The following is a 115,731-nucleotide window of genomic DNA, read 5'->3' as shown; positions in this document are numbered from 1 at the left end:
AGTTTATAATTAATTCTGTTCCAAGTGCACTAATTAACGCAGTGCAAATTTCCTCACCTTGGGCACTTGGAATCCCTGCCTGCGTTTCCCTGAAATGAAGACTTAACCCGCTTGCTTTTTGGGGGTGCCATTTGTCAGTACATTACCACTCACCCTCAGAGCTCAGCCGAGGGTGCTCTTGGTTAATCCAACTCTTTCAACTTCAAAAAAGTAACAATTCACCGTGCTCTTCCAGAAGACTGTAAGTCTGTATTATCTGAGAGATGTGCTACTCATCTGTGAGCATGCAATGAACTCAGGGAGAAACCTTGGCTCTTAGATATAGCCGGAATAGCTCTAGAGGGAAGCCCAGCTGGATCTTTACCCATCTGGTCACAAACCCACCACTTTGGTAGGTGTAGCTTGTATTTCCTTTACCTTGATACTGAAGGGTCCTGAGCACATTGAATACTCTTACATTTAATGGAAGGTAGAACTGAGGGCATAAAGTTCTCATGAGGATTCTCTCCTCGCCATAAACTTTTCTCATCTGTTCAGGTCTACAATAATCGAAGTTCTCAGAGCTCTAAGATAGGAGGATCCCCAGAGCTTCACTTAAAGGTCTTTCGAGCTGTTCACGCAAGTAATAAAGATTTAAAACTTTGTGGCTCTTCTCTTCCAATGTCTGACTGCAAATCCTTGGTCCCCTGACTGCAAATCCTTGGTCCCCTGACTGCAAATCCTTGGTCCCCTGGCTACAAAGGACCCTTTGCTTTCTCTACACAGCCTAAGGCACACCATCAATGCCTTCCACACCCTGATCAGTTCGGCCTGCTGTCTCCTCAGGGTGGGGAGACCTACTTCCAGGCATTCACAGAGAGGCGGGATTGAATTGAGAGCAGACACTCCTACATGCAGGGATCTGGCAGTGTGTTTTTATGTAACTGTCTGCTGCTTCTGTCTATTTGAAGCATCCGCTGTTTATACTCTCCTTCACCAAGAAAGAAGATAGGAGTGTTTGAAGAATTTGGGGGGATGGGGGGGTGGGGGGTGAGGGGTTAAGTTTAAAAACAAACCTCAAGATTTTACAAAAGCATGCAGAATTTAAGATTTCATTCAACATGCCGTTTAAAAACTATTTCTGTTAAAAATCAAGGATCCAGGTATTTCGGTAAAGACCTTGCAGGAAAAGAGAACCAAGTTGCAGGTCGTAATACCCCTGTGGAACGCCATTCAAGATGTAAGAAGAAAAAAAAAAAATCTCTTAAAAATCTCTTTGTTTTCTGTCCATAGAAGTGCTAGGAAGAGAAACAAAAAGACCTCCTATCAGATGGAGACAATCCCTGCCACAGACATGCCCTGGTTCACAGGCGGACTTTCCACACGGGTCCCTTTGGCTGCACCCTTTCAGCTGCTCGGAGCTCCTTACAGCTGGGATTACCAGGCAAGGCAGCCTAACACCAAAGGTTGAGCTAAAGCAAGGATGTATATTTGCCCTACAGATCAGGTTAGGGACGTGTCACGTAGACTAAGTGAAACCAGCCTCAGATCACCTTTTGCTCAGAAAGTACAACCTGAACTCCCCTCTCTGCTATTTAAGGAGATAAATCGAAGCAAATTTAGGTACACAGGAACAATCCCAAAGCAACTTCAGACCCAGTTGTGAGCACAAATAACTCGGCCTCAATCCCACATGCACAAAAGGAGACAAAGGGAGCAGTTACCACCTCCATCTTCCTAAAGGTATTTGTAATGATACTTGTACTGAAGGCTATGTTCTCAGAGCCTTAGAGAATTGGGGTGGTGTTGCTTTCTTTTCTACTCTGCCTACTACTTGGTATTATTTCCTTAGAAACAAGCACTTATTTCCAATTGCCTCAAAAATCGAAACAAATTCTTTGAAGCAAGTGCTACTTCTCACCCCTCAGTAAGCACTGGGCTATGAACATGGTATCGATTGGACTTTCTTAAATTCATTTTTTGCAGGATCTTAGTTCCTGCAGAAGTGGTGGAGATCATCTTCGGTAGACCGATGAAGCATTCCCAGAAAGCTCTTTGTACCACAGCCTTCAGAACTTTACATTTTCTGGATCCTGCATAAGTGGAAGTGAGAGATACATGTCAAGGCTCTCAGCTCTGCCATGGATACAAATCTGGATATCTGTGGAACTTCAAAAGCCAGGCAGCAGAAAGCATTTGAGAAATTAATTTTTTTTTCGGTGACAGTTAAGCAGTTCAGTTTTTAGTACCCAGTTTTTAGTCAGAGGTTTTAGTATGCCAAACTCTGAACTAACTCCTCTTAGGTGAGTAATATATTTTGTTAGGGTTTTTTTTTTAGACACCACTTAAATAATTTAGGGTCTAGTTTTTGTGGTGAGTTGAATTCCAGTATGACTTGTATTTGTCCCCAGGGTTCTTTCCCTTGCAGGGGCTTCCCTTGTGCCCTTTTCCAGGATCTGTATTAAATAATAATAGGTCTCCCTGCTGGCTCCTGTATTAGGCTTCAGGAAAATCCCACCCTCTCTGGCTGCCCTGCTGTATTGTTTATAATTTGTAGTGATGAATGGATTTAATTGTTCAGCTTAACAGATATATCTGTTATATCTAAGCAGCTTCACACCTCGTAAGAACGAGATATGGTGGGAGATACGTGTTGAAGGGATTACCATGGGTGATGGCCTGCCGATGGGGTGATAGGTTATCTTATCTATAGGCTGTAGGTGATTCTCATCACTGCAATCCAGCTGGAAGAGGGAGTAACACTCAGGTGTCGCAGTCCTGTTCTGCCCTTGCCCAAGACATTGTAATCTCGCTTTTTGTAAGTCTCAATATTCCTCATTTAGGTATAAAGTGTCTGCCCCTCCCCTTTGTGATAGCAGCTAACAGAATATTTGGCTACATTCTCATCTCCACTTCTCCAAACAGGTGATTCGGTATTTGAAATCCTCCGTGGCAGAGGTTGAGAATATGACCACCTTGCAGACAAATCAAAGGGCTCACTCCTCTCTCCTTCCCCATAGTTGAGATGCCTCCTTGGTAAGATTTGCACCTCTAGAACATACCTGGAAACCCTTGGGCATAGTACTATATATTTATATTTTGCACATCTAGTAAATCCATCACTGCCAATCTGTAAGAATTTACAATCTATTGTTCCAATAAACTACACTGTGAGTCTGTGTTCCTGAAAGTTCTTCTGAACCCAACCAGACTTAGCAGTGTCTCATTGGTAAGATGCACTACTTGTGAATCTCTGATTGTGAACGAGACCCACTGTGTTGGTGCCTCTGGGATCTTACTGAATGCAACTGAACTTACAGTGCTGAATTTGTTATAATAAAAAAAATTAAACCTAGCTGCACCCAGCCCCTCTGAGGACCAGCCGGAAAGCAGAAGGGTTTATTTTCTGATAAATTTCTATACTCGTAACAAAATACAAGTCTCTGTAATAGTTCTGTGGATAACACTTGCATACCGATTTCAGAAAGACTTGAACTATCCCTATGTCTACGCTGTTCATGGTACACCCTTGTATTTGCCTTTATTAGTGTCATAATGACTAGCCTGAATAGATTTTTATCTGGTTCTTGTTTAGCCAGCTCTGAAAGGAAATTACAGCTAGTTAGGCAAGGTGAAATGAGACTCTGTCAGAGACAGTGACAGCGCAAACTCCTTAACCTCATCCTTCCCACTATCTCACACAGAAACTTATCCCTCAACACTCTCTTTTTGCTGTTTGTTTGGTCCTCCTCCTTCCTCATAGCTGAGCTCTGTTCAATATAGTAATTGAAGCTATATTTATGTGATATTTTCTGTTGGCTACAAAGTCATTTGAAAGCACCTACTCCAATTATGTTCAAGTTGGGGAGCTCTCGGGTGAATCTAATTTGCCTTGTGATACCTATGTCCCGAGGACGTTGTAATCAAATAGGCTTTTACCAGCTAGAGAAAATTCGTTATACCACTTTCTTTGGCTAAGAAAGCAACATGGAAAACATGAAAAAGAAATTAGAAGAAAATTGCATTTTCCTGAAGGTGGCTTTTTTCAGGTTTTCAAACAAAATGCTCCCTTGCAGGAACTGGTAATGGTTCTACACAACTTGTTCTGTGAAAATGAAAGAACAAATAAATGCCACCTGCTCTTTGGAAGTCTGGATAGAAAATTCATTGAGGGTCTTGCTCTTTCCTTGCCAAAGTCATTGCAAGTAGAAGGGATCCAGCTCTTCGTAGGTGGTAGGAGGCAGCTACTACAGCTATCATTTCTTCCTTATGGTGTAAATTGCGTTTTGTAGAGAAGTAACTGAAGCTCACAACTGGAATGAGATCCTGTACCACTCCTGGCTTGTGACAAAGACAGCCCAGCCCACACTGAATAGTACATAATTAATAATAACGTGTTCTCATTTTTAGTCACCTGCAACAAAGAACTGCAAGCTCCAGGGCTTGTTTTATGCTGAGAAATTACCAGTTTCACAGAGCCAGTTGAGATGTAAGCACAAATTCCACCAGATTCTGTACTTTTCAGCATAGCCCCAGCAGTAGGGCCAAGAAGACCCAGATGGAGGAGAGAAACAAGATCTTGTTGGGACCCCTGGAAGGGTGATGCATTTCTATCAAATCCCTGTCATTCTCTCCCTGTCTCTTGACGTTCCATGCACACTTCTTTTTCTATTCCTTCCTTCCTCTTTGCCTCTTTTACTATTATATAAAACATACCAATATTTTGGCACCAATATCTAACCTCATTTGGTTTTAATCAGGTTTTTTGGGTGTATTTTGAACCTTTCTGGGTTTGATCCACTTTATTTGCAGAAACTTAGTTTCCTCTGCTCTTTTGTTTAAACCAGATTGTAATTTTTCTCTCTACTTTAAAATAAAAAAAACAGCAGTAGAAAGTTGCAGCGCCCCTAAGGATGGCATTTTAGCCCTTGTGGCAGCAGCAGCAGCAATCCTAACACCAGAACCCTCACTGGAGGACAACACTACACTAAAAAAGCAGAGATGACATGTACAGGCTGCAGAGTGACAGGTAGGGTATGGGGGCTGAGGGTTACACACCAGGAGTTCGGGGTTACAGGACACAGCAGCAGGTCTGGGTACAGACAGGGCAGAGTAGTTAGGGACCAGATGAAGGTCCAGGTCAGGGTCCAGGCTCCAGAGCCAGGGGTCAAAAGCCAGTGGTCAAGGATAAGGGGTAAAGAGTAAGGGTTAAGGATCAAAGGTGAGGGGGCAGAGGTCAAAGGTCAAGGGGGTAAATTGTTACCAACATACCTTTATCAACAACAATAAAATTAACTCCGGAGTTAATTTCTGCCAAAATTTGGGATTATAGCTAAGGGCATCTCATTCCCAAGAACAATAACTCCCAGAGAGATTGGTTGGTGTTATTTTTTTTTTTTTTTTGCTTTTGTTATCTTTAAATTTTAGTAATTGTACCTAAAGAAAAAAAAAAAAAAAAAAAAAAAAAAAAAAAAAAAAAGGCAAGTAGGTAAGTAGACTCCTTACCTTCTTTCATCCCTTCATTACTGTTTGCTGCAGTGAAGGGCCTTTTGTGCTGGACTTGTTTTGGAAATTTCCAAGTCTCCTTAATGCAGAGGTTTGCACTTGGAAGCATTTCATCTTGCAGTATGACTATTACTGCCCAATTAAATTTGATATACCGTGAAAATGAGTCACACTTTGACCAGGGCTATGAACATGAATCTCTTCAACTGTAAAGGGGCTGTGACTGACCAAAAGAAATTGTCCCAATGGTGGCAGCATAACATAACAAATAAAGTACAAAAATATGAAGGGTTTCCTCTTTTTCCTCTTCAGTAAGGCTGAGTCATCATCACCAAAGAGGTATCCTAGTTCTCTTGGGGTGGGGTTGCCGTTAAAACCAAAGCACAGCACTTATCTTGCAGTAAAATTGGAAAGAAAGACATTTTATTTTTTGCAGTCAGGAGACCAGGCAAGGTCAGCATTTCATGCGAGATGGACCTTGCCTGGCTGCCATCTGGTTAAGATCCTCCGCTAGGACTTCAGAACAGGAAAAATAACATATATTTGGGATCTTGTGTTAAAAGGGGATTTTTTTCCTTAGATGTGAAAACAAAACAAAATTTAGCATGTGAAGTTCACTAGGCGAAGTTACAGCAGAAAAATAGAGGCATAATTAAACAGCTATAAAATGATTGACTACAAGTGAGCTCTTTTCTAGCTTAAAAAAACCCTCCCATCCTGTCAAATTTGTGTGTGTGTGTGGGGGTCGTATGTCCTGATAACTTTTGATTGTATATCATTGCATCTTTTCTAATTTTCTTGCCTGGGCCTGCATGGTCTTGCATTTGTCCCAGATCCATGCATGTAAAAAGCAGAAAAAATGTAAACAAGTTTGTCAAATACAACGATTTACTGGTGAGGCCTTGCAACACCTGGGAGCAGTCTGAAAGAAGAGAAATATTCAGCACATGGAGAGTTAAACATTGGTGGTTTGAAAGGCTTTCATCAGGACCATCTTTTCTGCTACTCTTCAAGAGGATGTGTATCCATCCCTCTTATCTTAGTGAAGCAGCTGGGCTACTGCTGCTGTAAATCAGGTGCAAAACTGAGGGATGGTGATGGGTAAGAGTTATGTCCGGGCGGTGGTGGTGCCTGGTGAGAGGGAGAGAGCAGCTTAAAACGAGTCCCCCATCCTGCGGGAGGGAGAGATGGGGGACATGAAGCCTGCAGCGCGGCGACGGCAGGGAAGGGGCAGAGCTGATACCTGCAGGGCAAATCCTTCTCCGAGGAGTGGGAACCCCCTCCCCCCGAGCTTGGCATGGAGCAGCTGGGAGGTGAGTGTGGGGATGGGCTCAGGGTGGGAGTGCTGGCAGAGGGTGTTATGTCACACCCTGCCTCTGAAAGCCACTGGTGCCAGAGTGGGTCAAGCCACAGGAGCTGCTTGCACACTGTGGTGGTGCTTAAATTCAATTCCAATTGGGTTTTTACTGCTCCAGTTTGGTTTTATAATTTGTGTTTTATAATTTTGTATTTATTACTATTGTTTAAGATGGCCTCTCCTTCCCTCTCCTTCTCCCCTTCTCTCCTTCCCCCATTCCCCCAAACCTTCCCGCCAAAATCTTGGTTGTCCTGGTAACCCCATCCCATAATAGTTGTTTACCACTTTTCGGTTAAGTGTCAATCTTTAAGTTATATAACTTCCCCACCCCCTCATCATGTATTCCTCCTCCCCAAGTTACCTGTTACTGGTTCAAAAGTTCTGCATCCCTCATTATACGTTGGCAAAGAGTTTTAATTGGTCCCACGCAATCCCACCCCTGAACCCACCTAATAAAAAGCCGTGCCATCTTGAGGCCAGCGTCTCTCTCCGGAACGCTGCCTCGGGGACACGCATCCCCTTGTTGCACCTCCTTGAGAGTCCCGCCTTTCTATTCTGCGCACCATCCGCACCTTGGTCGAGTTTGCCCACGCCTCTGGCAAAGTGGCCCCTGGATGTAGTGGCGGCAGGGCTGGCCGGAACTGCACCCATTGGAAAAAGCCGATCCACAGCAAGCTGGCGCCCAATGCGGGGCTGTCACGCGTGGGCGAACATCTGACAGCTCGACGGCGACGGCTCTGACGCTGTGCCCTCAATCTGAGAGCCACGTGCTCGAATCCAGTCCGTCGGGACCTTTTACGGATTTTTCATTGTCGTCGCGCCTCCTAGTGGAAGCAGCCTTCAGGTGCGCTCCCAGGAGGGAGGAGAGGGTAGCTCCACAGCACCCAGTGGGGTCCTCTTCAGTGCGGATTTACCCCAGACCAAACCGCTGTACCCACGCAGGAACCAGGGACGGGTAAGCGTGTGAGCCCCTCGCCCTCACCCTACCCAAAAAGGGAAGATCCAGCCCAGGAGAGACTGTCCTGGGGGGATCAGCCGCGCGGCGCTCGGGGGGGGTTTGTTTTCCTCTCTCGGGTTTTTGTTTCGCGGTTCCTGTTTTTATTTCTTTTTGTTGTTTTATGTTTTGAGTTTCCGCGGTTCCGAGCTGGTCCCAGCTCGCTCCGGGATCGGGGGAAGCGACACGGGGCGCGCCGCGGGAAGAAACCGGGGCCGCGAGATCGGGAGCAGCACGGCAGAGCCCGTGGTGTAGTGGTTAGGGCTCAGCGCTCTGACCGCCGCGACCCGAGTTCGAATCCCGGTCGGGGGACCGGGATACTGGGATCGCGGGAGCGGCGCCGTGCTCGTCTTTTTGCCGGCCCGGGCGCGGGCGGCGCAGGTTCGATTCCCGGGCGGGGACAGGTCCGGAACGGGGACCGCGGAAGCGGCGGAACCCGGCGGGTCCCGGCGCGGAGCCCCCGCTTTTTGTCTGCGCACGGGCACAGACGGGGTTTAAAGCGGGTTTTTTTGTTTTACGAGGCACCTTCGGGGCGGAGGCAGTGGGGGGGGCTGCCTGACCGGAGTTTTTTCGTGCTGGAATTCGGTTTTTAGTTTATTTTGTGTTGCGGAACGGTTTGGAAGGAAAAATGGGTGCCAGGCTCTCGGCAGAACAGAAAGACGTTTTTTGTTGTTTTGTTGGAGTTCTGAGTTTTAATAAGGTTCAGTTTTCTAAGGGAGAACTGAAGCGTTTTGTGCGCACGCTCTATCTGCACTTTCCAAAAACAAACCCGGAAGTTGTGACGCAGCTCCGATATTGGAGCCCTGTCATTTTAAAACTTACCGATTTAGCTGCCGCTGGGGACAAAAATGCGGCGAAATACCTGTTCTGGTCGCGGCAAATTCAAACTGCCGTGAAAAACATGAAAGGAGTGCAGAAAGAGCAGTCTCCCGGAGGAAGCTCTGTTTCCCCCCGTTGCTCCCGCTCTGTGTCCCCCTCCCCTTCTCCCCGCTGTGGCATCCTCAGAGGCGCAGCGGGCATACCCCAGCCCGCCAGCCCTGGCGCTCTCAGGACGCCATCCCCCCGCCCGGGACAGACAGGGCAGTCTGCCCGGGACCTCCGACAGAGCACTGGCCACGCTCCCGAGGAATTTTCCCTTCCCCAAACCTCCCTAAACAAACCCCGAGTTCGGTTCAGTGTTAGTGGAGGTGAATGCACACAGAATGCCCGCGCGGAGCCAAACGGCGCCCGCGCGGGGGGCGCGGGAGGCGCCGGCGCGGAGCCGCTCGGCGCCCGCGCGGGAGGCGCGGGGGAAAAGCCGCTCGGCGCCCGCGCGGCAGGCATCCATGCGGAAGAACCGCATGGCGACCGCGTGGCACGGGCATGCGGCCTCCATGCGGCAAACGCACGCGGTGTCCATGCGGCAGACGCACGCCCCGCCCATGCGACAGGCGCATGCGGCTTCCATGCCGCAGGCGCATGCGGCGTCCACGCGGAAGGCGCGCGCTGCGCGCGCGTGGAATGCGCACGCGGTGCCCACGCGGGAGAACCGCGTGGCAGCCATGCGGCAGAGGCGCAGGCACGCAGTGCCCGCGCGGCAGAGGCGCGGAATGGCGGCGGCCGCATGGCGCGGTCGTTCTCTTTGTCCGCCCTGCCCGCTAGCCCGCTGCCGGAGGCGCCGCTCGCCGCCGCCGCCGCCTCGCTCCCGTTCCCTTCCCCTTCCCCGTCCCCCAAGTTTTCCCCCCCCAACCCTTTTCCGTCCCCTTCCACCCTTCCCCGAGGCTGTCACTGTTCTGAAACCCCTTCCTATGACCCCCCCACCTGCCGCTCCTCCCGAGTCTCCTCCCAAAACCACTCCTCCGAAGGCGTGCCTTTCCCAGACCCTGGCACGCCCCCCTCCCGCCGCAGGCCACTCCCCTCGGTGACGCCCAAGTCCCGCCCACTGCCTCCCGGTTCCCACGCCCCTTCTTTCGGTTCCCACGCTTGGGGCAAGGAGGGGGAGGGGTGGGATCCAGGAAGTGATGGTCCCCATGTCCCTTCTATCGCTCCAGTTACCTACAGGAGGGGTAGGGGAGGGCATGAGGAGGCAAAGTGGCAGCAGTTGTCCCAGAATGTTGTCAGGGAACTCATGAAGGCCCTCAAGGAGTACGGCCGCATGAGTCCGTACTTCCTTGGTTTGTTAGATGGCCAGGTTACCGGGAGTGAGGTTGTCCCACATGACATCAAGTACCTATTCAAGTGCTTGCATTCCAGAACTGAGTATCAGCTCTGGTTTGCAACCTGGAAAAGGCACTTGCAGGACGCGCTCCCAGGGTGGTCAAATGACCCTGACACGGCTGTGGACAATGAAGGGAACATGATAACGCTGGCACATGTGATGGGTGAGGGTGAATGGGCAATGCCCCAGAAACAAGCTGAAAGTCTCCCAAAGCCGTTGTTGAAGCAAATTGCTCGTGTTGCTGTCAAGGCGTTTTCCACCATGCGGCCTTCCGGCCCCATGGAATCGTATTCAGATGTTTTTCAGGGACCTCAGGAAAACTTCCTGCTGTTTGTGGAAAGGCTAACGGTAGCCATAGAGCAGCAGGAAGAGGATGAAGTGGCAAGGGAGAGGCTGGTCACGTCGTTGGCGTTCAGGCATGCCAATGACGTCTGCAAACAGGCCATGCTGACCCTTCCACGGATTCCCAAGCCGACATTACAGGACTATGTCGAGGTGGTAACTGAGGTGGTCCCGCTGATGACACCAGGAAAGCCAGAAAGGCCGGAACAGCGACGGAAAGCGGTGAATGCAGCAACCACAGAGACCCCAACCATCCATCAAGACAACGCGGCCGTGGTACCAAAAGGGAGGCGTCCATCGGGAAATTCAGCTGACAAGGCTTGCGCCTTATGTGGCAAGCAAGGACACTGGTGGCAGGCTTGTCCCCTGAGACGGGAGTTTCAGGAATTTAAACGAGCCAAAGAGGGAGGAGGAGGAAATGGGAGGGGAGGACGCTCCCAACAAAAAAACGAATAAGGGAGCGCGGAGCCACCCAGTGCGATGACCCCAATCGGGTGGCCCAAGCCGGGGGAGGAGGAATGGGGAATGATGATTTGAGTTGTACCGGACATGACATTTTAACGGACTTGACTTTTTCTTCCCAGAGGCAGCAGAGGAGCCCTCTGAGAGGGAATTCACCGGACAAGACAAGAGACTCCCCTTTGAGGAGTCCTTCACCTGATGATCCTGACCCGAATGTGCCTGTTCTTTCCACAGGAAAGTCCTTGACAACAACAAGCGAGGGAGTGCCCTTTCATCTTCAACTGTCTGATGCCCTGTGGATCCGTGATGATGAATGGCACCACGTGGCGGTATCTAAAAATCGAGGTACCTGGCACAAAATTGGCACAACATATGTAGTCGTGGGGGATTGTAAACATACCCCGCCAGAGATCGAGATTGTTCCCCAAACCACTCCTGCGGATCCCGAGTGGTTTGAACTCTGGCTTCGCTGCACGACTCCACCCATTTATCTGTCAAAGGGACAGATAGTCGCCCAGGCAATATCATCACTCCCCGAGAGGGTGTGTCCTGAGGGCGACTGCAGGACCTGCCACCCCCAGATAAGCACGGTCGTGTACATCACACATGACAGACCTGAGGAGGTGTGCAAACTAAGGGTGGGCGAGGAGACCACCACCATTAAAGGTCTCCTTGACTCGGGGGCGGACGTAACGGTGATCCCGGAACACCTATGGCCGTCACGTTGGCCGTTGCAGACAGTGGTGGAGCAAGTTGAGGGTGTTGGAGGCCTTCAATTGGCGAAAAAATCAAAGCACATGGTGCAAATTAAGGGGTCCAATGGGCAATTGGCCAACATCCAGCCCTTTGTTTTGAATTACAAAGCACCCCTGTGGGGGAGAGATGTCCTGGCCCAGTGGGGGGCAACAATTGAATTCCCTGACCCTCCACAAAATTTTCAGGCTGCGGTCACTGAACTGCGCCCCACCCAAAAACTGAATTGGAAAACGGATTCTCCAGTTTGGGTGGAGCAGTGGCCGCTTTCTAAGGAAAAGTTAAAGGCGCTGAATGAGCTCGTGGAAGAGCAACTCCGGAAGGGTCACATAGAGGAGACCACCTCTCCTTGGAACACCCCGGTGTTCGTAATACAAAAATCGGATAAGACCCGATGGAGGCTTCTCCAGGACCTCAGACAAATTAATGAGGTCATCGAGGACATGGGCTCTCTCCAACCAGGGATGCCTTCCCCAGCCATGTTGCCCCAAAATTATAATTTGGCCGTGATTGACATCAAAGATTGTTTCTTCCAAATTCCTCTTCACCCCGACGATGCTCCGCGGTTTGCATTCTCGGTTCCTAACATCAACCGAGAGGCCCCGAGGAAGAGGTATCACTGGAGGGTTCTTCCCCAAGGAATGAAGAACAGTCCCGCCATTTGCCAGTGGTACGTGTCTTCCTTGCTGACCCCCGTGCGTGCAGCTGCACACCAGGCCGTCATCTTGCATTATATGGATGATGTGCTCGTGTGCGCCCCCAACGACGACCTGTTGACGCATGCGCTTGACCTGACAGTGGCTGCACTGGTTGCTGCAGGGTTTGAGTTGCAGGAAGCGAAAATTCAAAAGATGCCACCTTGGAAATATCTTGGCCTCGAAATTAATAAGCGGACCATTGTTCCGCAAAAATTGGCGATCCAAACTAACATTAAGACCTTAGCGGATGTGCACCAGCTGTGTGGGGCTTTGAACTGGGTGAGGCCTTGGCTGGGTCTCACTACCGAGGACCTAGCACCTCTTTTCAGTTTATTGAAAGGGGGAGAGGGGCTGAGTTCCCCTAGATCACTCACCCCGGAGGCACAGAAAGCACTGGAAAAGGTTCAAGAGTTGATGTCCACCAGACAGGCAAATCGATGCCATGCTGATTTGCCTTTCCGATTTGTCATTCTAGGGAATCTGCCGCACCTCCATGGAATGATATTCCAATGGGACAACGGGGTGACCAGCATACCCCGGAAGGACCGAGGCGGGAGAGATCCTCTTCTTATTATAGAATGGGTCTTTCTCAGCCATCACAGGTCCAAGAGGATGACACGCCCACAGGAGTTGATGGCTGAATTGATTCGGAAAGCCAGAGTCCGAATTAGAGAACTGGCTGGCTGCGACTTTGAGGTGATCCACGTACCAATTCGGTTGAGTACGGGCCAAATTTCAAAGGCAATGTTAGAGCACTTGCTTCAAGAGAACGAAGCACTTCAGTTTGCCCTGGACAGTTACACTGGACAAATTTCAATCCATCGGCCTGCCCACAAAATTTTTAATTCGGATGCTCAATTTAAATTAAATTTAAGGAGTGTTCAGAGCAAAAGACCGCTCGATGCCTTGACAGTTTTCACAGACGCGTCCGGAGGGTCCCACAAGTCAGTGGTGACTTGGAAAGATCCTCAGACTCAGCAGTGGGAGTCTGACGTTGCTGAGGTGGAAGGATCCCCTCAGATTGCTGAGTTGGCCGCAGTCGTCAGGGCCTTCGAAAGGTTCTCTGAACCATTTAATTTGGTAACCGATTCGAGTTATGTTGCAGGTGTAGTGTCCAGAGCGGAGAACTCAGTTCTCCAAGAAGTGACTAACATTGCTCTGTTTAAGTTGCTCTCGAAGCTAATAAGGCTGATCTCCCACCGAGAGCAACCGTTTTACGTGATGCACACCAGGTCGCACACGGATTTGCCAGGGTTCATAGCGGAGGGAAACAGGAGGGCTGATGCTCTTGCTGCCCCTGTCGCGAAGGCCCCGCTGCCTGACGTTTTCCAGCAGGCAAAGCTCAGCCACCAACTCTTCCATCAGAATGTGCCAGGTTTGGTCCGAGGGTTCAAACTAACCCGAGATCAGGCCAAGGCCATTGTGGCGACGTGTCCCAGCTGCCAGCGACATGCAGTCCCAACCTTGCATGCCGGGGTAAACCCCCGAGGGCTGAGCAGCAACGAGGTATGGCAGATGGACGTTACTCATGTCCCTCAGTTTGGGAGGCTGAAGTACGTCCATGTGTCTGTGGACACCTTTTCTGGAGCAGTCTATGCATCCGCCCACCCAGGGGAGAAAGCAGGGGATGTTGTTAAACACCTTCTCCAAGCCTTCTCTTTCCTAGGCATCCCTAAGGTCATCAAATCAGATAACGGGCCAAGCTATATTTCCAAGGAGTTCCGCAACTTCCTCCAGCAATGGGGAGTAGAACATAAGACTGGCATCCCCTATTCCCCGACAGGCCAAGCAATTGTGGAGAGGACACACCAAAACATCAAAAGAGTCCTCAATCAACAGGGACAAATTCTAAAATTGGAGTCACCCCAAATTCGATTAGCCAGGGCCTTATACACAATTAATTTTCTAAATTGTTCATTCGAACTTATGAATCCCCCAATAATTAGGCACTTTGGAGGGAACCCAAATTTAAAATTAGAGTCCAAGCCGCCAGTTCTCGTCAAGGACCCGGAGACCATGAGAATGGAAGGTCCACACGGTTTAATCACTTGGGGTCGCGGGTACGCCTGCGTATCGACACCCACCGGACTTAAATGGGTGCCGGCCAAGTGGGTGAAACCTTACATTCCCAGGGCCTCCAAAGGATCAGATCATCAAGTGAAAAATGTCACTTGGCGGAGAAAAAGGAAGCCCGTTGGTCCGGAGGAAGAGAGGTCCACTCCTTCCTTCCCCATTCCTCACTGGCTTTTTGTTAATTAATTTATTTTGTTATATTTTAAGTTACAGGAGAGACCAGTCAGATACCAACTGAGAGCCCCAGAAGGACTGGTTTGACCAACTGTTTGGAAACTGGGGACTCTCAGGCTGAGTGAATTCTGCTGTAAAAACTGGACTTCTAGTTTTGTTTTTGTTATTTATAATTGGAATTGCATTTGGCATCATCCGACGAGCCACTCAAAAGACCATCACTGCAGCCACCTCGTCACTCAGCGTGAACAACGTCTGGGCCAGTGTTCCTCCCGTCGAGAAGATCGAGATGCAGCAACTCTCGTCATGGGAAGATGAGGAATACCCTGACCCAGAGGACTTCTTCACCGGAGACTGATGACGAGAGGTGGCTCACGGAACAGAACATCTATCCCCCAAGCAGACACTACCAAAAGCCATCACAAAAAAATAAAAAAGGGGGAGATGTGGTGGTGCTTAAATTCAATTCCAATTGGGTTTTTACTGCTCCAGTTTGGTTTTATAATTTGTGTTTTATAATTTTGTATTTATTACTATTGTTTAAGATGGCCTCTCCTTCCCTCTCCTTCTCCCCTTCTCTCCTTCCCCCATTCCCCCAAACCTTCCCGCCAAAATCTTGGTTGTCCTGGTAACCCCATCCCATAATAGTTGTTTACCACTTTTCGGTTAAGTGTCAATCTTTAAGTTATATAACTTCCCCACCCCCTCATCATGTATTCCTCCTCCCCAAGTTACCTGTTACTGGTTCAAAAGTTCTGCATCCCTCATTATACGTTGGCAAAGAGTTTTAATTGGTCCCACGCAATCCCACCCCTGAACCCACCTAATAAAAAGCCGTGCCATCTTGAGGCCAGCGTCTCTCTCCGGAACGCTGCCTCGGGGACACGCATCCCCTTGTTGCACCTCCTTGAGAGTCCCGCCTTTCTATTCTGCGCACCATCCGCACCTTGGTCGAGTTTGCCCACGCCTCTGGCAAAGTGGCCCCTGGATGTAGTGGCGGCAGGGCTGGCCGGAACTGCACCCATTGGAAAAAGCCGATCCACAGCAGCACACAACAGCCTCACCAAATTGCAAGGTTTGCAATGCCTTTCTCAGAGGCTTTTGCTAGCACACAGTAATGTGGCATCTTCAAATGCAGTGATTATGGGTGGGATTTTTAGGCCTTCCTCTTGGTCATCATTTTGATCCTGTTCACCTGGCTTTGGGACATAAGTGATGGTGCAGTCAAGATGCTGAAGCTGCTGTGTAGGAACCAGGTTGCCTAAATATGTGTGCACAGCCTCATTTGTCTCCCTCACTGCCTGGCTCCCCAGCAAAGCCCCCACAACAGCACTGGGCTTCCCCATGCTTTAGGGCAGCCCCAAGGATGCAGGGTTCGAAACATTCGAAGTAATTTCTGATGACTCACCACAGAAAAGGGCGTGATGAGCAACTGAGAGGTGCCACCCAAGACTACAAAGGTTGTTTCAGGGCAGTGATCTGCTTCACATCTCTGCATGGGGCAATGCAACAGGCTCCCCATGTTCTTTTAGAACTCCCTGTGAAATGTGAACTTGCCATACATGTCAGTGCCTACACAACTGCAAAAAGCTGAAGGTCTCCTCTCAAAAACCAGCTTGGGACAAAAAGTGAACATTCAGAACTTCCTGTGCTGCACTGCCTGCCTCAGAGGAGCCAGGCACAGCATCTCTGCAGTAGTGAGGGTGGAGGCTGCCAGCAGAGCTTGGCTGATTATTATGCACATTGTTGTGGAAAGGTGGTGTCCCACAGAGAGCCTATGCTAAGATGTACTCCCATGACACTGGTGCATGGTCACAGAGGTTTCCCCTGTGACCTTGCTTCTGGCCATATCCTTTCCCCTTTCACTTACATGGTAATTTTTTGCTGTTACATGTATTGGATGTACCAGACTTCCAATAGAAACAGGTCCTCCAAAATGCTACATTTCCTACTCCTTTCCTGAGGCTTCAGGCAACCTATCATGGAGCACAAAGGAGACACCACAGCTGTGAGTATTTTGCAGGTCACAGATCTGCACCTATAAAAGCACTATCATCACTGTCTCTTGAGTATGATGCAGTCTTACCTCCTGCAGCCTCATGAAACATTCCCTAATGTGTTCCAGCCCCAGCCACTGCAACAGTGACAAAATAGCACAGTAACAGCCCACGGCCACTGTGTGAAACAAGACTCTTACTCATCAGCTTTTGTGTTGCTTCGGAAACACTGTCCTACCCTTCACTATAGATCTGTACTCAGCTTTGCCTGAGCTGGACCTTTAACATCAGCCACATCTCCAGCAAGAAGCACTTCTTACCAGGAGTATCATTTCCTCCTCTTAAATAAGATCAAAAGCATTCAACAATATCCACTTTGATCTGTGACTTGCATTTCCTCTCGGGCTTGCCATTGGCTTACAGGGATTTACATACCCATCAGCACTTTCAGAATAGCATCACACAGGCTGAATGGGGGAATGCCTATGTGTGTCCAAGTTTCCTACATCCCTAAACTTATCAGTCAGAAAATCAAATGTTGGGGCATTTGCATGTCATTATTACTTACCTATTTTATCTATTTAGCCTTATTAGCTAACTAGGCTCATTTAATCCTCAGTATTCACTAATCTCAATTAGAGATGGGCCCAAACCAGAATCTGGGTCCCAATTAGGAAATAACAAGCTCTTGGCAATCTGCTGCCTCCAGCAATCCCTGCAGCTGATTGTGATGTGTGGGAGTGCAGGAGCCCCCACAAAACAGCAAGGAATTGCAGACCTACATCACCTCTGTGCTCAAGCTCTAAAGACAACTGAGCAGCAGATCAGGATCTAAATGCATCATTTGCTTTGCAGTGGTCTGCATATATCTTGAGCACTACACCCTCTCCTCCTGCCCCCAAAAAGGTGAAGGAGAGTTGGGTTTTGCACATGTCTGCATCAGTTGCATGCAGACAGGGTGGCCAGAAGAGCCCCTGACTATTAAAGCTCTTATATCTCATCATCCTTTGCATCTGCTTCTTGTCCCCTTGGCTCATTCTGAATGTGACACGGTGACAAATCCACACACATGCTATAGCCACTATGCACAAGTACCTGAAGCAAGATATTATGCCCAGATGAAAAAGTGAGCTTGCTCTGCCACAGCTGTGGTCAACTGGACAGACCTTGGGGCTTGCTTCTGACCTGGCTGTTAAAAAGGGCTACTTGTGTCTGCTCTGCTTCTGCGTGCACAAGGGACGGAGAGTGGCATGCAGAGTGCCTGCAGGCATTTTGGAATGTCCCCATGAACATTAGCCCAAGTGCCCATCACTGTTTCACCAAAGCTACAGAGCTGAGGGATGCAGTATTTAGTGGTCTCCTGTAGATCCCACACCATCGACATGGTTTCTTTCAGTGCAGAGTAGCACAGAGACACTGATCAGCACTCACCTTCTTGATGTTTTCAAAAAGCCACTGTACCTGGTGTATCTTTCATGACTATACCTGGTCTGTTGATCTCTCTGGTAGGGAAGAGTTTTACCTTCTGCAGGGCTGGCACTACTGGTGAGACATACTGCATTTCCCTCCAGGGTGACAAAGCGCTTCTGGTAACCTGTGTAGGCAGGAGGCTCCATGTGGGCGTCCTACAGCCTTTTCCTAAGTATGTTCTTCTTCCCCCAGCCAGGAACGTGTGACTCTGCCAGGATGTGGATGCATAAGTTGCCAGCTCCTCTCACTGGAAACTAATAGCTAACTCACTGAACAAAGAAAATCCAATTTGGCACCAAAAAAAGCAAACAGTCTTATTCTGGTCTTTCATCTTTTTCCCCTGCTGGTGCAGTACATCAGACTTTTCACTGATTTATACCTTGGATACAAAAAGGTATAAATCCTTAAGTAACCTTGAGTATTCTGACTCAAGGTTATTCTCCTCTCAGGTGTCGGCATGTCCTCACTCTAACACAAAATGAAAGGGTTTATGAGCTGTGGATGTTCAAAGGGAGAGAGACATGGAGCTCCTGGAGCAAGTCCAGTGCAAAGCAATGAAGATGATTAAGGGATGAAGACAAGCAGAGGGAGCTGGGCCTGTTCAGCCTCAAGAAGAGACAACTAAGAGGGGAAGTCATGAATATTTATAAGTATCTGAAGGAAGGATGTCAAGATAATGGAGCCAGGCACTTCTCACTGGTGCCAAGCAATAGGCTAAAAGGGAATGGGCAGAAACTGATGCACAGGAACTTCCACCTGAACATGAAGAAGAACTTTACTGTGCAGGTGACTGAGACCTGGAACAGATTGCCCAGAGAGGATGTGGAGTCTCTCTCCCTGGAAATATCCAAGAACTCTCTGGATGCAATCCTGTCCAACATGCTCTAGGATGACCCTGCTTGAGTGGGGAGGTTGGACCAGGTGACACACTGTGGTACCTTCCAGCCTGACCCATTTTGTGATTATGTGAGTGTTCACATCTGTATGACAATTCTATGGGCAGTGGTGGGCCACAAGTGCCCAGGTGCCTGGAGAATGAGGCTCTTTCCGGCGTCTTTGATGAATTGTTTCTAAAAGCCTGATGACACCTTAGGGTTTCTTTTTTTCCTTTTTCTTCAAGAGGACCACTAGAAAATTCAATGATTGTAGTTTCCTTTGCTGTAGCAGAGCTTAAAGGGGAAATTAACTCGGGAGCTCATATGCTGCTCACTGAATTCAGCAGGGCCTTTTCTGCCAGCTTCAGTGGAAGTTCTGGAACCAGCTCTCTATCAAAGGTGACTTTGATTTTCTGCAGTGTGTGGGCCTTTTCTCCCATTTCTCTATGGGGAATAGCTTTGGACAACTTCAGAGTTCAGATGAAATATTTGCTGTAGCTAGCCCTCAGCTTATTTTCTTCCTTGCATCGTGACTGTTCCTTTCTTTTACAGCTGGCAGCTGTAATCACTGCTGGCCTCCTCCTGCTCTACATCCTACTGTGCTTTGAGGATTTCCATTTCCATGTGACTCATGTGTATGCTCACCTGGGGTACCCCAATGCCCAGCACATCCTGGGACAGAGGTATTTGCAAGGTATATAACAAATGTTTCTCCAGTCTATGGCTAACTTGCTGCCAGAGTGTGCATGCTTATAAGCCAGAGCCACAAATGTGGTTTTGTGGCACCAACACACTGCTGGATTTTGGACACTATTTTATAACATATCTGTGTCTTTGCTACCTTGTCTCACACCCAGGAGCTGGAGTGGAAAAAAATGAGGACATGGCCATGCACTGGTTCAGGTGAGGCATGAAAATCCTCCAAGCAATTCCTGCCATAGGAAATTGGCTTCTTCTGGGGAAAGGCTGCTTGTGGTATGGGAGGAAGAAAAAGCTGGCAGTGCTTTGGGGGTTGAAACCTGCACTGAGCTGTCCTGTGCTGGTGGGAAGGAAGTTCACAGGTGGCAGCAGGGACAGCAGAAGCTCCTGACTTCTCACTGTGGGTTGCATTATGCTTTGCTCCACTTTCCCCACCTGCTTTTGCCAATTTTTTTTAATCAATGGGAGGAAGGGAAGTATCTTAACAGCCAGAGTGCAGAGGGATGCTGGTGCTGTTATATGGCTTTTTGAGCAGGTTTGAGCTGCAGGTGGGCAGCAGAAAGAATGCACAGGTGCAGGAGGGGAGTGAGCCAAGAGCCACTGAGGGAATGGGAAATCAAGCTACAGCAGTGTATTATTTTCCTGCTGTCAGCACATCCTCCCAAGAGGCTTCTGCCACAAGTGACACAGCCATACCTGTGTGTGCATTTGCTGTGGTTCCCATAGTAGTTACACCTGTGGTGGGAGCCTGGCCTGTGTCGCCTGAAATCCTATCATTCTTGGTGAGAAATGGGAAGGATTAAGGACAGGGAAATTTACTGTGCTACCCAAAAAGCAAGGGGAGAGGAGTAGACATGTTGGATGGTGTCTCTGTCTGCTCAGGGCATAGAGCAGCACCAAGCTGCAGGACTTTTAGGGTTGAAAGAACTATGCCTGTGACAGCAGGAGATGTAAATCAAGGAGGAATCATTAAAGATATCCATACCTAGAGAAATGCTGAAGCATTCATGCTTTTCTGAATAAGGATGTTTCCCCAATGAGGGCCTGAAATTTCAAAGGAGTCACATTTCAAAAAGTGAATTATACATAACTTATTTGCCCTTATTTGCCCTTGTCCTGGTTTCATCTCAGGTAGCAACTAAGTACTGTGCAGCTGCTCCCTGGTTTCTCCCCTCCTCTCCCACTCCTGTGGGATAGGGAGGAGAATTGGAAAAAGGTAAGACCCATAGGCTGAGATAAGACCAGTGTGATAATTGAAATAAAGTAAAATGTAACAATAGTAATAAAAGAAAGGAGTAAACCCCAAGAAACAGAAGTGATGCCCAGTACAATTGCTCACCACACTGACCAAACCCAGCCTGTCCCTGACGAGCAGTTGGCAGCTCCTGACCAACCTCCCCAGTTTATACCCTGACCATGAGATGCACCATGACGTTGAATATCCCTTTGGCAAATTTGGGTCTGCTGTCCTGGCTGTGCTCTCTCCCAGCTTCTTGTGCACCTGCTCGCTGCCAGAGTGTGGGAAACTGAGAAATCCTGGATTTAGGGTAAGCACTGCTCAGCAACAGCCAAAGTATCAGCGTGTTACCAACGTTATTCTCATACTGAATCCAAAGCACAGCACTGTACCAGCTGCTTGGAAGAAAAATGACTCTTAGCCAAAATCAACTCTTACCTTGCTTGAAAACATTCAAACTCTGGTTTTCTTCTTCTGTACTTCTCTTACCATTTTCTGTGCTTGTTTCTTCCTGGCTGTAGGCAGGCTGCGGGGCAGGGCCATCCCCACTCCTCCTTCAACCTGGCAGTGGGGACACTCAGAAACATGACTGTGGCACTTGAAGAAGGGTAACCTGAGATAATCCTCTTCCTTCCCATTACAGCTTCATTTCCAGCTCCTCTTGGGGAGTGGGGGTGGGAAACCGGGTGCTGTAGGTACTCCATGCATGAATCCACTCCAGCATTTCTAATGCTATCTTTTTGTATTGTCACTAATACAGCCCTACCTGCAGGAGGGAAGTGGAAAAACACCATTAGTCCAATGACATTTTAAAAATTAGGTGTCACGGTACCTAAAATGCCTGTGGTCTGATTGCATATGTTTTTCCATAATGATTTCCCAATGAAGGCAAGGGACAAGACCCATACTGGTATAGAAAGAGCTACTGAAGTGACATGTGAATTTTCTGCTAAAAAGACCTGTCTCTTTTAAGGGACTTCCCTTTTCACTTTCCTTCCATCCAGTGGGGTCAATGAGAAGCTTCCTACTGACTGCCTAGGGGTTGGGTTGAAACTGCCCAGGATGAGTTTCTGTCCCTGATGTGCACGTGCACATTGCACACCAGTGTTCCCAGCAAGGCCTACAGATAAAGAAAACTTGCCTTGTGCTTTGTACAGTCACTGTGATGACTTGCCCTGGGGCTAAGTGAAGCTGAAGAAACTGATCCCATCACAATGAAACCCAGCCCTTTTTTTGATTTTGTGTATTGTTTAATTTTGATTCTTTTCATTTACTTCAAGTCTGAAAATTAAATTTTTTTGGTTGGAGAGAGCGGTTGTACGCTAAATGAAGCTAAAAATGCATTGTTTGGACAAACTTTGTGATTTGAAGCCAGTGCATTTTGTTTCAGTCTCCACTGCATTTTGCATGATCAGACTCACATATTGGATGGTATTTCAAGAACTCCAAAACCATTTTTCCTTCAACTAAGATGAGAAAATCACTAAACCTAGAACATATGTGCTCAGACCACAGGAAAAAGCAGAAGGAAAATCAGATCATTTTCTGAATAGAGGAGAGTTAACTTTACAGATGTTTTCATATTTAGTAGCTGTGTCTCTCTTATAAAAGCCTGTGTAATTAAAATTTAGCTAGGAATGAATTTAAGACTTCCTCCTAGATTTTCTTGATGAAGGCTTCATATCCTTCAGGGAAGTGGAGAAACTCCTCAGTGTGGCAGCAGCCCATGGACTCCTAGAAGCTCAGCAACTTTTGGAAAATATCTTGAAGAGCAGAAGCCTTCCCTGAATGACTGCTGCAACACCGATGTCGGTCCAACCTTGCCTTCTTCTGCACTCAGCAACCCCACCTTCTCCTTGCTGAATGTCTAGTCTTCAGGAATTTGAATCATTCACTGGACATTCTATTAGCTTTGCTAATTTGCTAATTCTATTGCTGCGTCTCCGTGGTCAGGTCTATGCCAGTCATGTGCTGCTGCTGCTCCTTCTCCATTTGCTTCCTAGCTTGCCACTTCTGAAGACCACTGGAAAGGTGAGGTGAAGGAGATCAATAGCCTTCAAGGCTATATAGATGGAAAGCATATGAATATTTTTGAAAAACTCCCATCACTGTTGCACCACCTCATCTGCTAATGCTAAGTTAGATCCAAATATTGATCTGCGGTGCTGCTTGCATGTTTGTGCCACCTTTCATGCTCTGCTTAGGCATTGTGATAACTGATCATGACTAAGGCTTTATCACTGTAAATCAGCATGACATGCATGCATGATCTATTTGTACTGGAAATGACAGTGATTTAATAAAAAATATAAATGATGCTCTCACTTAACAGCTATTGTTCCTTATCAACATTACCACTGTCATGCCAGTTCTGGGGAAAAGTAATTGAATTTAATGGAAACTGCCTTCATTTTCAGGGTGGTCTCACTTTAAAACCACAGTGAGCAATTGCATTTCACGGGTGGTGCACTCACTAAACAAAGACCTGCAGAGTTTTGCTTGCAAGAAAATTGTTTCCCAGGGCTTTTGTTGGTGTGCAATGTTTCCCTTCTTCTTACTATAATTATTCAGCTCACTTGTTGCATGACACAAGGTACTGCACTCCCCCTGGGTACCTGAGGCTACACTGGTGAGCCTGAGAACAAGGGGCTACCACTGAGGGAGCAAATGGGACACCAAGCCCTTGGAGGGGTCCAAGCTTTGGTTTCTGAGAATTGCTATTGTGCCATGACTTGTAGGCAAAGGCATGAAGGTTTTTTTCCAGGCTCTCATTTTCCTGTCCCCTCTTGGATGTCAGCCTCAGTATCTTCCTAGAGTGATGCTGGCAACAACTGGGGGGTATCCCAGAGGCACAGCATGCCAGCACCCTGCACAGTGGAGACTGGTGGAGGCTGACACATTAAGGAAGGGATGGCCAGGCTTTGCCTCTTCTATGCCCAGCTGTCCCCAGGCTGGGCTGCTCAGGGCCAGCTCTATATCCTGCTCCCAACAGGAGAGGACTGAGAGGAGACATGTGGCCTGGCTGTAATGCCTCCCTCAGCTCGTCCCTGTCATCATGCTGCACACCAATGCTCTCTGGTGCAGTGCAGCTGCCTGCTCCTCCCACTTGTCTCCTTTCTCTTTCCCTTCTGTGCTCCCTCCCACACAACCCTTTAATAAATCTGGTACCACAAACTGCACAGCAGAGCAAAGCTCCAGGTGAGTTTCTCTGTTTCCTTTTCCCCAAGCAGAAAACAAGACACTATTTTCCAACTCAAAAGGGAGCTTATTTCCATGGCCTCTGCCGTCCATACCCTGAGCCAGGACCCTTTGAAGGCAGGGGAATATTTCCCTTGATGTGAGGCTTGTGCTGCATCACATCTCATAACCAGTCCTTTTTCTCTCATAGAGTAAACATGCATGAGCAGTAGCTCCTGATTTAGAAACCAGATCTATGCTTTACATCTCATATATAGAGAGATGCACCAATTAAGAGCACCAGGCATCCTTTCCAGGCCTATGGTACCTTCCTTTCTGTGCCTGGGAGCAGGAAAACCTTGTCTTTGTCTCCACAAAACAGCATCCACTGGATGAGTAACATGAGGAGCTGTCTCAAAAACCCCACTGAAACCAGGAACCAGTGTGTGCTGCCACCCCTCTACCCCCAAAATCATCCTCCTTGTTTCTTCCATCCTCTCCTACCACAGCAGCCAATGTCAGAGGGACATTTAAGCATGGTTGCAGAGAGCCATATCCTATTGCACACTTCTGCCAACCAGCTATGGCCAAACTTATGCACCTTTCACACCTTTCCTGTTGTCACTGGGTCCAGGACAATGCTGTTAGTGGCCCAGATATAACAAGCTCAGTGAGCTAAGGCTCACCTGGGTATGTGAGGAGCAAATACAATGCGGGCCTGGTGAGCAGAGTCATTACATTTCATGGTGTGCTGGATTGCCCCTGGCTGGATACCAGACACCCATCAAAGCCATTCTCTCACTCCCCTTTGCAAGTGGACCAGGGAGAGAAAATATGGCAAAAGGTTCTTGAGTTGAGATAAAGACTGAGAGACATCACTCATCAAATACTGTCACGGGCAAAACAGACTGAACTTGGGGATATTAATTAAACTTATTACTAAAAAACATCAGAGCAGAATAATTAAAAAGAAAATAATTACGTTCTTCCTCATGCTTTCCTCCTTCCCTGGCTCTACTTCCTCTCCTCCGAGCAGTGCAGAGAGATGGGGAATGGGGATTATGGTCAGTTCACTACAGGTATTTCTGCCATTCCTGCCACCTCAGAGAAAGGAGTCCTGCTCCAGTGTGGGGTCCCTCCCAGAGCACACTGTTCTCTATTAGCTGCTCCAACGTGGGTCACTTTTCATGGGGTGCAGTCCTCTTCTGCTCTTCTTTGGCCACAATTACATCTGTGCAATAACTTTTTTCTCCCTTCTTAAATATGCTATCACAAAGGCATTGCCCTGATTCCTGACTAGGCTACCCTTAGCCAGCAGCACATTTTCCTCAGAACTAGTTGGCATTGGCTCTGTCAGACATGGGGGAAGCTTCTGGCAGCTTCTCACAGAAGATATCCCATAGCCCCCCTCACTATCAAAATATGGCCACACAAACAGAACTTAAGAAATCACCTTTTTCAGACCCCAGCCAAAATGAGAAGCAGGTTTCTGTATGCTGATGAATTTTCCCACCTGAACCATGTCATTACTCAGCAACAAAATGGGCACTAGCACCAATCATAAGGTTCTGCAGCTACCAGGCAACAAATCAGCCTCAAGGTTCACATTGCCTTCACTTCAGTGACAAGGTGTAATTCTTTTGTTCACTTTCTCAAAAAAACTTCTTTTGGAATATAACGTATCAGCTGTAATATTGGTATGCATGGTCTTGTACAATGGGTGAGTGACCTATCATCCAGTGCTATCCAGGTGGCCCTCTTTACTAAAAAAGAGTTGTAAGAGCTGGACAATAAATCTTTGCAAACAACTTTGCATATGATTCAACAGAAACAAAACAATTGTTTGTTCAATAAAGTCAGTTATCAAACAGCAGCAGGGGGAAGCCATTGGAACTCAAGGTGATGACAAGATTTTACCAGAAAAAGATGTTCACTGTTTTCCTGCAATTTATAGGATTAGTGCTTGCATTTTTACCCCTGCACCACCTCCCCTTGAAACACAGGTGTCTCCCACCTTAATTGTTGTCCATACAATTTCACCCTGGATTTTCTTTCATGGTTTTGCAGTTGATGGCTGAGAGTGCACACATTCACATTCCTCCTCTTTTTTCCCTTTTTCTCCCCAGATGTGCCTTGCCATGGCTGTTCTGGCTGCTGGTATATGTGGGCACCCTGTCCCCACTTCAGGGAATGGCCCCCACTTATGGGGCAGTTGTCCCACACAGTGCTGGCTGGACCTCCCTGACAGCTGCCAGCCCTAACCTCCTTGGCACTGCCTGTACTCAGGCAATTAGAAGGATTTTCTTTCCCAAAACACAGCTCTAATTATAATCTAATTCATCTTATTTGAAGTGCAGTTTGGTAGTATTTCCATTATGCAAATATCAATTTATTATCCTCACATTATGTTTTGACTACAGTTGTGTTGCTAATTAGAGGTAATTTAAGTGCTTTTAAAAACCCCATCCTTTCCTCTCCATGCACCCTTACTTCCTTGCAAACCACACAGTGCAGATATTTAGCACAGAGTCAATGATGAAAACCTGCAGTTATCAGCTCTGTTTGCATCACTCTAATTGACTTTCATTATGTTAGAAACCACTTAGAAAGCACAATTTTTTCTGATTTGTTTGGGACTGGGGATGGAGACATGAAAGAGGAAGGTAACTTACTCCAGCTGCATTTCTAACATTTTTTCTGCCCAGACTTTCAAGTGCATTTGGTGTGGCTCTTCCAGTAACTGACCACACTGTTGCCTTTGGATGAGGAGGAAAATTAGAATTATATTAATATTAGTCTAGGAGAGACAACACATTCCTGTCATAAGAGACAGAAAAGCTGACCCCAGGAATTTGGCTGAAAAAATCCTAAACCTGGCTGTTGCAGAGGTATTTATGTGTCCTGTATAGCCCCTCCAGCAGAGGCACTAGGAAACCAGGATAAACCGTATAACAGCAATTCCCATTTGCTTTAACTGCAGGCAGTGGGAAGACTGTAGGTTCTGGAGGTCATGGAGGTTGCCCAGCTTGGTACAGGCCTTAGAGGGTGAGCAGTGGAGGTTTTTGTTTTGTTTTTTTTTTTTTTTTTTTTTTTTTGTTTTTTTTTTTTTTTTGGGGGGGGGGGGGGGGGCGGGGTGGGGCAAATGAGGCAGCCATGGAGAGATTGTGGGAATAGGGACTAGGGAGTGGGAGTTTATGGAGGGCTAACACAGTCTGTCACTGACATCCTTAAAATCCCCACAAGATTACTCCTCCCATCCTCTTTTTACAATAACCACATCTTCTGTCCATTTTTGTTCTGCAGCCTTTTCTGTTAGGCATGTTAGGTGTGCCTGCTGCCACAGCTCAGGGCAGGGAGGGATCCTCCCTGCTATGCAGGTGGCAAAAATGCTTCTGCCTCTCAAAGCATCTCCAGAGCCATCCCAGTTGGATTTGGCTGGATGTTTTCTGACCACAGAAATGTTGTTTTACCAAACACTTTGAGGAGCTCTCAGAGCTTCCCAGAAAGATGACTTTTAGCAGGGGGGAAGGGAGTGTTATTGCCTGTAATAAAAGCCCACCAGAATGATCAAACCCATAGATGGCTAAGGAAGCTGTGCAGCTCTGGCTTTGAAGTGCTTGCTTCAGCAGTAGCTGAACATTAGGGGTCCCCAGCGGACTTTCAAAAGCTTTGTTAGAGAGAAAGGGAAAAAAAAAAAAAAGACGAGTGAAGCTTTCGTGAATTTTTCTACAATATAAATCCCAATACTCCACCCACCTACCAGGCAAGCTCTGTTGATACCAGGGGCGAAACAACAGCATTAATGCTCTGACGTAAAAAGAAGACAGCAGCCGCTGTGCTGTGCCTACAGAAACCTGGGGCTCTCAGAGAGGGCCTTTTCTTTCTGCCCAAAGTCAAGCTTCAAAGCTTCCTGCTCCGTTTTGTTCTTAATTGAAAGTGCTATTGCAGTGGGAAGGGTTGTTTTTGTTTTGCCAATCCCCTTCCCCGCTTTTAGTTTATTTTCCCCAGGAGACATTATCTTTCATTTGCAGAGTGAATTCAGTGTCCTGTAATGGAGACTTTACGGTGATGGGTGGGTTTAGGGGAAGCTCTGCTGTGCACTGCCACACTGCACCAAACCTCCTCCAGCTGGGAAGGAGCTGGGCTCTTCCCGTGGGAGAGGAGCCGGCAGTGGGATTAAGCAGATCATTTACACTTCTTGCACCCATCAGTTGTTGAAAGGGTGAGGGCCACAAGGCCTGGAAAAGTTCCCTGTGTCTTGGGAACCCTGCTCAAAGCCCTTGGCTGTGGCACTGGTGTCGTTCCTGTCTCTGGGAAGGGAAAAGATCTTATCTACAGTGCAGACAACTTCAAAAAAGCCATTTTGTTAAACATCCCACCACTGAATAGTGGTACTTTAAGGAGACCCTCCAGAAAGGGAAGACACAGTGAATTCATATTCTTGAGGCTAAAATAAGTATTATAATAAAAATTGTCCACCAAGACCTGACAGCACTTTAAAGGGCTGTCATTTCAGTGTCTCACAGCTGACAGCTCTGTCATTCACCTCTCAGACATTATCACATATGATACTCCACATCACTTTCACTCATGAATTAAAAAGGTACAAATACTGTAATACTGTAAGACAAGTGTCCTTAGTGTGCTAAGAATTTCTTAAGGTAAGACAGATGCGAGGTGAGCTTTGCATTTCTACTTGATTCACGTTCTGCATGGGATGCTCCCTGGCAGCTGCACCCAGAAGGATTTAGGAGCTTTTGCAAAACCATCTCTGCCACACAGTGGGTACTACTGGGACAGCACCTAGCAACATCCCCTCTCCAATGGCACATTTCTTTTTTGGTTTTTTTTTGGTGAAAGTCACAAAACCCTGAAACTACTCAAAGTTATCCAAAGCCTGGATGGGACGCTGTTAATGAAAGGTGGGTGTGAGCCCTCAGGCCTCCCTGGGAACACACTTGGACCACGCTGAGTGGTGCGGGGGATGCTGCAGCTCACAAGAGGTGGCAGTGCACGGTCAGCCCCAGGACAGCTTTGCATCATAAGCACACAGCGCAAAGCAAACATGAGGCGTGTCTGGCCTCATCCCCTGTCCTGGATGTACAGGGAAGAAAAGCAGTGCAATGCAAAAATCCAGTCCATCTCTCTCTGCTCCACCAAGTGTCCCAGTGCCTGTCCTGTAGTTCTTTTAGAAGAGCACTGTAAGATGGAGGGGCTACTGGGTTGAAACTCAGAGGAAGCCCTGGGCATGAGAAGAAGGAAAAAAGACCTTCAAAGAAAAAAACAAAAAACAAACTGTAGTTCTTTTTCTCCCATCTTTAAAATACTTGCCTTCAATATGGGATTAATAAGAGGTATTGAAATATTGTCACATTATAACCCAAAATGAGTTCACAAAAGGAATTAAGTTGTCCCTTAGGAAAAGACAAATGCCCGGGCACCTGTTTGGAAACTAAAAGCAAAACTATCCTCTCTAGCTGGGGTACAGCAGCAGGTAGCTATGACAGAAGCAAGGAGATTCCCTCCCCCCTTTCATCTTGTCTGCCCAAGGAAGGATTGGTAGATTTTGGGAGAAGAGCATCTCAGAAGTGGAAAATGTTTTCTCAGAGTTCAGAGAGAAAAGATGAATTGGGATGACAGCCTCCACCTGTTGCTACCACACAACCAATACTTCTCCAATTCCCCATAAAGCAACCATTTAATTAAGGAGTCAGCTTGACAAAATTAGAATAAACTCTGCTGGAGCTTAATGATGACCAGATCCTTTTTACTGCCAGCTTTCTTCCAAAATGAATAGCAGGCTATCATGGACTCTGTCATAGCTGACTTTTGCCTGGCTCTCCTGTTTGCCACTCACATAGATATGGCTGACTGCCTCAAGAATAGCAAAATCAGCCAAATTTCCCCCTTTCCCAAATGACTCATCCAGCACAACACTGATTGGTACTCATTTGTTGCCCAAAATGCCTGTGTGGTGGTGTCCAAGTTATCACCAACAGTATTTTTATGAAACACTTTTAGCAAAATGTCAGTGGCTTTGCCCAAGCCCTAATAAATATCTGCTTAAGATGAACTGAATCCAGCAGGGACTTTACTCCAAAGTCTCAATTCAGCAACACAATGAAGTCCACATTTAAATTATTTTCTATAAAATTATTTTATAAAATGGAATGAACAAATGAGTCAGGGTCTTGAGTCCCTGGCATGTTCAGCAGTTCCCAGGCTGTTTGCCCAAAGCTTAGTCACAAAACAGCAGTAACAACTGTAACAGAACTCACCATTTCAGTGATGAAGGGAAAACCCAGTTGTACACATTTTCCTTCTTACACAAGGTAGGAACGAGACCAGTAAGGAGTTTCCTGTAGCCATTAAAAGAGATGATTTAGTATAATTTTTTCCATATATATATATATATAGTGGCTGAAAACCTGTAGAATGAAAAACCTTTTGCAGAGGCTCCAACATTTAGTAAAACCTGACTAAAATGTATTCTCGTCATCCAAAGGATGAGTGCTCAGCAGAGAGGTGGAGGAAAGGCTCCACGGCCACTGAGGACTGGCACAGCACTGCCAGTGCAGCTGGTCCTTTCCTGACCACTTTTACACCTGGCTCTCTGAGGGCAGTAAGTTTTGTGAGCAAATCTCCTTCTTTCTGATACCTCATGGGCAAGGACCATTTTGTCCTACTCTCGTCAGAGGATGAGGAAATGAATTCAGTGTGAGAAGGGAGATGAAGGGCCACCTCATCCTGGTAGCCAGCTCAAACAGCAGGATTTGTTTCTCACTTCATGGCATGAGGGTGCCTAATGCTGCTTTCTGCTCTCCAGTACTGAGCAGGCTAATGTACTTCAAACTGAAGTAGGCTCCTCCAAGCTTAGCATGGCTCTGATTGCATAGCCTCTGCAATCTTGAGTAATTATCATTGCCAAGGGGTCCTCAGAGTTCAGCACAAGGACCTCCAAAATTGCAGTGCTGTAGAGGAGTCCCCTCCCCCAAAACTCTTTCTGATGGTCTCTTGTGTTTCTGACCCCAAGTGCTGCTGGGAGAGTTGGGAAGGGAAGGTCAGTTCAAAATAAGAGAGCTGGGTAAAAAAAGGTTTCCATTCTTCAGTTTCAAGGGTGCAGCACTAACACACCATATTTTCCTCCTTCTCACAGCACATATCCACTGTTCATGGAGCAGCTCATCAAGGGAGGAGCTGTGGCCCCCACTGGCTAGGAGTATGAAGCACATCCTTGGTGGCGAGCAGGATTTCACTCTGCAGACACCTTCTGTTGAAAACTACAAGTGCAGTCTTGAGTGTTGACACAGACAAGTTCATTTCTTGAATTTAAGGGTAGGGCTATGCTAGCAAACACCTGCCTTCATGAAACTAGAAAGATGAGGGTGGCAGAGGAGGCTAACAATTCATGGCAGTGAAAAGATCCAGCCCCTGCAAATGACATCCCACTTGAAAACACTGCTTGACATTAAACCCACCACTGGGGGCTGGTTGGGAAGTGGGCATAGGATATTCTCTCATAGCTTGAGCCACAGCTCAGCTGTGACTCTTTTGCAGCAGCTCAGGAAAAAAAAAAAAGGAGAATTGCTGGATATTTCAAAAATTGAAAAGAAAAGACAAAAAAAGCAGCCACCAGCCTGGGGTTTTGGGAAAAAAAAATTAGCTTGAACTGCCAATGAAGAACAGAAAAACCAGCAAGGACACTCTGGAAAAAAACAACAGAGGAAAGGTCAAAATACTGATGCTCCACAGTGGAGCTAAGGGATGGATGCCCAGGGCAAAACCACAGAAAAGCCTCAAGGCCAGAAGGTTCAGTTCCTCTGCCACAGGAGCTGCCTTTCACTTAGTCCTGTCCCTGAGCAGTGACAGGGCAGACTGCATGGTCAGGAAAGCCCCTCTCCCTAAGGGCACTGCTCTGATGCTGCCCCTCCCATTCAGTGTCCCTCCATGCCTGGGGAAGCACCAGAGCAGAGTCTGCAGAGCCCTCCCCCTGCCAGCATCCTCCCTTTCCCCCTGCACGGCATGCCGGACCTAACTCACCTCTGAGCTGTGCTTCAGCAGCTTAAACTATTTATTAGTCCATGCTTGGAGCTATTCACCGCTCAAGAGGTTTACCTGGACAGCCCACGGCGTTTTGCTTGTGATGAGGAGGGTGCAGTCAGTGCTGAGAGCATCCCTGTGTGAGACCCAAAGCACAGGCAGCGGCTGGGCCACTGCAGGCAGGGTTGCCACTGTCCTGGGTACAAAGCTCAGGCTCCACAGACATATCTGGGTTCTGTTTTTTTACAGGGTCCTTTCCCAAAGCTCTTCAGGCAACTTAATGATTTGTAAATCTTCTTCCACTGAGAGCCATTGGGGTGCATGGGTGACTGGAACAGCTCCAAAAGAATAAAAAAATATTAGTCCATGACTCATTAAGCTAGCATTACTGCTCATCTGGAACACAGGAAGCTGCTCCTCCAGACCAGGAACAGAAAACTCCTCATTTTAGGCACCAAAAGGCTTTCCATGGTTTCCTGCTGGAATAACTACAGCCACTGAGCAGTAAATTCACTTCCAGGAGAAAAAACTCAAGAGTCCACAGGGATTCACAACTGTATGGAGAAATGAATGCCTCAAATATTTACAGATTTTTAGAAAAATAAACGTTTTGCCTCTTTCTTGGAAAGAGAAAAATAAAAAAGAGAAACATTCAGGCAAAAATTTCTATTAATATTTACATAGAACACAGGTGTACATTTGCTCCATAATGCATGAGCGAGAGAACAAACCATCTGCAGCCCTCCCCTGCCTCCCTCCCCAAAAAAAGAACTCCCAGGTATGTGTCCTGCAGAAAGTCCTGCTAAAAATCTCCTGAGCTAGTACAACCCTAGGCCAAGAGTGAGAAAATGAAACCACACTACTGCTACTCCCTAGGAAGTGGTTCATATTACCCCTGGGGGCTTTGCTCCTCCCTGAAGCCACCTGTGGACAACTCCCATCAGAGCAGCTGGTGTAACTCACCTAATCACAGGGCTGGGTTTGTTCCCCTTTATTTGGAAACCAGCTTTGCCACTGGCTTGATTGGGCCCACGTGGAGCATTGTGGTCCTGTTACTTATGTTATGGTTTTAAAGGCAGTCATAGTGACTGACTGTGAATGATGTTTATCGTGTCCCAGTAGTCTGCTAAGGTTTCTGTGCATGACCTCAGCCCCAAGAACAGAAGTGATTGGCAAAAGTGCCCAAGGAAGAAAAGCTGAGAGGTTTTCTTCTTTTTTTTTTTTCAATCTTGTTTTGCTTGTTTTAAAATGAAGTTTCTGCTTAAGCCAAAAGAAAATCTGAATCTTTGGCCTGCCCACTCCCTGTGTACAGCAGCAAACCTGGCCCTCTTGTGCAACACTGGGCTCAGGACATGGGGCTAGCTGCAATGAAACACAAGTTTCAGGAGACCTTGTTTATCTTCTGCTTTCCCCAAACATTATTACTGATGTTTTGTAGAATCTCTTGAAGTATTTAAGAGATTGAAGTCATTGACCATGATTTCTGACAGTAGATTCAAAGCAGGTTATAGTCTCTCTATGTAAAGTTTTGTACTGCTGAATTAGATCACATGCTGATGCCTTTGGGGGCAATAAAAATAATTCCAGCTTGTGACAGAAAATGATTTATAATTCAGAATAATTCTTGGTAGAAATCATATCTTGTATAATTACAGCCATAATGGCTATTTGATTTTTAGATAAGAAGTGGTTACCATAGTGACCCAATTCTTGAAGATAATTTTTGCCTAACACTGAATAAAATGCTGTATGATACCTGCCTTCACAAGAAAGCAATTTATGAAGGTGAATTTTCCTAGTGTTAGGCCTGGGGTATGAGCAAGCAACACAGGCTATATATGGAAAAACATTCCCTGTTTGGTTACTGCCTGAAAAGCCCTGTATGCACATTTCCCGGCAAGCACACTCATAGAAGTTGTCTCAGATTCAGAGCAAGATACAAATCTTGCTCAGCTTTTAAGACTATGTAGACTCTGCAGAAGGATTTCAAACCTCTGTGGAGTATGAGAAAAAAATGAGAGAAGGAAATCAGAGACATATTTGTTCTGCAGAACAAGTCCCCCACCAGCTGCCTACCATCAGGGAGGGTAAAAAAATATTTTTTACTTTGAACAGTCTTTGAGGAAACATACTCTGAAATCACAACCATTGCTAGAGTCAAGCAAAAGGTACATTTGGACACATGAAGTGAAATATAATCCTCAATGAGACTGATACAAATTATCATTTGTCAAGACTATAATCTTTTGGGGCTTCTTTTGGCAATTCTTGCCTATTTCTCTGCATCTCTATGGTGGATTTAGAGGGACTGGTCTGCAGGGTTGCTCTAGGGATTGCAGACCTGTTCTTGTGCCAAACTGTGTGGGAAGCAGGGTGTCTGGCTGCCTCCCACCAATAACATGTCCCTGGCAGCCCATGAGGGCGATGCAGCCCTTTTTTCTTGGGTTGCCCAGTAGTGACACCAAGTTGCCCATGGGCAGGACCCCTGGGGGCAACCACAGCCATGGTAATGAGGCTGAAAGACTGGGCTGGTTGTTGGACCTTTGCTGGCTTGTGGAATCCAGTTGTTTCTCTACCCTCAGATCAAAATCATTTTGGTTTTTAAAGAGAATGAATCAGAGAGAGAGAGAGAGGCAGCACTGATCCAGGTGGGGTGGAAAGTGGGTTTTCTCATGTCATTGTAGGTTTTCTTGTCATCAGTGATTGCCCTGCAGTGCTTTGGTATACAACATCCTATACTACATTCACCCTTCTTAAATTACTTCATGGCCTTTGCTCTGATCTTCAGGGTAGCCCTGATCTGGGAGAGTACAGAGCTGATAACCCCTATCCAGTGAACCCTGGGTTTCTCATCACTGAGGTGTCTTCTCTTGCCAAAATTTCCTTGCAAACCATAGCTAATCATGTGAAAACACCAATGCTTTATCTCCAGCTGTTTAATACACCAAGCCATCTCAATTTGGGCTTAGTTTAGGCTGTTGGCTTTTATTTTTAGAAGTAAACAGGTGCAAACTACTTCCTTCCCAAAATGGAAAGGCAGTGGGTGTTTCAAAAGTCTTGCACCTTGCTTCAAAGGTGACCCACATGGGAGGAGATGAAACAGGAATGTGGCCTTTGCGGCTTCCCTGGGATGTGCAGTGAAGGGGCAGGAAGTTTCTATCCCTCTCATCACTGAGCAATGGATATTTTCAATAGCAGCTTTAATGAAAAAGTGTTGGGCCTTTACAGTAAATGTCTCCCAGCCCCTGCTGCCACTGTCCAGCAGGAACGAGGGAGATCTGCCTCCTTCCTCAGTGCTCCCCTGTCCTTTACCTGTGATGACACATTTCTGCTAAAAACATCCAGTCCTGTCCCAAAATACACATGGTACTGAGTCCAGTTAGACAACCTCATCTGCACCTGGAGCATGACAGGTGGACAGGCTCTCTGCTTTAAGACATGGGATATTTCAGACTCCTGTAAGTCCACTTCATCTCAGTTTAAACACTTTTGCTTTCCAAAAATGTTGAGTGCAAAGGGCAGAGGATTAGATAAGAAAAATACTAAAGGAGATTTAACACTTCAAATGAAAATGCTAAGGTGCTAAAGCAATTCCAAATATGTATTTAATATCTAAATAATTAAGTACTTCATACTAGTCTCAAATGAATGTAAGAAATGAAGGATGTGGATGTGATGACTAGATCAACTTTGCTTCAATTCCCAGACACAGAACTCAAAATATTGGGAAAATCATCCCCGCCCATTCTTAAACACTCAACATGTTGCCAATTACCTAAAACTAACAGTTTTAATAACTGAATTGTTGTAAGAAATTATTTTCCTCATGTAAAGCATGAGCTGAAAATATCCTTATTCAGCACAGGATGAATTTCCACACCTCTTCCCACTCCAGAGAGCACCCAATGGGAGCAGGGGCTGAGGAGCATCCCTGCATCTGGCAGGGCTGAGACAGGTTCCCTGCTGCTCTCAGGAGCCCCACCCCAGTCCACAGGTCCAGTGGCAGCATGTCTAGAAGGAAAACCAATTATTAATTCTGCTCTTTTTTTCCTGTTTTATCTTTCATAGCAGAGCAGGGCCTCAGGAGGGAGGTATATTCCTGGGAACAGAGCAAACCTCCTCAGCTCTCTTGTGAAATGCTGTCAGAGGAATAACTGAACACCTGAAAATGTCAAGCCCTCAGACACTTGAAATAAGGATCTGAATGGTTAGATCCTTTCAGCAGTTTGGGAAAAAAAATCCAACAAACTTCTGATTTTATTTTAATTGCTATTTACTAGAGTTAAACCAGCAACAGGCTAATAAAGCTGGAGGAGGAGGATGGTTAAGGAAGGGTGTAAATGAGTTTTAGCTTTGGGGAGGGGTGGTTGGTGGGGTTTCTTTAGGCACAGGAGGCTCCAGGGAGGCTCAGGGCCCTCGGGCTGAGGGCGGCTCCAGGGAGGGGCAGCTCTGCCCCTGCTCTGCCCCGTCAGGCTCCATGTGCAGAGCCGTGTCCAGCTGTGCCAGCAGCAGCAGCAGGATGTGCCCGTGGAGCAGGGCCGGGGGAGGCCGTGGGGATGTGTGGGGGCCTGGAGCCCCTGTCCTGTCCTGTCCTGTCCTGTCCTGTCCTGGGCAGCCGGGCTGGGAGAGCCGGGGCTGTGCAGCCCGGGGAGGAGCAGGGCCCGGGGAGGCCTCGCTGCGGCCCAAAGGGGGCACAGAGCCCTGGGGGAAGGGGAAGGGTTTAGACTAGACTTGGGGGGGAGATTGGGGTCAGATGTTTGGAAGAACTGTGAGGGTGGTGAGACCATGGGACGGGCTGCCAGAGGAGCTGTGGATGCCCTGGAATGTTCCAGGCCAGGCTGGACAGGCCCTGAGCTCCCTGGTCTGGCGGGGGCAGCAGAACCAGGTGATGGTTGAGGTGCCTCCAAGGCGCTCTGGAACTCCATGGGGGAGCCAAGCGGACACCCGTTACCTGGGCATGGAATGTTGCCCCCGGTTGCCAGGGGCACTCCTGCTCCCAGGGCTCTGTTGGCACGGAGTCTGTTGAGCCAGTTGGCGGATTCTGTGCTGCGCAGCAGACGCGGAGCATCCGTCTTCTCCATCCCGGGTGGGAACAGAGAGCCATTTGCTGAGACTTGCCAGCCAAACTCTGGACTGACTGTGCAGGTGAGTGCAGACTATGCTTGAAAAGGCTCCTGATGGGCTGCAGGGTGGGCTGCAGGTGGGCTCGAGCGCCAAAGGCATGGACTTCTCCTCTAACTTTGGACAGGAACTGGAGACCTGGGAATGGGAGTCATAGGGCATGGGGATGTTCAGGAAATCTGGCATTCCAAATAGATAATCTCCCCTCCACTTTTCTGATAGGTTTGGAAGAGCAGTTTTCTGTCACTCCGACAAATCTGCAGTGGGCTACCTGAAGGAACCAAAGGGATTGATCACATCCCTGACATTCCTTTTTTGGTGTTTGTCCCACTTACTTTACCGGTGGTTTTTGATCACAAAACACCATGAGCTCAGTAAGTACTTTGCTACTCAATGCAAATCTGATTCTTGAAACGTTTTCTAGCACACTTCTAGAAGGGATTTCAAGAGTTTGTAGAAAATGCATAGGAACAGAACCCTTTGAAAACTTCATGTAACTTGATGTTCTGGAATACTGAGGGTTTTGAATTTCTGTGGGTATTATTAGTAGTTCAGAAATGCTTACAGCGTGAGCAGCAACCTGATAGAATTGGGAATTGGGGGAATTGGTATTCTCATTTTCAAGCCATTGGGACAGGCTCTTTTTTGGAGAGGCAGCTTGTCAGGGGTCAGGGGTGCTGTCTTTACTCTGCAGTGATGTGCTCAGGTGGGAATGGCCCATAGCACCATTGGATGCATATTCCAGCCTTTGCAGAAGTGTTTCCTGTATCCTTGTGTGCTGTCCTTGGTGTTGCACAAATGAGGGCGGTGTTAATATTGGTGGCACAGGAAATGCTCAGGCTTTGTTCTCCCTCAGCGTCAGCGAAAGCGCCCTGGAGGGGCCGTTGATTCCAGACCAGCTCGGAAACGGAGCAGGCTGCTGCCCTCCAGTGCTGCTGGAACTTCGCAGACAGAGCCAATAGACCTTGAGCAAGGTGCTGCACCTGCTTTTGAGCCTGGTAAGAACAGAAACTGCTGCTGGAGGGTGATGACCTACTGGCCACGTGGTTTTGGCAGTTGCTAGGCCCTTTACTGGGGAGGAAGGGAAACCTTGGGGTGGAGGGGGTTCCTGGTGTGGCATCCCCAACCAACAAGCCTTCTGACAACTCTTGTGGTTTGTTACTGAGCTCGATCCAATGGCCTCTGGTGGGAGATGAGCTGTGTAGCAAAGGTCCTCAAGTGCTGCTCAAACACCTGAAAGGGTGTTCTGATGAGCTGGCAGTCACTGCAGCTGCCACAGTGGAGGTGGCAAGCTGAGTTTGGGATCTCCCAAGCTGGACAAAGATAAGGAAAATTTGTCATCAGCTGTGGCCCATCCTTCAGGGGAACATGTACAGCACGGTACTATAAAATTAGGATCACCTCTAGTGTTGGTTGTTTTTCTTTTCCTGTGTGTTAAACATTCCCCTATGTGAGATGAATCATCTGTTGATGGGTCATCCAACAGAACTTGTGAGGAGATCAGCTGCTCTTCCTCTTGTGCTGCCCCTTCAGAGGACAGGGCTGGCAATCCCTTTGGACTGCTGAGGGCAAAGCTTGAGTAAAATGGACACTGAAAAAAAGAGACCTAGGGCACAGTGGATCCAACCACAGCCTGTTCCACACTGGCAACCCACTTCATTCCTCTGCAATCTCTGATCTTGACTCTAATGTTTTCTTTTTTCAGCTGGTGGAGAAGTCATCGACCTCACAGGCGATGAAGTCATTGATATCACAGGCAATGAAGTAATAGATCTCACAGGTGAAGATGTCATCGATCTCACAGGTGAAGAAGTCATCGATCTCACAGGCGAATCTTCTGAGCCTGAAGTCATCATTATCAGTGATGATGAGTCTGCTGTGGTAAGTAGTGACTGGCACACTCCTCTCCAGCTTGCAGTTGGATTAGTTTCTGTTGAGCTCCCAGGCCTGTCTTCTGGCATCTAACTATCTCTCTGAGTATCACTTGGAGAGAGTGGAAGAGTAATCTAAAAGAGCTTGTTGCTTCAGTGATTTAAAGAGAAAGCAAGGGAGAGGATAGGAAGTCTTTGACTTCCGGAGTAAGAAGTGTTTTCACTGCAACATCAGTTTAAGGTACTTCTGTTACTGAGGTGCTAAGCACAACTGCAGCTGACTGGGGTGCAAACTAGTTGCATTTTTATTATTCCAAGAAGTCTCTAAAAATGTCACTTTTTTCCCCCTTTTCAATTCTCCTGCAATTTGAAAGAATAGTCCTTGATCCAGCCCAAAGTGTAGTTTATCCCATCAGTTTTGGGATGTCACTGCTGCCGTTCAAAGCAGAATATGCAGCAGGCATAGCATAAAGGGTACCTCCTGGCAGCATTATTCCTGAGCCTTTGCAAAGGAAAGGCCTCAAACTTTACAACAGAACCTTCATGACCCAGCTCCAGTTCCATCAAAAGCAAGAGCGGGTTTGTGTTTGGGGTTCTTTCTTTAGCAACTGCTAACCTAATACAAAATATTTTTGAATACCACAGCAAATTCACCAGTTTGGGGGAGAAAGAGGGAAAGAAACACCTCCAGGCCAAAATGCAATTAGGAAACTGAAATGGGGGAGCAGAGAGTCGAGTGGTTCCTAAGTGGTTCCTAAGAGCCTCCATTTCTACCCCATTTCAGGAAATAGAGCAGAGCCAGCAGCAGCCACATCTTTTCAGAGCATCAGAGGACTCAGTTGAGCCACTGGCAAGAGACAATGAAGAAGAACCAAGAGAAGATGATGGGTATGTGATAGATAAATTGACTCTCTAAAATCTAATTTCTGATACATAGCAGAAAGAATTTTTTGCCAAGCTTTTGGGTTCTGCTTGATTCTGCACCAAAACTTCAGAATTGGAATAGAGTGGCCTGACAGAAAGAGATGTAATTAAAACAAAGAAACAAAACAAGCAAATAAAATCCAGTAGAAACCATTCTTCTCTGTGCATGAAGCCATTAGTGAATGCTTCTTCATTATGGCTTGAAATGCTTGCAGTATGTAAAAGCTCTGGGAATAATTGTGTTGCTGGGCTGGGATGTTGCTAAATCAAAATAGGGGATGTTTTGAGTATTAACATTTTTTTTGTTGGTAACCCTTGGTGCCCAGTGAAATAAATGGCTGCATGTTTAAGTGGGTGTATGTTCTTGTTCTGTTCTCTCTAGAGATTCAATCCTATTTGATTTCGATCCTCCATATTGGTCTGATGAGGACTCAGAGGTGAGGATCCACATGTTCTTATCCTTTCTGCTCTGTGGGAGGGGAGGGGACAGAGGGAGAGCTGCACCACTCAGTTGTCTCAGGTGGGATGGTACGAGCAGCTGGCTGGAAGCACAGCCCTTGCTGGGAAGCTCCAACTTGCACATTCCTCCAAGTCCCTCCTTAGTGGTGTCTGTAGAGGGAGAAGCCCTTGCCAGGACGGCACTGGCAGATCTGTGTGTTCCCTGTAGTTCTAGCATGGAGTGACAGACTGCACATACTGCAAGTTCTGTTTTCCTGCTGCCAATAGAGCAGCAAACTGGAATTCTTTACTCCTAATGCCTGTTGTGGTTTCCTTTCTTCAGCAGCCATTCACCTTATACTGGGTGTTTATGGATATCACATTTGAAGTTTCCTTCTTGAAGGAGAAAGAGGGAAAGAAACAGCTCCAGGCCCAAATCCAGATAGGGAGCTGAAACAGGGGAGGAAGGTGTTCAGGTGGTTCCTAATCTGTTTCCATTTCTACCTCTTTGCAGGACAGGGAGCAGAACCAGCAGCATTCACATGTTTCCAGTGAAACAGAGAATTCAGCTGATCTGCTGGCAAGGGATGATGAAGAGGAACCACGAGATGTTGATAGGTATGCAAGAGAGAATGTGTCTCTCTAAACTTTAGTTTCTGATATATGGTAAAATCAATTTTTTGCCAAGCTTTTGGGTTCTTCTAGATTCTGTGTAAAACACTTTAGACCTGGAATAAAGTGGCCTGTCTGGAAAAGTAGTAATTTAAAAAAAAAAAAAAAAAAAAAAAGAAAACCTCAACCTGCAAAATCCAGCAGAAACCTTTCTCCTCTGTTCATAAAGCCATTTAGCAGAATGGCTTCACACACACTGAAATTCTTGCAGTGCATAAAAGTTCTTGGAATGTGTTGCTGGGATGGGATATTGCAAAATCAGGATAAGGAATGTTTTGATTACTGACAGTTTGTGTACTGGTAACTCTTGATTCACATTGAAATTAATTGCTGCATGTTTTTTCTGGTTCTGTTCTCTCTAGTCCATGGCCAGCAGGTCCTGCTACTCCTCCTAGCAGTGAGGATGAGGACTCAGAGGTGAGGATCCACACGTTGATTTGTTCATCTAGCATGAAGTCTTTAGGGCTGTGACAGCAGAATTTGCATTTTTGGGGGAGAAAGATGAAAGAAACAGCTGCAGGCCAAATTGAATCAGGGAACTGAAACAAGGGAGCAGGGAGGAAGGTGTTCAGGTGGTTTTTACATGTCTGCATTTCTATCCCACAGCAGGAGTGGGGTCCCCCACATTTTTTCAGATCAGCAGAGAATTCTACTGAGCTACCAGCAAGAGATGCTGAAGAGGAACCAAGAGATAATCAAGGGTATGTGAGAAAGAAACTCTCACTTTAATTTCTGATATATGGTAAACCAAATTTTTCCCAGGCTTTTGGGTTCTGCTTGATTCTGTGGGAAAATGTCAGACCTGGAATACAGTGCCCTGAATAGAAGTAATGAAAAAACCAAGCAGCAAAGTCCAGCAGAAGCCATTCCTCTCCGTGCATGAAGCCATTTTTAAATATTTCTTAAATAAGGCTTGAGATATACTGAAATGCTTGCAGTATTGCTGGGCTGGGATGTTGCTAAATCAGAATAGGGAATGTTTCAATTTTTGACAGTTTATGTTTCAGTAATCCTTGGTGCCCAGCAAAATTAATGCTACATGTACTTCTGGTTCTGTTCTCTCTAGCAGATGGCCTGACAGTGTATATGTTGCTGGAGTTTGGATGCATTATTACTCAGAGGTAAGGACCCACACCTCCAGCCCAAGTCCAGTTAGGGAACTGAAACAGGGGGAGCATGGAGGAGGGTGTTCAGATGGTTCCTAAGTTGCCTCCATTTCTACTCGGTTGCAACAGTGGTGGTATTTGCGGCGACAGCCACATTTCGTCAGAGCAGAAGATAATTCAGCTGTGCTAGTGATGGGGAACAATGAAGAGGAACAAAGAGATAATGATGAGTACGTAAGAGAAAACGTCTCTTCAAAGTCTAATTTCTACTTCACAGTAGAAACATTTTTTCCCAAGCTTTTGGGGTCTGTTTAATTCTGTTGGAAAAAATCTGACTTGGCATATAGTGGCCTGTTCTGGGAGAGAACCAACTAACTTAAGAAAAGCAAACGCTGAAGTCCAGACAACACCTTACTCCTCTCTTCAACATTATTGCATGCTTCTTAGAGAATGGCCTGAGTTGCACTGCAGTACATAAATGTTTTTGGAATTATTGTGTTGCTGGGCTGGGATGTTGCTAAATCAGAATTGGAGATGTTTCAATTTCTTACAATTTATGTATTGATAACCCTTGATGGACAGTAGAATTAACGAGTGGAATTAATGGCTGTATGTTCTTTCTGCTTCTGTTCCCTCTAGTGCACAGCCAGCAGGTCCTGCCAGTTCTCCAACTAGCGACGATGAGGACTCAGAGGTGAGGATCCACATGTTATCATAATTTCTACTTTGTGGGAGGGGGACAGAGGGAGAGCTGCACAACTCAGTTGTCTCAGGTGGGTGCTGTGGGCAGCTGGCTGGAAGCACAGCCCTTGCTGGGAAGCTCCAACTTGCACATTCCTCCAAGTCCCTCCTTAGTGGTGTCTGTAGAGGGAGAAGCCCTTGCCAGGATGGCAGATCTGTGTGTTCCCTGTAGTTCTAGCATGGAGTGACAGACTGCACATACTGCAAGTTCTGTTTTCCTGCTGCCAATAGAGCAGCAAACTGGAATTCTTTACTCCTAATGCCTGTTGTGGTTTCCTTTCTTCAGCAGCCATTCACCTTATACTGGGTGTTTATGGATATCACATTTGAAGTTTCCCTCTTGAAGGAGAAAGAGGGAAAGAAACAGCCCAAGGCCAAATTGAGTTAGGGAACAGAAACATGGAAGGAGGGAGAAGGGTGTTCAGGTGGTTCCTAAGCTGCCTCTGTTTCTACCCTGTTTTTTCTTGCAGCCATGAGAGCAGAATCGGCAGCACCCCCATTTTTGTTTTCAGGGCAGCAGCTCTTTGTGCTACTGCTTTGAGTGCTCTTACCCAAACTTAGAGGGTGATGAACCACACTTCCTCACCTCCCCTGCTTTAGCTGCTTTCTGAGCAGAGGTTTGCATGTGGGGCAGGGGAGCTCACCAAATCTAACTGTATCTTCTTTTCTCTCCCTACCCATGTGCATCAATGGAAGTTTCTTGAAGGTGAGTTGATGTTTTACAGTTGGTAATGGAATTGTCCTAAATGTAATTGTTATTTTTTGTTTTTCTTCTTTTTCAAGAAACTCAGGTAGCAGGGATTGAAATTGCCTTTAGCAAAAGGCAAAGGACAGTGCTTTAATAGAGCAGTAGAGCAAATGTTTTGTGTTGGTCTGTAGCAGAATAGTCACAATGTCTGGAAGGGTTCAGCCTTATTCTTTGGGAAAGTAGTTTGTTTATGATTGTTTTTAACCCAGCTGAATAGAGTCCATTTAAAATAGGAACCATTACTGACTATTTATATAACTAATTTCAAGGGTAGCTCCAGGGAGAGAGAGAATAATAGATCTAACTTCTGAAAATTAAATTACAGTGGATGAACAAGAAAGGAGAAATGTTACACCGAGCAGCCAGGAACAGGTGGATGGCTCTGGTAATGGATCAGGAGCTAATGATGCACCTGTGGCTGACTCAGACTCTGCAGAAGAAGGATCAGAGGAGGAGGACACTCAGAGTTCAGAGTATGTATGGCTCATGCCCCACCAGACATGGAATTTTGTGCCTTTTCTCCTTTTCTGTATAGGAGGAAGTTATACAGCTGTGCCTGGTTTATTTTTGAAGCCTTCCCATTATTCCCATTATACTTATTTTCCTCCTTCTCCCATGTTGCATGATGATCAAATGATACCATTTGCATTTGGGAGAAAAAGGCAGCCCAAGGCAGGTGGAGAGAACACAACTGTACAGAATTTTAGAGATGAGTGTGGGGGTGTGGCAGGGAAGGGGGATTGGTCACAGGCCATAGCTCACTATTGCATTTGCTTTCTCTGACAAGCTCTAGAACTAATGTTAGATATGGAAATACTTCCATTGTTATCAATGAAGTTTGGCATCATGGGGCCAGCAGGCTGCAGCCAGGCAAATTCCGGGAGAAATTCCCTGCTGGAACGGTGCCAGCTGGCTGCTGTTCTCCTGGGGCTGGAGCCCTTCTTCCCACGGGAGACTTGCACACAGGCACTTGTGGAGGTCATGCTTTTATGGCCAGTGCTGGATGGCACAAGCCCTGATTTCTTTGCTTCTGGGATGGAGATCTTGCACTTCAACTTGGGGGCCTGCACAGTAAAATCCTCATTCTGCAGAGAAACAGGAAAGTCCTGCTCTAGGAGCACTCCATCACGATAAGAAAGATGCAATGCATTAGACTGATTAAATTAAACCAGGTGTCTGTGTCACTAGGGAAGACAAAGAACAGGAGAATTATGGTATAAGGTTTTCTAAAGTGTTTTTCTGGGGTGGGAAAACACAGGTTTTAATAAAACTGGTGTACTTTGAGACTTTTGGAAAGGCAATGAAGGAGAGAACTTGAGTATGGAACTTTGAGGTCTTAAATATGACACCTAAAGGGCTTCTGCTATTCTAAACCATAGTGTATTTTGCCAGTGAAATTGTAGATGTTTAAGTTTTGGTTGTTAAGTCTGTAGGTGAACAAATCCCACCACTAGGTTAATATAAAAAAGGAATAATTTGTTCCTTCAGTCTCAAGCTTCTCAGCTACTGAATGTAACTGCTCTGTTTAGGTAAGGCTGAAAGAGCTCAGTGCTGCAGCATTTAACATTGACCAAAGGCTCTTCCCTGGGCTGGATCTTGCCAGAGCCATGTTACTCTGTAGTTTAGAACTGGGTCCTGGAGTGAATATTCTGGGCTGGATAGTTCCCAGAGGACAGCTGGAAAGTCAAAGTTGCCCTACACAAACTGGCCAGTGCTAGAGACTGCTGTTACTTCAAATCCCAGAGCAGGGTGACTGACTGCACCTTTCTCCTAGTGAAAACCAGGACACTCCATCCCTCAGGGCAGGGAGACCCCAAATCCTCATTAAATGCAGCAAACAGAGACTTAAAGGCAGCAGGGTTCTTCAAAGGAAATATGTCATGACGAGTCAGTGCAGTTGCATGGTTATGTGAGATTATACGTGTCAATAAAGATTTTAGTGTGGTGATATTAACAGCTGCACATTCCTTCTGGTTCTGTTCCCTCTAGTGCACAGCAAGGAGTTGTTATTAGGTGTCCAATTTGCATGGATTTTTACTCAGAGGTAAGGATCCACCTGTTGTCATCCTTTCTGCTTTGTGGGAGGAGGAGCAAGCCAGAAGGGGAGCTGCCCAAGTCAGGTGGCTGATGTGGGATGCTGTGGGCAGCTGGCTGGAAGCACAGCCCTTGCTGTGAAGCTCCACAAGTCACTTCTGGTTGGGGAATGTAGAGGGAGAAGCCCTTGCCAAGATGGCACTGGCAGATCTGTGGGTCCCTCATTATTCTGACTCCAGATGCTCTAAAGTGTCGTTTGCCTGGTGCCAATGGAGCAGCAAACTCAAATTCTTTCCTCCCAATACCTGTTGTGATTTTCTGTCTTCCAGATTATGCGACGTGGACGACAGCTTATGTCAACCCTGTGTGGCCATGTCTTCTGCAGCAGGTGCCTCCCTATTGCCCTGGAGAATGCTCATATGTGCCCAGCCTGCAGAGTGGTCCTCAGCCCAGAACTGTACCATCCAGTTTATTTATGAGTGCTTTGGTTTCTCAGGAGAGATTTAGATGGATCTTGGAAACAGGCGATATAGAGACTTGTTTCCTTATGTACATAGTTCTTCCTGTATAAAGTTTCATTGTTGCTGAGTTCAATTTTAAATAAAGTTTTGTTGATTTAAATATAGTCTATCTGCTCTTCTGTGCTGGACTCTGCTGATAGACAGAGATGCTGTTTCACAGGTGGAAATAAGGCTCTTGGTTTGAGCAGTCAGAAGCTCATTCTTCCCATCACACTGTGGTCATTGATTTGGGGGAAATGTGCTAAAGCCATAAGCTTTGTAGTTCTTGTGGCCGGCATGTGTTGAAAAAGGAAAAAAGAAACAGGCCCTGCTTGGGGGGCAAGGCCTTGTATTTCTCAAGCTAGACTCATGGATGTTTGGTGAAAATATCATGGTTTCAGTGCTCTGAAGATTGAAAGAACAGCAGGTTGTGCACAGTTGCAAAGAAAACAGTTTTCTTTGAGAATAACTTGTAGGTATCCAGACAGCTTGTATATGGTCCAAGCTGCTCCATTATGTTGTGGTTAAAGCATTCCATTGATGACTGCTGGCTGATGACAGGAGCACTGCCAGCTTCTCTGAAGCTCTTCACCCTTCTAAAAGGCCTGTAAGCTTAAGGGCAATCACAAGAATATAGATGTGTAGACTGCTGTGTTCAACACTTAGCCTGCAAAACAGAAGACAGCAAGTAGTCAGGTAAAGAAATAAAGCAACTGTCATGAGCATCACCATCATCACCATTTACCTTTCCCACTGCAAAAGCAAATTGTGTCCAGAGGAGATGAGGAGCTAGTGGCAGCTCCTAGACCCAGGGTGCTGACGTGGGCTGGCAGCAAGTGGCCCCATCCATCACAGGGAGTTACATGGGGTGTGGCCAGCAGGTGCCAATGGCATGTACCTGTCCATATGTTTGGGAGAAAGCATGGTGCTGAAGGTACAAGTCTTTAACCACCTGCAGGGCTACGTGAGACCCATACTTCCCAAGCTCTTGTTTCAGTACAGGTGAACATCTTCATTTGCCAACTGGCCATGGTACTCCACAGCTCAAGGGCTGCTGAAATATCCTTCCCTGCATGGGAGCCTTGCCCCAGGGCTTGTCATGCATTTCCCCTTAAAAATTCTTCTGTTTCATCAGCAGAGTTTTCACTTCCTGGAGATGGAAACCCCAAGGAAAAAAACCCACCATGGAATTCGTTATGTACCCACCACCACTACATGTGGTGCACCCAGGGTTCATCTAAGGGCATTTGCAATCAGAATGCCAAATTTCTTGCTGCTTGAGGAGAAAGAAAAAAAAAAGATGGTTATTTTGTTACACTGATATTTCTAGTCTACCTGGATTAAAACACAAAAGTTTGCTGCAAGTTGTCTGGTACAAATAGCACTGCTTCCTTTTGTAAAGCAACATTTAACAGGTACCTTTAGAATAGGAATTCTTTAGTTCTCTATTGCAGTTTATGTATTTCATAGGCTGTATATTTAGAAAGCTGTGCTTTTATGTCTTCCAACAGATTCAAACCACTGCTTTGATTTGTTTGCTTGTTTTACACCTGCTCCAGAAGTTTTCAGTATTTCTCTAGCAATTTGCTATGATGTGCTGGATATTGCAAGTTAGCTTAGCTAAAACAAGACCAGTTTTGATTATATGGGAGATGAAAGCAAATGGCACAGGAGTGATTGATGGGGCATTGATGCTCCAAGGTGGCAAAAGACAGTTTTGGAGGCTGATGTAACAAGTTTGCCTGTCAAGTATTTCTGGTAGGGCACCTGCTGTCACATAGCTTCAGGTAAGCCACAAAAACGTGGAGGGGTGAACAATTAAAATTTTAAATTAAATTTAAATTAAAAACCCCAAAATAAAACAGGATGGGGTTACCATTATCCCAATATTAGCCTCTAAAAAGATGACTGCCCCTTGCAACTTTCCTTGGTTTCTATTCCACTCACAAGACTTCACCCTTGAAATATGTTTTCCTGGACATTAAACCCAAAGAGCAAAACAGGAGTTGGATGGCTGCTGTCCCTGTCCCCATCACAGGCATGTGCCATGCCTTGGCAACGTGATGCACTTTACTCTTGTTTTCCCCTTGGTAGTGTGGGAGTAATGTCACTCATTTTGTCTTAGAAAACACAGGCTCTAAGTATTCATGTGCTTTGTTGGAAAGCTCTCTCTGAAAGCTGTGAGATTATTTGATCCATAGTAGTTAGGATTTCTTCTTCCCTGAACATGACCTTGAATACCTGAAATTCTTTCTCTAGTACTTATGGTCATTAACTTTTCCTTATTTTGCTCTACCAGGTATGCTGTCTGTACTCTACACTAATTCCTGCTGCTTCCAACACACAGGGGCAAAATAACTAATTTAATATGTCAGACACAGCTATGGAAAATAAAAACCGTGTGTGCCTAATGACTGAGGCTCAGCTATAGTTAGTGCATTGTCTTTTCACTGCAGCTGAATCCTAATGATTCTGTTCGTAAAACTGGCACAGTAAAGGAGCACGTTAGGTGTCCTCATTTAATGAGGAGGGAAATAAAGAAAAGCCTGGAATATTTTAAACTAAACATTTCTGGATCTAGAAGCTACCTCCATTCTGCAATCCATGGCAAGGATCAGAAAAGTGCAGTTTTTTCAGAGAAGATTTTTTCCAACTGCAAGAAAACAAGGGTCATTCTCTCCAGACCCACACCTCTGTCTTGCAGTCCCTCAGAGACAGCTGCAATGTTATCAGATCACCTGGTGCAGTTCAGGAAAATATAGATAGGACACAAGCTTTAATTTTGTTCTTATAGAGGATGCACAGGTACATAAATTCACACCTGCTTGCCCCAGGATTGCAGGAACCCCACTGATGTTTTCAGTGTCAAGATTCCTCCTCCTTATACTTTAAATTTAATTTAAGACCTGTAGAAAACTATGTGTGTGCATAAAGCACCACCACAAGTGTGTTGAAAAGGGCAGTTTTTAACAAAGCCTTGTGGAGAAAGGCAGGGTTATGTTTCCCAGACTACAGATAGCACAGGAATGACTCCTGTGCAAATTCCTCCAAGGAGTATATGGTGCACACCCCACTAAGGGGACAATCCCCAAACAGATCATTCCATTATTGATCTGTAGGCACAGAAAAATTGTTTCTTTAGAGCTTTGAAAGGCCAGAAAGCAGAGATGCAGCATATTGGCATTCTTCATTTATCAAAAAACACCCCTTACCTTTGCTCCCAAGATACTGCATGACCCAAAAAGGGAAGGAACGTGGCTACAGGACAATAACAATTTCCCCCCTCAGTGAGATCCATCATCATCCCATGTCAATGACCAGGAACTGAAATGTTCTGAACTACTGCACAGATCCCCAGTAAACCCCTCCTTCCAGTGCTCAGCCTTCTGGCTTCTAAGCTGGCAGCCAAGCTCAGCCAAGTGAAGGCAACCCAAATATATCCAGTTTTTTGTAGGATGGAAGATGCCACAAAGCTTCCATCCTTTGCAAGAGAAGCATTTAGTAGGGTGCAAAGCAGCCCCAACAATAAGAAACCTAGCTGGGAGAGAGGGAGGGCAGTACATGAGCCAAAATATCCCAGGTGATTATACAGTAGCAGCACCTGAAAGAAATTATTGGGGTGATGGGGAACACAAGTGCCTGAGGGCCAGCTTCCCTGTGGGGTGGGCACTGAGTGTCTCTCAGCTGTGCACAGTCTGGCACAGGTGTGTGACAGCTTGCCATGGCTCCTAAAGCACCTGGCTGAAGCAGCATTACAGCTCAGTCTGGTTCACATCCTGGCCCCATTTATGTCCCAGACGTGCAGGCCAGGCCCTTCATGCAGAGCACTCAGCAGAGTTTAAACTGTAGTGCAGTAGGATTAAGTATTTTCTGTCCCTGTCTGCAAAGAATGCCCACAGATTTGTAGATGCGAGGGAGGAACCTAGGGAGAGTGTGGTAAGCAAGCCCAACAAGCCTTGGGCAGATGAGGGGTTTGTACTCAGTAGGTGCTTTCCCTCCCATCCTGCCTCTTGCTCCCCCTTCCATCAGCAGGGGAGAGCATTTAGACATTTCTGTAGCTCATCTTTGAATTTTGACCTGCAAGTCCAGTGCAAAGACCTGCTGGCCAGCAGAGCAGCTGCAGGTACCCACAATCACCTCCTCTCTGCTCTTTCCATCAGGTGTGTGCTCCAATGTGCTCAGCTGCTAACTCCCAGGGAAAAGTCTCCCTCCAATTAATTTTCTTTTTCTAGTAGCAGCTCTTTGTTGAGCTTCCTACTACTGAGTCTTCTTTGGAGGTGTGCACGTGGGATTTGTAAAGATGGGACTGAAAGTGAGTGTGATCAGACTGGTTGGCATGCAACACCTGCGGCCACAGCCTGACCTGCAGCACACAGCACTTACCATACTCTGAGGGCTGAAGGTCTGATATGGTTTTCTCCCTCAAGTGTTTTTTTTCTTGGGCTGATGTGAGAAGCAGAGTTCAGCTCTGGCTCTGAACTCCCCCAGGCTATGTGGATTTCGTCTGGTATGCTCTTCTTCACCCTTCCTTCCTCACTTTGCTGGCTAAATTCAGACAGGGTGCCTGTATGCATAAGAGCTGTCAAAAGAATAACTTACAAGTACGGGAGCTAGAAAAGTCTTGAAGTAAAGCTGGCAGCCCCTGAAGACCTGCAGGGACTATCCAATCCATCTGGTGCTCCAGGGTGCAGAGCAAACAGGCTTTTGACTAGTTCATAACCGCAGCATATGCAAAAGGCTCAATTATTGCTTCTTAAAAAGCCCAAATTATCTCCTGGAGTTGGAGACTGACAGCCACACAGTCTCCACAGTGTTATGCACGACTGGGTTTTTGCTGGCTTATTCTCTGCTGTTCTGTACTGCCTGTAATTGCATTGCATTTTAACTGTTTAGCATCGTCAGAACTTCAGCCCCAGGGGCAGCGGAGGTGGTGAGAGCTCAATACATCAAATTACTACCCAAAGAGCAAGCAGACAAAAAGCAGAGCAGGGAGGGAGGGAAACAGACAAATGAGCCACATTCATTAGAAAAACAGCAGCCCTGACCAGGGAAGCGTCCTACTGATGTAATGAGAAAGGTGAAAGTTGTTAATAATAATAAAGAACACAGTAACACAGTTGCTTTTCTATCAGAAACCACCAAATCTGGAGAAAATAAATGCTCTGTGGAAAGCAGAGATGAAAACCAATGAAATACTCCTTGCCCACATAGCCCTTTCTTTCTTCCCAGTTTTATTTAGTAGGTTTTTGTTTTTTTTTTTGTTTTTTTTTTTTTTTTTTTGTGGTATTGAGCTCTGTAGCTGCACTGTTTAGTGCTGCTCCCTTGAGTGCCATGACGTGGCCCCAAAAGCTGGCATTGCTGCTACAGAAGCCCCACCATGTGAGGCAGCGAGGCACTTTCCCACAGGCATGTTTGTGTTTCACCCTAGGGCAGGCAGAGGTCCTGATTGCTGCTCCTCTCTTTGGAATTTTGCCACCTATCAGGGTCCTGAAATGTAACAGAGCTCTTGATGTGGCTGCCCCTGCTGAGGCACCTCCAGCAGCTTTGACCTCAAAAAAACGACTAAGCTCTGTGCAGCTTAACACCCTGAAATTCCAGGACACTGTTCCAGGGAACAGGCCCAGCACAACACAGAGGCCACAATGATAGAGCCACAGAATGAAGAGTTACCTGTGGAAGCCTGAAGAACAGCCCCAGAGCTGCCCGTCATGGCACGGGGTCCACAGGGCCCAGAAGGACCTGCTGGGGTGTCCCCTGTCAGCCACCAGCAGGCTGCCTGTGGGGCTCTGTCCTGCCTACCTGCAAAGCCATGGGAGGAGAAGACCACAGAATAATTTGGGTTGAAAGTGACCTTTAAGGTCTAAGCCAACCCTCAAGATGAAGCAAGGACAGAGGGACGTCAACAGGCACAGCCAGCACTGCTGGAAATAAAGATGGTTGTGGCTGCAGAGAGGCTTCTGTCCCTGTCCCAGTACAGCCTGGTAGGGAAGTGCCTCTGCTGTGGGTCTCCACAGGGGATGAGCAAGGTGGATGCAAGGGAGCTGACAAGATCCTTCATCTATGTATGCTGAAAATTTTGAGGGTATTGACGTTTCACATCAGCTGCATTCACCAGGGTTAATTAACGTCTGTGTTTTATAGATTGCTCTTGGCCATAAGCAGAAAAGCTGCCTCAATTGGAAATCAATAGAGTAATCTTTAAGCTCTTTTATTTTATTAGATATAGGGTTCTAATTTGAAGAAATTGAGGATCCACAATTAATGGTGCCAGAGAGGTCCTGAGATGTATGTTTAAAGCTTCCTGAGGACAGAGCTTTGCTGTAGGCAGTGTGTTGGAGGTGCCCAACATGCCAGGGCACACCACTGAGGCTGGGGAATGCTCTGGTGACTGAGCTCCCAGGAGCACTGCAGAAATCCAACAGCAAATCAATAGCCAGCACTCTGCCCAAAAATTGACGGGAAGGCTGTGGAGGCAGTACTGTCACCACAGGGCACAGCAGAAAAGCCAAATCCTGGGCTGCTGACAACCAAGGAGCCTCACAGATGCTGCCAATTGCCTCTCTGTCATGAGCCAGAGAGACTGATATGCTTAATGCCTTTCTCTAAGTCTTCTGTGCAGTGGTATGGTTCACCCCTCTTCAGTGGGGTGGAGTCATTCCAAAACCACAGACGCCTTTGGGGGTTTTGGAAGGTGAAATATCCTGACAGTGCTACTGCTCTCCCTTGCAACAGCCTTGCTGGCAGGCTGTACAACTTTCCCACAACAAACAGGCCAAGGCCAAGGAATATTTTTCATTTAAACAGCTTTCTGAGCAGTGCCTGTAAAATAATTCTGTCCACAGACAATGGAATGTCAAGGGCCAGAATGATTTCTGTGATCCAATAAGCAGAATAAACCCCAAAAGTCTGGCCCATTCATGAACAGCCCTCATGAGGCCCTCAGCCAAACGTGCAAGAATAAATATGTAAATAATTAGAAGGCCAACAAGCTGTTTGTGCTTGAAAAACACTTAGCACTAGTGCCTACTTTTTCAGCATCCACCTTTTAGAAATAATTATTTTTCAACTTTTCAATGTTGTTTTTCTCATTTCTAGACCTTTTCCCTGTAAATAATGATGAAAGTACTGTTCTTTCAGTCAGTCAAATCACTTACTTGATACAGCATCTTAGGGTAGAAAGCCAATTGTCAATAGACTGTGCCACACCTTTTTTTTTTTTTTTTTTTTGTGCTTGGTTGGCTCCTTTTCTTCAGTGCCCATTTATCTTATTTGGGACTGCATCTAAAATCCTAGAATAGTGCAACTGGTCACTCCCAAAATATTGTAAATCTTTTTACTGAGCAGAGTTAGACTCTGTGAAGAGCCCAAGGAAATTTTCTGTGCTTGAAGAGAGTGACTTGCCTTCCCAAGTTAAGCGTAAGATAAGCAGTGCCGAAAACACTTTCTCCTGGCAAAGCTGAGCCCTGCACATTTTGCTGGCAGTGATTAATGATACCCCAAAGTCTTTGCCAGCCCAATATGTTCTGTAGTCTCTGATTGTAACATGTAGTTCAGAATTACATACTCAACCTACAGACTTGTTTGTTTAACAAGTAACTCATGAGCTGAACTAATTTGTAAACAGATCAAGTTTAATTACATTTCTGTGGGCATGTTCATTTCACAGTGAAGTGGATGTCATTCACTTCTTTAGCAAATTAGGATACAGAAACTGAAGAACATTAAATTTAGATGGGACTGTCCACAGAAGATTTAGTCAAACTTTGGTGAGAAGACTTTTACAAATGTAGATCCATTTTCCTAGTGTTCTCATATAGACAAACCTCACAGTGGAGACGAACTTTAACTTTTGGGGTTTTTTTGACATACTAGTGACTAGAAAAACTCCAGTGGCTCTTTTAGACACGTATTACAGCAGAGCTATTGAACCAGACAACCTGAATTGATTTTTCATTTTTTTTTAATCTACCTGAGCCATGGCATGTAACTTCTTTAAATATTGAGTTCTCTCTGCAGACAGTTTATCACCTTCCACTAAAAGCAATTCCAGCACCTCCAACTCTGCAAAAGAAAAGTGTCCCAAATATTCTTCCAAATACATTCTGTGTTTTACAGATATCCTTCAAGCAAATCTGTCTTCTTTCCTTCAAACAAACATCAATTCCCTCGTGATCCTTAACAAGAATGGAAGTTCATATGCCTACCACAAATTTTGTCATTTGAGAGGTTAGGAGGATCTCAGGCTCTTATTTCTGCTGTCGACTAAACTCACTTTTTTTCCTTTGTACACACTCAGCACAATCCAGTCTCTTTGAGAGATCTTTCCCAGCCTTCCAATGAGTGCTTGGTTGTCTGCTATGCCCCTTATCATAAAGAGCCCAAACACCTTCCCTGTTTTGTTGTTTTTCACTTTTCCAGTATCAGGATTTGCAGAGAGGCCTGTCCTCTCCCCATCACTGATTGTAATAAGGAGGAGTTTCCACTTGCCACCTCCAGCATGCAAGATCTTAAGGAGCCCCTGCCACCACCACACCCAGAATATCTGATGTCTGCTCTCCAGGCTTGTCATAAAGGGTCCACCTCATTCTGTGAAACTTGAATGTAGAGTAATGGATAATAGTTGTGTTAGACATGGGCAATGGATTGCATTTCTGCAAACAGAAAAGGACAGCTATTTAATAAAGATAATAAATTTTAATAGGCAGTAAATTTTTTTTTGACACAACATGGTAGTTTCTGAACAGATTTTGCACAAAAATACAGATATTTCACAATATTTCTTCTTTTCTCTACTGTCCTTTCACTATGATACAACACACTACAAAATACCTTAGGTTTTTAATCAACATGAAAATCCACAATGACTGTTTTTTTCTGAAGGAAACCTCATCAATCAGGAACCAGAATAGTTGCAGATGCCAACTAGCATGTTTTAGATGGCCTGACCTTTCCAAAGTAGGCATCCAAGACTTCTCTGCTCCTGAGGAACACAAGTGATCCAGGAATGCCTGAATGAACCACGTAAGTTCAGCTGCAGCATGGACACTTGTTTGCTCCCCATCTTTCATCGAGCTTCACCAAAAGTCTCTCATGGTGCCACTAAGACAGAAGATTATCAGAACCACCAGGGTGGAAATAAGAGCAACAGCCAAGCACAGGGAAATAAACACTTTTCAGCTTTGTCTATAGACATGAACTAACAAATCTGCTCCATCTATTACCACGGTGCTAGGCAAGTTTTAATATTTCAAAGAAGGAAATTGGAGAGAAAAGTTCCTCAAAAGCATTGTATCAATACGTATCAAAACTCAGATGATTGCCCTGGATCTTGGTCCTTCACTTAGACCACCAGTTGTCTTCTTTCCATTTCCCAATTTTAAAAAAAGGTAATTCTTGGAACACTACAGTCAGTGGATTAAGACTGAGCAAATGCTCACAGTAATATAACTTTCAAACATTTAGAGTTCTAGAATGGTAGGGTGAATGCAGGTAGAAGCACTACTTGATATTTTGGAACTGCCAGCTCTGTACAAATTAGGAGTGTCTGTAATTAGCACTTGAAACACTCTTTGAACTTCCAGAGTTATTCAATAACCCGCAGGAATCCCATGCATTACTCAGAACACAGGGAAGAAGGTTCATCTGTGAAACTGCTTACCTTGCTGATTCCCACTGTGTGCCCCAGGCTATATGGGAGTCATATTTGTAGCACACATAATGCAATTAGCCAAGGAACAGGTGAAAACCAACTATTGCCTGTTACATTGCAAGGATTATATTCAGTAATTTACAGAATTTCAAAAAGCCTCAGTGCAAGGTGTATTACTCCCTTCACAGAAAAGAAGCACACACTTCAGCATCTCAGCCAAGCATCCCACCCTGTAAACATTTATGACAAGCAAAGCATGTGCTACAGTGAGGAATCTCATGCAAATCACTGAATTCATTTTCATCGTGGCTGTTTGCCCAGTCCTGTTTCAAGGGTCAGGCCTGTTTGTATTCTGCTACATACAATTAAAAGATCCCTAGCTACCATAAGTTCAACAAAGTATGCTGACATATTCCTTCCTCTGTGTGTGCAGAAAACATTTTTAGTATCTGCTATGCAAACGTCACCAAATTTTTACATTATCTTCATCCTTCTTGTTTTTACATTCTCTTCAACCTTGTTTTCCTGCTTTTACTATATGTGAAAATAATAAATATACATGATATACCAGTTATTAAGCCATCAAAAAATTACATATCATTCCAGAAGGGAAAGGAGATGCTTGAGATTTAGGAGTCAAAATCTGATCATTAACACAAGTGTCCTGATGGTAAAAAGCTTCAGCTTCTCCACATTTCCCATTGAAATGCAACTTTGGTGAGATGTTCCTGCATATCGTGAAAAACCAGGCTGGCTCACATCTGAAATGACAAGAGTATCTCAGGATTATTATTCCAGGTAAAGTTGTTCAGGAACATAAGAGTAAGCTAAAATGGAAGACACAGAATAAATCCAATATGAGATAAACAATAAGGATTAAATTCATTGTCCAGGCCCTTGTCCTGGATCCACACAAATTGCATCATCTTTGGGTTTTCAGAAATGTAGGCAAAACTGTATTCTGCTGCTCTAATTCAAGGAACAAAAGAGATCATTTTGTCCTTACTATTGGCATAGGAAAGCTTGGTCTCTACCTAGGGGAATTGAGAATAAGTCAAAACCATCAAAGATGTTCTTCACATTTCTGGTCAACCAGGTATTTCTCAGTGGAGGGTGATGGGACCCATTCTTGAGGAGCTTCATTCTGCAGTGCTGATGGGAGTCTGGGCTTTGCCAGAGCCTCTGTAGGGTCCACCCCATGCTTGCTGTGACACCCAGTTCCTCAGGCCACCCTTGTCCCCTGCCTCCTGCTCTACCCTGGTCACACAGGGCCCTTCCACAGCTGCTTCCTTCTCCCTCCCTCAGCAAAGGACCACAGCTCTGCACAGTTCTCCAAAAATGAGAGAAGCAGTTCCATGGGAAATGGATATTGTGGTGGCTGAGAAAGCCTCATACATGAAGGAAAATGCAGCACCTAACAACTGGGTTTCAGAGGTGCTCTGATGGTTTCTGCCCTCTCACACATAAAAATACCATCCAACATTTGCTATGTATGTTAACCACCGAGGATTTTAAGCCATAATAAACCACCTCAATTAAAGTGATGGCTGTTGCATGAAGTGATAAAGATTCAGATTTTTCATGGAAAAAAAAGGAGTTAAAAAGTTCTGGGTACCAAATTTCTTTTTTTATATAGGTATCTGCCCTTAAAAATCTGTTATTTCTCACACAAACAGAAAGGTTTACAGGGGTTTACATCCAGGAAATGCTGAACAGTTAAAGTCACATACTCGTGCCTATAAAGGTCTGTCTCTGTGAGCTGGCAGCTCCTTCAGCCCCCCAGTTTTCCTGTGAATCTGGTCATGATGAGGCGCTGCAGCTGAGCTTTGTTTAAGCCATTTTCCTTGAGGCAGCTGCCAACTAAAGGAATTTCTCTTTTTTGGCTCGCATTTTTAACCCTTTTTTTTAGTTTCATAGCACAATACTGAGACTAAAAAGTATTAAAGGGACTAAAAAACACTGATCTTACAGGATGGAAAACAAAGGCTATAAACTTACGTATTTATTGTTGAGATGTGAAGAGTTGCCGAGTTTTATTCTTCCCATGAGATGAGTGCTCTCCTAAGAAACAGAAAATACATTGCATCAGATAAATATGGAAAGACAGATAAACATGGAAATGAGTCTAGCAGAAATACATCAATGACCAGTGTACAAACTAGCCAGTCTCCTTGTCAGATTTACTTAACAGCAAAAACTGTCCACACAATACATTTTTACCAGTCTTCCTATTTTATAGATTATTTCTCCTGTGATTTGCTCATAAATGGTGGGTTACTACCACAAAGTATTTTCTGAGGCAGTTCTCAAGGGAGTTGAAGAGGAATAAGATTTTAATTAATTTATAGCTATGATTAGAACATTGAATTATAAAAAAGAGAAGATAGAACTATAAAATTAAATTTTGCCAGTAACATTGACATCAGCTCAGTTCCTCCAAAGCAGAAGGATGAAGATTTAAGAACATCACACAGTTCTCAATATTCCTTCTCTGGAGAAGCCAGTGCCACATGGCATGAGGGCAGGAAAACCCAAGTATCTTCTTCTGCCTCCCTGTTCACCTACGGGACACAATCCCTCATGCCCACATGAGAGGCAAGGAGGTGATGTATTACATTCCAGGAGAAGTGAATATGTATTAAAAAGCTACAAATGATCAATGGCCTAGGGTTGCAAATTGTAATACAAATTAGGATTATAAAAAATTCACCGGTTAGGCATTTAAATAATTAGCAGCCAAATTAAATAGTTGCACTCCTGAAGAGAATGGAAAACACTTATCAATAGTTTTCAGACAGTTTTTCTTTACAGCAGAAAAAGGCTCTTTAATTTAGTGCAGCTTTTTGGAGATGAGTAGAAGACTTGGTATCTGCTGAAAACTGTTCAACAATAGTGTGCTGGAATGGTGTTCACTCTCCAAGTGTTCAATTTTGGAAAAAATATATATTTTAAAATAATTTTGAAGTGTTGTTAAGATAGTTTCAGAAGCTCTTATGTCAAATTTCAGATAGAGCAAAGGAAAGCACAAGTTTCTGCTAGGAAAAATATGGAACATCTTAGCAAGACATATTTTTGCTAGGTGAAATGTTTTTGTCAGATAAAAATCTTGTACTGAAAAGCTAAAATAAAGTGAACCAGTTCAAATATTGCACAGTTTTATACCAGCAAAGGAACGAGATTTTCAAGAACTCTAATTTCTTTTTTAGCTTATTTTTTATTTTTTCCTCTGCATGTTTCTACTTTCCTTGTTTAATATCTAGAAATAGAAGCACCCCAGGGAAATAACATGTCTAAGGGCAGGCTACAGAGTAACGTAGCTTTTTGCATAACATCCCATTTATACCAATAGACCAGAGTATGGAATGGAGGAGCAGCACAGGCTGCAGAAGGCAGAGTGCCTGACAGGTACCTGCTGACAGTGGTGGCCAGGCCAGAGGGGTCACTCTGCCTCTCTGCAGCCCCTGAGACCACAGCACACAGACACTCACATGTCCTATCCAGACTTCCTGGTGCTATACACTTTATCTCCCTACAATGTCCGTGTCTGGTAAAGGGATGGATGCAGGCAGGGATGATCTACGTTGCTTCACTGCTGCACTTCCAAGAGGGCAGGAGCCTGCAAGCCTTGTGAAGCAAAAGCAAGTAACGGCTACTCCATGGCTGCAAATGTGCCTGAAGATATTTGGTATGTAAGGTCTGTAATCACTAGTGCCAGCCAACAATTCAGTGATGAAGAGACAATGATTATACACTGGAGAAGAAGTAGTCAGAGATGCTCTCTGTTCAAGAGATAAAAGGGTGGTGGATGGGTTTAGATACAGGGCTGCAGTGCACCTGGAGACTGCACAGAGATCGATTTTGGAGTTCAATGGTTCAGCAGTTTGATATTCTGCTAAATACCCAGTTGCAACTCAAAGGCCAAACCAAGAAGAACATTCAGGTTAGCTGCAAGTAAGAAGACATTTATATTGATCTCAAAACAGCCTTAACTGACACAAACAGATTCCATGACTGAAAAATCCCCAAACTTGTCCCCAAACCATCACCCACCAAAACAAATGGACTAAACCTTGCTTCCCATAAGGGAAATGAAAAACAAACACTTGTGTTTTGTAATTTGTTAGAAGAGATGGCATTTTAATAGACTGAAGAAATTATTTCACAGTGAATTTTTTGCTGATAGAGAAAATACAGGGTGCAGTGTACCACATTACCTGGATCCTTTGAAGGTTGTCACAGTATCATAGACTTGTTGAGTTTAGAAAAGATCTTTAAGATCATCAGGTCCAACTGTCAGCCCATCAACATCTCCATATTCACCACTAAACTATGTCCTCAAGTGCCACATCCACACATTTTTTGAACACTTCCAGTAATGATGACTCTACCACTACCCTAGACAGGCTGTTCCAATGCTTCACAATCCTTTTTGTGAAGAAATTTTCCCTAATATCCAATCTAAACACCCTTGCCACAATCTGAGACCATCATTGAAAGAGAAAGGGTATAGTCCCATAAAATATACCAACAAGAGCAAAACTGCTGCACAACATCATCAGTGAAAAACTGGGACTTTATTTACTCTGGATTATGCATTTAGAGAAGAATGACACACAAACTCTAGTGTTATGCACCATGAGATGGAAGGTATCAGGAGAAACTTGAACCACCAGCTTCTCATTATATAGATATTAAATATCTCGCATAAGGTATTAGTTGATCCAATTTGATGGTTACTATGGCAATAACTTTCTGATAATAGGTTGAAAATTCATTGTACATTTGTCTACTTTGAAAAGTAAGTGAGTGGCCTCAGAAAAAATGAGAGATGAAGGGAACTGGAAGAAAGTACTTGGTGCAGTTAAAGCGCTACCAACTGCACAGCTGCAAGTGCAACATGACCCCCTTTACCTGTGATCCTGCCACATGACACCTCTCCTGATGAAGGAGGAGTTATGGGCTCATAGACTGGCAGAGGGCAGTGAGAAGCCAACATCATATGCATCACACACTTCTGCAAAAACTGAAAAAATGTTGCACAGTTTGAAAAAGAGGCCTTAGAATATTTGGAAAAAGAAATCAGATACTGACATGGAAGTTTTAGCTGACATGCAAAGCCTGCCATTAAATGCTTTATTCTCTCTCTCATCTTCCAGTGTTGCACCTGTTTGTTGATTTTTGTCTGAAATTGGATTGCAAAAACAAAGACAGAGGCATCATGAAGTCTCTAACTATTACTATCATAAACCAGACAGATCTGTAGTTTAACTGTCAGGTTTGTTGCTGCAGGAGGCTGCAGATACCACAGCAAACAAGACAAATTTGTGGAATTAAAAGTCACTGAAAACTATGAAACACCATGTGATAAAAAGCCTGATTAAGGATGTCTCCAAGCTGCAGGCTGCTGGAAGACTATGGTGTAGGACACATTATTGGACTCTTTTCATGTTTGTCACACTTCCTTTCATCTCATGTGATCCACCCTCTAACAAATCCTCTGTGACTGGGTTTGAGGCTGCAGAGATCCAGCATCCTTGGATGTACAGCTGGCTCAACTGATGGTTTCTTAGCCTCAATACTAAAGGACACGGTTCTCCAGCAACTTGCACAATACAGCACTGGTCTTTCATACACACAGCCTCTATGTGGCACCCTTTGAACACTTCTGCCAGAGCCTTGGTCACTGATCCACCCAAAGAAATTGGCAGTGTAGGCACTGGGCCTGATCCAATACACCCTGCACACTTCCTCCTCTAAAACATGGTCATGGTTCTAAAGGATAAAGACAAGGAAGATGTACAAGAAAAAAAAATTGTACTCATAAATCCTCATCCTTCAACATATTTATTTTAAGTGCATGGAAAGTAGACTTGGTACACAGCTACTGAGGGCTCTTCCAAGCTGAAAGATAACCAGAAAAGAAATAGTGCTGCAGTGAAAATGCAGCATTTTCTTTCTAATTAAAATTTCACTTGTGCAGTATTTGTTTCGATTTTTCACTCACAAATATCCTAATTTCCAACCATTAATGTTGCATTCTGATGCCAATGTGTGTGAATAAATAATGGGTACAGTCAGCTGAAATTACAGATTGCAATAAGGTCAGTTTTGATGCTCTGAAACAAACATTTCTTTGTCTCACCGTTGTGGAAGGATATAGTATTAATCTCACTGCAATTTTCCCTCTCCTCCGCTTCTCCACATTCAGAATACACATACACGGCAGGACATCATGACATAAAAGAGAGTACAGACTGAGTACTATGAGTACAGAAAGTCTTTGCCCTGGGTGAAGCCCTCTGACATTATTGAGAAGGCTGGAAGAAAAAGGATGTAGAAACAGTCTTTCACATAAAAAATAGGTTGTACTGCATCTCAGATTACATTGTCTGTAAGAAGAAATTAGTTGTGCTGTTATTTCACTGCAATATCTGCTGCTAAGAAATTGCTTGTAAGTGGCAATCAAATTTGGAGCAAAGAAGTAAACCAAGCTTTTCATAAAATCTGATTGCTGAAGCCTATCTTTTATAAAAGTATAAAACTACCTGTGCAGACACAGGAATCAAAATGTCTATTTTTACCACCCTGAACTAAAAGAAAGATGCTGGAGAACAGCATTAAGTGGGAACCAGTGGCTGGGTTTGGTGTGGGCCAGTGGGTCCAGCACCTGCAATGTGCTGCAGCTCCCCTCCCACACACTTCACCATTTTCCTGCAAACTGCTCCTCACCACTGCCAGCAGACAGAAGGATCTGAACAATCCACCGTGGCAGAGAGAGGCTGTGTGGAAACGTTCAGGTGAAGGACAGGAAGGCAATTGCTGCTGAACAGGCAGCAAAGGGCGGGAGGTGGTTCCCTCATGAGGAGCATCTCAGAAAACTGTAGGCTGGAAAGTCAGCAAATGCTTCACAAGGGAAAAGATCACCTGACCCTCAGCAGGCTGAATGTAAGAGACTGCTTAAAAACCCTTGAAAATACGCACACCTCACAAAACAAACGAGAAATACAGAAGGAAACATATGCTATTTTGACTACAGTTTGACTATGTTTTTAACAACTGTTTTGTCCAAAAGTTTCAACTGGTAGTTTCTGCAGTCAGAACTTTGTGGTGTGAGTAAACACAAACAGAGTCCAACCCCAAGCTAAGAAAGTTTACTCTACAGTTTCTGTGAAGAAAGAAACACAACTTCAGGCTATTATACAATAGAAGGTTAAAAAAAAAATAGCATCAGCAAATGAGAAAGAAAAGGAGAGGGAAGGAGGTACTTGACACCTTTCTCTGTTGCGAGGGGACATTTTTCTATAAAGCAGCCTCTTGGTGTTCTATGTGCAAGAGAAAAAAACATAGGACCCTGAAACTACCTCTCAAGACTAGGAAAGAGAAATAAATAATCAATATAATATCCTACATTAGCAGCAGCACCTGCGCTTACCACTCCTAAGCACACAGCATGCCAGCAGACTGCTCTTCACTGACCTACACTGCTTGTCTTCCAAGTAAGTGGAAGAGGGAAGGGAATTTCCATTGACAGAGTGACTCATGTAGTGACTCAGGTTCTTCACCTGTTCCTAGAGACATCTATATAGATCCTAGACACAATGAGAAAGAGGCCAAAGTCCCAATGCAAGTTCAGAAATCTCATGGCACACTATGGAGTCATGCCTCCTCGCAGGGGTACATTTCCTTGGGTTGGGTCTCTAACGAGGTAAACCCCAAAGATTTCTTACCTTCTTAAATGCCACAGCCCATGCTCAGATGTACTCAGCATAACAGGAAATAAGGTCTGCACCAGCTCCTGATTTGTCCCATTGTATCAAAACCACATCTGTGGTTTGATGAGTGAGGCAGAACAATCAGTCTCAGCATTCGGAGGATTATGGAAAGCAGTGATGGAGACGCTGTGATCTGGCCACACTGTTTCAGAACACCACAGGATTTTCCATGTCCAAGCCCCAGCACTGCAGTGGGCTGTCTTGAGGTACATTCAGCTGAAGCATCAGGTAACAGCTCTAAGGCCATCATTACTGTTAACCAGCAGCAGCTTTTGGAAGAGATGTGGAGCATATGGAGAAGGCAAGTTTTCCTGCATCCTCAGTTCATGCTATCTTTGCACAGAACTGCCATCAGAGGGCACCTCTGGGTATTAACTGATCTCTTTCTCCAGTGTGATTACAATAAGTTCAAGGGGTTTCAAATAGACACAGATTAGGTGTCTCCCAAATATCCATCTTTGCCGATACATTTTCCCATCTCCGTTTAGTAGCAACACTTGAATTTTCATTTTTTGCCCACAGTGTACCCACTGTGTGTACCCACTTCTCAGGAAGCCCTAATGCAGACCTGTGTCACAAATCCTTCTCCAGCCACCTTCCATTTCAGGTGCCTCACCAAAATCGGAGCTGCCTCAGCTCTGATACATTTAAGATCCTTTCAGCAAATTCAGTTCAGAGCAGGCAATATCTCTACAAGCCAAGGAAGTAATATCCTACCCTTTCACCCCAAAACAGCTCAGTCTGGTTATAAATCATGCTTTATTGGATCAGCTTATGCTTAGGCACCAGGATTATACCTAACATGTCTGAAATATGATGTCACCTGCACATACCTATGAGGCTTTACACTGAATATTGAATTGGTGTGCTCCTACTAAAAAGGCCTTTCATACATTTTACCTGCTTTGGAATAGTTATTCCAGGCAAGGGCCATAAAAGAAAATTCTGAAGTCATTACTCAGGTATCAATGCTTCTATCACACATCACACACCTCTATGGAGTAGCCTTACCCAAATTTCTATTCACCAGCCTTTCTGTAACTGAGAAATTTTCATCCCTCAACATTTTTCTTGAGTCCTAAAAAGGTGATCAATACCTTTGCTGTTTTTCAATGTAACACACAAGAACCCTTACAGAAAAAGTTAGTTCTGTTTTCAAGACAGGCAATACTTTAACCTCATGGCTGATGGTATTGATCTCTTAGTCATCAATTAAAACCCTTCATCTTATATTCTCAGGAAATATAACTATCATTGACAAACTAAGTGCGCAGTTCTGTGGGCTATGTTGAATCTCAAGTAAATATTTTTGCAGGTAGATTTTCTAGACCACTGTATTGTAAAAACCCACACATTCTACCTAGGGAGAGCTACCCTGTATTTGCCTGAACTGTCAGCATGAAATAGCTCCATAAGTCCTGCATTTGTACATTAGTGTAAAACTTTTGAGACAATTTTTATCCAAGCTGAATTTTCAAGTAAGATGGAAGAACAGGCACCTATCTTGCATCAGGTGTTGCAGTTCACTGATGAAGATGAATGAAAAATTTTCTGAGTCTAGTTTAGTTGTCTCTGGCTTTATACTTTACATCCATTCTACATTAGTTGTGCTGTAGAGCTCAAAACCATTAGCAATTCCATCTTTCTAAAAAGGGTTATAAAAAAATAACAGTATTAAAGCCCTATTTTACCTAGTGTTCCTGATGATACTACTCCATTAAAAAACATTACTTTAGTCTAGGCTTAATTGAAAACTATTCTTTTCCAGTATTCTTTCACATTAATTGTTGGCATTTGAAATAATATTCTTGATTAAAATTAATTCAGCTATGCCTCTGAAAAAGGAGTTTTTCCTTTTTCTTTCATTTCATATTCACAACCTAATTTTAGAAGTCCAAAAATAGGATCCTTCAGGAACCAATGGACCACCATAGGTCGGCCCATTCCAGCTCAAGATAGATGTCCAAGGCAGATGGACAAACAGCCCTCTGGACACATACATCTCTTTCAACTATGTGCAGCTGGCATGTTTTTAGACAGATTAGAGAAGGCAAGATTAAACTCCCATAACCTTTGATCAAGATCTATGCACAACACTGAGACAGGGTGTTTCTAGGTTAGTTGCTTGAGCAGTTTGTAGGTCCTTATTTGTCCTGTGCATATTTTAGAAAAATTATACAATCTCAAAGTCTTCTGTTTGGAATGAAAAGAAAAAATGAAAAAAAAAAATAAAATAGAATGTATGCTTTTAATAAAGCTTAATTTGAATACATATCAAAGCAGAATTTCATTGTAGATATGCTTGACCTTAGGGAGGAGCTGCCTCTTGATAGTGAGAGGATGATGTAGCCCTGCCTGTAAAGTTAAGGCTGCTCTTTAGATCTTTCTAATTTCAGTCTTTCTACTCACAACTTTTTTGTAGTTTTGTTGGTACGTACAGAGACAGCCACAACATACACTTTCTAAACAGCTGGACCAAGGAAAAAGAAGAACACTCATAAGAAAGTTTTATGCAGGGCAGTTATTGTCAAGAATTGTGAGAAGGCCCATGAGTCAGGCAGTTCTTGTGTCTATATCATGAGAAACATTTGCCCTTATGCCTGAGCTTTTAATAAAGCAAGTAAATCTGATTCAAATGGGGAGACATCCTAACGTATTTAAAATACCTCTATGAGTGAAAAATATTTCTGGAATATACAGACCCCTCTGCCAGAGCACTTTTAATTTAAGAAGTAAAGTGACTCTAAAAACCTAGGCAAAAGCAGGACTTCAATTTCTATGAAAGCATGTTTAATTTTGAAACATATAACGATGTAAGAATTCAAGTGAAAATGGCAGCTAGTTTAAATATGAATTGTATTAATGAGAAGAGGGCAACAATCTTCTCTTCTAAGTGGTTATGACTCAATCCTTCTAATTATAGCATGCACACATCATAGTTCAGTAAAAAAGAATAGCAAGCATCCTTCTGGATGGAAGATGCTCAGATATTTGGTGAACCAGTAGCTGATTAACAGCCAACAGAGCTCATCTTGTGGAAAAAGGAAAAAAAAAAAAAAAAAAAAAAGAGACTATATCTTTTCCCATTTACCCTGCCACAAACAATTCTGCTACTGTCAATGAAATCACTTTATCTTTGACATGGCATGATGGGGGCAAAACCAATCAAAAAAATACATTAATTAGTTTCTAACTTCATTCAGCTTTCAAAAAAAAAACCAGTACAATCTTAAGAAAACATACACACAACTTCATACTCAAAATCAAGCCAAAAGTCCATTCCCAAAGACATACTCTTAAAAAAACCCAACCAAATAATCAAACACAAAAATACCCCTTCCCAAATCATGAAGTTCTGAAGTGCAGCCTCTGAAATGCCAAAGTGTAGTCTGCCTTTACCCAGCAGCAGTGGGGCAGAATGATGTGTCCTGTGATGGAGCAGACCCTTCCTGTCCCCCTCTAGTCCCTAGCTCTGTCAAGAGGCCATAGGAGCCTTGCACGACTCTGGTTTGCAGCCAGGGCTCCCAGAGATGTCCTGTGGGTCTCTTGGATTGCACAAAAACTTCTGGGACTTGCAGAGAAGGCTGGAGAGATGAAACTGTGCCTCTCCAGCAAGCAGAGGATAGTTCAGATCAAGTGCTGTATTTCAGAGGACTTCCCAATGATTTGGACAAAAGGAGAGGGCAGCTATTGGTTAGCCCCAGAAATGTCAGTAGGAGAAACAGGTGGCCAAAAGGCATAAAAACAAAAAAGAGTATTATACCTAAAAAGTAGAAAGTAAGAGACTGTTTTTCTGGAAGGACCTTTGCAGATGAGGTGGGGCCTACATGACTGAGAAAGCATTGGGTGAAGGTGTGAAGTTTCACCCTGACTAGCTCTACCATGAGAAAATTCGGGGTTTCAATTGATTAGTCAGAATTCTATTCTGCCTCAGTCTTATTTTGTGCCACTCCATTTTTTTGCAGAACTTATAACTGCTTCCATCTCTTTTCTTTGATATTTTTCTTTCTTTTGTGCATGTTATCAGTAACCTTTGCTCCTTTAGGCTTTATTACCACAAATTTTGTAAGAACCTGAAGCACAGGACAGAGGGATTTGCAATGAGAGTAGGATTTTGAATGCAAAGGGTGATTGAGTACAGGGCTGACTGAACACTGCTGATACCAACTGCAACAGAATCCTGATTACATACAGCAGACTCCCAAACCTTTTGATCCCTGGGATATTAGCTCACTTGGTAGGAACATAGTAATAATAACAACAAGGTTGTGGGTTTGATCTTCACATGGGCCATTCACTTAAGTTGACCCCTGAGGGCCCTTTCAACTCAGAACATTGTGTGATTCTGATATTACCAGTTTTCAAACTTCCTTGTACAGCCAGATTTAGCTGATAAATACCACAGTCACTGTTATTCCTGAACATCCCTAGCTAGATCGCTTACCATCAATAATTTAAATAAAATATTTTCCTAAACCAGTCATACTTCTCACTCCCAAATACTGACAGCACACACAGTACAGCTGACTGCAGCTCTACAGGATCACAGTCTGGGGATTTGCTCTGTAGAGTAATTGTTTGCAGTGACTTTAACCTGACAGGAACTGAAGATAAGTTTGCTATTGGAAATGACATCCCAAAAACTGCTCTTCACTGAGCTCAGAGAGGGAAACAGACATACACACAAAGGAAACACTCACCAGTCTCAGGAGAAGTTGTCTTCACAGAAAGAAGTTTGACTCCTTCTTTATCTGACTGGGCCCTGTTGAAGTCAGACAACATTTAATCAGTCAGCACATATGTTGGTCATCCAAACAAAACTCTAAGATTATAGTCCTGAGGAGGCAGCATCTACTCCAGTCTAAATTGGCAGGCTTAATATGGGCTTTGCATGGGGTCATGTGGGAGAAAATACCATATACCAACATCTCAGAAAATGCCTTTCTCTTAAACATATAATAAATCAAGTTTCATGACTCCAGGTTAAATCTAGGACTTCACAGAAGAGGTACATCTGGGGAAAAACGAATAATATTTTTTCTGTCAATGCAAGCCTGTTAGCTATGTTGAATTGCAAGGAAGGACCACTTCAGATGTCCAGGGAGTCAGGGCTACCAAGTAAATCAGCAGCCTAAATGTTGGTTTTGGTCATACAAGCAGCCACTGCCAGGCTCAATGGTCTTTAGTTTGTATCTTCCAATGGATCTTTCTCAGTTTCCCTCTCCTCACACTCCTTATGCCACTACTATTTCAACTGAGGCTACACAAATGGTGCAGTGGAAACAAGATGGGACAGAGGAACATGATTTAATCGGGAACAAGAGAAATACATATATAAATAATCCAGAATAAAAAGGAAATACATTAAAAAGAGAGAAACCATAAACAAAAGAAGGCAGTGGGAAAAGATGTGGGGGTAGAGGAGAGGGATCAGTGGGGAAAAAAGAGGAAAAAAAAAAAAAAGAAAAAAGATTGGGCTAATGAGTCCTCTGGCACAGCATAAGCTGTTTATCCATTTCAAAAGGATCAATTGTAAAACAGTTGAGAGTTACCACATCTCTATCTGTACTGAAACAGGTGCTTATCATGCATACATGTCTACAAAAACTGCAAGTGCAGCACTTTCAACAGGATATTTCTCTTTGGGGTGGCAACTGATTACTATGTTTAAACAGAGAAAGATCAAAGGAAATCCTATGCAAAATCTGAAATGCCTTTTGATAGATCTCAAAGCAATGAAAAGGATTCAACCTACTGTTCAGCACCATTCTCTTGTCTCTCTGGAAGAAGAAAAAAGTTAATGTCATTTTGATTGGTGGAATTCAAACCCCAAACATTTAGACATGGCTATTGCAGTTGCTGGCAGAAGGCTCAGTTGCAATTTTGCAGTATTGCATTAAGTTCATAAACACAATCAACCAGCTTGAATAGTAATTGTTATTTTTCTGGTCATCTGTGGAAGTGAACTGATGTTTCTTGTACCAACACTTCTGGGAACCAGGGAGAATGACATTTCACTTGTCCAAGAGCACAACAGAAGCACATTTTTCCCTGTAGCTCCCAAATCCCTGGGTAGCTGGCACGGAGGATGTGAGTATGTGATGGTTCTCAAGTACACAACAGCTGAGCTAAAAGACACAGGGTAAGGGAACAACGGTGTTCCTGAGTCTTTACCCCCTGGGGGTACAGCTGGCATGACGCCTGACAACAGAGTTTGTCATCTCCATCGATGAGGAACAGGTTTGTCTCCAAAATGAATCATATGCTAAATGTATTTTATGCTTATGTGTAAGGGTGGGCAGATGGAAGGGGCCAGGGGGTTACATCAGAGATACGGAGCCAACTCCACGGCACCAAGCACAGGGGAAATGCACTGGATAGATCTGGGCAAATCCTACAGGAAGCACTACAGATATCTACTCTATCTTCCAAATGAATTTCCTAATAGAGTGCCTGATGACATTTGTGCATAGGGAGGCTGGTAAGGCAATGTTCTTCATCTCATGTCTTTATCTCTTGACTCTGAATATTCAGTAACTTCCTTAGTAAGGATCACACCTTCCTCTGTTTATCTGGGTCTGTTTTTCCATGTCATTGGCTAAATTGGTTGTGACACACTGTTTGTCTTGGTTTACAGCTTCAACACCCTGTTGTGATTTTGTATTTCCAAGGCCTGGTGATTTCACAGTTCTGCACAGGTCTCCTAACCCATGCCAGCTCACAGAGACAGAAAAAACACAGTCTAGATTCAGATCTGGGTTTTCACTTAATGGAAATTTACACCTACCTGTGGCCGACTTGGGTAACCCTGAAACATTTGGCAAATGGACTTTGATGGAACCATAAACCATTATCTTAAGTATTTAATGGACAGCAGAGAAATAGATACTGACTTTAGCTGCTCTGTCAAAAAGACTATTTCTGAAAATACTGTTTGCTCAGGGATTTTGCTGCATGCACATTATACTGTAACTGGAAAATTTTACTCATGCATCATGTGCATGTGTGTTTGTATGTGTATGTATGTATCAGGTATATCCCAAAAGAAAACACGGATATTTCTTCGCCTGTATCTTGAAGAAATATAAAATAAAGTGATTTTGTTGAATATCTTCAAATTTAGTTTTCACTGTCTATTTCTATCTGATTGACCGTGTTAGCACAGGTGTTTGTTAGCTCTTTGTAGCTGCAAAAGCATGAAAAAAAGCTTTGCAGCATTACATATTCTCCAAAAATCACTGGTCTTCCTACTGATTTTGAAAATGAAGTGTTAGTTTCCCACTTTAGGCAAAACACAAAATACAAAAAGCTTTCCCATCAGACTACCACAACAGTGATGGCTAAGGTAATCTGAAAGAGATCTTTTATTAATAAAAAGCACATTGATTTCTCCCCCGATGCAGAGAAAGCAAACCAAATACCTGGAGTATTCTTCTGGCACATTTTGTACAAAGCCACCAGTGAGAAGACAGAGAGAGTAATGACTATCAAGGTGATGACAATTGGCAAGATAACATCTGCAAAAGAGGGAGAACATAATTTTGGGTGCTGCCTCTCTGCCTTATGTTGCTTCTGTGTATAAGTACTTGCACACACTAAGGTGAGAGGCACCTCCAGCTCCACTTCACCAAACTTTACCCATTTCTCTGGAGAGGGCAACCTGTTATTCTTCCTGAAACCACTGAGCCTCAGGCTTGGATACTTTGTGGAGGGAAGTCTTAGGCTTCTTCTTTCTCTCACCCTTACTCCTTCCCTGACACTCATGCTACCCTGTGGAACTGGTTTCACCCATTTTTCAGTAAAAGAACAAGCTTTCAGCACCTGCTTCACTGGGCCCACCATAATTTTGCTGAAAACAGTCATCATTCAACCCCAGTGTTGATGGCCTCCAAAGTTTTTGTGAGAAAGTCATGCTCTAGAAATAAATTTTTTAAACATGTAATTTATTTTTTCTTCTTTTTTGGGAAAACAAAAAAAAACACCAACCAACCAACCAACCAACCAAAAAACCCAAACACAAAACAAACAAACAAACAAACAAAAACCCAAAAAAAACCCCACAAAAAACAAACAAACAAAAAACCACAAAAACCACAAAACAAAACAAAAAAAACCAAAACAAAAACCAAAACCAAACCAAACCAAAAAACAACAACAACAAAAAAAACCAAACCAAAACAAAAAAAACCCCAAAAAACGCCCTGTCTGAAATTCAGCAACTGAAGTGATTATTTTGCTTTTAACATCATGCACCCAGAAAGACACCAAGGAATTGCATAATTCAGTAACATTCTCCACAGCACTTACAACCAAAGATAGAAAAATGCAAGATCTCCTTTTAAAACGAGGACATCTCTTTCCTTTTATTATTTCCCACCATCTGCCATTTCCTGACAGGTGTTTCCCAGCCAAGAAGCAAAAAAAAGGAAAGAATTACGTAATAAAGAGAAGCTTTCCCTGGGAAATATATAAGCCCAGCTTCTCTCTTTTTATCATTTCTCTGGCAGCAACCGGCCACATTCAAATTCAGCAGGCACTCTCCTGCCTGCTGGCCTAAGCCCTGTGTCAGGGGGAGGCTGCATTCAATGGCTCTTGATGCAATTAATGTTTAATATTCATATAGACGTGTCTGTGCATCTATGGAACTAGAGGGAGACAGTTTACAGTTGGAAAAACATCAAACATATTTTGCTTAGTCAGTGCTCTGAGTAGGAAATCGCAAAGCTGCTGCAACACTCTTGCCCCAGAGATGCACAATATTAAAATGAAAGATTAAGTAGCATGCGTCATGCAGATATCAAGTGCTTAAAGATTCTGCAGAAGACTGCCTCCTAGACCTTCTCTCCCATGGCAATATGAATAATATATTCATATCACACATTCACAACAATACATTCATATAATATGTACAACATGTATATGAGCAAGATTTTTGTATGTTCCCTTGTATGACTCCCTTTTTTTTTTTTTTTTTTTTTTTTTTTTTTTCCCACCACTTTGGGAATAATTGTGCTGCTCTACAGTGAGAGCAGTGTCAATTTACAGAGCTCTGTTTCTCTTTGGGAGGAGTTTTATAGCCACCATTTAAATCTGGTTTGTAATAGGACCTAAGTCTGGTAAGGCTAGAAATAAAACTGCCAGTTCCATTTGTCTACTTCTCCAATCACTCATCAAAAGCAAAACTGATCAACAGAAAACTCAAAAGCTGGATGCTTAAGTAAGGATACTCACTAGAATAGCTGATATCACTCCCTGTCTGAGTCTGGTTTCCAGAACTGCTTTTAGGACTTTCAGAAATTGCCTCTGCAAAATAAATAGTGCCTTTCAGGTAAACATGTATTGCCAGAATTCCCCAAACAACTCCCTCTGAAAAATTACCCTCCCAAAACAACTACTGTGTCCCCAGTTCGGGAGCTTCACTTGGTGCTTCACATCTATATTTCTTCCCAATAATACTTGGACAACTTGGCAAGAGGGATGGAAAAGTTTACCTAGGGTGGCCGAAAGAAATGTGCACTTTGTATAGGTGTAGATTTCCTTAGGATCCTCTGCTTGTCCACTTACAGGTTATGAGCTACAAACCTTTTCACTTTTAGGAGATTGTGGTATTCTTCAAGAGGTACTTACAAGAGAATTTTTAACAAGTAAATAAACAAGAAGGAGGATGAAAATTAAACCTGTCTCCAAGAGAAGAAAGACCAAAATATTGCACTGCTAATAAAAAAAAAAAAAAAGTGCTAATAGTAGATGAAGAAGTCTGAAGAGGTGCAATATTAGTAGAGAGAAAGTTTCTTGAGTGTTGTTATGGAGGAATGTGCCTGCTCTCTGCCCCTTTTGGAGAGAGCAATGTTGTGAGCCTCTGGGACATTTTTTAAGGCTGGGTTTAAAGGAATGCATTTCTACCTTCAGCTGCTAATCTGAATTTGAGTCAGGTATCAACAACGCAAAATATTTATTACCTTGCTGCATACAGCCTATGAAAAAATAATCACTGAACTTCCAGAGAGGAAACAGAAAATGCAAACATTGGCATTTCCCTAGGTACATTATACAGCACATGGGATTGTGTTCCATATTGGATGGAGGCTTGAGTAGACAAGTGCTCACTGCCTCTGAAGGAGCTGGACCGGCTGGACAGATGTGATGCCAGGTCAAGCATTTCCATTGCCTCGCTAAACATCTGAAGTGGCTCTCAAACAAAGGTGTCTGGGGAAGGTGATCTGTTAAAAAAAAGGGTCTTAGGAGACATCATATCTCCATATATAAATAGTGAGAACATGGTGGCAGCCACTGAGGTTTTGTTGGTCAGGTACTTACTCACAATCCACACCTGTAGGATTACATGGTTCCTCTTCCCAAGAACAAAAGAGGGCTCAAATTGTAGGGTGGAAACTATGACATTAATTAAGTCATTGAAACCAATGTCCTATGGCCACTTTGAGGTCTAGAATGCAATTTTGTTCTACTAAGTCTCTGAAAGACATATTCCATTTTTACAGAAACTTCCAAGTAGGCAGTACTTGTAACTCTAATCCATGGAGTTACAGTAACAAATTAGGTTTGTTTGTCCCATGTAGGAATTCCTCTTTCTTGCAAAACTGATTTTAAACTCATGCTCACTATTAAAAAATGTTTTGGTGCTTGTTTTCTTGCCCCTTTCCTCTCTCTTCTACCTTCATTTGTCTGGACACAGAAGCCTCCTGGAGAAAAATTATCATTTACTAAGTGCTTGTGTGGTGCCTAAACAATACAGTCATAGCTGAGCCATTCTGATGCTATAGTGCAGGAAACAATCATTGTCCAAGACTTTAGCTCTGAAAATCACTGTTTCTTTAAAGCAGCTGTTCTCTTTTCCTTACTGCCTGCCTGCTGAGGGGTGATAATGTAAGGTTGGAAACTGAGCCATCATCAAGTGACTAAAATAAATCCTATGCATTCTTAATTCCATGTGACTGCTTCAGATTTCCCAAGGAAATACTATTGCCTTTTTGTTACCTTATCTGGTATACTACATGATATACAGGGCAAGCAGGCAATTATCACAGCAATGAGTTACCCTGGATACTGACTGGAAATGTCAACAGAAACAAACTGCACTGAAAAACAGGAATGTGTATCCCTGCCTTTGTGGAGAAGATGCGTGTCTCTCCTCAGAAGAAAAGCTGAGGACTGAAATCCACTTTTTTGAGTGGTGGTGGTTGTTGTTGTTGTTGCTGTTTTTTTGTTTTGTTTTTTTTTTTTTTTTTTTTTTTTTAATCTGTTAATTGACCAAGATGTGAGTAATGAAAGAAAGAAAAATCCATAGGTTAGCATTTTAACTATTTGTGGCCATCAATAAGAAATATGACAGCTGAAAAGAAACATTATTGAATAAAACAGAGTATGGAACTAAAACCTTAAGCTCATTTCCCCACTTCTTTCATTAAAGTTTCTCACAAGTCAACCCTTCCTGCCTAGTTTTTCTGGATCTGGAAGGTATTTTCCAGTTATGGAATAATCTGGGACCAGAATAAAAATGAATTGGAGAAATACATCCACTATGGTTACAGGAGGGCCAAGATTTTGCAGGCAGCAGCAGCAGCAAGAACTGCAGGGACAGTACAGAAGAGACTGTTTCCTGATAAGTCCAGAGAAAGGAAAATAGGACAATACAGGTTCATTAGCACAGGAAACTTGCCTTACTCTGGGAGTTGCTGCTTCTTACTACAGGATGAGGAACGAGAGTCACTGACAAGAACAAGCTCCTTAGTAAACACTCTATTTATAACAGCTTCCCATTGCATCATGTAATATGCCAGGCCTGATTTTTTCTGTGGTCCCACCCTGTTTTCTTTCCAGTATCTGCTAATCCAACATGGTATTCAGTGGAAGTCACAGCAAAATCACTCAATGCTACAAGCTGAACATCACTCTTCCACTGCTCTGTACTGTGTTTCAGGTACATTATTCCCTAGATCCTTCTTTCTCCCTGAACATTTCCTTTCCTCAGGCTGTCCTTCTCTCATCCCACACCAGCCTTTTTCATCAGTGTGTATAGAGCAACCTCTTCTATTGCTCTTACTTGTTGATTTTGTTGGAGAGATCATGGGAAGGCCTGCAATAAAACAGAAAGAACAGTTTTGTTAGCATCTGTTTTAGATGTCCAGAGTCTTTGCATCACGCAAACTGGCAGAGTCTAGGAACATGCTCAGTAAGCCCCACAAGTTCTGCCTCAGAAGTGACATGCTAACACTGTCCCAAGCCCAGAAAGTCTGAGCTGTAAAAGTCTTCAGCTGTCCTTTATAGATGGGAGCAGAATCCAAAGCCCAGCCTATGCTAGGTTGTTATTCTGCTCAAGAGAAGAAAATCCTGAATTAATTGATACATTCTTAAAAACTCCTTCCAAAACCGAAAAAGTGCCTGCGAGTGAATAGCTGACATTTAACTGACAAGTAATTGTTTTAATAAAAAAAGCTAATTGAAACTAAGAGACACATCTTCAAGAGTCACAAAACCCTTTAAAAAGAAATCTTTGTTTATTGTCTTGGTGCTTTTGGCTAGCAGACTGCCAAGCAGCAGAAGCAAGAGGCACTGGTAATGAGGAAGAAATTGACCTTATAGAGCACTGGTCACAATACTTACTGCCTCTGCTGTCAGCCTCCACAGCTACTTCACAAGTTTGTGGTGCACAACATATTTTTTTTGTTAGCATGCTGCTGTTCCTGTGTGTCTAGACTGTGGCAGGCTTGGAAATTAGAGTGGCTGTGTCCTCTGTGTGCCAGGGTGGGGGATCAGAGAGGTAACATCATGAAGGCAGCTGTAACTGCTGGCAGGCATTAAGCCTGTCCCCTTACTGCCCAGGTTGCAGTGCTCCTCTAACCATTTTCTCCAGGGAGCACAAATCCACTCTTTTACCCTCACTACACTTTCTGTGCTTTGTGCTTTGCACAAAGACAGCTCCTACCAGCAGAGCTGTAACACACATTGTTCTATCGCTGTGAACATACTCTTTGAAAACCAGAATGCTGCTCTTGTTTTTCCTTCTCTCTACACACAATTAAAACCATGGATCACTTCAGCCGCTGGGGTGCAAATAACTGCTTTTGCTAATGGTACATGTGACAAAACCTAAACTGCATTTTAATTACAAATGTCCATGAAAAGTATGTTTAGGTTAAAAAGCTAAGTACTTAAAAGTCAACAGTAAGAGTTCTTGAACATATTAAATATTTGCAATGCTAAGTATCCTCAATGTATACAGTTACCTCACCCTGGCTTCCTAGAATGCAGAGGAGACTGTTTTCCTAAGCTTTTTGTCATCTCATCAATCCATCTGCAAACAGCAATATCACTGTGCTCTAAGAGGATATCTGTGATGAATCATTAAGCAATGTTTATAGCATGTTTGGGCAACATTACCAACAAAACCAAGCAAAAGCCTTTGGGAAGTTAATAAATCACTTGTCAAAGGAACAACACAGTACAGAATGCAGGAGGACACACACCTGGTATTAAGGAAACATTCAAATATGATATGATTGCCTATTACCAGAATAATGTCTTTCCTTCAGCCTATAAGGTGTGGGATGCCATGATAAAAATACCCTGTGATCACACAGCATGTGGGCAAACTAGCAAACTGTAAGGCCCTGTGTGTTCATATTCTAGAAGAAAGACAGAAGACTTTGTCAAGTCTTACAAATAGGTCACTTCTCTATGAAGTCACTTTGAACATTGTCTCTCAAGTCTGTGGAACTTCCCTTTGAACGAGCTCCAACATTGTAACATAATTGAACATTTTCCTTTACATTCACTCTTACAAACAAGTTGAAGCATCTTGGCTCAAATTAAAACAAATAAATAAATAGAAAAAACATAAGGACTGATACCCAAGTTCACCTCAAAGACTTAATGGCTTTTCAAACCTGAATGCAGGTGACATAAGTCCTTGCAACCAGGAAGGGCTGGGGGACATGTGCCTCAGTACCCACTGGCACAACCAAAAGCCATGCAACTGTCCTGGTCAGACCTTGCCTCTTCAATAAACTCAGACAGCAGAAATTATCCCAGGGAGGAAACATGACAGCAGCCACCTGTCCTCTATTTCTAGGCCTCTGTTATTTTTTAACAATGGCACACACCTACACACAATAAAACTACCAGCATCTTTCCAGAAGGTATCTCACCCAGGTTTTACTAGAGCATGAAAAATTAAATTGGAAAAATCTCATGCCTTCCTCTCTCTCCCTGTCTCCAGTATGCAAGCAAGGCACCAGTTCACCCTCTGTTCAGAGATCGCTCAGTCCTGCCATGCAAACAAAGCTGTGCTTATCGGAGTGATTCAGCAGGTGCTTTCAGTTTGTGTTTTCTAAATAACCATCCAGTGCCCTTTCTGGTGCAGGCTCACAGGCTGCTGCTCTCCAGAAAGAGAAGGACAGAAGGAAAAGCAGCATTTCACTTGGTAACAGTTACTGTAGTTGCTCTAGCTGCCTGTACAGAGCTTGCTACCTCCTTTGAGGCTGCAAGCAAGATGCTCTGCATAAATAATCTGGGAAGATTTCCAGATTAATCATGAAAAGTGAGGTGTGCAACACTGGCTGTGCTGGGTTCCTCCTTGTGCAGTAAGGAGGACAAAGATAAAAAAATTTGGCTCATGACCATGGTTTGATTTGAAATTGCCTGCCTGAGTCAGTTCAGCACTGGTGAGAAGCTCGACAGATGGAGAAAGAGACCAGTAACTAAACTATCCCCACTCTGTTCTCCAACAGCCGCTACCTAAGCAGCCTGGATACCCTGCAGTTTGCTACTTCTGGTTTTTGGAGTGCAGCCACATCCAACTGTGTTCACTGGCAAAACAAACGAATACATTTGGCTGATTACTCAGAGGGGATATACCACAATATAAATCAAAGTAAAATTAAGAACTTGAAAAAGCCTTTCTTGCCTTGACCACACCATAGACCTGTAATAGTGTTAACTGAGGCTTTGCTATGTTTTCCATCTCCCAGAAACTTCTGGTTTTGTGCCTCTCTCTTTGTGAAGGAGCTGAAGATATAGTAAGTAATTTTTATTTAATATCACTATCCAGAGTTCCTGTAGTTTGTGTACAGAAAGAGTCAAACCCTACCAGTCTTACTCATAAAAATTTTTCTTAGGGAGATGCGTCCTGTGAATCAAGTGAGTAGGATTTATAATTGGAGGAGTGCAATAAAGATATCAATAGATGAAGCAGGTTGATTCATCTGACAGTTTATTATAATAGATCATTTAATCTTACCACCCTGCTGGGTGAACTTAAGCTCATACTGCTTTATGGATTTTTTAGTTGTTTAGATCACAGAATAAAAAGCCACAATACTTGCAGTTTCTCAGATGTATTTAGACTCTAATCTCCAATTTTCATTAATTAAACAAAAGGAGAAAATTAAATATTAGCAAGCAATCCTCTGTAGAGATGGAGAAGCAGTGGGAGGCATATTCTACATGACAGCCAAAGTTAGAGAAGTGCATGTGTCAATGGCACGCATGCAGGTTGCTCTCTTTGCTAAAAACAGTCTTTATTGCCTCCTCTAGCATGGGTGAGCACTATGCAGCACCTCCTCTGTGGCTGGTGCTTTCTATCTCCTTTAATACAGCAATACTGTTCTCTGATGTTCCTACACGTTCTTTCCCAGGCTCCCCCACTCATCTCAGTTGCTCTCCAGCTCTCTGTAGCACTCCTCCCACACCCTGATCTTTTGATATGGCTGATTGGAAATTTCTCTGCAAAATGTGCTTTCTTCTTTTTCTGCATCAAGAAAGGAAACTTTCACCAAAATGGCATTTTTTTTAAAAATGGAAAATGATTTCAAAACTAAACATATTTAGCCAGCTGGATTATTTTGGTTGGGCATACCAAATAGAAATGTTCTGGTTTGGATCCATTTCACATTAATTTGTCTTCCTCTGAGCTCCCATGCAGAAGACGTGGCTCAAATACCTCGAGCTTGCAAGCTATTGTATCCTCCAAGGGCTGCAGCCTTGGCACACACCAGCCCCTGCTCTGGTGAACAAAAGGCACCCAGCCCCTGAATGTGAAATTCTGGAGAACTAGAAATAAATAATCTAATGGTGGTGTGAGAGGTGGCATTTCCTCTAGTCTCAGTACAGGGTGAAACAACTGGCTTCACATTTGCATTGCCTTAAAGTTATTAGGGTGCAGCATATGGTTTCCCCTGGGCCTGAGCAATTTCACAGAAGAGAAGAAATTTGTTTAGAAGGAACTAAAACACACACCGAGAATAAGGGAGCAAGGGTGGTCTAAGTCTTAATCATTTGGGATAGGCTACATACCACATCAGGGTGAGAAAGGAGATTTCTTGTATATACAAGCTTTGAGAAAGAAGCAAGGAGCTGGTGCTGTGAGGAGACAGGAAAGGTGATAGTGTGGGAATCCTGGTGCGGGCAGAAGTGATTTTGAAGTGGCAGTTTTATGGGAACTCGGAACACTGGCTATGCCAATGATACCTAGACTGCCTGCCCCTGGATAGATGGGTTCTTTCTGTCTCAGCCAGGCAATTATAGTTCTGGCATCTTGGGTAGTCTCTGAGCTCAAGAAGATTTACTAGTTTTACAGCAAAGTAAGCTGAGTAAGATGATGACTTTTGCAAAGAGACCCCAGGAAGGTTGTAAAACTTTCTTGACAAATTTTAAGTGTAAAATGTAATTGTATACACAGCATAGTAGGTAATTCAATACACATGATGCATAGTCAGATATGCATTACGATTGAATATTAACCTGGAGAATTTACCTGAGTGAGAGACCTTTTAATTAAAAATGTAATTTACTGTTTTATTGCAGTATAGCAGTGGTGAGGTTTCTGTACTATGCCTGTCTTTGCCAAAAGACATGAAACCTAACAGGAAAGTCAAGTAACCACAGGTCACAGAATATACATTACGGGGAATGGGCTCATTGAAATAATTGCAAAGACTTCTCTCTGAGTCAGTGGCCTTGAGTTGACTTTAACTTCCTTAAAATGCTTATAATCTTTTTTGCATGCTTCTAAGCATTCCAGTGCATAGTGAGCATATGATATTGCTCCAGTTTTATACCCAAGCCTATTCTTTATGAGGAAAAATCACAGTACGCACACATGCTTATCTCCCACAAACACAATCCAGGGGTTGCAAAAAGAGTCTTGTAGCCCTTGAGGGATGTTAAACTATTATGACTATTAATAATAGGGATATGCAAACAAAGACAGTGTCCTTGGATCTACACACATGTAGCTAGGAGTTAGTAGTAAATGAAGTGAAGGCCCAAGAGACATTAAGGAAACCTGAATAAGTGGTTCTTCAAAACCTAGAAAAGTTAAGCTGGCTAGAAGCATAACAAATGATCATTCATATGACCTGCCATCTGCATTCACCACAGTGTTTCTTAGTGAATGCATACACCAAAACACACCCAGAAAACCAATAAAACTAGACTGGAGTTGGGAAAAATTAATGTATTTTTGACCTTGCATGCAACCATGTTGTACTTCAAACAACATCATTTAATTGGTAATGCACATTAAATTTCTCTCCAGATTTTTTAATAACTGCAGAAATTATAGCTGTTTTCTTCTTTGTCTCCTCTGCTTTGCAGCCAGGGAATTTATCTTGATGACCTCGCCTGACAGTCAATGCTACCTCACACAGCATACGTGAAGATTACTATTATCACTTGTAATTTATATCCTCCTGTAATGACACCATGTATCTCAACTGAATGCTTGGAAGTTCACCCATCACTCAACATAACTTCAGGGCTAGATGACATGGACACAGTGTATGTACCCTGCATGAATAAGGAGATGTGGTCCTCATTCCAGAACAATGGACAGCAAATGAAGAAAAGACTCAAAATTATTTGCATCCTTTTACCTGCTTGTATAGAGAAAGAAAGTGTATGCTTTCAAGACTTACCTGGGGTTCCAGAAAGAGAAGTGTTTCTTTCTGGAGTGACCGTAAGAGAAAAAGACCGTCCTGTCGTAGGTGTAGCACCCAAATTCTCAGTTTGTGCCAATTGGGTTCCATTTCCTTGTGTAGCTGAAAATGAGAGAGATCTTCAGGTAAGAGGGACCTGCACAGACATTGCCTTAGATCCTGGACCATCCCTCAGATAAATGCTCTGACCATCACAGAAAAGACTTAAGGTAAGAAAGCTCTACATATTCTGATCACTGCCCCTAAAGGAACAAACTATCCCTATGGAATCGTTACTATTGTCATAGCTGAGGCACCTTCAAAGCACATTGTAGCAAGAGAAACAGTCTCATATCTGTGCCAGCAGACAACCCAGAGCTCTGAACTGGGACTCTAGAATAGTTAGTGTATATTGCACCAAGAGCAACATGAGCAGAAGAGAGAAGCTCAACTTACTGCCCTCTATATTTTCCTTCATTTTAAAATCAATCAATCAATCAAGCTTCAGTTACAACTGTCAAATAATGTGATACTGTATAAAATTTAAGGATTGTAATTAGGCAAAGAGTTAATTATTGCATTCTGTGCCGTTAAGGCCTAGGAAACAACATATCCCTGAATATTAATGTATGAAAAATAAATTGTCTTATTTCCCTTCTCACTCAGTCAACAGCAGATCAAGGCTATTGTGTCACAAGATTTGCAGCCTAAGGTGAGGCCAAGACAATGGTGCAGGACATGACCTGAGCCCATGGAACTGAAGGTCACTGAACGACCAGAAATAATTTAAGGTATTCCAGCACTGCCCATAATTCCTACATCTGCACTCAAACCTCAGAAGAACAACAGGCAAGAGAGTGCCTACTGAATAAAACATAGAGGTGTCCAAGAGTAACCTTATACTTCCTGTCTGATATAAATCAGAGAGGCGACTGAGCTGTAAACTGTTCTCAGTGCCTCTTCATATGAATTTTAAACACTGGAACTAAAACAACTTTAAGACATGTTTCAGTCAGCGAGCAATATCACATACATGCAATATGTAAATCCTGAGGAATGCTTCATCACTCACTTTATCTGATTACCAGTTAGGTCCCTCAAAGAACTCAAAGCTCCTTATGCTAAAACTACACACCTTTAACTTGGCCTTTCTCTTTCCCTCTTGTTTGTTAAGTGCAGTACCTTAGAAAGGCAAACTTCAAAAAACAATAAGCTAAGAGTGAGTGAGCTGAAGCCACTGGAGTCAGGGGAAGTCATACAATTTTGGAAACTGAGAGAAGCTGGGCAGCCAGGGATGGTGTCTTTCAAGGTTGAGGCATGAAAATTATACAAAACAACTTCAGTGCCTAAAACTTTCACTGGGATTCTAGTGACAAGAAGCAGAATTTCAAGTCAGCTTCCTTCAGAAACTTGAATTGTACCCTTTCAATATACAAGTCTAACCTGCAGTAGAGAGGAGTGCAAAATCCTCTCTACCTCATTTTTTACTATGGTATAGTACAAGGATCTGAGAATGTTAGCAATTCCTACATTTTCTTAATGGAAGCTTCAAATCAATCTTTAGGAGAAAACTTTTCAAAATTTGACTCTTATTGTTGTGGCTCCAGTCTCAAATTTTATATGTCGAATTTTAATCTGAGATTGATTTTTAAAAAAAGAAAAAAAAAAAAAAACCAACCAAACTGAGGTGCCTCCCTCCATCCCTGTTAGATGCAGAGGTTTGTAGCAGTAACAGCAACTATCTAGTGGCCCCCTTGTCACTGGTTAGTAAAGCACTGCATGGGAAAATGAAAAGTAAGTCAGAAAAACAGTGCAGGGACACTCAAACACAAATATGCTTTGTGAACACTGCAAAACAATCAGGTGTGTGGGAGAGAGGAGGAGTGAGGCAGCCAGTTACCCTGTAACCCCACAGAGGGCTGTTTTCCCATGGGGATCACTCATTCCATGCATCCTATCAGTCCTGGCAGCAACCCAGCCTCGGGTGCTCCTCTTGTGTTTGGGAGAAGTGTGAGAACAGATTGTTCTCAGGAACACGGGCTGTGCTCTGGATACGCCTTGGCAGGGGATTGGGAAGGGAGGGATGCTGGCATTTCTTTTTTTTTTTTTTTTTTTTTTTTTAATTTAGCCTGGGTGAGATTCTCCCAGTGACCCAGCTAGCACCAGGTATGACTTACACCTTTATCTAGGGCTTGGCATAAAGCTTGTTGCATTTATTTCGCCAGACTGCAGAACAGGCTCAGTGCTCCCTGTGTCAAGGGGTAAAGCAGATGTGCTACAGGGCAAAAATCCGTGTGTCAGTTTTCACCGCTTCCAAGATGGAAAACGCGACCTGGCGGGTAAGGCTCCCTTAATTCCACTGCAAGATTAAATCCTAGCAACCCAATTCTCTGCTGACTTGTGGCTTTGAAGCAGCTTTTAAGCAGCATCCAAGACTCACGCCTAATGCACAGCACAGGCTCTACTACCAGCACATTCATCAGATGAGACAGCTTCTGCACCAAAAGCCTGTGGGAACAGAAGCATCCATACCCAGCCACTGCTCACGTCCTCCACAGCACGGAACGCGTGCTAGAGATGCGCCTTTTGGGTAAATCCCCTAACTCATCTCTATGCGAGCTTTAATTCGGTCTCGGCGGCAGGAGACAGCGCAAGGCCCGGCTGCGGGGACGGGCGGGGGACTGACTGAGCGCGGGCTCGGTGACTCAGTCCTGCCATCCCCGCTGACACATCGCTGCAGTCATTGATCACGCCTCGCCTCTGCCAGCTGCAGCGCGGATCCCTGCCCGCTGCCAGGGGGAGGCCTGGCCTCGCAGAAAAGCAGCACAGCGCACAAGGGCGGCTGCGGCTGCTGCTGCTGCAAAAGCACTCATCGCATCATCGGATCATGGGTTTGTTTTCAACAGCTGATTATGAATAAAAATGGTACAGCGGTACAGAGCGTAAAATAGCTGTCCAAATGGGGATGATTGCTGCAGCAGCAGAACTCTCTGGTGGTGATACAGCTCTCCCTGCTGATATTTTGATAAGATAAATGGCAGTGTGTTAACACGTATTTGGCAAAGGGAGAATCAACAGCAGGGAACCTGAACCTGCCCTGCAAAGCTGCTGTCTGAGCTTCAGGAATTTCCTTACTCTCTATGCTTTGAAAATCCTTCATTTTCTTTAACCAGCTGAAATTCGACACATACCCTCACTTGATCTTAGCATGCTTTTCTACTCTACTTCCTACCTATGCATAATCCATATACATTTTGGCATTTCCTGACAGTACTTTAAATTTTCTTTACAGTAAGCTGCTACCTAATTAATTTTGACGTTGTAAGATGCTTCAAGTAACCCACAAATACCCTGCATATAATCTGTGCTCTGCAAAGAATATAGACATCTCTATGTGTGTTGAAACATTTCTTGACCAATAAATCAATCAAGGAAACCACATTAATATACCAGCACAAAAGCTTTTTTAAATGGAAGACTAAAGAATCTTGAGCTCTTTAGTCTTCGAGTTCCTTGAGCAAGTATTTTTAGCATTAACACACATACAGGCCTTGCCCCCATAATCAGCAGCCTGAAAAGCCATTTGCATTAATGAGTGCATGAAAGCTTTGAAAAATCCCATTGTAGCAATCCCAATGACATTTTTGCCCATTCAGAAGAAGGAAAATTGGCTAGGGAGGTAACCAAACAGTTTTAATGTTTACATTCATAGTCGATTGCATGTGCTCTCTGCAGCTTTATGTTTTCTGGTAAGCAAAACCCCAAAGTATTTTAAAATACATATTTCAAAACTTCTCTCTGCATAAAATGTCTCAGCAGCCAACTACACCCAGTGTTTACCTATAGCATGCGCTAACAAATTGAGCAATATCTGTTACAAGAATGCTTTTCTGGTAGCATTTGTGAAGCAAAACTTACTTTTTAATTACCAGTAGTTTGATTAAAAAAAAAAAAAAAGCTCCACTGTTTTCCTTTGTCACTTTTTAATATTTAATACACCACAGCACCATAATATATAATCATTCAAGAAAGTGGCATGAGATAACTCAGAAACACAACAGTTAAAAATGCACTCTTATTTGTCACATAACACCTTGAATACTGATCTTACTTAAGATGCTTGCTCCATGCCCAAGGAAGGAAGAACAGAAATTTTTGTTGCGTTTCATTTCTTATTGTCTTTAATAACTTCAAGTGTCCCAGGATATGAAATCCTGATTGCAGATGCAATTTTCTGTGGACACCATACACATTCTTGTTTTAAGGGCCTGAACTGCACAAGGGAGGTCACTTATTAATGTGAGCTCTTGGATTTGACACCTTTTGTTGATAAATAAGAAGACTAAGGAGACCAGTCTAATGTTGGCTTCTAATACAATAAACAGGGCAGGAAGGCAAGCAGGAGAGATTGTACTTGTGGCCTGCAGAGGAAAAGAACACTGAAGTTTGAAAAAAAATAAAGGACTAAGATGTTTGCTAGATTTCAGTGTATGGAGCACTGGGGGCTTTTCCTGAATGTATAATAAAAGGTGACAGCAGCCACAGAAACTGCATCAGAGACAGGAAGCCCTGTCAAATCTCAGTTGTGTGAATGCAATCATTTGCTGAAGCTTTCAGCAGGGATTGAAGCAGAGAAAGGGATGACTGCCATTACAAAACAGCAGAGCTTTTTATTAAAGATCAGGTGTAGCAAAAGTAAATTCTGAAGTAAATTTTTAAATAAAGGCACCACCAATTTCTGCCTCAGTTTCACACAGCCAGTGCAAAAACGGGGAGAAAAGAATTCTTTTGCTAATGAAAAAGAAAGAGACAGCAGCCAGCTCTCCTCTCCTGTCCATTTTGAGAGCAGCAGTATTGCTGTGCCTGCGCTGGCTTCAGGGAGTGCAGCTCTCCCAGCCCGGCGCTGCTGCCGAGGGAGGCGGCAGGGGCTGGGAGGATGCAGGGAATGAAGCCAGGACAGCCTGCTGGGCTGTGCTGCGGTGGAAAGACATGCGGCAGGCATGGCTGTCACCAGCACCCGCAGGGTGGCCAAGGGCTCTGAGGGTTTTCTGCAAGGCTGGTCACATACACAGAGCCTCGGTGCCGCATCTTGTCCCAACACCTTGTGCCGCATCCCACTCCTTTCTGCTGAAGTCAAGGCTATGGTTTTCTTGAAATGTAGACCGAAATTTTGTCTTTAAAAACCCACTAAAATTGGGTTTCACATACAGATATTTCTAAGTACTAGTTTGGCATTAAAGGTTATACAATTTTTTTTTAATGCAGGGCATTTCTAGTGTCCTGGACACACTGTCCCAGTTTTCCTTCTTATGAAGGGGATTGAGAGGAAAACCCTGTTTTTAAGTTAATTTACCAAGCATTTTTTACCACAAGTTTGTGGAGGAGGAGGGCTTAGCTTAAATGAGGAATTTTGAAACCAAACCACAATACAAGCAGCTAGGGACTGAACTCTAGCTGGTGGGAAAAGAATTCAAGAGGAATGGAAAGGAAGCACGTCGCTGAAAGCTTCTTGCCCAGTCCCATCACACCTCCAGCACCAGTTTTTCAGCTCAGAGCAGTGGCTGGAGCTAAGCTGCACTGGCAGGCATGCCTTTCCTCATTAGCTTTCCTTCCCCTGCCGGGAGCTCTACCTGTCACCAGGGTTTAGTTCCAGGTGGCTGTGCTGCTCCGGTAGCCACAAGCCAGGAACCTCTGCCAAACTGCAAGGAGCAGGAATTACATCCGTAACGCAACGTGCCATGCTGCGGCCTTCTGACAGGCCTGCAGTGCCACACTTGAAAGTTTTAGAAGATTCTTCGGGGCCTTTGAGCAGCCCGTGCATTGGCCAGGCTGTGTGTATTCTGTGACTTGTAGACAGTGGTATTTAAAAGCCAAGCCAAAACCCCAAAGATTTTGGGCTGAGAATCAGACCACACTCCTTACACAATACACAGCAGGAAAGCTGCATCAGTAGAAAATGAAACCATGAAGCGAAAGGAGAATGGTTCTCCAGGAAACTTGGCAGGCTTGGGTCCATGAGGGGTGGCTTTAAAGGAAAATATGCACAAAAAAGCATGCAGACTGCTTAATGGGAGTACCTTTTCAGACAAATAAGCCAAGAGAAGAGAAGTCACATTCTAATAATTTGTAACAGTTCAGGATGCTCTTAACATCAATTCTGAGTGCATTGGTGTACCACTGAGTGCTGAGCTAAATATCTGGAGTATTTATTTTAATTTTTTAGTCAGTTCAAAATAAAATAATGGAGTGCTCCAGAGCTCTGGTTCATCAGAAGACTGGAGCAAACACTTACAATGCATATCACAGACAAAGGAGACTGAATTTTATCTTAAGTTTGCTGACTTACTTTGGGATGTTATTATACTTTTTAAAATTAACCCAACTACTTGCTAGGTATGTGGGTTTGATTTTTTGTTTGGTTGGGTTTTGTTTGGAGGTTTTCTGGGGGTTTTTTGTTTGTTTGGGGGTTTTTGTTTGGTTGGTTTTGTGTTTTTTGTTTTTTTTTTTTTTTTCCTAAAATCCAATCTGGTATTCCAGGCCAACACACATTATTCTAAAGATTTATGGGAAATAAAAGTATCTCCTTAGATTGATGCAGAGTAATTAGTACCACCACTCTTTCAGTACTATGATTTGCAATTATATGAAACATAATGAGCATTGAGTTGTAACACATATAAAAATAAGAAACAAAGGGATGTTGCTCTGACACCATCCTGATCACATAAAATATTTTTTTTAATTTCACACTTACTGAAAAGAAAAACCAAACAAAGAAGAAAGTAAAAAAATTAAACCCTTCCAAATATATCTCTCCCAGTTACAGGGAGATGAACATCCCGCGTAATGGCTTCAGATTACCTCCATTACAAACTAAAGGTATAATATTCTTTGTAGAGGATTCCAGGGCAAGCTTCATTAAAGATATATAATATGGTAGGATGAATGGCTCTGCTTCCCCAAACCACCAAACTATTCTTTTTGACCTCCTTTTACTGTTTTGCACAGCTTTACAGAAATGTAGCATAGAATGACTCGGAAATGGCTCAATGAAGTCATCACTTACTGTTTGTTGTGCTGAGACTTGGACGTGCTGCTGTAGTCACTGCTGGTGGTTGCCTTGTTGTACTTTGTGTTATTTGTGGTGTAATACTAGATGAAGAAGACATGTGGCCTAACACAGGAAAGACATTCAATTTATTTCCTCAATTTTGTAAACACACATAAAACATACCTACTGACCTGCCTGCAGACTAATTTTAAATTATCAAAAGGACATTTAATTGAAAATCAAAACCAACAGGGGCAGGGCCCCATTGACTGCAGGGAAAGCCACTCCCTGTCCCATAGGTGGGTCACCCCGCTGCAGACCCACCCCCTGCACCCCACCCCCTGTGATAATGCAGCTGGAAGGTGTAGCTTGGAGCTTTTAAGCCTGACCAGAAGGAAGCTCCTGCACACACCTGTAAGGTTTCACCAAAGAATACACTCCCTGTAAAACAAATTCCCAAACCAAGAGGCACTGCTGCCTAATTTCCTCAATGACCACTAGAATAGCATCAATTAACTCGGAGATTTTCACTTACTGCTTGTGACGGTTTCATTTGTAGCTTTGACTGTAGCTGTTGTCGGCTCTGGTGTTGCCGATGTCATTGTTAGTGAAATTTTTGTAGTCGCAGGTTCCACTATTGCAAGAAAGGCATTCACATCATTATGGATTTATTTTATCATGCCTAAATAAACGTCACATTCCTCTAGCCATGTTCTCTTATCAAGGCAGTGAATTTCTGTTTAAAGGCAGGTCCTCACAGAACTTTATTACCCACATATTTTGAATGAGGATTCAAAGTACATATGGTTGGTTTCAGAGAGGAAGTTTGGCCTGTGAATAATCTGCAATTGCCTACCGAAAGGTAGCAATTGTACCTTCCAGCCAGCCCCTAAAGGAATGGCTCATGATCTTTGGGGGTTATAGACAAGTGCTTGGTTTGACCTCCAAGGGAAGAAGTGAGGGGAACAGAACCCGGTGTGAATGGATGGGTTCCCTGTGCTGCTGGACCACCCCTCTGAGCAGCACTTTTCTGCATACTCATTTAGCAGGAGGAGGGATGTAAAATCTCCATAAAGAAGTCTGAGTGACACATGGGAACACAGCTTATAGATCACAGGCAAAGAGCTGAAGGGGAACAGACTCGACTAATCTTGGGCAATTTTTCCCTGTGCTTGCCCACCTTGAGACACAAATTTGAGTCTTTTTCATTGACCAGCTTTTCCAGACCTTCTTCCTCTGCACCCAGATTTCTGGGGGAAAAAGGAGCACCCAGCAGGCCCTCCTCTTTGGAGTATAGTAAAGCTTAGGACATTGTGGATGATGATATGAATAGTATTCTCTAGTAAATGATATTCCTTGGGGTGAACTCAGTGCCCTTTGTAAGGTGACTCCTAGTTTATGAAGCGTTTTTTGAACAGACATAAACATCAGGGTTTTTGAGACCTGCATAAAATAACTGCAACACAATTTGAAGAGGTCTAAGTCTTCTGCTGTAACAAACATAAATACACACATATTTCACCTGGTTGCATTTTATCCACCTCCATTACTAGCATTTCAAGTGTATACTTCATAATCTCAGTGCTTTCAGCTCCACAGCAGCCTCATTAGTATCCCCAGTTATCAAAAAATAGAATATCATGACCATGTTTTCTCCTCTCACATGTATAACTTATTAGATGCAGCAGTTTTCAATATTCAGAAGAATATACTCCTCTAATAAAGGAGTTCACATGATTGAAATATGGTCAATATTGATTTTTCATGCATTTTCATAACAAAGCTGCACAATAAAGAAAACTGAACATAAAAGTCGAAGATGTAGACCAGAATCACAGGCTTTTAACATCTGAAGCAGGTTTTCTCTGTTAACTCTTGAACTTTGGTAATTTACTAATCTCTGATCTCACTTGAACCACTCCTTGAGAGCACAGAGAACTCAGAGACCTCAGAGAACTCAGAGAACCTTTTTTACCTGTAACAAAAGGTGTAGCCTGCTCAAATTAACTGTCTCCATAATACGATACTTCAATCCTTTCTTTACAACAGAGTTTCAGAAGAGATTCAGGGAAATACATTCCTCTATGATCACCCTGTATGAAATAATTCACCTGATTGCTCCCAGAAGTTGGAAAAGCTGAAAGCTAGAAAGACAACAGGATCTTCAGAACACCAGATAACAGCAAATTGGAAGTCTTACCAGCTTTTGATGTTACTGTAGAAGCGGTTGGCTTAACAGTGGTAGTAGTGTTTTGAATGCCATCTTCTGAAAGAAACACAGAAAGAATCATATCACTTCTGCACCTTCCAGTTCTATTTAGCACTACATATTCATAATAGCAGAGAGCAGCATGGATCTTCCTGGAAAATCAAGTTCAGAAGCTTATCGGCAGAAGCAACCAAATCATATAACTCTGCTACCAACATTTTCAAGCTATAGCCTAAATCTCTTCATTTTGCTCTGTTGTAATGGGGAGCATCTGCTGCTGCCTCCCACCTTGGACTGCATGCTCTTTTCCCACTGGTGTCTCCCAGACTAGTTGGGAAGGGGGAAATGGAGACAATTAAAGTGGTTTTTGCTATCTCCTCCTCTCCTTGAATGCAACCACCGCTTCTCTGAGTCTTCAAGGTGGAGGATTAACTAAAATAACTGGCCACAGCAGTAAGCAGCCCTTCTCCTGCCTTGAAGTAACAAAATTGAGCTAGCTCCCTGGCTAGTTAAAGCACTTCAGGAAGGCTTTTCAGCATCACTCTGATCCCTAAATGTGAGAGGAAGAGGAGAATTCCCAGAACATGGCTTGAGAAACACCACATTAAAATACTGACTTTCCCCATAGCCCTCAATGCCCTGCTCCAGCTATTGGGGTTTTACTGCCAGTAAATGATGCCGGTCTTAAAAGGTCATTAGTAGGTGGCTCTTTGATATTACAAAACAAATAAATCATCCAAAAAAAGAAACTTCAACAAACAAAAAGCTAAATAATTTCTGTCTCTAGTTACTGTGCTGCAAGGTTGTAACGTCATAACCCAAAAAGCGTTTTGGCTTCAAACAGGATTTTCAGTCTTATTGCTGAGGTGTTCATATTTTTCTACTAAAAGAAGTTAGGGGGTGTTGAAGGGGGTGAAAAAGCTGCACTGACTCAGAAACAGGCATTTCTCAACCATTTTAGACTGCTGTGAGACAAGTATGGGTACATTTGTGGAGGAATAGATCTGTAACTGAATGGGAAAGGAAAATGGCACAGGCTAATCCCCATGTGCTGTCAAGTTTGAAGCGTGACATCCTGTCAGGCTGCATTACCATGCTGTAATACAGACATGCTAAACTGAGTCAGGACAGCATGTCAGTATTCTTGTGTGACTCCATTCATGGTAATATCTGCTGGCATTCTCTTTTTTTGGCTACAGGGCAGAACAGTCAGTTTTGTTCCCTTTGCTCAGTGTACTGCACTCTGATTAACATTTCACGAGCTCCACCAGAAGCCTGCAAGAGCCACAGATCTAACCTGGAAAAAAAATAATACATAATGCAATCGCAGAGGCTCTGCAGAAATGTATAAAGGTCTAACCACATGAGCCCTTACAACTCCTCTCCAAGGCAGTGTGTTATCAGCCTTCTTGGCAGCTGCAGGTTTCTAATGGGTCTCAGCCTTTTCCCAGTGAGCCCCACTTTCTTGGGCATATTTTCTAGCTATGCTGTTGCCTCCATAATGGCTTGTCATAGTACATGCTGGCCCAGCTTGACATGGGTATATCCTATATAAAATTACATGAGTCCCCTATGGGCCTGCTGCTGCCCCAGCTCTACTTCCCAGAACACGTGGACAGTCACACCATGCCCAGACTTGTGCACACTGCATTTAAAATATAGGTTTTCTTACCATTTGGTTACCCAGTCAGAGTAATGCTTCGTAGCCCACACTTGAAATACTTGGAAAACAAATTTTATCTAGAGAAACCTAAAAGCAATCTTGTTTCCCTAAAACAGTGAGCATTTTTCCATCTCTTCATCCTCATTATGTTCTGCTGACAAAGCTCCTGTAATCCCCCACACCACAAGGCCACAGCACTAGAACAGAATGTTTTTTCAACAGTGCCTACATTTCATATGGTTTTGTTTCAACATATCTCAGTAGCTACCATGTCTGTAATTTCAGCTAAATGTACTAGCTGGGCAATCAGCTTGTTCCCAAACTCACTCTTCCAAAACTCTTCCCCTAACTCAGCATGACTTTGTGGGAGGCTCATTGCAATACTTAGATTATTCATCCTTTAAAGGTGTTCCATTTAATAACCATGTTGATAGGCCAAGGTTTCCTCAAAACTAAAAAGAAATGTGAATATAAGTCACAGTTTTATTGTGACTCACCATTTGTTGATTTTATCACGGGTTAGAGATAAACTAAGGTAAATTCAATTAAGAGAGTACAATAGAGTGTTATGAATTAATTGTTTTCTTAAAATGGTGAATAATTAAGTATACTTTAAAAATAAGTTGAAAACATCATGCAAAAATGTTTAAAACTTGACAGGATTGTGGGGGGAACTATTTGATTAAAAATTATGATAGAACTAGTGGCTTATTATGCTCTTATTTGCAATGTTAAATTGTAACTAAGGAGAATCCTATGGGAGATAAAAGCAAGAGATCAAAAAATGATAGAGAAAAGAATTTTCGCCATTAGAAACTGCTGATAGACAAAGAGAGGAACAGAAATCTTTCTTTTTCTGCTCATGTCAGGTTGGCTGCAGCCACAGATGATGGACAACTAAGTTACATTACAACTGCCTGTTTTTTTAGCAAATTGGAATGCAGTGATCCCTTTGACATGAGAGCACACAGATGTACGAGTAGCCAAAATCTACTCAGCAATTGTTCCCACACAGAAACCACTGCCATTTGCTGTGTTTGCTGGCAATAAACCCAGCTAAAAGAGCACAGGCAACCTGTGACGCACGTGTCACTCAACAGAGACAGTCTGCTGCAAAAAAGTGGGAAAAACTTACAGCACCCTTGTGTCTGGAGAACACAGGTGGAGCTAAAAGGCTCTCAGACACAACACTGTGCTGAGTAAAGGGGGGTGCTGGTGGTGGTAAGATCCAAAAAGAAAAAGAAAACAACAAACATGTCTTAAAGCAGATAATAAGGCAAGAAGAAATCCAAACTGGGAGAAACATAACAAGAGAGGAAGAAGAAAAGGGCAGAAAGGTCTAGAGATAGTAAGATAGGGAGATAGGGAAAAATATGAAGGAATTAAGAAGAGATCCAGGAACACGTGACATATGGCCACAAAACCAAACTGAAAAAAAGAGTAACTGTTGTGGCTTGTTTGGGGTTTTTTTTTCAGAATTTCTATTTGTTGTCATTTCTAGGTTGGATTTAAATGGCATATTTGTTCTAAAATGAAAGCATTGGTCTTCAAATTCCAAAATGGATGAACTGAAACACTGAACTTACTTACTTCTTTTAAATTCAGAAGGACTCCTTGAATTTAGACTGGACTGACCTATGGCCGCAATTGTCCTCAGACTGCAGCTTTTGATGCAGGCTTCTCTAAGATCTGAGCTTGAAGTACTCACAACCTTTTCTCTCTCTCTCTTATTATTTTTACCTTTACACTGGAAAGATACACGTTTCTATCTTGTGCTAATTTGGTGCCTGTTATTAAAATAGTCAGGACAGAAAAAAAGGAACGATTGCATATTATTATATCAGTACTTCTGTTTATACCCTATAGGATACCACAGGTCACAAACCAAAAAATTTGAAGCACCACATGGAACAGATAATACAAAACTGAATGCCAAAGCAAAGGCATTTTTAAAGATTAATAGATTGTTCGACATATATATTGATTATATTCACTACACGAATTACTGAATTTAAGTGCTGTCTTTCTTTGAAAAGAAATTATTTTTATGGAGAAGTCACGTCTGTTACAGATAACATGTGGAATGGCCAGTTTGACATTTCTTTCACTTGACATTGCACTAGATAGACAAAACCATATGGCTAAAATCCTTTAATTCAGATAAACACTTGGTCCAGCTTCAGAAGCGTGTTAAGAAGGATGTGAATTCCTGGAGGTGGGGAGTTAGCAGAGAACCATAAAAATCATCAGGGGTCTAGAGAAAAGGATGAAAATCTCATGAAGAATTGCAAAAATTGAATTTGTTAAGCCTAGAGAGGGAAGGATTAATGGAAGGCACAAGTACAGCAGTCAGTAGGTGAGGAGCTGCAACCAAGACAAAGAAATAGATTTGTGCCCATTGAAGTTTGAATGAGAGGTAATGGACAAGGGAAATTTGGACTATAAACTCTTCAGATATTTCAGTGCCTGTGTTAAACTGTTGGCATAACAGCCAGAAGGTGGTGTTTTAACCATTTTGCTGATGAGGATGTAATGTATTCCCACTCAAAACCTGACCAGTGCTCTATAGGCTGTACCTTGGAACAAGTACCAAAGAGGTGTCCTGAGGAAACCTGCACATGATAATTCCTTGCTTCAAGGTTATAAAGCAGAAACTACAGGTGTTTATATTATGTTTGTCTATTGTGTATTGTCATAGAGTCACAGAATGGTTTGAGTTGGAAGGGATCTTAAAGATCATCTAGGTCCAACCTCCCTGCTGTTGGCAGGGACATCTTCCACTAGACCAGGTTGCTCAGAGCTCATCCAGTCTTGTCTTGAACACTTCCAGGGAAAAAGCATCCACAGCTTCCCTGGGCAACCTGTTCCAGTACCTCACCACCCTAACTAATTCTACTCTAATTCTAGTAACAAATTTCTTCCTAATATCTAATCTAAACCTACTTTCAGGATGTTATGGGTTTTTTTTGTGTGGCCTTGGGCCTTTGCAACTACACACAAGTCATGGAAAAGTCAAAGTTGATTTTTTGACTTCTGTTTTTCCACACCATCAGGAATAAATAATGGTCTCTTTCTAGCCCATGATAATTCTGCCAGCCCTCATGACCATGAAATAGCATCCTGTAACACTGTTCTGGCAGTATCCATAAGACTGTATAGTTCATTTAAAAAAAAAAAAATGTCCTTTTTGAGAAAGTGATAGCTGTCCTTCTAAGAAAATCTAGTACTGATCTGGGAACTCAGAGTTCCCAAGAAATAGCTGCTGCCTGACAATGTACACAACTTGTTTACTCTTACCTTAGAGGTCTGTTGTCTGTTACATTTTCTCTTTCATTTAATGCTGCTTCATCTCTACATTCCCTTATCTGATCTTTCCCCAGATCTAGTACAGTCCTTGCACTTCTCCTGTTTCTGTTTTCACTACTCACTTGTCTTTCTTTCCAGTGCATGACCATTTACCCTAAATCTTGAGATAAATTTTATATTTTTTTTGTAGTGCATTTTCTGTAAAGGTTCATAGATTGTCCAAAGAACAAAAATACAGATTTACTGTTAGAAGAGATCTGAGTGCAATTTTAACAGTGTGGTTTAAATACATCAACTCCTTTCTTGCTATTCGAAGATCAAAACTAAAAAAATCTATTAATGAAACACTCCAGAAATAATTTTTTTAGGAAAAAAGGAATACCCTCCCTCAGATTTTTTTTTTGGAAAGAATTAACTTTATAGAAGAAATACTGTTCCTTGTGCATTTAATCTGTAAGGACTTGCACTTAAGATTTCCTTCTATAGTCATATAAACTAGATTTCAAATGGGAACCAGGGCTCTGATGCAATCCTGTGAATGGCCAAAGCTGATAACAGCTGACGCAGCAGATAAGTGTGTAGTGAAGGATATTAAATTAAACAAAGCCATTTGCAAACTTCATGAATTTGAATTAAACTCAAAAAACCCCACGACCTTCATGTTTTCATATTTCTTTAGTATGCAAAGCAATACTCAGAGTGTGGCATGCCTCACACACACATTCAGAGGCGCCTGTAACAGGACCTGCATGCAACCACTCAGGCTGAGACAGCCCCTGGTGAAAGGAAAGCTGTGTCCTCAGTAACAGCCCCACGCTGGGTCACTGCCACTTTGCTATCATCAAAAGTCAGAACTGCAAAATGTTTTTCCAGCCTGGTCTCACAATGGTTTTGCACTGCTGCAAAAGCTCTTAATGCAGCCTCCTGCAACATAAGCCACTTCCCACTTCAGGATTTTCTCCACAGTGAAATTCTTGCATAGGCAGCCAGAAGGACAACAGGGGCCCTGAACGAAGTTACACTGGCCATGTTTAAGGTGAACCCCTGTGAGGTGTATTTAGGTACTACAGGCAATGTTAAAACCATAAGACAGGGAGAAAGGCCACATCCTTTGCTGCCTGATGCCAACCAGCTGGAAGTCTGTGATTCCCGCTGCCCAGGGATGTGGGAAACCACCTCCGGTTTGCCAAGCTGTTACCTTCCTTTCAGTCACATCTCTCTTCAGCAACAAACCGAAAACATACTATACAAATCCTACATGTGGAGATCTTACATTTAAGGTCAACTTTCTACTTGTTCTCTGTAGCTGCTGGTCCTGGTCTGCAGGCTGGTGTCACATGACAGAGACAGCCTACTGCAGAAGAGTGGGAAAAACTTACACGCATCAGTGTAGGGGAAGACACAAAGGCAGGGAGAAGAAGCTCCTGGGGCAGAGACACGTAACACTCTTCCTGCAAAAGGCAAAAGCATCTGGAAACAGGTGAAAGAGATGGACATTATGGAAGGGAGGGCAAAAATGTAAAGCTCTGTAGCTGGAAAAGGAGACAGGGTCAGGGCTCCTCCTGCATGGCATGGGAACAGGTAGCAGCAATTGGGGCAATGTGGGATTTGGTTTCTGCAGAGGAAACATAAACTGGGTGGGCTGGAGGCAGCCGGAGGCAAGAGCTGAGGGGAGGAAGGAAAGGGAGGTAGCTGCCACAATTTTTCCAGCAAGGAACAGAGAGAAGGCAGGAAATGCAGCTTTGGTGCCAGCACTGCCCCAGAGCTCCTCCTGCTCACCCAGGTGTGGGGCTAACATGACCCAAGACTAGCAAAGAGCTGCTGGGAATTACCAATCCCCGGGCAAAAGGCTCCCACAAAACCTGCTCACAGCACACAGCAAACTGCTCCTGCTTAAGGACCTGCTGCACAGAGAAATATTGACAAGGCAGCTGCCAAGGAACAGCCTCAGCCAACATGGCTGTAGGTTGTAAAGGGCTCCCCTCCTCAAAACGTTAATGAGAAATGTTGGATGAGTGCCCCCATGTTCCTGAGCATTTGAAACAACACAAGCACAGCATGATTTGCCTTTCTGCATGTGTGGACATAGAAATCTGGGCAGTTAAATAGCCAGTTTTAAGGGTTATTTTTATTGTCTTAGAAGAAATGCAAACTCCCTATCGAAGGCTTTTAATCACAAGCTTTCTCAGTGTGCCTTCTGCTCACGTGAAGCTTGGTGGATATCTCTATTACTGTGTACTACAGAGGGATGAGTACATTGTTTGCATTTCATAGAACAATAAATGTGCCCAGCATGCTCATCAGCACTCCAGCCTGCCTTGAATGAAGGCTTCAAGCTCTGCACTTCTCTTTATTTAAACCTGTGAAAACTATTTAATAGGTTTTAATTAAACCCTTTAAAGCTATTTAAACCTGGTGATTGCCACCCTTTGATTGTGATATATTTGTTTGTCCATGTGTAAGATAAAAGGTAGGTGTTTCTAAGGACTATATTATAGTACAGAAAATAAACTGCCATCCACCCCTCACCCTTGTGTTAGCCAAGCTAAATGAATTGGAAAAATGCCCTTAGTGGGTGCAATTTTATATAGAAAGCTTTATACATATTGTGCATTGCTGAGGAGAAGAAGAAAAACAAATGAAGGAGAGCCCCTTTCCTTCCAACAGGAAGGAATAAGAGTATTGGTGCAAGTCACCCCCACCCAGAAGGCAGAGAGAAAACTGTAATGCTTACAATGCTTTTTCCTTAACATGCTCTTTGCAAGCCTATTTTTGTTTCTCGGGAAAGAGCATGTTTGGGTAGAGCAGACAGAAAACAGCCAGGGAGGAACCTGAGCCTGGGTCAGTCGGTAGCTCTCCTTTTCAATATGCTGCAGAAGTTAGGGAAGTCATATAGCTCTGTGCTATGTTCGTGACCCAAGTGCATCTCCAGCAGCATGAATAATTGTATAATTCAGGAAAGGGTCACTGCAGTGTCTGCTATGATGTATTTATTTTTAGAACATCCGGGATCAGCCTAGACACCCATTTTAGCCACACCCGCACATGCCACTCTGTTCCTGACAAAGCTCTGAAAGCCTCTGGAACATCAAAAATCAGTTCCTGTCAGAAAACTCTGTGGAAACACTGTAAATTTCTTCTATAATTAATGTAATTCCACGCTCAGTAGTCCATTGAGACTCTCTTCATCTTTTCCACCCTGCCTAGAACAAAGGTTAAATGGTACAGAATATCCCAAGGGGAAGGCCTGAAATGGGCTTTGCAAGCCCTGAGTGCAGTACAGTCTCATTGGAGTTACTTTACATGCAAGGATGAAGGATAGACTTGAAAAATATCTCATTTCTGTAATCGACACATACAGCTGATGAAGACCTCCTCATCTCTATCTTGCCAAGCTGATGGAATACTCATGTTATTCTGAATTTCTACCAGTCTGATACAACTGCTAAGATCAGATGCAAAACTGAAACTCTTCTTACAAGCTTTATGCTTTGACTATTCCTGTTTGGAAAAGAGTTATTACTACAAAGAGCACTTGGAACAGAGTGTCAGCACTGGGGACTTATCCTATCAAACAGCAGCGGGAACTGCTGCATTAGCCATGCTGGCTCCCTCCCACTCTGAGAAACAGCTTCCTAGTGGAACACAGAGGGTTCCACAGAGTGGCCCACATTCAGGATGCTCAGGCCTGTTGAAATCCCAGCTCCAGTCAGTGCACTGGGAAGGCATGGTGGGCTGGGAGCTCATCCCATTATGCTGGTGAACAGCTGTAGACATCCCTTACACTTTTATTGGCAATTAGAGCAATTGTATCTCCCATGACAATTACAATTACAGTTGTGAATAAGCTGTTCCATTCCTACACAAAACCTTCTGCTCTTCTTCAACCTTTCCTCCCATGAATGATCAATCCCCACTTTCCATTTTCCATCTGGAAACAGCAGTTTCTGCCAGCTCTTGGAAATACAAGGTGAAAGCAATTAGGGAAGAAGCAGACAGTGCATTACAAGAGAGCATCTCTAAGCCAGTAAGATAAATTGTGCACTAGCTCACCTAAATTCAATAACATTAAGACATGCCAGCCAAATTACTCCATTAGCACAGGGAATGGCTTGCAAAAGCAGTGGAATCCTCCAGACCCATTCAAACTGGACAGGATAAAATGTGCAGAGAACAAAAAAAGTGCCACGCACTGGGAGGATTTTTTGCCTCTAGTACGTGTGCTGTGTCCTTCCCTTGCACATCTCAGGGACTGGGTTATTTGGCATAGATATCGAGTAAGTCCTTTTGTTTTTGCATGTTGGAAACTACTGAGTTGTTGCAAGTCCAACAGTTTCTTAAATGCTGTCTTCTGAATAACAGCGAATATATTTATAAACTACCTTATAAATACTAATAAATAAGAAAAAACCTTCCTAAAGGGAACCTAAAACTGTTCTGCTGGAAGAGCCTTTCTGGACAGGCAGCCTTTGGTGTAGCTACAACTCCCAAGGGTTACATGATGTGAGTAAAACCAGAGGATGTCCAGACTCCATCTGGACTCCATAGGATGTCCAGAAAGCTCCATAATTCAAAGAATTCAGTAGCTTTCAGAAAGAGATTTTTACAGTCCTGTGCAAGAATGAGTAACAACAATGGAATTGCACACTGGTGCCAAACACTTCCTTCAATACACCAGATTTCTGACTTTATCAGCATCTGTAGGAATTAGGGGTAGATAAGGTTTGACAACTTGGCAGGAGTTTCAGAGTGTCTAGAATTCCTGGGTAAAGAAAACCTCCAAATTTTTGCTTTTGTGGACTTTGAATTACCATGGAAGCATTAGCCATGTATCATGTCAAAAGCTGCCCCTCTCTACTGGACCATGAGACCAGGAGTTTGGGTGGGAAAATATTTGAATTTCACATTTCTTTGCAGAGTAATCATCACCCATTTTTGCCATTTTGTCTAGAAATATTTGGTGATATTTTTGCTTCTATAAGCTTTGAATGAGTTTGCAAACACCTATATTTACATCATCTATATTGCTGTGATATATAACCCATGCTGAAATGAGGAGGAGTTTTATTTCCATCTCTCTAGGAAAGATGATTTCAGGCTATCCTCACAATGGCATAGATAGCATCCATATAATAATGTTTAGAAGGTTATCAACACTGTATTTCAAACAAAACCTTAGACTCAATGTTGAGCATGAGAAAAAGTAGGAAAAGTGATAAAAAATTAAGGAATATATGGGGTTCTGATCATTTCAAGTAATTAACATGCAATGGAAAGACATCTCAACATATAAGTATTTTACAGAGGAAAATAATGCAAATTGCCCAGAAAGGTTACTAAATCTCCTGGCATCTCAGAGCAACAAAAATCCAAAGCTTTTGCCATTCTTATCAGTTGTTGCTTCAATAGCCAAATTTCTCAAGCCCAAACCCAACATTTATCACCTGCTAAAGAGTATGAAAGAAGAAATCTGCAGGAAGCATAAACATCTCATTAATAACATCATGTTAATTGATTTAACCCTAAAATTACACTGACACTCCTCAAACCAAGTACCACACTGAGAAATTTCACAATTAAGATAAAATGAATGTGCTTTTTAGAATGATTAGTTATCTTGTAGAAATCTTCAGACAGCAAGGCTGGTGTAGTGCTCCCATCCCAGCAAAACACATAATTTTGTCAGATAAGGCAAAATGGTTACAGCAGATAAATGTGATGCAAAACTATGTGCTGCTTGCTCTGTGGTCTCAGAAACCTGAGAGGCATTGCTATCTACAACATGCAGCTAACACCCAGAAGCACCTTACTGCCATTGAAAAAAAAAACCAAAAACAAAAAGGGATTCAAAATTGTTGTAAAACTACTCTACTGAACAACTGATAAAGAGGATAGAATTTTTACTTGTACCAAAGCATCCACTGTCCACATAAAAGCAGTCAGAAAACCCTTGCCCTGTTCCTAGTTTGAAACATAGCCTTTGGAGCATCAGCTAGTCAGTCTGGTCTGAAAGGGGTTGTTGGCTACTCTGACTGCGGAGAAAAAAAGTATTTTGAAATTAATTTGGACCCTTCCAGACCAGCCTATAATACAGGTGTGAGTGGCAGCAGAGGGCTTCTACCCCTTCCTATAACACCCCAGCAGATCACACTTGCTGTATTTTATTCCAAGTCATCATATCAGTAAGTGACCATCAGCTCAGTCTTCTCACATGGGGAGGTAGGAGCAGAAGGCACAGTGGGGAGATAACATCATATTGAATTGTGTCAAACCCTTTTTCCTATTGCAGGTAGGTCTGGCTGATACCACATGTCACTGTTAAGGTATCCAAGGATTGATCCATTTTCACAAGAGGAGTGCCAAGGTATCGCTACCTGATATTTCAGCTTCTGGAACAATGACCGTGACTTGCAGGGCAGAACATGGTGCAAATCAGGACTCTGACCCTTCTCTTTGAAAGGGAAAATTTAAACCAATTTTAATAGACAAACCCATTTTTAGAGTGGTCGTTGAAACCAAAAGCAGATGTTTTTCTTCTAAAGGAGCCAGGTCTTTAATTCTTGACTTGTATTTGGAAATAACACCTGCTACATAGACAAATCTAACTTTGTCTCTGTTTACAGAATTGCAAAACAAGCACATCAAGGAGTCTTCCTTGAGCTTCTGCAGCAGAAATTACAAACAACAACACCCTCCCCTCCCCCGCTTCATAAGGACCATAAATAAAAATTATGGCTTTCAATGAGATTTTACTGATTTTACATGTTGAACTTAGTCTGGCTATCAAATAGTATGAGTTTAAAGCACTCCCATCCCAAGGTTAAGAGTTTCTTAAAGATTATTTTAAATTTGTACTTTTGCAGTAGAAATTACAGAACAACATAAAAAAAAAAAAGTTCAAGTGCTTTAGCAGGTTTTTCCACACAGGACTCAGATGTATAAATAATCTGAGTCAAAATTCAAGGTACTTTCCTATTTAGGAAAAAAAAAAACCCACAAAACCAAAGCAAACCAGACCTCAGCAGATAATTTTTCCTAATTTATAAACCAGTAAAGATTAATAAGAACTCTAGGTTTGAATACAGATAAAAACGGTCAGCTAAAGAAAAGAGAAAACATTCTGGTAAATTTTCAGAAGAGACAACCAATTTTTGGGCATGTTATACAGCTTTATGTATTCCCAGGTTTGGAGCTGAGTGCTGTAGGCAACTTGCCCTTCATATTCAGTTTCCATTTATTTTGGCTGTAAATCATAACCAAGCAGGTATCAAGCCATCTGCTTCTATCCTCAGTAAATGCAGTAAACTTGCTTTCAGCTTTGGGGATACAACATGCAGTTTTCTTCTGTCCAGTAATAAATACACCATTAAAATCCATTAGTCTAAAACTGCCCCAATATGCAAAGGATCTAATGAATTAAAGGAATGTGGCAGCAGGAAAAAAAAAAAAAAAAATTGCACAGGAATAAAAATACGATATTCCGTTAAAGGCTACCATAAGGTCCAGCACTATAATTTGATTTTTGACAAAGCTAGACTTGGCAAACTGCTAGAAACATTCAAAGCACCAAATACAATTTTTTTTTTTCACAACAGGCAAATTCTCAAGATATCCAAAGTTTTGGCTCAAGCAAGCTAAAGGTGTAAGAAAGCAATACCAAAAGCCTATTCACATTTCTAGAATTTTCAGAAATGAGACAACGATCCAACTCTGACAGTCTGTGCCTTGCTGGTTGACCAGAGAACAAACATGAATAATAACCCAGAGTGAGGTGAGATCATTCTCAAAAGCTTTTCCTGCTCAAAACAGTTTAGTTAGTACTTAATTTTAAAACTTAATTTTTAAAATACTTGGAGTCTTGTGAACAGAAAGCACAGAAGATGGAAAAGGAAAAGGCTATCCATCTCCTCTAATTTACATCAACAAGAGCAGAATTCAGACAGCTGCAAATGTGTGTAATCACTACAGGAGCCCTGGCTTAGTGGAACTTTTCTCAAGCTATCAGCCTGGGAGTTGGGATTAATCAGCTGTGCTGTAGGCTTGGGATGCCACACAGCATCCCCTTAATGAGGAAGGGGGCTGTGAAACTCGTATTTTAGGGCTGATCCACAGTGAAATGGAACAGCTCCAAATTACTTCAGGGGCATCTGGACCAAACTCTCAATGCCAAGATTTGCTCCTACCTTTCAAAGAAGAAAATCACCCTTGTTTCTTTGTAGCACCATCAACTTTGACAGAGCACTAGGATAGAGCTACTTCTGTCTGTCAACAGGGGTCAGCAATCGGGCGTTAATACCCCATCTCTGGACATGTCCAACGCAAGGTGGTTCATTCCAGCCCCTCTGCTCAGGTGTCCAGCCCCATGCCAGGAGGAGCACAGCCCACTCTCCTCTGCCATCATTTCTGCAAGAAACCAGCCTGGGAGCTGTGTGAGGATGCAGTGCTGTGCCACCAGCGCTTTGGGGAGGATGTTTGCTGTGCTGTGTAGCCACAGCCATGCTGTATTCCAGGACCAAGGCACAAGAAGATCCAACATCTAAGCACTTACATTATAAGCACATGCCAAGGCTTCTCCTCTCATCTTTAGAAGAAAAAAAGTTCACCTTTACACATTTTTAAAGTAATTACATCCTAACACAGACACAAGAGTATTTGATTACTATAATTTGACATTGTATTTTTTTACATATTCCAGTGCTGCCTGTTTAAAGCTGAAAATGCTATGAACCAACCTAGAAAGCATTTTTATTCAAGCTACATTTTGGAACAGGTAAGAATAAAGGGCAATATGCCAGCAGAATTGAACACCTTGAGATGAGCATGAAGGAACTCCTGCTTTTAGCATGTCATTTAACTCCCAGAGGGTTGAGAAAAGTCTAGGTAGGAGGAACAAATTGTCAGGGGGCTATCAGCCTCCACATCTGTACACAACTGAGCCTCCAGTGATGTGCTGACAGAGGGCAGACTCCACCAAAACATTAGGAGCTTTTGAGGATGAAAGAACCCCAGACAAGCTAGAAAATTGCACAGAAAAGCACTTTGAGCATACAGCTGAAGACAAAGCATGAAATTTGGAAGTCCACAGGAGACCAGGTATGTTCTTTACTAACCACAGTAGAAATGTTCTAGTCCACTTCTTCATGATATACAAAAGATACACAGACAAGCACTTTGTGTGTCACATATGAAAATGTTGGAAGCCCACACATTTGTCTGTGTGAACTTTGAAGGCAAACTACTCCAAAACCTGGGGGAGAGAGTATTAAAAAAACAGGGTGTGATTTGACCTTCTCAAAAGATTACTGATCATAATTTTAAAATACTAAAAACACCTGGAGAAAAGTCTTGTTGCTGTCTCCAATGCTCAAAAAAGGGAGATGGAGCATAAGGGGGACTGGTGTACGTCTCCTCACCATTGCTTCCCAGCTGCAGATTACATGATTCTGCTGTTACTGCCCAGATGACCAGAGCACTTTAGGGATCACAAAAAGTGTAAATCCAAATACTTTGGTCCAGTTTTGCACAACAGACAATAAAACCATTTCTGTTTTAACAGATAGATGCATGGGACTGCTTGAAGCAAGCTTGACCAGAGCATGTAATGTTACTTTGACAAGGTAGATAAAACATACTCCTCATAAATGTTCTTTATTTTCTAACGTGAATTTATCAATAGAATTTCACTACCACATCTACCTTACAATTAAGTTTTAAAAAATACTTTTTTTTCCTGTTTTTACAGAACCAAAATTGTTCAGAACAAATGTATCCTATATAAAATCTGCTTATTCACTGTCATTGGGTCTGCTATGTTCATATCATGCAGAGGAGGGGAAATCCTTTTTTAAGAAAGGATTGCACAAAATTAGCAGGATTCCTCCCACCTTTGCATGTTGCTTTCTGGTAAGCTTTATGGACTGTTGTGTTAAATATGCTCTTTTTGATGCAACTCCACTTTGCTTTTTAGAAATTGTGAAATTAAAGCTTTGACAATGACAGGAAGACTATTTTTACTAGGAGTAGCAGACAGAGAATAAATAGTACTTCAACACAGGCTTTTGAGACTTGTACTTACTTAACACAATTTTAAAAGCAGTTCCTTCTGTGGCACAGGCTTATTTTTAATCTTCTTTATTGATCTGTTTTCCTAACAGCAATGAGCCCAAGAAATAGCACAGGATACACCACAAAAGACTAGATTTCAACACATAACCTGAGCACAAGTTGATTAACTTTGTTGAGATCAGTTAATCTAGTATTATCAAAATTTTAAGTTCTGGTCAATAGATCCTTTTCAGGCAAACTATAGGCATTTGTGGAAATTTTAGTTAGTTTCCCAGAGAGATGCGAAATGAAAGTACAGATAAAAGACAAATTTTACTTCAAATGTATCTCTTGACAAAGGTGATGATAGACTCTGGCCCTTGTTGCAGTTTCTTTCACCCTTTCAGGTTTTACTAGTTAATTTCACTTTAAAATCATGATTTTTCAAGCTGAAGAATAATAAAAATATCAGTTCAGTAACCACCTGAACACCAAAAGTTGCATTAAATCTGTGCATTTAAGAACTGTATCTAAAAGATATTGTACCCAGCAACCAATATGACCCCTAGGCTTGCACTGCTCATTATCTGACACTTGATAAATGTCATAAGCCCCTGTATCTTCAGGGCCAAAACTAAGATCATTTCTGAGAGACACTCTTGGCTAAACTTATTGCTGGCATAGTGCCTGGGAAATCTATCAGGATGGATCTAATTTCCAAGAGCAAAAATTGCAAAATCTTTCAGTCATTTCATTTCCCCCTTAAAGCCATCTTTGCAAAAAATGCTTTAACATGTAGAAGAAAAACAGAACTGAAAACTTTTGTAAATACACCTCTGCTTTTGACTCCTCTCAGATTTAGGAGCTTCATGACACCTAGAAAGAAAGCTGTCACAAAAATACAATGGCAGGAAAGTTTTTCACAAGAACACATATAACTCAAATGCCAGTTAGTGCCTTCTCCTCCAACACACAGTCTTTCAATCACTGCAGTAGAAATGAAAAAAGCACCCAGCAAGTGACAGCTGAGCTTTTGTTCATAAACCACTCAAGAGATGTGACAAGTCTATCCAAAAAAGCCAAAGAACTTACCTCCTACAGTGCAAACACAGAGTACAGCAAGGCAAAAGAAAGCAGTCCCCAGGAGCTTCATGCTTGGTGGTAGTGGTGGTAGTTCTGTCAGTTCTCCCTTATGCAGCTGGGCAGGGAGTGCTCTCTCACTCTGAGGCAGGCCTTAATTACTCCATGGAAAAAGGTATGTGGTGACTGTGCCTGGTCACTGCCCATTCCTGCTTATTTTGGGGACTTTGATAAAGAACAAGAGGAAACACAACATACTCCCTCTGGGAGTTCAGTACAGAGGAGATTTATTGTTTCAGTCCTTACAGGAACTCCTTTTCTTTGGCAGTGAACCATGTTTTTGTTAATACACTATTTTGTTCTTCTTCAGTCATGAGGTCAGGAAGGTTTTTGAACAGAGGTAAATCTTTCCTTGGGATATGCTATACATCACCAGCTTTCATACTGGAGCTTGGGATACTTTAAAAGCACGTGTTTGTGAGGCAGTGAGTGAGCCCAGGTAGTGGGGGATAACACAGTCAAGAACAGGGGAGCAAAACAAGTAACAAGAGCCCTCATCTGGCTCTTTTCTGGGCTGTGTGAAGTGGCCTTGGTGAAAATCACAGCTGCTTTATGTTAGAGACTCTCCCTGAGAGAGCTGTCATCCTGCAACCAACAGGATGCAAGGGCCACCAGAAAAGGGAGAGGAAGTGGCTCCAACAAGGTGTCCCAGCAGTGAGAGGCTCTGGGCTGTGCAGAGTTAGAGTTGGGGTGGGGGTTTTTCCTTTACATGAAAATGGGTCCTTTTTTTTTTTTTTTTTTTTTCTTTTTTTCTTTTTTTTTAAATTTGAAAAGTTGCAACTAGCCATGACTGTATCTGCTCCATTAGTAATGGAAAGGATTTTTTTTATTCTTCTGTTTAGGTACTTGCTGTGCCGTGGACTGGGAGTACAAACCCCAAGGCAAGCCTCTTACCTGAGCTGTCTAATCAACCTGCACAGATTCTCTCTTTTCTCCTAAGGACACACTGCAAAATTTTTGTATCCCTCCTTCTCACAGCAAAATTTCTCCAACCTTTGTGGAAGAAACCTAAGGAGAGCTGTAGAGTTAAAGGCTATCAAAACATGATCTTGTAATAGTCCTGTGCTGTGCACCTTAACAATTCAAGGCAGCTGATGGCGATTAATCACAAACCTTCAACCACAATGAGAATGAAATGCAGTATGTTTGCTCTTCTCGCTTGTGAAAAACAAGGTTTAATTTTTTGGTAAATTTTAAGAAATAAGTTTAATAAAAAAATTAAGACAATTAGGAGACAGAAAAAAAAAAAAGCAAGGTACAGCTGGCCTAGTGACTTGGCATTTAGCCAAGTCCACACTCCGCTATATTCAGAGACATTCTTTAAATACCCTTTCTATTGCATCAATTTGTTGCAGATTCATATTCTTCCATAAACTAGTTTCCATATTCCAGGAACTGTTTTGCATGGTCCCTCCTTGGGTCCACCTTTTTAGATCATGCATGTTTTGTGGCTGTGTCTTCATTATCACCTCCAGCTTGGGCCTTGGTCCGTGCTTTCTTCAGGTGGTAGATGCTGCTGGTTGGTATATCAGTAGCAGAGTCTTCTTTACATGTTCACTGGATGTTATCTCGACCAAATAGACAGTTTAAGCATACTTATATCAACTACTACCACTATGCCTAATTTTCTTTACTAATAGCAGAAATAAAAACAACTTATATCCTTACTACAACATTATTAATCATATAGCACACATCTTGCAAAAAGCCAACTTTATAATATACATTTACAACATCCCTCTTTGTCAGCTCTCACGAAAAACTGTGGAAAAATTGACCTCGTAAACAGCCTGAATAATTATATAGTCAACTCTACTTATTTCAGTAACTAACTTTTTTTTTTTTTTTTTTTTTTTTTTTTTAATTCATGACAGGTTCCAGCTATAACAAGAAATTTTGGAATGGTTTCACATGCAGGAACTCCCAAGAGCTAACCCACAGTGCTTCCAGCTACAGTGCTGTTTTATCCATGGGATGAGGAAAATGGTAGCAGCTTGGCATTATGTGAGGAATCATAGAATTTTATGGAACCATTGAATTGTTTAGGTTGGAAAACACCTTTAAGATCATTGTGCCCAACCACTAACCCAACACTGCCAAGTCCACCACTAAACCCTGTCCCGAAGTACCACATCTATACATCTTTTAAATATCTCCATGGATGATGAATCAGCTGCTTCCTGGGCAGCCTGTTCCAATGCTTGACAACTCTTCCTGTGAAGAAATCTTTCTTATATCCAGCCTGAATCTCCCCTGATACAACTTGAGGCCACTTCCTCTTGTCCTATTGCTTGTTAATTGGGAGAAGACTGATAAAACTTTTGTTTAAAGAAATTACATTGCTACATCTTAAGACTGTGACACATCCTCTGAAGGTGACAGAAGCTGGTGCTCAACAGAAATTTGATGTTAGACAATGAATTTCTGGCACTTCATTTGGACAAACTTGGGTATTTGAACCCATAAGAGATGCAAACATGTAAGCTCTCTGTAGCTGGACTGTGCTCTCAGTATTACTGAAAAGGATCCCACAGAAATAAAAACTTGACTCACAAAGTGTTGGGCCACACAATGACACTTTTGCCAAGTTCATCAGAGCATATGGCAGGGAGTTGCGCCAGTGCTCTGTTTTTGTGCTTGTTTTCTGCTGACGTAGGACCTAAAGTTAGACTGGGCTAGGAAAGCAATAACTACTGCAGCAGAAAGCCTTCAATAAAAATGACAAATCTGAACACAGAGTGTGAATTCATCCCAGGTTAGTACTGTTCTTAATGCAATAAGAAGGACTCTAACCTTTTATTGCCACCTGAAATGTTAATGCTGAAGAAGGATACAGAAAGAGATATTATTTTATTGACTGAAATGAAATCTCTGCAAGACCTAAGAGGCATGAAGGTATGAGGACAGCATCCCTTCCTTGGATTTTGAGACCCAGAGAAACCATCTGAATGCCCAAATGAGTAATGGTTTGCTGTTCATCTGAACAGCAGCACCCCAAGGAGTTGCTGCAGCTGAAGATGATGACTGTGGTGGTTCCCTGTAACTCACTGAAGGCAGAAAGGGCCCAGAGCATTGTAGTATGTACCAATGTAGGTGGAAAAGCCTCCCCAGCCTCACACAAGGGGTTGGGAAGGAAAGAAAGAGCCCAGTGTCTTTGCCTTACACTATGTCATGCAACTCAGGTTGTTGGTCAGAGAGCCCTAATGCAACTTTCTGCTCCCTGAAACATCAAGAGAACAATGTCCCTCTCAGATACTCATGTCAATTTCAAATGTGGCTAATTTCTGCTAGATCAAACTCGGGCAGCGGCAGCAGCATGCATGAAAGAAGTAATAGGAACAGAAAAGGGACAGCTCAAACAACTCACTGAAAGAAAAATTCTGGCTAAAGCTGAGTTGTAGCTTCTGGCTTGTAATATCTGAGCTGCAGAAGAGATTCTCACAACTCTTGTCAATGGAAACAGTTTTTTTCTTTAACAAGAAATAATTTAAAGTTTCAAAAGCTTCTAGAGATCTTTGCAGCAAAAGATTATTCTTCTTGTGTTCACTGAAAAGAATTCTTCTTTTTTTCCTTCCTACCAGCAAATAAGTTTTGTTTTATGGAATAAATATTTTTCTTACTTTCCTCCAACTGAGAAACTTAGCTTCAGTGCCATCGTGTGCTTTGTTTTACAGAAGAATTTGGTCATCGGTACTCCTGCCAACTCTGGTGTTACTGCCAGTGTTGGGATATCTGGAGTTTCACTTCAAGCACCAGAACAAATGACTGCGTGACTCAGTTTCCACATCTTTTCAAGTAAGATTTTAGCCTTCCTAGTTGCAGAAGAAAACTTGAAACATGACCAAAGAGCACTCTAGAGAATGAAAGGACTCTCTATTTTAAAATACCATTATTTTGTAGTCCAATAAGGGTTGGGGTAGCATGAGTTATATTTTCATTTTTGCCAGTGTAGTATTTCATTATTAAAGGGAAATCATTTACAACCACAGTGGATTTGCAGTTTCAGCTTTATTGGTCTCTGGCTGTATTTATATGTTCTTTCTTAGTTCACATTGCTTGGAGCATAACATTACCTTTTCATGCACAGTTTTCCTATGAGGTTCAAATAATCCCCTTCAGATTCAGAGAATGTAAAAATTTTACATATTGTTCAATATCCTTGAAGCACCACTGCATAAAACAGGTAATAATGTGGACAGCAAAGTGCTACCTTGCTGTGGGCTGCTGACAATTTCCAGTGTGGGTGTGAAGAGTCAATTTGTCAAAGTCTTTACAAAAGTAAAAGGGTACAAACAACACAGAGTCTTTGGTGTTTCACTAAAGTGAAGAAGCAAACACACTGACTAAATTTTTCAGCCTTTCCCACTGATGCTTGCTAACCCTTCCCTTGATGATTATTTTACCTCCTACAGCAGAATGATAAAAAAAGAGCAAATTACCCTCAAAGTCAATTGTTTTGCTCCATCTGTATTTTAGCAAACACACCTAAAGCAGTATTGCACCAGAAAGTACCTATGACTACCTGTATATATCATTATACTTACTTCCATAAACCAGGTAAATTTGCATTGAAAAATGCAGTTGTAACCATGCAGGAATATTTTGTTTAGTTATGCTTTCTGTCCTTTTAAAAATTGTTTTTAAAAGTACTTGGGTTTTAGCCTATTACATTTATTAAAATTTTTGCATAAAGTGGAACTCTAAAGAACTTGAATTTAGCAGTAGAACACCAAAATATTTTAATGGCTATGTGTACAAGTTTTTCTAAAAATTCATGCTGAGGGACATACTAAAATGTAGATAGTTCATTATGATTTTTTTTTTTGTGGAAACATTGGAATATTTAATAGACTAGAAATGTCAGTATCCAAATTCTTCTGCACAAAATAATATTAAAAATATGAAAGAAATATGAAAGATCAGGCTCATAAATGCATTTAAGTGCTTAAAAACCCAAAATAGCCACCTTTTCTTTGTAGGATGGAACTGCTTCAGTCTCATTGACTTGATATAGAGACAGCTGCTAATGTGAAAAATTCCACTAAATCTCTACATGCCTTTATACAGGCAACTAAGGACCAAAACACATTTAGTTGGTGGGGCTTTTTTACAAAAGATTTCTTCAAGGCCAACAGAATTACTGCATCTCTGACTATCAGAGAATTCTTTATTTGCTCTACCAATAGACTGTAATGGTATCTGCCATCACAGAGTATGTCTTTCCCACTCTTACACACCTGGAACCCTACTGGCACACCACAGGGACTCAAAACATGCTTGAAAGATCTGGCTTAATGTTTATTCACTTGCAATAGGTATAAATTTGGCCCATATTTCTAGAAATTGAGTTACAATGTGCAGCTTAACAGCCAAGGTCCTTCCAAAGGCAGCATCCTAGGTCCACTTTTTCACTATTGGTGAGCCACTGATGGGTAGATATTTTGATTTTGTTCATCAGAGAGAAGCTTAAGCAGAACTACAGTAGCCAAAAGAAGAAAGTTATGAAGGGAAAAATACTGCAGTCCTCAGTCATATCTCATGCTTAGATATGGGCAGTCAGAAGAGCTGGGACAGAGAGAGAGAGACCATCATCTGTTGTTCTAGGGATATAAAAAACAGAGGGTTTGCAAACTTAGAGCAAGGAACTTCATGCCATGTAAAGACTCACACGGAATGTGTTTATAGGATCTGCATCCTGTCCTGAGCTAATGAAATGGGAAACAGTGAGTCAGTCTCAGTTTCTCATGTTCCACGAAGCGCATGGAATCATTATACGGTCGGCTGTCTCAGAAGAAACAAAACACAAATATGTGTTTGAATCATGCTTTAATTTTCCAAAAGAATGGATAAATCCAACTGCTATCTATCCAGAGATATATCTCATCTTTATTGTGGTATAAGCTCATTCTTAGGCAGTAGTATGAGACTGCACTGCACCCCAGAACTGAAAAGCAAGATGTGTTTTCTGTTCCAATTGTACTTGTCATTTTTACTGTGCAAGATGTTGCTAGACACTAAGCTTCTGAGCTGAGTTTCTGTGGTTTCTCTTTTCCATTTGGTTTCCTCTGCACAAGCAATGGAAAAATGTATCAGATTTCTCGTCAGTCTTTTGAGGGAATACTCTGTGTGTTGGTCTGTCCAAGCTATAGTTTCTAACAGTGTCAGCTTTGTTTTAGGCCACTAGCATCTGAAACATCTTAGAACACTATAAAATATCTGATTATAAAGAGCCTATTGTACTTAAATACAAGCATTTATAGCTTTCTAAGCAGCCAACACTATTACTATGTTAGTATCCCAGCATGTATTATAAACCTAAATTTTCATCCACTCATTAAAGGAGTCACTGATAAAAATGTGTTCAGATTCCTCATTGCTCAGTGTTGTTTCTGTTCATAAATGTGAGATTTGAAGGGCGTGCGCTACTTAGAAGACCCTGGGAGCTTCTGAGCCACGGGTCATGGGGCTGGAAAAAGGAGAGCTACAGGAGATTTGGCAGCTGCATAGAATTTAATGTTGGGCAGATAGAGAGTACACAGGAACAGCCGGGCCAGCACGCTCATTTCCTGCATCTCTAAAGAGATGTTTCATAATGAACAGCTTCTTCTGGAGCTTACAGCAAAAAGCCAAAACTCACGTATCATGAATCTGAAACTTTGTTATGCTCCAAAACAATATCTATCAGACTTTTTTGAACAGAGCCTCTCAAACTTAAGACAGCTCTTCTCTGCTTGGCATTTTTCCTTGTGCCTTTTTTTTTTTTAAATTTTTGTTTGTTTGTTTGTTTGCAGCTACCTGCACTCTCCTGTAATCCAACTTCCAGCATTGGTAGGCTTGAATTCTTTGCAACTTAACCTCCTTATCCAGAACAGCTATTACTGCTGCACCTCTGTGTCTGGCTTCCCAAGCCTTCATTCCTTTGGTGTATTTCAGACTTCCTGTTGTCGCTATCAGAATGAGTCCTGCTGGCAAGCATTTTTTGACACATGCAAAATACAATGCATGTCTGGTCTGATAAGGAAACAACATTGCCAAGAAAAGTAGGTAAAATCCCTGTGCCAAAATATACCCCCAGCATTCCAGCTTCCTAGAAGACTGCATACCTGCCCCTTCACAGATATCAAACCTTTTCCTGTTCTCTGCATTTCTAGTTTCCAATTTATTCAGCAATCCAGATGGGAATAAATGCTTTCCACAGCATGTAAGAGTTAGGCAGTAAGTAGCCAACTGAAAATAAAAGCACCTTGGGCACCTGCTAGAAGCAGGTATTTTAGATTATCCACAAATAGCTGGAAAACACACAAAAATATTTCACATATCCATGCTTTTGGCAATCTCTTATATTGCTGGGCAGTTTGTCATCAGGAATGCACCGACTGACATTCATCTACACTCATCTAACAACATTACTTTAGACTAAACTTTTCTTCCAGACAACTAGGATAAGACTATAACTTTTTTAAGGGAAAAAAGCCCCACACCAAACAACAGAAAAAAATGAAGTACCAGCATTCTGTGCTTCCACATACTGCACTTCAGGCTGTCCAGGAGCAATGAAAACTGCCTGTAGTAACAAAAAGCTCCTAATAAACCACTACATATTATGCCAATCATCTTTTAAAATTAACTTTATAGTAGACACTATCAGATATTTGGAGTTCTGAAACTATGCTCACGGACCTTAACACCATGGGTCTTTGCAGCAACAACACCCTATCTCAATTTAACATTAAGAAGTGCTGATTTATAGCCAAGGCCTATACAAATTAGTTTGTAGTACCATAGGAAGATGGCTAGGCAAAGAACACTTTGAAATTGCTTCTCTTCTTCATCTCTCCATAAATCACAGGACCACATACAACCAACCTGTTACGCTCCAGTAGGTTAAGATAATTTATTTTCTTTTACAGCTGGATTAGATTAGGACACTGTTAATTTCCATGGCTCATGTAGAATGCAAAACCCCAGTGAAGTCAGATAAATCAACAGGAGCTACACTTAGAAGTTCAGCACTTTAGACACTGAAGTTAATATGTAGCTTTCATTTTTGTTCAGTGCTGAGAGTAGCAGGTGGACAACAATTGCTTCTGCAGACCAGTTATTTTTATTCCTTGAGGGATGGCAAAGAACGGAGGAACAATGTCAAGGCTGCCACAGTACTATTCACATAACCAACCGCTCAGGCTGAGTACCCTCATCACATTAATGAAGGAAGTAAGCACTCAATAAAATGACAGCATATTGTTTTCATGTGACTTTCTACTGTCTGAATAGTTTGGCTGAAGATGGAGAATTGCCATCACTGGGAGCACATAAAAACAGGTTAAGTGTCTATCTGAGATAAAGCATCATGGTTTGAAGCAGAAATCTGACTTGTACTTTTATGGAGCCCTTGCTATTCTGAGAGTCTTGAGAATTTCAGTCTGGAAAATGTATCATGTATCAATTTATTAATCCACTACTTACCTAACTTCTGTCATCACCCACAGATATGCACAGCCATTTTCATCCTGCATGTGCAGGCTGTAGCTGGGGATCCTGGGGGTTGGTCCATCAGAGTAAAAAGATGAAGTGCAAAGACTACCTTTGGCTGCCCTAGGTGTCAATTTCTCAACATGGCCTGTCAAATCCATGTATTAGCAAAAGATGGGTAGAAACAGCCTAGACATGTGACATGACATCCGGTATTGTCACATTTCCCAAAGTGGATATAATAACTGCAGAAAACTCCTCCTCTGCAGGAGTATTACTGTACTGACAGAAAGTTCACTTTTGCAGAG

General features: G+C 43.1%; 1 protein-coding gene across 3 annotated transcripts; it reads right to left on the bottom strand.

The window, feature by feature from the left end:
- Window positions 1–44,626: 44,626 nt before the first annotated feature.
- Window positions 44,627–107,131, bottom strand: EMCN (endomucin). Of its 3 annotated transcripts, none has more exons than XM_083862429.1 (12): window positions 106,904–107,131; window positions 90,790–90,855; window positions 89,125–89,223; window positions 88,605–88,712; window positions 81,539–81,661; window positions 75,667–75,699; window positions 72,837–72,908; window positions 71,027–71,122; window positions 69,361–69,385; window positions 68,306–68,367; window positions 57,832–57,894; window positions 44,627–46,851 (listed from the first exon to the last, which is right to left on the bottom strand). In XM_083862429.1, exons 1-11 carry the CDS (start codon window positions 106,962–106,964, stop codon window positions 57,836–57,838), a joined length of 804 nt encoding a protein of 267 aa, XP_083718555.1. In that variant the 5' UTR covers window positions 106,965–107,131; the 3' UTR covers window positions 44,627–46,851; window positions 57,832–57,835. The 3 variants fall into 3 exon arrangements, with proteins under 3 accessions (XP_083718555.1, XP_083718556.1, XP_083718554.1); XM_083862430.1 differs by lacking the exon at window positions 44,627–46,851 and adding an exon at window positions 54,859–56,660; XM_083862428.1 differs by lacking the exon at window positions 44,627–46,851 and adding an exon at window positions 54,859–56,594 and having other exon boundaries at window positions 106,904–107,129.
- Window positions 107,132–115,731: the final 8,600 nt, after the last annotated feature.

The sequence above is a fragment of the Zosterops lateralis genome (assembly GCF_965231275.1).
Source record: "Zosterops lateralis genome assembly, chromosome: 5".
Lineage (NCBI taxonomy): Eukaryota > Metazoa > Chordata > Aves > Passeriformes > Zosteropidae > Zosterops > Zosterops lateralis.
The sequence above is the reverse complement of the archived record's forward strand: the minus strand, read 5'-3'. Positions and strand labels throughout refer to the sequence as shown.

Coding starts and splice junctions, on each gene's coding strand:
- EMCN (XM_083862429.1), bottom strand. CDS start 106,964: ATGAAGCTCCTGGGGACTGCTTTCTTTTGCCTTGCTGTACTCTGTGTT. Junction 81,662..88,604: donor AAGTCTCAGCACAACAAACA/GTAAGTGATGAC, acceptor TCTCATTTTCAG/CTACACAAGGAAATGGAACC. Junction 69,386..71,026: donor GTGCCAGAAGAATACTCCAG/GTATTTGGTTTG, acceptor TTCTTCTTCCAG/AGAGACAAGAGAATGGTGCT.